Source organism: Lycium barbarum, chromosome 2 (genome assembly GCF_019175385.1).
Source record: "Lycium barbarum isolate Lr01 chromosome 2, ASM1917538v2, whole genome shotgun sequence".
Taxonomy (NCBI): Eukaryota; Viridiplantae; Streptophyta; class Magnoliopsida; order Solanales; family Solanaceae; genus Lycium; species Lycium barbarum.
The window spans coordinates 152,769,406-152,911,182 of NC_083338.1; the positions used below are offsets into that span (position 1 = coordinate 152,769,406).

The 141,777-nt window shown below is 35.4% G+C and overlaps 15 protein-coding genes and 1 pseudogene across 48 annotated transcripts in view; 2 read left to right on the top strand and 14 right to left on the bottom strand.

Moving 5' to 3' along the window:
- The window catches only part of LOC132628246 (probable inorganic phosphate transporter 1-9), a 2,718-nt gene extending 404 nt beyond the window's left edge, over positions 1-2,314 (bottom strand). Inside the window, exons 1-2 of the mRNA XM_060344013.1 lie at positions 1,291-2,314; positions 1-503 (exon numbers count right to left, since the gene is read on the bottom strand). The exon at positions 1-503 is cut by the window's left edge and continues 404 nt beyond it. Of these exons, the coding sequence (XP_060199996.1) occupies positions 1-503; positions 1,291-1,985 (1,198 nt within the window). The 5' untranslated portion in view covers positions 1,986-2,314. The remainder of the gene's footprint in view (positions 504-1,290) is intronic.
- Positions 2,315-3,644: 1,330 nt separating this feature from the next.
- LOC132628249 (increased DNA methylation 3) lies at positions 3,645-7,113 on the bottom strand. The gene is made up of 3 exons (XM_060344017.1): positions 6,959-7,113; positions 5,409-5,601; positions 3,645-4,177 (listed from the first exon to the last, which is right to left on the bottom strand). Exons 2-3 carry the CDS (start codon positions 5,569-5,571, stop codon positions 3,879-3,881), a joined length of 462 nt encoding a protein of 153 aa, XP_060200000.1. The 5' UTR covers positions 5,572-5,601; positions 6,959-7,113; the 3' UTR covers positions 3,645-3,878.
- Positions 7,114-14,766: 7,653 nt separating this feature from the next.
- LOC132624056 (alpha-crystallin domain-containing protein 22.3-like) lies at positions 14,767-18,260 on the bottom strand. 2 transcript variants are annotated; one of them, XR_009576516.1, is made up of 3 exons: positions 17,431-18,260; positions 17,168-17,256; positions 14,767-16,609 (listed from the first exon to the last, which is right to left on the bottom strand). XR_009576516.1 is itself a non-coding variant. In XM_060338886.1 (2 exons), the coding sequence occupies exons 1-2, from the start codon at positions 17,609-17,611 to the stop codon at positions 16,281-16,283; spliced, it is 510 nt and encodes a 169-aa protein (XP_060194869.1). In that variant the 5' UTR covers positions 17,612-18,260; the 3' UTR covers positions 14,767-16,280. The 2 variants fall into 2 exon arrangements, 1 of the variants encoding a protein (XP_060194869.1); XM_060338886.1 differs by lacking the exon at positions 17,168-17,256.
- Positions 18,261-32,581: 14,321 nt separating this feature from the next.
- LOC132624062 (probable endo-1,3(4)-beta-glucanase AFUB_029980) lies at positions 32,582-39,455 on the bottom strand. Its single transcript, XM_060338901.1, has 5 exons — positions 39,220-39,455; positions 37,147-38,261; positions 36,260-36,336; positions 34,169-34,361; positions 32,582-33,201 (listed from the first exon to the last, which is right to left on the bottom strand). Exons 2-5 carry the CDS (start codon positions 38,249-38,251, stop codon positions 32,900-32,902), a joined length of 1,677 nt encoding a protein of 558 aa, XP_060194884.1. The 5' UTR covers positions 38,252-38,261; positions 39,220-39,455; the 3' UTR covers positions 32,582-32,899.
- A 1,656-nt stretch (positions 39,456-41,111) lies between these two features.
- LOC132628250 (alpha-crystallin domain-containing protein 22.3-like) lies at positions 41,112-49,320 on the bottom strand. 5 transcript variants are annotated; one of them, XR_009578073.1, is made up of 5 exons: positions 49,173-49,320; positions 46,377-46,920; positions 44,529-44,690; positions 42,566-42,792; positions 41,112-41,812 (listed from the first exon to the last, which is right to left on the bottom strand). XR_009578073.1 is itself a non-coding variant. In XM_060344018.1 (2 exons), the coding sequence occupies exons 1-2, from the start codon at positions 42,744-42,746 to the stop codon at positions 41,553-41,555; spliced, it is 441 nt and encodes a 146-aa protein (XP_060200001.1). In that variant the 5' UTR covers positions 42,747-44,522; the 3' UTR covers positions 41,112-41,552. The 5 variants fall into 5 exon arrangements, 1 of the variants encoding a protein (XP_060200001.1); XR_009578072.1 differs by having other exon boundaries at positions 49,135-49,287; XR_009578074.1 differs by lacking the exon at positions 49,173-49,320 and adding an exon at positions 47,589-49,166.
- Positions 49,321-55,504: 6,184 nt separating this feature from the next.
- On the bottom strand, positions 55,505-61,432 carry LOC132628252 (peptidyl-prolyl cis-trans isomerase CYP59-like). Of its 21 annotated transcripts, none has more exons than XR_009578088.1 (8): positions 61,269-61,430; positions 60,828-60,884; positions 60,493-60,597; positions 60,323-60,430; positions 59,473-59,571; positions 58,450-58,587; positions 56,754-56,978; positions 55,505-55,950 (listed from the first exon to the last, which is right to left on the bottom strand). XR_009578088.1 is itself a non-coding variant. In XM_060344021.1 (5 exons), exons 4-5 carry the CDS (start codon positions 56,929-56,931, stop codon positions 55,697-55,699), a joined length of 432 nt encoding a protein of 143 aa, XP_060200004.1. In that variant the 5' UTR covers positions 56,932-56,978; positions 58,450-58,576; positions 60,323-60,597; positions 61,269-61,401; the 3' UTR covers positions 55,505-55,696. The 21 variants fall into 21 exon arrangements, 5 of the variants coding, with proteins under 5 accessions (XP_060200004.1, XP_060200003.1, XP_060200005.1 ...); XR_009578086.1 differs by having other exon boundaries at positions 60,323-60,423; positions 61,269-61,428; XR_009578089.1 differs by lacking the exon at positions 59,473-59,571 and having other exon boundaries at positions 58,450-58,641; positions 61,269-61,429.
- An 899-nt stretch (positions 61,433-62,331) lies between these two features.
- LOC132628251 (increased DNA methylation 3-like) lies at positions 62,332-66,520 on the bottom strand. Its single transcript, XM_060344019.1, has 3 exons — positions 66,350-66,520; positions 63,977-64,402; positions 62,332-62,769 (listed from the first exon to the last, which is right to left on the bottom strand). Exons 2-3 carry the CDS (start codon positions 64,329-64,331, stop codon positions 62,528-62,530), a joined length of 597 nt encoding a protein of 198 aa, XP_060200002.1. The 5' UTR covers positions 64,332-64,402; positions 66,350-66,520; the 3' UTR covers positions 62,332-62,527.
- Positions 66,521-68,930: 2,410 nt separating this feature from the next.
- LOC132629171 (uncharacterized) lies at positions 68,931-70,373 on the bottom strand. Its single transcript, XM_060344899.1, has 3 exons — positions 69,804-70,373; positions 69,602-69,653; positions 68,931-69,496 (listed from the first exon to the last, which is right to left on the bottom strand). The coding sequence occupies exons 1-3, from the start codon at positions 70,371-70,373 to the stop codon at positions 68,931-68,933; spliced, it is 1,188 nt and encodes a 395-aa protein (XP_060200882.1).
- Positions 70,374-70,776: 403 nt separating this feature from the next.
- LOC132629172 (L10-interacting MYB domain-containing protein-like) lies at positions 70,777-72,002 on the bottom strand (annotated as a pseudogene).
- A 6,074-nt stretch (positions 72,003-78,076) lies between these two features.
- Positions 78,077-80,452, top strand: LOC132628255 (heavy metal-associated isoprenylated plant protein 28-like). Its single transcript, XM_060344027.1, has 3 exons — positions 78,077-78,393; positions 78,801-78,873; positions 78,977-80,452. Exons 1-3 carry the CDS (start codon positions 78,382-78,384, stop codon positions 79,174-79,176), a joined length of 285 nt encoding a protein of 94 aa, XP_060200010.1. The 5' UTR covers positions 78,077-78,381; the 3' UTR covers positions 79,177-80,452.
- Positions 80,365-86,126, top strand: LOC132628254 (uncharacterized). Its single transcript, XM_060344026.1, has 5 exons — positions 80,365-80,697; positions 81,575-81,917; positions 82,425-82,696; positions 82,901-83,097; positions 85,475-86,126. The coding sequence occupies exons 1-5, from the start codon at positions 80,508-80,510 to the stop codon at positions 85,907-85,909; spliced, it is 1,437 nt and encodes a 478-aa protein (XP_060200009.1). The 5' UTR covers positions 80,365-80,507; the 3' UTR covers positions 85,910-86,126.
- A 356-nt stretch (positions 86,127-86,482) lies between these two features.
- Positions 86,483-88,777, bottom strand: LOC132629173 (AT-hook motif nuclear-localized protein 7-like). Its single transcript, XM_060344900.1, has 5 exons — positions 88,604-88,777; positions 88,047-88,178; positions 87,354-87,500; positions 86,646-86,744; positions 86,483-86,515 (listed from the first exon to the last, which is right to left on the bottom strand). The coding sequence occupies exons 1-5, from the start codon at positions 88,775-88,777 to the stop codon at positions 86,483-86,485; spliced, it is 585 nt and encodes a 194-aa protein (XP_060200883.1).
- Positions 88,778-103,972: 15,195 nt separating this feature from the next.
- On the bottom strand, positions 103,973-108,525 carry LOC132628257 (protection of telomeres protein 1b-like). 8 transcript variants are annotated; one of them, XM_060344030.1, is made up of 10 exons: positions 108,117-108,523; positions 107,901-107,968; positions 107,555-107,744; positions 107,103-107,167; positions 106,852-107,039; positions 106,091-106,372; positions 105,737-105,813; positions 105,582-105,640; positions 104,788-104,940; positions 103,973-104,474 (listed from the first exon to the last, which is right to left on the bottom strand). In XM_060344030.1, exons 1-10 carry the CDS (start codon positions 108,238-108,240, stop codon positions 104,259-104,261), a joined length of 1,422 nt encoding a protein of 473 aa, XP_060200013.1. In that variant the 5' UTR covers positions 108,241-108,523; the 3' UTR covers positions 103,973-104,258. The 8 variants fall into 8 exon arrangements, with proteins under 8 accessions (XP_060200013.1, XP_060200014.1, XP_060200012.1 ...); XM_060344031.1 differs by having other exon boundaries at positions 106,852-106,940; positions 107,901-108,040; positions 108,117-108,521; XM_060344029.1 differs by having other exon boundaries at positions 106,852-107,000; positions 107,901-108,040; positions 108,117-108,521.
- Positions 108,526-109,797: 1,272 nt separating this feature from the next.
- LOC132628258 (SWI/SNF complex subunit SWI3B) lies at positions 109,798-113,345 on the bottom strand. The gene is made up of 6 exons (XM_060344037.1): positions 113,072-113,345; positions 112,573-112,994; positions 111,946-112,317; positions 111,451-111,589; positions 110,371-110,495; positions 109,798-110,259 (listed from the first exon to the last, which is right to left on the bottom strand). Exons 1-6 carry the CDS (start codon positions 113,268-113,270, stop codon positions 110,050-110,052), a joined length of 1,467 nt encoding a protein of 488 aa, XP_060200020.1. The 5' UTR covers positions 113,271-113,345; the 3' UTR covers positions 109,798-110,049.
- Positions 113,346-116,262: 2,917 nt separating this feature from the next.
- LOC132628260 (uncharacterized) lies at positions 116,263-122,213 on the bottom strand. 2 transcript variants are annotated; one of them, XM_060344040.1, is made up of 8 exons: positions 121,239-122,213; positions 120,831-120,954; positions 119,495-119,624; positions 118,901-118,937; positions 118,525-118,627; positions 118,327-118,436; positions 118,122-118,217; positions 116,263-117,033 (listed from the first exon to the last, which is right to left on the bottom strand). In XM_060344040.1, the coding sequence occupies exons 1-6, from the start codon at positions 121,467-121,469 to the stop codon at positions 118,339-118,341; spliced, it is 723 nt and encodes a 240-aa protein (XP_060200023.1). In that variant the 5' UTR covers positions 121,470-122,213; the 3' UTR covers positions 116,263-117,033; positions 118,122-118,217; positions 118,327-118,338. The 2 variants fall into 2 exon arrangements, with proteins under 2 accessions (XP_060200023.1, XP_060200022.1); XM_060344039.1 differs by having other exon boundaries at positions 118,525-118,762; positions 121,239-122,191.
- Positions 122,214-123,035: 822 nt separating this feature from the next.
- On the bottom strand, positions 123,036-127,283 carry LOC132628259 (cinnamoyl-CoA reductase 1-like). Its single transcript, XM_060344038.1, has 6 exons — positions 126,940-127,283; positions 126,655-126,824; positions 125,746-125,931; positions 125,318-125,480; positions 123,869-124,058; positions 123,036-123,426 (listed from the first exon to the last, which is right to left on the bottom strand). Exons 1-6 carry the CDS (start codon positions 127,049-127,051, stop codon positions 123,294-123,296), a joined length of 954 nt encoding a protein of 317 aa, XP_060200021.1. The 5' UTR covers positions 127,052-127,283; the 3' UTR covers positions 123,036-123,293.
- Between the last annotated feature and the right edge of the window lie 14,494 nt (positions 127,284-141,777).

A 141,777-nucleotide genomic window follows, 5' to 3' on the forward strand; every position in this document is an offset into this window, starting at 1 on the left:
ACAAAAGCATAAACCCCACATTGGTGTTATTATTCCAATATGAGTAATAGGGAATTCCCATTGCTAATAAGCTAATTGCCATGAAGAAAAATCCGATAATTTGGATTTTGACTCTCCCTAATCGGTCAATGAAGTACATTGCTGCAAAATAGCCAGGAATTGTTGAACAAATTGCAATAATAGCCTGGAGTCTTGCAACTTCAAAAGCTTCTTGAAAAGCATTGACTTTGTGCTTATCACTTAAATATCTTTTGTATATTTGGGATTGAAAAAGATTGCTGCTGTAGAAAACAATATCAAGTAGAAACCATGAAATTGAACAAGCAAACAGATCAAGTCCATGGCTATGGATGAATGTTTTGGAGAAAAGGGAATAATTAGAGGGTGGTGAATTTTGTGAAGCAGTATAAAATTCCTCGGTGATTTGACTCGCTGAAATATCGAGTACTTTTCCAATGTCTTTGGCTGCTTGAGAAACATTTCTTTCTACCAAAGCCGTATACCTATCGATAAAAATTATGATAAACATGAATCACACGAATACTACATAATACTATTATGAATATAGGATAAACTACATTTATACAAAACAATCAATAGACCCACACAAATATATGTTTGTTATATATATGTTACGTTAACCTTTGTAGTCCTAGTAACACACGACAATAATTAATGGACATTTTAGAATGATTGGAAAGACACCTAGACACTTAAATTTACTATTTACAATAATTTGAACTAGTCAGATACCAAAAACGTGTACGAACTTATTGCAACTTAATTAAAAATAGGCCGGCAACTACAACTAGGAGTACAACCAATTTTTTTCTGCATGGACCACATTGATTTGACATGTTACAATGCTAATTACTCTTTTCTTAATTCATGATTTTAGCTCTTAATCCCTTCTAAATTTATATTTACACGAATCTTGCACTTTTTCTTATTATTCAATTTAGCTTTTTAGGCAAATGGAAAACATATATCTTGATCGGATAGAGAACATCAAAACACCATACGATCAAATATACAAGTAAATCTGAAACCAATGTTACTTCATCCATCCCAATTTATGCTGTGCTATTAGGTGGGGAGTTTAAGAAAAAAGTAGTGACTTTTAAAACTTATGGTCTAAAATAGGTCTTAGATATTTATGATTGTAAATCATAACATTAAGGAAAAAAATTAGTATTCAAAGTTAAATTGTTTCTAGATATAGAAAATTAACATTTTTTTTACAAGACTAATAATGAAAATGTGTCACATAAATTGGGACCGACGAATTACCTGGCGGTCTCAGGCATCATCATGCGCCAATAATAAGTGAACCCAGCAGGAACAGCCCCAATCATAAGTATAATCCTCCAAGCCAAATCAGCACCATGAGGTGTCTCAGTATTTCCTCCATAAACACGATTAAAAATTGAACAAACAATCATAGTGACAGTTGAACTAGCAAGGATCCCAAATCCCTGCATTGAGAAAACCCCAGCAATAAACGCACCCCTCGTTTTCTTATTAGCAAATTCAGACATAATTGTGGCTGACAAAGGATAATCCCCACCAATACCAACCCCTAACAAGAACCTAAAAAATCCAAGACTTAGTAAAACACAAGTCCTAGACGTGCATATTGAGTGTCCACATCCGAATGAGCTCAACACCATGATCATCAAAGCAAAGCCGTAGACTTTGCGTCGGCCGATTAGATCACCTAATCGGCCGAAAAGTAGTTGACCGATAACGGTCCCTAAAAGGGCCGTCACAACCATAGCAGTTGTGACGGCCTGTGGGACCTGGTAAAGTTTGTTAGGGTCTCTTGGGGATCCGTAGTAGATTCGACCGATGAGTTTCATGATCGGAGGGATACAAAAGAGGTCGTATGCATCAGTGAACAAGCCCATACCCGCGATGATTATTGCCTTGAAGTGATAGTATTGTGTTTTTGCTGAGTCAAGGGCAGTAAGGACTTTGAGTGCCATGTTCTTGGTTTAAGAGGAATATGCACAGAATGATATTCTTGTTTAAGTTGGATATATGTAGTAGTAGACATTGATAGATTATGAATTTATTGTTTAAGAAAATAGATGATTGGACATACTTTGGAGATGGAAAGCAATTACGTGGAAAAGGGAAGGAGAAGAAGACAAGCGAAGACTTTGAACTAGGAAATACCACAGCAATGAGTGGTCTGCCGATGATACCTGTTCAAGATGCGCATAATTGTGGAACTTGATTATATCATCTTATTAACAAACTCTATATTAAATCATTTAGTTGCAGAGAAAATGATCTCCAATAAACAATTACAATTTGAATGAAAGAATAACTAAAATAACATTTTTAACGTTCATAAACAGGATTTTCTATATTGCACAGGCTGAAGTGTAGTACTTAGATGACTTGTGGAATTTTAGACGAAACATTCACGTATTCATAATTTCATTGGTCGAAGACCTGCAAATTCTTAATTAGAGCTGGACCCTTCAACTAACCAACTGCCAGTGATGGGAAGGCAGAATGTTGTCGTTGCTTTGGTACAAGCAACATCACGAGTCATGCTAATCAAGAAAAAAATTCCAGTAATGATTTGAACTTGATTTTGGGTGGAAAGGTCAAAGGATAAGATCGTACAGATTAAATATTACCTGTTACTGGTATATGCTTTGTTCTTGGTATATATGATTAATGTACATACTTCACACCTAACAATTATTGTCCAACTAATATCCAAACGCAGAAACCCGAGAATCTTGCCCCTGACAATTATGCACACACTATATAACACATTGGATAGACATTTGTTGCTGTAACATTAACCAATGGGATAATCTCGTATTCCATCGTTGACAACTTATGCTTCTGGCATCATCATTAACTATTTCCAATGTCTCAGAATAATTTATAGAAGGCATCATCACCGAATATTCTCCTTTTTCTAATTTATAAATATGGATCTATTATTTGCTTTAACGTGCAAAGTGGCTGCCTGCATAGAACAATTTCATTCCTGCTGGAAGGTACTAGGGATCAAGCACAATTTACCAGGCACTAACATTTTGCGGGGATCCGAGCACAGTCGTATGAGGATGGAGAACTCAATGTCTCTTGCAAGTTATTAGGTCATTGCAGGATAGGTAGGTAGACCATTCAAACAATTGCATCATAGTATAATCTAGGAGATGCCTGTTAGACCCCAGCACTAAATACTAGCAATTCCAAAAGGAGATGTAAATCTTGCTTCTGGCAAACCTAGTTTTACACATTGCCTGAGTCCTAAGAATGGCTTACAGCTCACTATCATTTGACAGCATGGATACACAGTGAAACTGAAAAATAGATACTTATCAAAACCGAATTTTACACACAATGTACTACATCAGGTTGTCGATCACATACTTCACCGTATAAGAATGTGAGGAAACAGCATTTTGTGCAGAAACTTCGGTGAAACATACTGTCTAAACTAGAGCTCACTCGAGACATCAACAGCATTTATATATATATATATATATATATATATATATATATATATATATATATATATATATATCATGTAGCTGAATTCTTAAAAAAATCTTGTCAGGCAAATAGTGGACTCACATTAAGCTGATGATAGACATAGAAAACATAGACCATGATAAAGATGGAAAAGATGTCAATACTCCAAGTTTTTTTTTCCACAATACTACACTTGGTTCAAAATCAAGTCAGCATAGCCAAAATTTCCAATGAAACATATAATGCAAAATCCCTTGTTGTACAGGTATGGCCCCCAGAAGTTGGTAAGTTGTTAATGCTGTGCTATATTAATGAGAAAAGTTACGAAACAAATTAATCCCATGTTTCTTAGGGGAAGGTGGACCAACTGGAATTCAAGGAGCTGGGAAAGAGCCATTGTACCAATTCTCAGGCAAACCTTCAGCTGAAACAAGAGGTATCCGGTATTTCATTACAATGACTTCCAGAATGCCATCTGCTCTAAAATGTGGGGAACATAGTCTGGGATCAACAGGTCCTGGCAAACTGAACGATACAGTAAAAGGACCAGGAGGAGAAAGCTGCTGAACTTTCATCTCATAACCCTTGGGTGACTTTTTCAAAACCTCACTCTCTGCAACCACACCTTCTATCCGGACTCTCCCTTCTCTCTGTATGTCACATTTTATATTACCTGTACAGTATACACATCAAATGATTGTTAAATTCCATTCCTTCAAAGATTACCTGAATTTAAGTAAATAAGATTCTCTAACACAAATTTGAATACAAATTTACCAAAAACTAATGTTCAATTGTTTTATCACCACATAGCAAGTGTTTATAGTTTTGAGTAGAGGTGGGCATAGGTTGGGCCAATCCGAAATCCGATTTTTTTTGGATATTTGGTTTGGATTTTTGGATTATGGATTGGACTTCGGATTTTAATTTTAAAATTTTTGGATTTCGCACATCCGAAAACCGAAATTTTTATATCTTATATTTAGCCCTACGGATATTATATGTGCCCAATACTAATTAGTCCAAACGTTCAGTAGATTAGTATCCTACAACCCTACCCATTATAATATTAAGTTCAATATAGAATTTTCTACTAAATTAAATATAATATAGCTTGCAAAGCTGGAGTTTACTTCACTACTTTAAGAATAAGGCAACTTCTAATGAAACAAAGGGCATAATGTAGTATCGATTTTCGACGGAATGAAAAAGACATATATGGTAGAATCGTAACCATAGATTAAGAACCTAATCGAAATGCATACATTTGTCTCATACACTATGGGGATAGACAGTTTCTATGGGGCGTAGGCATCCCAAAAGGTAACGGAGGCGCGCAAAGGTTTCCTCGGGCCGAACGGAGATTGGCCCAAATTTGTACAAGTTATACGTTTCGTCACCACTTTGTGGAAAATCGTTAGGTATGACTATGTTAGAAACTTGTGACTCGATTGGTGAAATAGTATCTCTAGAACTAAACTATGTTACTTGATGCCTTTTGGTTTAGTGGTAACAACTCTTGGTTGAATCCACATATTTGGTTTCACATATGCTAAGACCTATAACTTGGTAACCGGGGCACAAGAATTTAGTTCCTAATAAGCATGCCTTAAAGGTTTAAAGGTCAACCCTTGAGCGAACCATGACATTCTTATATTCCAACTTCTAAGAATGACTCATTTCAGAATCAACATATTATGATAAAAGAATTTAATCTCATGTGTCTATGCTAAAGCTTAACTTAGAGGTTCATAAAGTAATTTCAGGTCCACGATGAGATTATCAAGTACGTGTACGCATAAACATAGTTAGTATTGCATCCATTAAGTATACTCACCCTAGAAAATAAACAATAGTAACAGTAAAAAAATAGACAGTTGAGAAAGTCATTTAAAAGTACTTACATTTATGTCTTACACCAGGAAGTGCAACACGAAAAAGATATGCATTTTCACTTTCGCCTATGTCAACCAAACCAAGAGGCGGTCCAACTGCACATTTTTCAGCAGTCCCAGTTAGAGTGATAACTGGTTTAGTATGAGACTTTGAATATTCTTCTGAATTCATGCTTACAGCCGTGCCAAGCAAGTTACCTCCCTGCAGGTTATAAGATAACGACTTTAGCTTCAAAAGTGTGAGGTGACTCTGCAGATATTTCTAAATTCATGCTTACGGATGCGTTAAGCAAGATAGCTTTAAGACAAAAAAGTTAGCCTCAGAGAAATGCATAGAGAAATTCCCTGTTGATGCAGTAAAATATGTATTGAACATCTCGTTCACTTAGTAGGATTCAATTTGAAGCTACAGATCAGAAGAATGTGATTTTGACAACAAAAAGATAGCAGAAACTAAAAGAGAACTAATTTTGTTAAGTTTCAGCTCAAAAAACTCTTCCTAACATAAAGCTATTCTGCTTGACAAACCCTTCTCACCACCCCTGTTTTCCCAAACTTAAAATTTATATCAGATTGAAGTTCTAATGCATATAAAGCATGTATTTATCAATAACCCCAATCAATCAATCAAATATGCCTCAAATCCAAAGTTAGTTGGGGCCGGTTGAATGAATCCTATTTATCTATTCCACTCTATTCAGGTTTGTTCCACTCCACCGCTAAATGTTTTGCCTTTATGGGAAAAACTAGTACTAGTAAGATTTGAGGTTCTCTAAATGCACACTTAGACTAACATGGACATACAAATTTCTAACCAGAACAGAGACTCTTAACGAACATCGAATGAAATTTAATGAAGTCTACTACATAAATTTTGCAGGGCTCCGTCCTCCTCACCCTGTCCAATCTACAACGGTTTTACATGCATCAACTCCTGAAAAGAATCAGTAGCGGAAAAGGCTTCCGGGGTCCTTTACATATAACATCAATCCATAAGTCCAGGTTTACATATAAATATAGCCTAAAGGATGCTACAAGTCTAATATGTTAGTTGATTATGTACTCCAGAAAAAGATCCTACCCCTCTCTGTGGGAACGTCCACTGTCTTTCCTAAAGACTCAATTAGGTGCTTCAAACCAAAGAGACACCACCTACAGCTGACCATCATAATCATGAAGAGCGAGCCATAGTAGCAGGAACTGGACATTTCACATTTAGCTTAACTAAAATGCATCTTCCCCCATCCTTAAAGGCAACAGATTTCTCCCACAACTCTTGATAATACAAACATGCCACACACACAAAGACAGTAAAATCACTTTGCTGACCATTTTTCATTCTGCACCCCAACAAATCTAGGTTATTTTTGCCCCATTTCACCAGCACAGAGATATTCCATATAGAAGAACAGCATTGCTGACACAATAAATCCAAGGAAGAAAAACTGATAGCTAGCTCTATAAAATCCACAAAAACAAAAAACCCTAGCAAGGGAACATTTTATAGTTGTTCAATAAAATGCTTTGCAAACACAAAAAGATGAAGAAAATTTACTCACTGTGTCGCTTTTAAGGAGGATTTCGTAGCTGAAATTGAACAAAAGCTTCAGCAAACTCAACTCTCTAAGATGACCTTCTACTAATGACTTTAGATTCGAGATTTTTATTTGTTTGAAGTTAAATATGTCTGCTGGGCCAGTTCGGCCCAAGCATCGGACTACACAGGCTCCACGCGCGAATCAATTTGGCCCAAACCAATATTAAACATAGGAGTGTACATGGATCGGGTTGATTCAGATTTTTTAAACATCAAATCAAACTAAATGCGTCGGTTTTTTAAATTTATACACCAAACCAAATCAATAAAATTCGGATTTTCCAACCTCGGGTTTTTTTCCGGAATAGTCTTGATACGAAACATATAACTTTTACTTCAAATATGTCTTTAGTCCTAGTAAGACACAACTATATAATTAAGGTGTTTCATAAGAAAATAACACAAAATGTGAGAAGAGTGATGACATTGTATTAAAATATTCAACAAAAGTCAATAAAATCGGTTAAAATAAATATTGCTAATTAATAAGCCATAAAGAAAATGACCATAATCTAAAAATACTAAGTCATGCTAAAATAAGTGGCTAATAAGTATTAATTACATGACAAGAAGAAAAACTTAAGTTACGTATTTTCACTCTCTAAACAAATTATGTAAAACAAAGAATAGATATCCAACATTATTGTCATTCCTAGTGGTAAATTGAATTTATTTTGTTAGTATTGGTGTTGAGTTGGTTTTGGTTTGGACTTTATATGAGTTACTAATATATCCATAGGATATAAAACTTATTGACATTCAAAATTCTAAGTTCAATCTTAAATAATATGATAATAGATAAAAAAAAAAAAACTACGAAAAAATTTAAGAATTTTTTTATAAATTATATTACAAATAAATATTTTTATGTATAAAATATTTTAAAAATTGAATACATGTAATGTCGGGTTGGTTTGGTTCGGCTTGACTTTTTTTTAGCTAAACCCAAACCAAACCAATTATGATCGGGTTTTTTTTTTCAACACCAAACCAAGTCAAACCAAACCACTAGTCGGGTTTTTTTCTCGGTTTGACTCGGTTTAACGGTTTGGTGCGATTTATCGGTTTACTTTGTACACCCCTAATTAAACACATAGCGTACTTTAATTTTTTGGTCCCTCGGCACTTTAAATAACAAAAAGGTAATCGAAAATACACTTTGACAAAAAAAAAAAAAACTGTCATAAGTTTATATTTTCGTATCATAATATAATACAAGTTAGGCCTTACAAGGCATAACCAGTCATGTCCGCTTAATTCCTACAGAACTTATGCCGGTAGAAATATAAGTTCGGTTCAAACCCAACGAATTATATACTACACAACTTATGCCGAACAAGTCATATCAATTTAGAAAATCCACATAGAGAAAGAGTATATTATTCAAGAATTAAAGTAGTTACCCAAAAAGTCAATCATCCTGTATCACAAGGTATGTACATACACTAATTCAGGATAAAGTTTAACTCAGACAAAGAAGTGCTGAATCACCTATTTATAAGTCAAAATCTATTAATTAGAGCTCCTGGAGTGTGGTTTTCACAACTATTACTTACTCCATTTAGCGAACAAAGAGAAATAGTTTCATAAACCCAACAAGCTAGTAATAGCGGTCTAACAGATAACAGTAAAAATGGGTAACTCTTTCTGATAGAATTCAACTCAAATGCTTCGTCTAAGTGAATGTTTCATCTCTAAATTTCTTTATTTAAGACAGAGTATCAAAATCCAAAGATAATATTGATTTTGGATATGAATGCTGATTTATAAGCCAACGACATTTTCACATTGTATCTATAAATGGAAAAAGATCTTCTTTCGCCTTAGTTTCCTTTTTCTCTGTTACTTGTTCCTTTTTAAAAAACATTATTTAGTTGAAACAGTGTTATGGAGTTACTGTTTCTATTATGTTAGGGGTGTATTACTTGTGGAAAAAGAAAATATTTAAAGAATTGCTAGAACTCCTAAAGAGAATTATATATAAGATGAAAATTTTAAAATGGCGCTCTAGGTTATCTCTATTTGTAACCTTAAACTCAGATTTTTTTAACAATTTTTTTATACCACATTCTTTGTTCTCCCCAGTTATTAACATAATATTCAAATAAAAAGAGGAATGTCTTTTCACTATAAAGATCAGAGCTAAGCCAACTTTGTCCCATCCTTAATATGACAACTCGAAAATGATTAGAACAGTTGAATTCAAGGACCACTTGACCTCCATCGCATTAAGGGAATAAAAGAAAAAGGTTACAGAGTTACCTCTCCAGCTTTCACAAAAAATTTATGTGGTGTAAATCTAGAAATTGCTGATCCTGAAACAATTTCCCGAGCTCCATCTGAAAGAATTTTTCCATTGTCAAGCCAAATAATTTTCAAAGACCCGTAGCTAATAACAATGAAGCATTTATAAGTACTGTACCTTCTTTAATTACTGTCAAGATTTAACCAAAAGAAAAGAATTGCAAACATAAAAGGAATATAACAAGTAAGAAAATCACATGCAAAAGCATGGTATTGGCCGTCAATCCCTCATCTATCAATGAAATAATAAAACACATTAAAATTGCAACTATGAGCACAGAAGGGCATATTGGTCATCTTCCTTTATGCGATCCTTAAGTCAGCCAGATATACTATGAGCCCGTTTGGATTGGCTTACAGCTTAAAGCTGTTTGCAGCTTATAAGCTGAAAAAAATAAGTTGGGGTAGTCCAACTTATTTTTTTTGGCTTATAAGCTGTTTTCAGCTTATAAGCTGCTTTAGATAAACTAAGTCAAATGGGTCCAATTATTTTTTTGAGCTTATTTTAAGCATAAAATGACTTTAAGCTGGCCAACCAAACACTCAAAAAAGCTGAAAACAGCTTATAAGCCAATCCAAACGGGCTCTATATCTGCCTCCATCCCATATTAGTTGTCCTGTTTAGCTTTTCGAAAGTCCCATTGACTAATCTTTGGAGCTAAATTGAATTAGATCAATTTAAAATTACAATTTAGATATTCAAAAACTTCACAAAAAGTACTACCAAGTTGCAATCTTGTCATATTAATATGGTGGGAAAAAAAAAAATTAAAATGTTGGTCAAAATTGATATAGTTTGACTTTTAAAAAAGGAAAGTGGACAAGTAATATGAGACAGAATGAGTATTATCTATTGTCCGTATATGTTTTATATTAGCTCAAAAAATGACCAACCAAGACCAAACTATTGTAAAAGGAAAAATCACCCCGACAGGAAGACAAAAGAACAGGTCAAAGAATCAGTTATCTAAAGAACCAACCAACATACATTCTAAGACACGTGAGCATACTTTATTGGACCATATATAAGCAAAATCAACATCTATTTAAGGCATACTATTATAATGTTACAACATAAGAGACAGGAGAGAGATTGTAGGGATTTACCAACAGTTATAGGTTTCGGTTGTGGTTTCGATTTTTGCTTGTTCTTGGAACCAACGGGTCTGCCTCGAGGTCTCCTCCCGAAAAACGGCGAGGCTGCCCCAGTTTGGCTAGGTGCCGAGGCTGCTCCTGGGTGGAAAGACACCGAGGCTGCCCCAGGTTGGGGAGGCACTGAGGCTGCCCCAGGTTGGGCAGGCACTGAGGCTGCCCCAGGTTGACCAGGCACCGAGGTTGCTCCAAGGTGGAAAGACACCGATGTTGCCCTAGGTTGGGCAGCCGCAGAAGCAACTACCCCAGGTTGGGCAGGCACTGAGGTTGCCCCAAATTGAGTAGCCGCGGAAGCGGCAGCAGCAGAAGCAACTCCTTCTTGGGGTGATAAAATGTTGGTGGGCCGAGTGGCGGCGGCCTCGGCAGAAGTAACAACCCCCTGGAGCGATAAAATGCCTGTGGGCGAAGTGGTGGTGGTAGAAAAAACTGCCCCAGGTTGGGCAGCCGCAAAAGCAACTGCTCCAGGTTGGGCAGCCGCAGAAGCAACTTCGCCTTGGGCCGCCGCAGAAGAAACTTCTCCTTGGGCAGCCGCAGAAGCAACTTCTCCTTGGGCAGCCGTAGAAGCAACTGCCCGAGGTGCAGAAGCAACTTCCCTTTGGGGCGATAAAATGATGGTGGGTGGAGTGGTGGCGGCGACTGGGAGAGGAGCTGGCGTGGACTCTTGTACACTGTGTTCGCTCGGTGACAACTCGGGGAATATTCTCCTTTTTGTCTGTGACAACTCGACATTGTCTGCAGTAGAATACTCCACCCATGGGTGCAGTGATGAAAAGAAAGGAGATTCTTCACCGATGAGGGCACAACGCATACTCTCAATCATCAGTGCAAGACCTTCGGGAGAGGCAGCGCCAGCGGCGACAGGGGACTGGTCTGAATTCGTCGGTGTGGACATTTTGTATTACCTGAGAAAAGGACCACATAAAAATTAGTCATCTTTTCTAATTCTTAGTAACAAAAACATTCATAAGCTTAATAAAACCATAAACCAAGAATCAAACTAAATTTATCTATTGAATTCTACATTTAGCAACCCAAATGAACAAAAGAATTTCTCAATCCAACTACATAAACTTGCAAAAACTACTCCTTTAAGTTTTAGTTTAAACAACATGAGTAATGCAAAATTTTCAAAAAAATCTAACAGATCAAGCAAACTAAAAAAATAAAAATTGCAGAAAAAATAGCATAAGATAGAAACAATCAACATTCAAAACTTATCTTATTTTCTTATAGAGAAATATAAGAAGATTTACATGAAAACCTTAAACAACATAAAGGAAAAAAAACCTAAAAAACCTCAAACAATTTTTTACACCAAATGCTTTGTTCTCCCCCCAGTTATTAGTATGATATTCCTTTACTGTAATCTACACTTAGCAAACTCGTGAACAAAGAAAATGGGAGCAGAGTTTGAAGAGCGAAACGAGCCGCCCTAGCCTAGCAACATTTTTCTGCAACAAGCTACGATCTAAAGACCGCCTAACCTAGGTTTGGGCGAAAACTCCAAAACGTTGGTTAGGGTTCCAATTTCTCAATTCAAATGCAGAAAATTTACAAAAGCTACAAGTTTTATGTTTAAACTCCATAACTAATGCAGAATTTTCAAACAGATCAAGCAAATAAAAAAAGAGAATTGCAGAAGAAACAGCCTGAGACAAAAAAAAAATGAACATTAAAAAATTGTCTTTTTCTAATAGGAAAACATAAAAAGATTTACAGAAAACCTTGAAAATCATAAAAACTAAGAAAACGGAATGAAAAAACAAAGAAAAAAGATTATTTCTCATACTGAAAATAGTGAAGAACTGCAAGATAACAAGGACAAGCCAAAGAACAGGAGGGAAAAATTATTTTATTGGTATAGGATGAACAAATGAAATGTCTATTTATCAATTAAAAAAAGGGCAAAGGAGCAAATATACCCCCAACTTTGCGATTTAGAGCAGATATACTCCTAGTTAAAAAGTGGTGTATAAATGCCCTTAGTGTTACAAAATGGTACAAATATACCCCTGCCCTTACACAAATAGTGAAAATATACCCTTTTCGCTAACGGTTTTTTTAAAAAAAAATCATTTAGCTTATTTTTTTTTAAGAAAAATGTTGGGTGGCTTTAAAATATAATATAAATTACGTGGCATTTTTTTAATTAAAAAATAAAATATATGAATTTTAAAAAAAATTCCGTTAGCAAAAAGGGTATATTTGCACCATTTTATAACGGCAGGGGTATATTTACACCACTTTTATAACAGGGGGTATGTCTGCTCTAAATCGCAAAGTTGAAGGATATATTTTCACCTTTTCCCTTAAAACAATGCAAGAATTTTGAAAATTCTTTTTTATTTATTAGGTAAGAAAGTAATTATTTAACTATAGTTTAGTAATGATATGTATGTATTTATTAGTTTAGCATAATGAGTGAATCATTTTCATATTACACCAAAAGCAAATGAAAGAGTAGGTAAGTAAAGGTAAGGTAATAATTGTTTTACTATAAAATCTTTAATATTTGAATTTACATTGCATAACTTTCACTTGTTTGCTTTTCACAAATTCATCATTCTCCCATGTACAGAAAAAAAAAATACTCCATATTATTTTTAACCTATTATTTTCTTACTAAAATTGTTCTTTTATCAAGATCCTAGTACTAATTACATGGTTTAACTAATTTTTTACTATAATTGTTCTCTTACTTTCTAAATATCATACAAAGAACTTTGATCTAATTTCTAAATATGATAGTTTTCTTTCTCAAACAATTAAAGAAACAAATTCAAACCAAAATTTATGCATGTATTGTCTCTTGAAGTCTTTTAATTTTTTTGATAGTGGAGAGACAAACTATTACGTACTTACTTGATATGTGGAATCCTTTTCGCAGGCACTTGGGTTAATAATATTTCTTATACCTAGTGGTGACAATTCTCACTTAACAATTTTATACGGTACTAACTTTACAAAACGTTAAATTATGCCTTGTTCCAAACATATGAATTTTTACGATTTCATTTACGCTCAACTCATGACATCATTATAACAATCCAAGTAGAATTTGTTAACTAAGCAATAATTGCCAATCATGTATAAGATCCAACGCTCATCTATGATGTCTAAACAGAAGAAAAGATACCAGAACTATATTTATATTCATGAAAAGTACAACTTTCAATGTGGCATTGTTCATCATCAACATATTTACTTACTACTAAGTAACTTTGAAGCATACTTGTACAGAAAAGGTGACCATTACATTTACAAGAAAGCAAAATACATTTGGTCACTTCCAACATTGAAGTGCTTCAGCAATATGATAGTTAGTTACAACGCAAAAATGGCTGATAGTTTTGCAAAAACCAGCACTACCACATTTACAAGAACCCAATATACTTTTGGCTCTTACATGTACACAAAATGTACAACTTGCACTTGCTGTCCCATGAGTTTGGTTGTGAAAATTCGGAAGTTCCTACTTCCCCAGACATCATTCTCATCAATGGGATAAAAAAACAAGGAACAGATTATCCAGGGCGAATTTCTGGATGTTTCATTCATCTCACTATAGCCATCACTTTCAGAAATTCCAAGCAAAACACTTCCAAAACGCCATCTGGGAGTAACCAGGTTGTTAAACTCTCTAGATCAGTGTCACGCCCCGAACCATGGCCTGGGCGAAACACGACACTCGGTGCCTTACTGCATGTGACCGAGCGAACCACATGGCTTGCTGAATCATCATGGGGCATAACATGAGCCGAATATAACGTGAATGCATGATGAGCCTCTATAAAACGTAGTAAGTCATAATACTTAATAAAAATACTTGTTTAAACATGAGTGCGGAAATAACATGAATGAGCCAAAATGGCTATACAACTCCGAATGCCTGACATAACATAACTGACTTGTCTAGTCTATGAAACCTCTATCATGAGTCTGACTGGAAAACATACTTACTGGGACAAGGCTCCCAGCATACCTTAGATGCATAACTAATCATAAAACAAAAGTTGACTAAACCCCGAATGAGATGGGGCTCACCAATAATGATACGAATGCTGTCCTACTGAGCAGATGTGTCGTCCTGTATATCAGTACCTACATCGTGAAATGCAGGCCCCCCGAGCAATAGAAAAGGGACGTCAGCACTTTGAATGTAATGGTATGTAAAGCAACTGAATGAAATAACATGGGACATGGAATAACATGATAAGAACTGAAACTGAGAACCTGGACATGAACATGAGCATGAGCATGAGCATGAGCATGAGCATGGGTACATATATATATATATATATATATATATATATATATAACATAAGTAAAACATAATAAGTAGGGAGAGCATTTCATAAACCGACAACATGATATCACCACGTAAATACGTGGAGTCTGGTACCTCGTCGGACCAGCAGAGCCCCCATACCTTGCCAGGGTATAAGGTGGTAACGTGCCTGATGGATCCATTCAGTGTCAAATTAAGGAAATCGTCCTAATTGGGCGGAGCGATCCTTGTCCTAGTTTCAGGCTATCTGAGCCTTCTCGGTAATTCGTGCAACTCCCAAAAACATGAACATGATATAATTGGCTAAGAAGCCCATGATTTTCGTGAATTAACTTGTACTTGTCTTGTAATCATGATTTCACGAAATAACTTGAAAACATGGTTTTTTAATGAAATAACTTGTATTTAGCATGTATGTATCTTGAGTCATGGCATGAAGATAGTTATATAATACAATTGCATGAAAACTTGTAGTCATGTAGGATATTCATGAAATAAGCATTTTTTATTTAAAAACATGCATGCAAGAACCCATGGAATACAAGATATGGGTTTTCATGGATTACGGACGGATTCTCAATAATCATAAAGAAATATTAAGAACTCAATGATGGAATTATAATAATTCATACATAATATAATCATGGACATGGACCTAGGGTTATCATGAGCATGGTATAGAAACCCTAGTTTTCGCAGAGAACCATAATTTATGGATTATGAGGCGTGGGGAAGAACAATGATGTTCCCACACGTAGATAGTAACTCTTCATACCTTAATCGCTCCAAAAATTGAAGAAAAGTATGAATCTTTGAAGAAGAATTCCAAAAGCTTTGAATTTGGAAACCTTGAGAGGATTTTCACTAATTTTCGTAGCTACTGTTCGTGGATCAAAGGGTACTTCTCCAGACCTCCAAATACAATCTTCACCGTTCATATTTTAGAATTATGTGTTATGAACATTCAGTTAAAATTTAGGCTTGATCCAACGGTTAGATTATCGGAAAACACCAAATTAATATGGCTAATCGGAATGAAACTCAACAGAAAAATACTAGAGTTTTCTCCAACGTTTTTTACAACTCTTGGTTTTTATAGGGTAACGGGATGGATGGATTTATTCTAGTCTTTATAAATGATAAATCTTGTAGAATACAAAGGTTCTTGATTAAAATATTTACCTTGGAGGAAGCCTTAGGAAACTAGATTGCCAAACCAAATTCTTGAAGGTTTCTTGATTTTTCTTGATTGCAAGAATGAGTTTCTTGCAAGATTGAAGTGTCTAGGTTCTTTATGGATGGAGGTAGAAAGAAAAAGAATAGTCTATTAGGGTTTAGAATAGTGTTAAGGGACGTTTTTACTTCATACAATAATAAAATAAGGAGTCCCAATTCGAGTAGGAAAAGGCTAAAAACGTAACCCAAAATCTGAAAATTCTGCTTCGACCAGTGATAGTAAAACAGGCATAACTCTTAGCACAGAGCTTCTTTTGAGCTTCACAAGATACCGTTGGAAAGATATTTCAAAGTTCTACAACTTTTATGTTTTACGGTTTCTCAAATTCTCAATAAATAAAGGGGTTATGGGTGCTCTAAGTAGGCCTGTTGACCATTTTCGCAAAACGTACAAACTTTCAAATTCTCTGCTAAACTCTAATGATATAAGTCTAACCTTTGTTCTAAGATACGGGGTGTTAAAATCAGCAGGTATTGGCAAAGTGAAACTGATGGTGAAGTGACCAGGAGGAAATATCCGTCGAGTGTTTCTATTAAGCGTAATTGGCGCCACAGTGCTTGTTGTTTCACCAACACTTGCCATCCCTCCTACTTTGAAATCCTCATTATACTGAACTTCAACTAACAATTTGCCTGCAATAAAATTTTCACCTGTCATTTCTCTGTTCTCTTCAATCTTTGACTAAATTTTCAGCATTATGACTATCATCAGCTTTCAAATGCTAAAAAAATTCTTCAAGTATGATTCAGTATTTTATTGGATAATGCATCCGTTGTACTATTCGTAGTTGATCAAGAATAAGCTCTTCAAGCGGATAAGCCAATGGTAGGTAAGGCTAGGTTTAATAAACACATGCTCCCTAGAAAGAAAGATTTCCTCTCTATGGAATCCGAACCAACTTTGTTTCTTTGACAAGTGTGTGTTGTGATTCCTGTTGATTGAAAAAATGGGATTTTAGAGAACAGTCTAGTAACAAATCAGCCGCTACAACTGGATGTGCATCTGTTAAATGGCAGGAGGGGTTTTTCAATTATGGATTCTAACCTAGTTTTATAGGCAAGCACATGCAAATTTTACGGAAATGCAAAACCGTCAAGACATTTTCATTTTGTAAGGCCTTTTTAGATGTCTTTTCTGGTTTAAGTTGCAAATGAAATCGCGATTACATTACTATAACAACAACAACATACCTAGGTTGGTCCCACAAGTGCTGTCTGGCGGGTGTACGCAGACGTTACCTCTACCTTTGTGGGTAGAGAGGTTGTTCCAGATTACATTACTGCAGGCCAAACTTTTCTTTGAAAGAGCAATCCAGGTAAAAGAAGCGTTGAGATAATGCCTTTAATCCTAATCTCATCTACTGAATTACTCACCTCGGCTTATCAAACTGATGGATAGAGCACACTAAAGAGTAAATGTTTTCAATGTATTATCGAGAAGGAAACGAACTTACACAGGTTTCTCGGGACATCCGGCAGGACAACCTTATACTTGTAAGAATCTTTGGTAACAAAGAGAGTCACTGGCTCATTAGGAAATCCTGCTCTTCCCTCTTGGGCTGCTCCACTTTGTACGACATCTTCTGGTTCGCATTCATATGGATATTTGCAGCACGCTGGCCTTTTTGTACGCATATTCAAGTATTCAGTCTTACACTAGTGTTTCCTTCGAAATTCCTTCCTGCAGATAGGAAAACTCAAGTGTATTAAGACCTTGTACAATATGCATATCTTGCAATACCGGAACGCAGGAAGGAACTCAAAAGGTAACTTCATATCCATGTGATGTCGTTAGAAACAAAAGATTGGCTCTGAATAACACCAGTAAACTCGATATCTTAGGTAAGCTATGAGTTATGTCATGGGCGGCTTTCCAGCCATGCCCCATGACCCCTTGGGAGCGCCCTATAGCGCCATGGCAAGCCTCTCAGCGCCTAGCGCCATGGACAGCCCCGTGGTCTCGGACGCCCTAAATGACAAGGTTGCTTCTGCCAATGTCACCCCATTAATGTCCCTCGCTCGCGCCCCTGCGCTGGCCGTGCCTCAACGCGTGCCCAGCGCCCAGTGACAATGCAGCTCTGCTACAGTGCCAGCGCTCAGCGCCTAGTGCCTGCGCCCCAGTGCGCGCGCGCACCATGCCCTGCGCGCACGGCAGTGCCCCGACCAAGGGTGCACATGGACCTGCTCTAGTTAGGTCTCTTTTGTTGTAATTATAGAGTAGTTTACTTTATGTATTTTTGGTTGTGATTCTCTAGCAAGTCTATGTCTAGTTCTATGACTTGGGTTTTTATTTTTAAAGCATTATGAAGGGGGATCAAGCAATCAATTCTCTGTACTGGTGTCTCTCCCCCTCGACACCACTTGCTTTCTTTGTAATAGCTTTCATTAATGCAAACAACTCTTTTCTCAATTCACTTTCCTGTTCTCTCAATTGCTCTTGACATTGGTTTTCCCGCACGGCACTGACAGTCTCGTCTAGCGTGTTGAGGGGACCCCGGTTGGCGGACAGTAACCTTGGAATCATCGGTTGCTTAGCCTTACGTCGCCCTTCCAAGAAGTCTCAGGAAGGCGCCGCGTAACAGTTGGTATCAGAGCGTAGGCTCGACATCGGACGAGGGAACACGTTGCTATTGTTATCATTTTCTGACCATGGTGAACCATGGAGACCGCCTCTTGATTTTGGAAACCGCGGTCAATAGATTTCGACCCGTGACCGAAAGGGTGGAGGACCTGGACCGCAGGATGCGGCAGGCCGAACAAGACATTGTAAATATTGCTACTGACACTGATGCAGCCGCACAGACGGCTGCCGCACAAAGAGATGAGGACCTGGCCCATAGGACTCAGGAGGCAGATAGAATGACTGCCATGCAAGTAACCATCGACAACTTGACTAATCAGCTCAATGTTGTCAACGCTGCCTTACAGGGCCTACTCCGAGGAGGGGGCAATCCTATTGGGGGCGCGGTAAACATTGCCTGGCACCCCAGAAACTCAAGATTCCTGAACCAAAGCCCTATCAGGGTGCTCGAAACGCCAAAGAAGTGGAAAAATTCATCTTTGACATCGAGCAGTACTTCGACGCTGTGAGAGAACTGGAGGAGCCCAAGAAGGTAGCAACTGCTGCCATGTATTTACAAGGCGACGTCAAACTCTGGTGGCGTGTGAAATATGAAGCTATCAAGGCAGGTGAAGATGCTCTTGAGACATGGGAAGAACTAAAAGCAGCCATTCGTTTACAGTTCTATGCCCGCATGGAAATACAAAGACAAAGGGTGGATTCCTTGCCCAAAGCTATCCAAGCTGCGGAATGCCTCAGTGACTACCAAGTGGATGCTCGAAAGGATAGACCTCAACCACCAGCCCGTGGGGGATTCAAAGGGGGCCAATCCTACAATGCTGGCCCCAGCCGAAGTGGGGGAGATCATAGTGTGACCAAATCTAAAGGTTCCTCCTCAGGCAGCAATAATGCTGCATCTCATAATAATGATCGGGGGCGGAAGCCCCCCTCAGGATGTCGTCATTGCGGCGGACCACATTGGAACAATGAATGCCCACAGGCACAGATGAACGCCCATCAAATTCTGGATGATGGGACGGACGATGATGAGGATGATGCGGATCAGACAGAACCAATAGGTGCCTTCAATGCACTTGTTTGTTCCATTTCCAAGGCTGTAGAGGGCACCAGTGCCGGCCTATGCAAAAAGAAAGACCCAAGCTCGACTGCCAAGAGGGGAAAGACAAAGGTAGGCAACGGGCCTCCTCCCAGCAAGGAGAAGACCCTGATGTTTGTCGACTTGAGAGTAAATGGCAAACCTATTAAGGCCATGATAGACACAGGTGCTACGCACAACTATCTGGCCACCACAGAAGTAGAACGCCTTGGCCTAGTTGTTGGAAAGGGTAAAGGTCGTGTCAAAGCTATCAACTCACCGCCCCAATTGGTGGGTGGGATAGCCAAAGGAGTGCCGGTAAAGATGGGTCTTTATGAAGGCAAGTTCGACTTGCGGGTAGTGATCATTGATGACTTCGACTTGATAGTGGGGTTGGAATTCATGAGACAAACTAACATCATTCCCATACCCTACGCGGATGTGCTTCTGATGATGAGAGCAAACGGGGCCAAACCCTGTATTGTCCCATGCACAACCATAAAGATGGCTTCAGGAAATATCTCTGCATTGCAGCTGAAGAAGGGGGTCCAGCGACAAGAACCCACGTTCCTAGCTACCCTTTGCATTGAAGAGATTGAGCGTTCTTCGAGTCCCATTCCAATGCCCGTGAAGGAGCTCATGAAGGAATTTAAGGATGTCATGCCGCAAGATATGCCGAAACGACTCCCGCCTAGGCGGACGGTCGATCATGAAATTGAATTAGTGCCGGGTGCGAAGCCACCTGCCCGGGCACCCAACAGAATGTCACAACCCGAACTCACCGAGCTTCGGAGACAGTTGACGGAGATGCTGGACACGAGGATCATCGTGCCCTCCAAGTCGCCTTATGGGTCACCTGTACTATTCCAAAAGAAACACGATGGCACCCTAAGGCTTTGTGTTGACTATAGGGCCCTCAACAAGATCACCGTGAAGAACAAGTACCCCATACCACTAATGGCGGACTTGTTTGACAGACTGGGCGGTGCCACAGTGTTCACCAAAATAGACCTGAAGACAGGTTATTGGCAAGTCCGCATTGCGGAAGGAGACGAGTCCAAGACGACATGTGTGACAAGATATGGCTCGTTCGACTTCCTGGTCATGCCGTTCAGTCTGACCAATGCTCCAGCCACGTTTTGCACTCTAATGAACCAGGTCTTTCGAGAATACATTGATAAATTTGTGGTGGTATACCTGGACGACATTGTGGTGTACAGCAAAACGTTAGGCGAACACCTGGAGCACCTAAGGAAAGTCCTAACTCGGTTGCGGGAGCATGAATTGTACGTAAAGCTATCCAAATGCTCCTTTGCTCAGAAACAGATTGACTTCCTTGGGCATGTTGTTGAAGAAGGTCGCATCAAGATGGACCAACAAAAGATCAAGGCTGTCACAGATTGGCCACCACCCAAGGATATCCATGCCTTGAGGGCGTTCCTTGGCCTATGCAACTTTTATCGACGGTTCGTCAAGAACTACTCCCTCATTGCATTACCACTGACAGAGCTCCTCAAGAAGATCACACCTTGGGACTGGTCGCCAAAGAGAGCAGACACTTTCAACTCACTAAAAGTGGCTATGTCTAGTAGCCCTGTTTTGGCCTTGCCCGACTTGACCAGACCCTTCGAAGTAGAGACGGATGCCTCTGATTACGCCTTGGGCGGAGTCTTGCTACAAGAGGGGCACCCGGTGGCTTACGAAAGTCAAAAATTGAAAGATGCGGAACGGCGCTATGCGGCTCATGAGAAAGAATTATTGGCTGTCATCCATTGCTTGCGCCTTTGGAGGCACTATCTTCTGGGTTCCCCTTTCGTGGTGAAGACGGACAACACGGCTGTCAGTCACTTTATGACCCAGCCAAACCTAAATGGCCGCCAGGCTAGATGGCAGGAACTTCTAGCGGAATTTCACTTCAATCTGGAATATCGAAGTGGGAAGACCAATCATGTTGCGGATGCACTGAGTCGAAGGGCCGATCTAGCATCGGTATGCCTGCTTGCCACCCTTAGGGGGAGCGAGGTGGCTACCACCATAAAAGATCAAATCCAGGGCCTTCTCACCAAGGACACTTCGACACAGTATTTGGTTGACCTAGCAGGTCAAGGAAAAACTCGCTAGTTCTACATGGAAGATGGGTTCCTGAAAGCAAAAGGGAACCGCCTTTACGTTCGTAAAGGAGGAGATTTGCGGAGAACTCTTCTGATGGAATGTCACGATACTCTATGGGCAGGCCACCCCGGAGAAGAACGTACCATGGCACTGCTACGCCGTGCATATTATTGGCCCCAGATGGCAGATGATGTCGCTCAGTATGTGAAGACTTGCTTAGTATGCCAGAAAGACAAGTCTGACCGATTGACACAAGCGGGCCTGTTGGAGCCCTTACCTGTCCCAAAGAGGCCTTGGGAAAGCGTCTCACTGGATTTCATCATCGGTTTGCCCAAGGTTGGAGATCTCACGACTATCTTAGTCGTGGTTGATCGGTTTTCTAAGTATGCTACTTTCATTGCAGCACCCAAGTATATATCAGCAGAGGAGACAGCTCGACTCTAATTCACTCAGGTTGTCAAATATTGGGGCCTGCCCAAGGATATTGTTAGTGACCGCGACTCTCGCTTCACCAGCAACTTTTGGACCCAGCTCTTTAAGTGCTTGGGGTCTAAATTCAGCCACAACTCGAGTTTTCACCCGCAATCCGATGGTCAGACGGAGCGGTTCAATGGCATGTTGGAGGAATACTTGCGGTACTTTGTTACCGGATCGCAGAAGAATTGGGTGAAGCTATTGGATGCGGCCCAACTGTGTTTCAACTCACAAAAGAGCTCTAGCATAAATAGGAGCGCTTTTGAAATTGTTACCGGGCAGCAACCGCTACTCCCACACACTGTGAATGCCCCAAACATGGCCAAATCTCCACGAGCAGCTAGTTTCTCAAAAGAATGGAAGCAGAATCTAGAGATAGTGCGGAGCTATCTGGTAAAAGCACAAAAGCGGGTGAAGAGACATGTTGATCAGAATCGTCGCTTTGTGGAATATCAGGTTGGGGACAAGGTGATGGTGAAGATACCTATTTGCAGGGGTCCACGACCCTCGCCTGTTGCAAAAATACATTGGCCCTCTGTCCATTAAGAGGCGCATCGGGAAGGTAGCATACCGGGTGGATACCCCAGCTTGGTGGAAGATTCATCCTGTGTTCCATGTCAGTCTTTTAAAGCCTTTTCGAGAAGACACAGAAGACCCTTCACGCAGCCAGCTCACAATACCCAGTATTCGAGGCCCACAAGCAACTGGGAAAAGGGTAGTAGAAGCCATCCTCAACGATCGAGTCATACATGCCTCAAGGAAAGATCACCAAGAGTTCCTGGTGAAATGGCTGGGATGTGATGCTGAAGAGAATACGTGGGAGAGGGGCACCAGCCTCAAAGCCTACAAGCACCTGATCGATGACTATCTTACAAGCAAGGCGCCGAGGACGTCGCCAACTCAGGTGGGGGAGAATGTCATGGGCGACTTTCCAGCCATGCCCCATGACCCCTTGGGCGCGCCCCATGGCGCCATGGCAAGCCTCTCAGCGCCTAGCGCCATGGACGGCCCCGTGGTCTCGGACGCCCCAAGTGAAAAGGTTGCTTCTGCCAATGTCACCCCATCAATGTCCCTCGCTCGCGCCCCTGCGCTGGCCGTGCCTCAACGCGTGCCCAGCGCCCAGTGTGTTACACCTCGGAAAATTTTCCGTTCATGCACAGTGAATTGACTGAAGAAGGGCATGATGCATATGATGTTTTGATAAGTAAGAAATAATATTTAATGATTCTAAATGAGATTTCAAAGCCATTGGAGGTAGGAGACGAAAGTTGTTAAGGAAAACAAGGTATATGTTGTGTATCGGGAAATAATTTCGAGTATCGAATTAATGATGGATTAATGACATTTTGGAGAAGAGTTATAATGTCCCTTATATTGGTAATGAAGTGTTAAGTAAGTGTCAAGAAGGACCCATAAGCCAAATATGCGCATAAGCCATCCAAAAGGGCGAGTTAAGGAAAACATTTTCGGATGATCTGGTTTGGAGGGGAAAAAACGCTATTATAAAGTTGGAATTTGGGAAAAACACCACAGGATGAAAGTTGTAGATAATTGAAAGATATTTCTAACCATAGGTAGTGGGCCCTCACATATTATCGGGATCAAAAGTTATGGGCATTCTACGACAGACTGTCTGAGCAGAGAAGTTCTACGGACCATTTGACGGTCCGTAGAAATTTTTGACGAACTGTAAAACATTTTTACGGTCCGTAAAATGGACCCAGACCAGCGTAAAACGGTCACAGAAACTCATATTTTGCTGGGCAATTTTACGGTCCATTTTGACGGTCCGTCAAACAGTTTGACGGTCCGTAAAAATGGGCGTAGAGTTGCCCGAAGGATCAGATTTCAAGCTTTTAAAAAGAGGACCCAAGTTCATAAATTCATTTCATTTTCCACACCACTTCTCTCTAAGAACCCTCTAGAACCCTCTCAACATTTCATCCACAAGAAAAATCAAAGGGAACCAAGATTAACAACATCAAATTCATGAACCCAAGTGTGTGAAACTCAAGTAGGATTCATCTTCTTCAAGAAAATCCTAAGGAAGGTGAAAAAGGGTTTTGGTGATAAAGGGAGGATTCAACTCTAAGCTTGTTCCACCATCATCTAAGGTATGTTTCATGGTTTTATTATGCTATTTAAGGTATTGTAAAGCTAAGATGCTTGGATTGTAGAAAAACATGGAAAATGAGTTTTGGAAGGATGAGTAGTGTCACTATTGAATGGTAGTTGAATGAAACCATGAACGTTGATATGTTGTGATCATGAGTATGCTATAAATGATGTTTAGACCATGAAATGAGTGTGATGTATGAGAAAAATGTGACGATAAGCTAAAACCACTAAAATGTGGAGAAATTGGAGGAAATTGGTGGATTTTGCTAAATGTATATAAATGATGATTGTTGGTTTCTATATTACGATTATGGTTGCGAATGTTTGGGAGCTGAAACAGAATATGGGAAAAGTAGTAGAAACAAAGGAAATGCTGCCCAATTTTCCCTAAAAATAGCAGTCCGTTCTTATAATTGCTTAGCTAATGACGGCATGAATTCTCTTGAAGGTATACATGAGTGCATCATAGGGGAAACAAGAAAGCGATAAGAATAGTAAACGTCAAAGGTATGTGAGGCTAGTCCTTTCTTTCTATGGCATGAATCCGATGGTATGATTCTCCTTTCTTTACATGAATTCTTTATATATATACCCCAGAAAGTCAAGAGTCTATGATCATGAATAGCTATATGAGATAACAGATATGCTATGAGTACAATGATGATAAGCTTGAGTCTAAAGATTCTAGAGTTCATGCTATGACGCTCCTATAACGCTAATGATGTCGTATGTTGTATACACTCACCTCATGCATTGTTCCCTCCGAGGTGAGGCAGAATACTATTAAGTTAAGTATGCCTTCTATTGTATACACTCACCTTATGTATTGTCCCTTCAAGGTGAGGTAGAACATTATTAAGTTACAGATGTCTGTTGTGGCATACACTCACCTTATACACTACTTCCTTCATGGTGAGGCAGAATACTTATAGATGTCCATAATAAAGTCGGGGGATCACGACCCTACGTCACCCCGACAAAGTATAGTTGTCCTTGAGTTCTCATGCATGTATTACGATGAGTATATAATGATGAGCATATTATGATGATGATATTACACCGCTCCTATATGGACGGGCAGACATACACACCACTATAGTGGGCAGCTTATACCCCGGACGCGGGAGGCCTGGACGCAGGCTATGATTATCACACCGTACCTATATGGACGGGCAGCTTATACATTATTGCATATATGAGATGATGATGATTATGAGTAAGTCAGCATGTGCTATTTCTTCTATAAGTTACAGTCATATACAGTTGCGTCCTTATTGATGCTTCATTCATCTCATCGACGTATTTTCATTGTTATGCCTCTCATACTCAGTACAATGTTCGTACTGACGTCCGTTTTCTTTGGACGCTGTGTTCATGCCCACAGGTAGATAGGGAGGTGAGCCTGATTCAGACTCATAGGAGCTGGCAGTTGATTTGAGAGCACTCCATTGTTCGGAGGTGCTTATGATTATCTTTTTGTATATATGTATTTTGGGCATGACGGGGTCTTGTCCCGTCCTTATGTTTAGCACTCCAGTAGAGGCTCGTAGATACGCAGTGTGGGTTAGATGGTCTCACGAGATGCTATTTAGTATAAATGTTATTTTGATGGCCAAGAGGTATATATATAAGTATTTATGTTTTATATGGAATATGATTTTCCTACGATTTGAGTATAAAAGTGATAAAAGAGCATTAAATGAGTATGATGAGACATAGAACGATTGGTGCTCGGTAGTTAGCCCCGGGTACCCGTCGCGGCCCCTAGTCGGGTCGTGACACAGTGACAATGCAGCTCTGCTACAGTGTCAGCCCTCAGCGCCTAGTGCTTGCGCCCCAATGCGCGCGCGCACCATGCCCTGCGCGCACGGCAGTGCCCCGACCAAGGGTGCACATGGACCTGCTCTAGTTAGGTCTCTTTTGTTGTAATTATAGAGTAGTTTACTTTATGTATTTTTGGTTGTGATTCTCTAGCAAGTCTATGTCTAGTTCTATGACTTGGTTTTTTATTTTTAAAGCATTATGAGGGGGATCAAGCAATCAAAACTTTCAAGCAAGCAATCAATTCTCTGTACTGGTGTCTCTCCCCCTCGACACCGCTTGCTTTCTTTGTAATAGCTTTCATTAATGCAAACAACTCTTTTCTCAATTCACTTTCCTGTTCTCTCAATTGCTCTTGACATTGGTTTTCCCGCACGGCACTGACAGTCTCGTCTAGCGTGCGGAGGGGACCCCGGTTGGCGGACAGTAACCTTGGAATCATCGGTTGCTTAGCCTTACGTCGCCCTTCCAAGAAGTCTCAGGAAGGCGCCGCGTAACAGTTACTATGCCAGTTAGAAGAATAGGGATACTTGGAATGGAAAAGTAAATGTGAAGGTAAATGTTTCAAAAGAATCAGGATAAAAGAACTCTCTAAATTGTAATCAATCTCCTAATCAGAATATAAAAAACATGGAATTATTTCACAAAGAAAGAAAACGACCCACTGAGAGACAAGAACATAGGAAGTCAAAATACCAACTTTTAAGGCATACATACAGTAAATAAGTTCCAGCACTTGTTAACCTACTGTAAGCACAAAATTTTAAAATAAAGAACTAAATACCATTTTTGCATACACGCAGAATTTTATCTCTTGCTCTCCAAAGGCAAAACACTAAGCTTAGTGAAGGAATGAATCAGGTAAATGGAATTCGCAGAGGGTTCTAGGACAAAAAAGAATTAGGGATTTGGGGAATTCAGCGAGGTTAGTGAAATCTCTCTTACAAGGAATTATTTGACTTAGATTTACGTCAATAGTAGTCTTGTTTATTTCTCAAGTTACCACCATTTTTGCACTTTTGTCGAAAGTAAAGCAGACATTAGTACTTGAACTTAACTAACCAGCTGCATTTATTGTACTTTTCAAAGAGGATTTACGTAATAATGAATCATAATCTCATATAATGAATCATAATCTCATTCTTAAGGTCTATAATTTAATGCTGTACTGTGGTTTAGATCCTTCAAAAGCAGAAATCTCGTAGATTTTATATTTTGAGTTACCCTAATTTTAAGACAAAACTCAAGTAGATTGCAATGCCCTGCGCATTTGTCCGGTCTAAATTCCGCTTTACCCTACTTCCATCTCCTCCAGCTCGACATGTTAGACAAGAAATCTTAAATCATCGACTTGGCATCAGATAACAAGCAAATGAATTGAAAGTCAAATCCTGAAAAGCTCTAAAGTTTAGCATGACTCCTCTTGGTGCTTGGAGATGATATAGCAAACTAACAGATCATAAGATAAGAAATCCAAAAGGGAAGGATTAAAGTAAAGAAGAAAACAAATGGAGGTGAGCAAGGTAGAGTAAAGCAAAACCCAGTAAGGTGAATGAAACACAAAGTTCATCATGCTAATAAAAAAATTCGACTTCTTTGCAGCAAATGAAGGTAAGCAAACAGGCCTTAAGAAATTAATGTGATCAATTGCCAAAAACAAGTAAGAATTCAACTTGTTAATCATGGCAAAGATGTAAGGAAATCTACCTGATATCCAAAAGAATGAACCTAGACCAAAATTCTCCGCAAAAGGTATCGAATGCCAAATAACAAGGGGAATAATGATTCAAAATTAGATCCTAAAAATCTCCAAAATTTAGCAAAGAAACAGATCAAAAGAGATGATCAGATAAGTGATAAACAAAGCAAAAAGGGAAAACTTGAAATAAAAGATGAGTCAAATGCAGTTGAGAATTGAAGCACAAGGTAGAGTAAAGCAAAAACTTGGTGAATTGAAGGACAAAAGAGCAGAATTTACCTAGTAGAAGTCACCCAAAGAAGACTGTCAAAGTGAGCGTACCCTTACTCTTATAGCAGCTAGTGAAGGCATGGAAAAGCAAGTGTCCCAGCTAGGACATTTCGATTCAACCTTGAATTGCCACATTGAATAAAAGACACATCTCTGCTGCCATTTGGCTGTTTGAATAACTTGTGTATCTTTGTGTATACATGAGATGAAACTCTTCTTTTTTATACCAAAAGAAAAAATAAAAGCCAAAACAACAAAAGTAAATAAAGACAGCTAATAGTTTAGTTGCCTAATCTCGATGACATCGACCGACTTCAACCTAAAAATTCTCCACTTTCTCGAATGTTCCAATGCCGAGATAAACCAAAAACTAGTAGTACTCTTTAAGCAGATAGGGCAAAGGGAGTAATCAGGAGTGGTCATTCCGATTACTGTTTAAATACATGTATATAGCGATGAGGTCAGTAACTGAATGATGAGCATGTTCAGTTACTTTAGCTTCTCTCTTTTTCCTTTACCGAATGAAGCAATAAGATTAGCTAGAATAGCACAGCCTAAACAATTTCAAGGTAAATTAAAAAAAAAAACAAATACAAATGCAATCTGATCCACATTTGGATAAAACTTAAGAAGTATATGCTTCCAACAAAGATAAGTAGCAGTCTTAGAAGTTTACAATTTAACTCAGTAGTTACCTTTTAAATAGAAAGAAGTGTTATTTACACATCGGTCACGTTGTATTTTTTAATTTTTAACACTTTTGTTCTGGTCCTTTAGTTGTAGTAGTGGGTATTTGTAAGGAGCGAAGCTCCATTTTTTAACTCAACTATATTCATTCCAGTTAATCCTAGTTTTTTTCTTAGCTTAGTTTAACGTAGCTTTATCTTTTTCTTCTCTTCGAAGATTGTATACTTTTTATGTGTCTCCCACAAGATAAAAGTTACGAACGATATAATATTGAATGTTATGCAAAACTCACTTGCACATGAAATTTACTAAATGTCACGAATGAATTTAATTTGGAGATATATCTTCTGTTAAACACAAATTAACACATTATTTCTATCTTTACCATGCAATCCAATTAAGGCATATCAATTTAAGAAATACACATATTATCTATCTATCTATATATATATATTTATACTATACTAAAGGCAGGAACTCCTAATTTTAAAGTTAAATTACCTTAATATCCTTCCTTCTTAACTTTAAAACCTAATTTCCTTATTTCTAAAGGATGAAATTCACTGATCTAAGTTCACATGTTCTACTGACATTGAATGTAGTATCAATAAAACTAAAGCTACTAGTGTGATTTATTGTTTCTGTTTTTTGGTTTGTGGTCTTTTAAGTCGGATTCTATAATTTAGTGATTTGTATTTGGTGCTACTTGGGCGTGGTGGGGTGTATTTGTGTGCTTTTTTACTGCATGTTTCTGAGTGTGTCTTAAAAATGAGTTTCAAATTTCTTTTTGATAGCTTTCTCTTAAGTTGCATTTCATGGTTGGTTCTGAAGTCATATTTCTTTTTCTCGGAGTACAGATTTTTGGTGAAATATATAAGTTCTACTGTATAGAACGAAGTTGAGGAGAGAAATAATTTGCTTTAATTATTTGAAAGGTCTAACTTTGTGTTCTGTTTTTTCTTCCAATATAAACCGATAAAACCATTCAAAATAGAGTGTTGATTGATAAATGATAGCCATGCTATTTGCTTAGTATTTTGATTAAATTAAGTAAATGGTTACCCTTTTTCTTCTTGGTTACTCCAGTGATCTTTGCGATTAGTCTATCTTTTATCTTGGGAAAGACCTATAAGTAGAATCTCCATTCTCTAAGAATTCTTTTAAATTTCAACCCAGAATATTGCTCATTGATTATTTGGCTTGGTAAGATGATTCATTGGTGGAATAGTGATGGTGTTGATAGTTTGTAATATATATGAAGTGAGATTGTCCCATAACATAAGGCAAAAAGAGTTTGAAGACTTTATATATCAAAAGTCTTGGTATGTTTCAAATTTTATTTAAAATTTGAGTTAAATGAACATGTTTGTTCATGAAACAAGGCGACTATTCAGAATAGTCACTTTTAACTCTATAATAAGGCCTTCCTTCGTGAAGTGTCTGGCTATGAAAAATCTGCAGGTATAATCAGGGCTTTATCATATCCTGAAGGGAATTGCTTGTATTTTTCTCAATATGTATACGGGCGATATCTTTACGGAAAGTCGATTTTTCATGCCTCAAAGCCATTTTTCTTCTTCGATAATGTTTACCTATTTTTCTAATAATAAAGAAATATTGTGTTATTAGATAGAATTCGAAATAGCATTATATTGGCGGAAAGAAGATACTGCCTGCCTACTTTGAAGAATTGAAGAAGTATATTCTGATTAAGAGAATCTGATATTTTGGAAGAATAATCGAAAGGGACAAGTGGAATTATGCCAATGTCGCTGCAAATTGTTGAATGACTTTCCAACAATCCCGCCTCTGGCTTGTTTTCACGAAGAGATACGACATGTCTGTCAACGCTTTATTCCAAGAAAAGAGAAGTCTTCAATCCTATTACTCAAAGTGAAGTAGACTTCAATATGATTTGTTCTGAATTTGTGGTACAGTAATTGGTAATATGGAAGCATGCATCATGAAGATAGTGTCCAGAATTTAAAATATAAAATAAAATTAAAGACCCTCTCTTTCCACGAGAAACCAGTGGCCAAAACTTATAAAAGGAAAAAATAATTCAAATGCCACGGAACGGAAGGAAAGAAAATGCTCACAGTATATTGAAGTTTGCGTGTAGACGTCAGCGGAAACGGTACTTCGTGCAAAGAGGGTATCTAATGAAAACAATTGAATCGAAATATTTAAAGGGTGGCATCGATCGAACTTGATTTTGATCATCAAAGCAAAGGATCAAGAAAAAAAAAACACAAATATCGGGGTCTGCTTTCTTAACTTTACTTATTATTTATTTATTTATGAATATCTACCCGTTATGATTATGTGTGAAATTTATTTTAAAAAATGTTAGGGTAGATGATCCCCTTGTGATGATCATGAAATGCATTCTCATTAAATCAGTTTAGGAATAACATATTTGATATGCTCATTATAAGTTTGTTATTCCGCGCCAAAGAAAATTATCATGGCATATATAAATTCCTTCATTTTGATGGATAATATTTTTACTTGAAAGTTGTTAGAATAATTTAAACCTAGTGAAAAGGATAATTGAAAGACATTTTATATGAATTTGATGTCTTAATATAAAATATTGATACTTTGTGCATTACTATTGACAACAATATGATACTGGATTGTCTAGAATACGTCATTTGAAATATTATGTCCTTTTATGAATAAAAGTCAGTATTGGACTTAGTGTCTGTTACGATTTTGAAGAAACTTGAGATATAAATTTATTTAAATTTTGTAGTTCTTCAACTCTCACAAATTCTTGGTGGATATTGACATGACAATGAATGAATTTATAGTGGGTTCAGTCTTGGTGACGACCGGTTAGTTGAATTACTAACCTGATGGTTGGTTATATGTCGTTTTAGAAATATTGTATTCATCTGTGAAAGGGCGTCACTTGAAATATTATATTCTCTCGTATAAAGATGTCACTTGAAAGATTCTGACATTCATAATAAGATTTTAAATATTTAGTATTATTTGGAAACGACACTTAAAATGTTTTTAAGTGTGGGGGTGCTTGGCTTGTTTTGATCTAGCTTTTTTCTTTCTTAAGTAGAGACTGCATAATGTTGAAATTGGATAAAAAGGCAGAAGTCTGAGAGTAAAAGTTGCAAGAATGAGCGTGCAAATTTGCCTCTATTTGTATTTTACCAAACAAATTTGTTTTTTGTACTAGTTCAAATTGTTTAATACTAGTTCAAATAGATCTCAACCATCAAAACTTGGACTAGACGCTTGGCAATCATCTACCACTGCATTGAAAAAAAAACTGGACGAAAGTCCACTGGTGGGATCTCATCCCGTTTTACGGGGACCCAAGCACAGTCGTATGAGGATGGAGAACTCAATGTCTCTTGCAAGTTATTAGGTCATTGCAGGATAGGTAGGTAGAACATTGACACAATTGCATCATAATACAATCTAGGAGATGCCTCTTAAGACTCCGGCGCCAAATAGTAACAATTCCAGAACGAGATGCATATCTAGCTTCTGGCAAACACCTAGTTTTACACATTGCGCGGGTCCTAGGAATGGCTACAGCCCACTATCTTTTGAGAGCATGGATACACAGTGAAACCGAAAAATAGATACTTATCAAAATCAAATTTTATACACAATGTACTGCATCAGGCTGTCGATCACATACTTCACCATATAAGGATGTGAGGAAACAGCATTCTGTGCAGAAACTTCGGTGAAACATAGTATCATACTGTATAAACTAGAGCTCACTCGAGACATCAACAGCATTTAGATATATATCATGTAGCTGAATTCTTAAAAAATCTTGTCAGGCAAATAGTGGACTCGCATTAAGCTGATGGTAGACATAGAAAACATAGACCAAGATAAAGATGGAAAAGATGTCCACAAAAGTACACTTCGTTCAAAATCAAGTCAGCATAGCCAAAATTTCCAATGAAACATATAATGCAAAATCCCTTGTTGTACAGGTATGGCCCCCAGAAGTTGGTAAGTTGTTAATGTTGTGCTATATTCATGAGAAAAGTTACGAAACAAATTAATCCCATGTTTCTTAGGGGAAGGTGAACCAACTGGAATTCAAGGAGCTGGGGTGAAAGAGCCATTGTACCAATTCTCGGGCAAACCTTCAGCTGAAACAAGAGGTATCCGGTATTTCATTACAATGACTTCCAGAATGCCATCTGCTCTAAAATGTGGGGAACATAGTCTGGGATCAACAGGTCCTGGCAAACTGAACGATACAGTAAAAGGACCAGGAGGAGAAAGCTGCTGAACTTTCATCTCATAACCCTTGGGTGACTTTTTCAAAACCTCACTCTCTGCAACCACACCTTCTATCCGGACTCTCCCTTCTCTCTGTATGTCACATTTTATATTACCTGTACAGTATACACATCAAATGATTGTTAAATTCCATTCGTTCAAAGTTTACCTGGATTTAAGTAAATACGATTCTCTTGCACAAATTTGAATACAAATTTACCAAAACCTAATGTTAATTGTTTTATCACCGCATAGCAAGTGTTTATAGTTCTGAGTAGGTGTGGGCATAGGTTGGGCCAATCCGAAATCCGATATTTGGTTTAGATTTTTGGATTATGGATTGGATTTCGGATTTTAATTTTAAAATTTTTGGATATCGGTTTTAGTACTTCGGACATCCGAAAATCGAAATTTTTATACCTTAGATTTAGCCCTACAGATATTATATGTGCCCAATACTGATTAGTCCAAACGTCCAGTAGATTAGCATCCTGCAGCCCTACCCATTATAATATCAAGTTCAATATAGAATTTTTTACTAAATTAAATATAATATAGCTTCAAAGCTAGAGTTTACTTAACTACTTTAAGAATAAGACAACTTATAATGAAACAAAGGGAATAATGTAGAACTGAACTATGTGACTTGATACCTTTTGATTTAGTGGTAACAACTTTTGGTTGAATCCACATATTTAGTTTCACATTATGCTAAAACCTGTAACTTGATAACCGGGCACGTGAATTTAGTTCCTAATAAGCATGCCTTAAAAGTCAACCCTTGAGCCAACCATGACATTCTTATATTCCAGCTTCTAAGAATGACTCATTTCAGAATCAACATATTATGATGAAAGAATTTAATCTCATGTGTCTATGCTAAAGCTTAACTTAGAGGTTCATAAAGTAATTTCAGGTTCACGATGAGATTATCAAGTACTTGTATGCATAAACATAGTTAGTACGTAATGCACCCATTAAGTATACTCACCATACAAAATAAACAATAGTAACAGTACGTATTGCACCCATTAAGTATACTCACCATACAAAATAAACAATAGTAACAGTAAAAGTACTTACATTTGTGTCTCACGCCAGGAAGTGCAACACGAAAAAGATATGCATTTTCACTTTCGCCTATGTCAACCAAACCAAGAGGCGGTCCAATTGCACATTTTTCAGCAGCCCCAGTTAGAGTGATAACTGGTTTGGTATGAGACTTTGCATGTTCTTCTGAATTCGTGCTTACAGCCGTGCCAAGCAAGTTACCTCCCTGCAGGTTATAAGATAACGACTTTAGCTTCAAAAGTGTGAGGTGACTCTGCAGTTATTTCTAGATTCATGCTTACGGATGTGTTAAGCAAGAAAGCTTTAAGACAAAAAAGTTAGCCTCTGAGAAATGCATAGAGAAATTCCCTGTTGATGCAGTTAAATATGTATTGAACATCTCGTTCACTTTGTAGGATTCAATTTGAAGCTACAGATCAGAAGAGTGTGATTCTGACAACAAAAAGATAGCAGAAACTAAAAGAGAACTAATTTTGTTAAGTTTCAGCTCAAAAAACTCTCCCTAACATAAAGCTATTCTGCTTGACAAACCCTGATTTTAGATTCCAGACTTTTATTTGTTTGAAGTTAAATATGTCTGGTGGGCCGAACTATAGAGAGGCCCGAGGAATGAATCAATTTGGCCGCCGATATTAAACACATAGCGTCTTTAATTTTTGTTCTTCAACACTTTAAATAACAAAAAAGTGACCGAAAATATCAATGACATTAAAAACAAAAAAGACCGTCATAAGTTTATATTTTCGTATAATAATATAATACAAGTTATGCCTTACAAGGCATAACAAGTCATGCCCGCTTAATTCCTAAAAAACTTATGCCGATAGAAATATAAGTTCAGTTCAAAACCCACAAGTTATGCCTTACGAGGCCTAACTTAGTTCCTACAGAACTTATACTAGACAAGGCAAAAGTTCTTTAAACCTCTACCCAATAAATTAGATACTACATAATTTATGCCGGACAAGGCATATCAATTTAGAAAATATACATATAGAAATAGTATATTATTCAAGAATTAAAGTAGTTACCAAAAAGTCAATCATCCTGTATCACAAGGTATGTACATATAACCATTCAGGATAAAGTTAACTAAGGCCTCGTTTGTCCATAGATATAAAAAAAATCGTTTTTTTTTTTGGAATTTTGAGTTGGAGTTGGAGTTGTGTTTGGCCATAATTTTTGAAATTATAGTTTTTGGTGAAATGTAGTTGTAAAAAAGTGAAAAAAATGAAAAACTTTTGAAAAACAAGTTTTTTGAGTTTTTGATATTCCGGAATACAACTTGAAGTTGTATTTGGAATTCTCATGGCCAAACGCTGATTCCGAAAAAAAGTGAAAAAAATTTCCGGAATAAAGTGAATAATTCTTATTGCCAAACGGGGGCTAAGAAAAAAAGTGCTGAATCACCTATTTATAAGTCAAAATCTATTAATTAGAGCTCCTGGAGTGTGGTTTTCATAACTATTACTTACTCCATTTAGCGAACAAAGAGAAATAGTTTCATAAAGTAACCAACAAGCTAGTAATATCAAAATCCAAAGATAATATTGATTTTGGATATTAATGTTGATTTATAAGCCAACGACATTTTCACATTGTATCTATAAATGGAAAAAGATCTTCTTTCTCCTTAGTTTCCTTTTTCTCTGTTACTTGATCCACCAGCTGCCATGCATTCATTCTCTTTCCTTTTTAAAAACATTATTTAATTGAAACGGTGTTATGGAGTTACTGTTTCTATTATGTTAGGGGTGTATTACTTGTCGAAAAAGAAAATATTTAAACAATTGCTAGAACTCGAAAAGAGAGTTATATATAACATGAAAATTTTCAAATGGCACTCTAGGTTATCACTATTTGTAACCTTAAACTCAGATCTTTTTAACAATTTTTTTATACCAAATTCTATGTTCTCCCCCAATTATTAACACAATATTCAAATAAAAAAGAGGAATGTCTTTTCACTATAAAGATCAGAGCTAAGCCAGCTTTGTCCTATCCTTAATATGACAACTCGAAAATGATTAGAACAGTTGAATTCAAGGATCATCTTGACTTCCATCGCATTAAGGGAATCAAACAAAAAGGTTAAAGAGTTACCTCTCCGGCTTTCACAAAAAATTCATGTGGTGTAAATCTAGAAATTGCTGATCCTGAAACAATTTCCCGAGCTCCATCTGAAAGAATTTTTGCATTGTCAAGCCAAATAATTTTCAAAGAACCGTAGCTAATAACAGTGAAGCATTTATAAGTACAGTACCTTCTTTAATTACTGTCAAGATTTAACCAAAAGAAAAGAATTACAAACATAAAAGGAATATAACAAGTAAGAAAATCACATGCATAAGCATGGTATTGGCCGTCAATCCCTCATCTATCAATGAAATAATAAAACACATTAAAATTGCAACTATGAGCACAGAAGGGCATATTGGTCATCTTCTTTTATGCGATCCTTAAGTCAGTCAGATATACTGCCTCTGTCCCATATTAGTTGTCCTGTTTCGCTTTTCGAAAGTCACGTTGACTATCTTTAGAGCTAAATTGAATTAGATCAATTTAAAAGTATAATTTAGATATTCAAAAACTTTATAAAAAGTACTACAAGTTGCAATATGCTCATATTAATATGGTGGGAAAAAAAAATATAAAAATGTTGGTCAAAATTTATATAGATTGACTTTTAAAAAAGGAAAGTGGACAAGTAATATGACACAGAAGGAGTATTATCTAATGTCCGTATATGTTTTATATCAGCTCAAAAAATGACCAACCAAGACCAAACTATTGTAAACGGAAAAATTATCCCTAGAGGGAGACAAAAGAACATGTCAAAGAATCTGTTATCTAAAGAACCAACCAACAAACGTTCTAAGACATGTGAGCATGCTTTATTGAACCATATATAAGCAAAATAAACATCTATTTAAGGTATACTATTATAATGTTACAACATAAGAGACAGGAGAGAGATTGTAGGGATTTACCAACAGTTATAGGTTTCGGTTGTGGTTTCGATTTTTGCTTGTTCTTGGAACCAACGGGTCTACCTCGAGGTCTCTTCCCAGAAAACGTTGAGGCTGCCCCAGTTTGGCCAGGCACCGAGGCTGCTCCTGGGTGGAAAGACACCGAGGCTGCCCCAGGTTGGGCAGTTGCAGAAGCAACTACCCCATGTTGGGCAGGCACTGAGGCTGCCCCAGGTTGGCCAGGCACCGAGGTTGCTCCCGGGTGGAAAGACACGGAGGCTGCCCCAAGTTGGGACCCCACAGAAGCAATTACCCCAGGTTGGGCAGGCACTGAGGCTGCCCGAGGTTGGCCAGGCACCGAAGTTGCTCCAGGGTGGAAAGACACCGAGGCTGTCTCAGGTTGGGACGCCACAGAAGCAACTACCCCAGGTTGGGCAGACACTGAGGCTGCCCCAGATTGGGTAGCCGCAGAAGCGGCAGCGGCAGAAGCAACTCCTTCTTGGGGTGATAAAATGTTGGTGGGTGGAGTGGCAACAACCTCGGCAGAAGCAACAACCCCCTGGAGCGATAAAATGCCTGTGGGCGGAGTGGTGGCGGTAGAAGCAACTGTCCCAGGTTGGGTAGCCGCAGAAGTAACTGCCCCTTGGGCAGCCGCAGAAGTAACTGCCCCTTCGGCAGCCGCAAAAGCAACTTCCCCTTGAGTAGCCGTAGAAGCAACTGCCCCAAGTTGGGCAGCCGTAGAAGCAACTGCCTCTTGGGCAGCCGCAAAAGCAACTTCGCCTTGGGCAGTTGTAGAAGAAATTGCCCCAGGTGCAGAAGCAACTGCCCCTTGGGGCGATAAAATGACTGCGGGTGGAGTGGTAGCGGCGACTGGGAGAGGAGCTGGCGTGGACTCTTGTACGTTGTGTTCGCTCGGTGACAACTCGGGGAATATTCTCCTTTTTGTCTGTGACAACTCGGCATTGTCGGCGGTAGAATACTCCACCCGTGGGCGCAGTGATGGAAAGAAAGGAGATTCTTCACCGATGAGGGCACAACGCATACTCTCAATCATCGGTGCAAGACCCTCGGGAGAGGCAGCGCCAGCAGCGATCGGGGGCTGGTCTGAATTCGTTGGTGTGGACATTTTGTATTACCTGAGAAAAGGACCACGTAAAAATTAGTCATCTTTTCTAATTCTTAATAACAAAAACATTCATAAGCTTAATAAAATCATAAATCAAGAATCAAACTAAATTTATCTACTGAATTCTACATTTAGCAACCCAAATGAACGAAGAGAATTTCTCAATCCAACTACATAAACTTGCAAAAACTACTCCTTTAAGTTTTAGTTTAAACACCATGAGTAATGCGGAATTTTCAAAAAAAATCTAACAGATCAAGCAAACTAAAAAATAAAAATTGCAGAAAAAATAGCATAAGACGGAAACAATCAACATTCAAAACTTATCTTATTTTCTTATAGAGAAACATAAGAAGATTTACATGAAACTCAAAAAATATAAAGTAACAAAAAAAAAAAACAACTCAAACAATTTTTTACACCTAATGCTTTGTGCTCCCCCAGTTATTAGTATGATATTACTTTACTGTAATCTACACTTAGCAAACTCGTGAACAAAGAAAATGGGAGCGGAGTTTGAAGAGCGAAACGAGCCGCTCTAGCCTAGCAACCTTTTTCAGCTGCAAGCTACGATCTAAAGACCCCCTAATCTAGGTTGGGGAGAAAATCCAAAATCCAAGACGTTGGTTAGGGTTCTAATTTCTCAATTAACTAATGTAGAATTTTCAAACAGATCAAGCAAATAAAAAAAGAGAATTGCAAAAGAAACAGCCTAAGACAAAAAAAAAATGAACATTAAAAATTTATGTTTTTCTAATAGGAAAACATAAAAAGATTTATAGAAAACCTTGAAAATCATTAAAACTAAGAAAACAGAATGAAAAAACAAAGAAAAAAGATTATTTGTCTTACTGAAAATAGTGAAGAACCGCAAGATAACAAGGACAAGTCAAAGAATAGGAGGGAAAAATTATTTTATAGGTATAGAATGAACAAATGAAATGTCTAGCGCGAACGGGAATGCCTACCCCTCTAAATCAGTCTTCCTCTGCCCGAATTTGAATCAAAGTAGTATCTACCTTCTACCTTTGCAGATATCCTAAGATCGATCTCTTGACTACTAAGAGAATTCTGTGGGACAAAATTCTCAATGGCATCTTACATAGATGCTTTTTATACAAGAATCTTGGTTGGTGGGATAAGAGGATTAGCTGAATTTACTCTTTTTTTTTTATCGACGAGTAATTGATAGGATGACTAACGGGGTTAGGGTTATTAGTTTCATTGTAGAAGAAAGTATCAAATATATAGGGGGCGGACGCATCTATTCGTATCTTTTCTTGTATTTAGCTTATGTTTCAGTCTTTTTATTAGTTTATTACTTACTCTTTTCGTTTATTTCATATGTTGCACTCAGAACAAGGGACTGATCACGTTTTATCATTAAAAAAAGGGAAAAGGTGCAAATATACCCCCAAACTTTGCGATTTAGAGCGAAATACTCCCCGTTAAAAAAGTGGTGTATATGTACCCTTGTTGTTATAAAATGGTGCAAATATACCCTTGCCCTTACACAAATAGTGCAAATATACCCTTTTTGCTAAAAAGATTTAAAAAAAAAAACATTTAGCTTATTTTTTAATTAAAAAAATGTCATGTTGCTTTAAAACAAAGTCTACTTTTTTTTTTTGAGTAGACATATTTTTCTAATGCCACATGGTAATTTTTTTTCTTGTGGTTCGAGTCTAATTTGTTTAAAAAAATATCTCCGTGGATTTAAAAAGAATAAGTCTACCCATTTTTTTAAACGAACCAGACCCGACCCACCAAAAAAAAAAGTATCATGTGAGTTTAGAAAAATATGTCTACTAAAAAAAATGGGTAGATTTTTTTTTTTTTCAAACCACGTCGTATCTTTATTAATTAAAAAATAAACTAAATGATTTTAAAAAAAAATCCGTCAGCAAAAAGGGTATATTTGCACTATTTTGTAACGGCAGGGGTATATTTACACCACTTTTATAACGGGGGTATATCTGCTCTAGATCTCAAAGTTGAGGGGTATATTCGCACCTTTTCCCTTAAAAAGATTCAAGAATTTTGGAAATTCTTTTTTATTTATTAGGTAAGAGAGTAATTATTTGACTATAGTTTGGTAATGATATGTATGTATTTATTAGTTTAGCATAATGAGTAAATCATTTTCATATTACACCAAAAGCAAATGAAAGAGTGGACAAGTAAAGGTAAGGTTATAATTATTTTACTATAAAATCTTTAGTATTTAAATTTACATTGCGTAACTTTCACTTGTTTGCTTTTCACAAATTCATCATTCTCTCATGTACAGAAAAAAATACTTCGTATTATTTTTAACCAATCATTTTCTTACTAAAATTGTTCTTTTAATCAAGATCCTAGTACTAATTACATGGTTTAACTAATCTTTTACTATAATTGATCACTTACTTTCTAAATATCATACAAAGAATTTTGATCTAATTTCTAAATATGATAGTTTTCTTTCTCAAACAGTTAAAGAAACAAATTCAAACCAAAATTTATGCATGTATTGTCTCTTGAAGTCTTTTGATTTTTTTGATAGTGGAGTGACAAAATATTACATACTTAGTTGATAAGTGGAATCCTTTTCGCAGGCGCCTGAGTTAATAATATTTCTTATACCTAGTGGTGACAATTCTCACTTTAACAATTTTATATAGTACTAACTTTACAAAACGTTAAATTGATAATGAGTTGCTTGGAAATTTTGTTAACAACATGCCTTGTTCCAAACATATGAATTTTTACTATTTCATTTTTGCTCAACTCATGTCATCATTATAACAAATCCAAGTATAATTTGTTAACTAAGCAATAATTGCCAATCATGTATAAGATCCAACACTCATCTATGATGTCTAAACAGAAGAAAAGATACCAGAACTATATTTATATCCATGAAAAGTACAACTTTGAATGTGGCATTGTTCAACACCAAAATATTTACTTGCTACTTAGTAACTTTGAAGCTTACTTGTACAGAAAAGGTGACCACTACATTTACAAGAAAGCAAAATACATTTGGTCACTTCCAACATTGAAGTGCTTCAGCAATATGATAGTTAGTTACAACGCAAAAATAGCTGATAGTTTTGCAAAAACTAGCACTGCCACATTTACAAGAACCCAATATACGTTTGGCTCTTACATGTACACAAAATATACAACTTTCACTTGCTCATCCCATGAGTTTGGTTGCGAAAATTCGGAAGTTCCTACTTCCCCAGACATCATTCTCATCAATGGGATAAGAAAAACAAGCAACAGATTATCCAGGGCGGATTTCTGGACATTTCAATCATCTCACTATCGCCATCACTTTCAGAAATTCCAAGCAACACACTTCCAAAACACCATCTGAGAGTAACCAGGCTGTTAAACTCTCTGGATCAGCAGGTATTGGCAAAGTGAAACTGATAGTGAAGTGACCAGGAGGAAATATCCGTCGAGTGTTTCTAATAAGCGTAATTGGCGCCACAGTGCTTGTTATTTCACCAGCACTTACCATCCCTCCTACCTTGAATTCCCCATTATACTGAACATCAACCAACAATTTGCCTGCAATTAAATTTTCACTGGTCATTTCTCTGTTTCTTCAATCTTTAACTAAATTTTCAGCATTATGACTATCATCAGCATTCAAATTCTAAAAAAATTCTTCAAGTATGATTCAGTATTTTATTGGATAATGCATCCGCTGTACTATTTGTAGTTGATCAAGAATAAGCTCTTCAAGCAGATAAGCCGATGATAGGTAAGGCTAGGTTTAATAAACACATACTCCCTAGAAAGAAAGATTTCCTCTCTAATGGGATTTTAGAGGACAGTCTGGTAACAAATCAGCCGCTATAACTGGAGTACGCATCTGTTAAATGGCAGGAGGGGTTTTTCAATTATGGATTCTAACCTAGTTTTATAGGCAAGCACATGCAAATTTTCTGGAAATGCAAAACCGTCAATGCATTTTCATTTTGTAAGGTCTTTTTAGATGTCTTTGCTGGTTTAAGTTACAAATGAAATCGTGATTACATTACCATAACAACATACCCAGTTTGGTCCCACAAGTGCGGTTTGGCGGGGTGTACGCAGACGTTACCTCTACCTTTGTAGGTAGAGAGGCTATTCCGGATTACATTACTGCAGGCCAAACTTTTATTTGAAACAGCAATCCAGGTAAAAGAAGCGTTGAGATAGTGCCTTTAATCCTAATCTCATCTACTGAATTACTCACCTCGGCTTATCAAACTGATGGATAGAGCACACTTAAGAGTAAATGTTTTCAATGTATTATCGAGAAGGAAACGAACTCACACAGGTTTCTCAGGACATCCGGCAGGACAACCTTATACTTGTAAGAATCTTTGGTAACAAAGAGAGTCACTGGCTCATTAGGAAATTCTGCTCTCCCCTCTTGGGCTGCTCCAGTTTGTACGACATCTTCTGGTTCGCATTCATATGGATATTTGCAGCACGCTGGCCTTTTTGTACGCATATTCAAGTATTCAGTCTTTCACCAGCGTTTCCTTCGAAATTCCTTCCTGCAGGTAGGAAAACTCAAGTTTATTAAGACCTTGTACAATATGCATAGCTTGCAATACCGGAACGCAGGAAGGAACTCGAAAGCTAACTTCATATCCATATGATGTCGTTAGAAACAAAAGATTGGCTCTGAATAACATCAATAAACTCGATATCGTAGGTATGCTATGAGTTAACATGCCAGTTAGAAGATAGGGATACATGGAATGGAAAAGTAAATGTGAACTTAAATGTTTCAAAAGAATCAGGATAAAAGAACTCTCTGAATTGTAATCAATCTCCTAATCAGAATATAAAAAACATGGAATTATTTCACAAAGAAAGTAAACAACCCACTGAGAGATAAGAACATAGGAAGTCAAAATACCAACTTTTAATGCATACAACAGTAAAGAAGTTCCAGTACTTGTTAACCTACTGTAAGCACAAAATTTTAAAATAAAGAACTAAATGCCATTTTTGGACACACGCAGAATTTTATATCTTGCTCTCCAAAGGCAAAACACTAAGCTAGCGAAGGAATGAATCAATGTAAATGGAATTCACGGAAGGTTCTAGGACAAAAAAGAATTACGGATTTTGGGAATTCAGCGAGGTTAGTGAAATCTCTCTTACAAGGAATTATTTGACTTAGATTTACGTCAAGAGTAGTTTTCTTTATTTCTCAGGTAAACGGCATTTGTGCACTGGTGTCGAAAGTAAAGCAGACATTAGTACTTGAACTTAACTAACCAGCATTTATTGTACTTTTCAAAGAGGATTTACGAAATAATGAATCGTAATCTCATGCTTAAAAAACAACAACATACCTAGTGGAATCCCACAATGTGTGGTCTGGGGACGGTAAAGTGTACGCACACCTTACCCCTACCTTGGGGGGTAGGGAGGCTGTTTCCGAACACATGCTTAAGGTCTATAATTTAATGTTGTACTGTGGTTTAGATCCTTCAAAAGCAGAAATCTCGTAGATTTTATATTTTGAGTTACCCTAATTTTAAGACAAAACTCAAGTAGATTGCAATGCCCTATGCATTTGTCCGGTCCGCTTTACCCTACTTCCATCTCCTCCAGCTCGACATGTTAGACAAGAAATCTTAAATCATCGACTTGGCATCAGATAACAAGCAAATGAATTGAAAGTCAAATCCTGAAAAGCTCTAAAGTTTAGCATGACTCCTCCTGGTGCTTGGAGATGATATAGCAAACTAACAGATCATAAGATAAGAAAGCCAAAAGGGAAGGATTAAAGTAAAGAAGAAAACAAATGGAGGTGAGCAAGGTAGAGTAAGCAAAACCCAGTCAGGTGAATGAAATACAAAGTTCATCATGCTAATAAAAAATTTGAACTTCTTTTGCAGCAAATGAAGGTAAGCAAACAGGCCTTAAGAAATTAATGTGATCAATTACCAAAAACAAGTAAAGAATTCAACTTCTTAATCATGGCAAAGATTGTAAGGAAATCTACCTGATATCCAAAAGATGAACCTAGATCAAAAATTTTCGCAAAAGGTATCAAACGCAAAATAATAAGGGGAAAAATGAATCAAAATTAGATCCTAAAAATCTCCAAAAGTTAGCAAAGAAACAGATCAAAAGAGATGATCAGATAAGTGATAGACAAAGCAAAAAGGGAAAACTTGAAATAAAAGATGAATCAAATGCACATGAGAATAGAAGCACAAGGTAGAGTAAAGCAAAAACTTGGTCAATTGAAGGAGAAAAGAGAAGAATTTACCTAGTAGAAGTCACCCAAAGAAGCGTGTCAAAGTGAGTGTACCCTTACTCTTAAAGCAGCTGGTGAAGGCATGGAAAAGCAAGTGTCCCAGCTAGGAGTGACATTTTGAATCAAGCTTGAATTGCCACACTGAATAAAACACACATCTCTGCTGCCATTTGGCTGTTTGAATAAGTTATGTATCTTAGTTTGTACATGAGATGAAACTCTTTTTTTTTTATATACCAAAAAAAACAAAAGCCAAAACAACAAAAGGAAATAAAGACAGCTAGTAGTTTAGTTGCCTAATCTCGATGACATTGACCGACTTCAACCTAAAAACTCTCCACCTTCTTGAATGTTCCAACGCCGAGGTAAACCAAAAACTAGTAGTACTCTTTAAATTCAGTTTTCCATCTCTTCATACAGCAAATCCATTTTTTCCTCAAAGACTAACCCCAAGACTCTAAAAAGATATATAAAGACATTAGCTTAAAAAAAGAAATTAGTTTTAAGTTACGTTGCTTGGACTCTCAAAAATATCACCAAATGTAAGGTCTTCCAAGGCTATGTAGTTTTGGAGGATCCAACGCGAGTACAATAACATTTTTAGAGGGTCCAAGAAATATAAATTCCAAGAGAAAATGGAAGAAGAGTGTCAAAGTGAGTGTGTCCTAACTCTTATAGCAGCTGGTGAAGGCATGGAAAAGCAAGTGTTCCAGCTAGGACTGACGTTTTGAATCAACCTTGAATTGTTACATTGAAGGAAACACACATCTCTACCGCCATTCGGCTGTTTGAATCTGTTATGTATCTTTGCTTGTACATGAGATGAAACTCTTTTTTTTATACAAAAGGAAAAAACAAAAGCCAAAACAACAAAAGGAAATAAAGACAACCAACAGTTTAGTTGCCTAATCTCGATGACATCAACCAACTTCAACCTAAAAACTCTCCACCTTCTTGAATGTTCCAACGCTGAGGTAAACCAAAAACTAGAAGTACTCATTAAATTCAGTTTTCCATTTCTTCATACAACAAAACTATTTTTGCCCCAAAGACTCTGTGAGAGATATATAAAGAAATTAGCTTAAAAAGACATTAATTTTAGGTTATGTTGCTCGGACTCTTCAAAAATACCACCAAATGTAAGATCTTCCGAAAGGTATGTATTTTGGAGGATCCAACATGAGCACGATAACATTTTTGGAGGGTCCAAGCAATATAAATTTTAAGAGAAAATGGAAGATCAGGGTGATCCTTTATCTTCCTGTCCGACATAACTTCATTTGTATTTGTATATGAAGCTGCCTTTAATGAATTCAGGATAATAACTTATAAAGAAAAGAACCTTAACGACTGAGTTTCAAATTTCAACTTTTTCATGTTATTCATTCTGCTGGGAGCGTGGGAGCTTCTTTTTTTCATTTTTTTTCTTCTAGCATCCTGAAGAAGACAGCCTCCTTAAATAAATCAAGAAGCTATCTTAGACAATATAAAATGCTTTTTTAGGTGAGTTTCTTCAGAAGATTAGGTTCCAATCATGGAAAAGAAATCCTTGTAAGTGGATTATTTCTTCATCTGGACCAAAGTGAAATAGGGAATCATTTGAACTGTACTTGCAAGGCCTTATTCATCTATTAGAGCAAAGTCAGTCAAAGGGAAACTGCGTGGCATTGGTCAAAGCACAAGCTTCATGAATTACTCTTGTTTAAGGTCCTTCTGCAATCTGGACGTAGTACTATAACTTTTGTAATATTAGTTTGAAATAAATTAACTTCCAGGATCTTCACAGATTAAGAATTTAAGCAGATTAGACATTCAAACAGATAATAAAAAAGGCAATAAGTTAAAGATAAGATAACAAACCAGGATCTTTCTTGACTCCAGGTACAGCAATACGAAAATAGTATGCAGATCTGTGTTGCTCAGACTCTTCAAAAATGTGGACGGGTGCGTGTCGGATACTCCAAAAGCAGTGCATTTTTGGAGAATCTGACATGGGTGCGGCAACATTGTTGGAGAGTCCAAGCAACATAGATTCAGATAAGCTAACACCAATATCAACAACTCCAACAGGTGGTCCAGTTTCCCCTTCACATGCTGTTCCATTCAAGACAACAGGATCAACAAATTACATACTTCCAAGTTGGGAAGAGGTAGAAGGGACATCATGCCCGTCTAAATCACTGGTCATTGAATCAGAACGGGGCCTCTTTTTCACATTGCCTTCCATCTTCATCAACGACATACGTCTTTCTCATTCGGTTTCTCCTTGGAACGCTTCCAAATTATTCTCTTAACCTTCTTTTCAGGATGTAAAGCATTACATGTTTGACATTTACTAACTTCCATGTTCACAGTGTCTTCACCAGACGCATACCATAAACCTTCAATGTTTATCCAACTTATTCTGCCAACAATAAAAGCTAGAAGAACTCAGGTAGGAAAAAGGCCAAAAAGAACAACTACCAGAAAAGGTTGAAAATTGAAAAAAGAAGGAACCCTAGGGCATGAAAAAAATACAGAGAAATACCGTAATCTGCATGTCATAGTACTTCATATAACCTATAAACAGTCTATTACAGAATGTGCAGATACCAAGGAAAAGTGCTTTTAGTATCTATATACTATTGGTTATACCTACTGTTAAGAGGTAGATAATAAAGAAAAGAGATGAAGAGAGTTTAATGACACGTTTAACAGGAACTGAACCTGAACGTAAGCAACCCACTCAGTGTAAAGCATTAACCAGAACTTAACGGATGCTCTACAAGTCATTAACCCTGATTTACACATATGCAACCAGCATACTTAGAAAGGAGGGATTCAAATAGAAAAACTAACTCACAAGCTGGGTATCAACCTTACTAGCAAGAGAAAACATATAATTAGAAGAACTGGAGAACTAAATGAGCTCATAACGTCGTAATAGCCAAATAGGTTTACTAGCATTAATATCATAGGAAACCACTTTTATCTGTTCAATCCACATGCAAACCTGGAACTACCTCCAGCCTGGGCCAATAAACACTTATGTCAAAAACAGGTCTAGTATGTCAAAATAGAGAACCACATTACATCATTCAATGTTGACGTTAACAAAAACAGCTTTCATCGACTAGCCACTGCTGCAAAGCATGGCCCACTTCTAGAAGCTATGTTCAAATTCCCGTATCATCAACCAATTTCTCAAAGGCATTCCTAGGAACACATTCAGCTAAAGAAGTGTGATGCATTAATACGTTTGACCAACATATTGTAAATAATAAAATTATAGGGACAAAACTAGAAAAAGAAAAGACGTCTCATTCGTTGTTCATGTTGGAAATATAAGGCGGATCTTGATAATATAATAGGCACAAAGAAGGAAGAGGGAGATAAACATTAAGCTCAATTCATATCATTAGGAAAACTCCACTCTTACGTAACATCACTAAAAAGAGGGTTTATATAGGTGCTACTAGAGTCTTCTAGACTCACACTTGTTAAGTACATTCACACATACACTTGAACCTGACAACATTGATACTCCCTTCGGATCAAAAAGATCTTCCACTAACCTTTATTTTTTGGTTCAAAAAGAGTGTTCACTTACCAAATCAAAAAACAATTAACCTTATTCTTTCAAAATTGCCGTATTAAGTATAAGTGATCAAATCCCAATACCTATTTAATTATGGATAGTTTTGTCAAATTACCTATTTTTGCTTAAGAGTTAGTATTTTCTTAAGGAGTGTGAAAATGAGTAGGTGAACACTCTTTTTGATCCGGAGGGAGTATTATAAAAGTCACCTAGATAATACAAAGGGCCATGCACCTAGGATAACTAAAAGACATTTGAATCTAGACACGTAAACATTTAACTTTACTATTTTCAACAGTTCACATTATATCAGGTATTACTATTAGTTAGTTTTTCCTTCACTTGATTGCTAACATAATGATCAACTACAAATTCCATCCTAAACTAGCATTGCAAAACTTTGGATCAAATGATTATGCAGAAAGGGCAAAGAGAAGAATCAGAAATGATGAACATGTTCAGTTACTTTAGCTTCTCTTTTTTTTCCTTTTCCGAATGAAGCAATAATATTAGCTAGAATAACACAGCCTAAACAATTTCAAGGTAAATTAAAAAAAAAAACAAATTCAAATGCAAACTGATCCACGTTTGGATAAAACTTAAGAAGTATATGCTTCCAACAAAGATTAATTGAGATTCTTGGAGCTTTTTGTCAACATGGATACTTGAAAAAAGCTTCAATGGCCATTCAAATAAGTTTAACTTGATAATTAAATTTAAATACCTTTTTTTGAAAATTTCAAAATGAGAAAGAGCAAAAATTGCATACAACCAGTTAAACAAAGTTCAACTCAGTAAATGAACTGCACACAAACAAAATCTTGCAACAATAGAAAAAATACCATCTTTAATGTCAAAAAGAAAAAGGAAAAAACATCAAGGTCTGAGCCCTATCCTCTAACACCCACCATAAAAGCTTCAAACTTTATAAGAATAAAAAGAAAAATTGAAGCTTTATGTTGCAATGGCCAATTGGGTTCTCTTAATTTCAGACTGATCAACTAAGTATACAAATATGGAAAAGAGAAAAAATGGAACAACCCCAGAATCAAACTCCTCTTCAAAATCTCGGACTTTACCATTGACCCTTTTCTTGATAATTAGGAAGTACGTGTATTTCTTGATATAGCGTAAGCCGTGTCTCCTCGGTCCTCGCTGTGTATTGAAATTCTAAAAAAATCGTAGTTGGATAACCCCACGAGAGAGGACACAAGTGCTACTGCGGTATATACCTAGTAAAAAATTTGTCAATTAAATTTGAATCCGGAGCCAAAATGACATATTTTTGCAGTCATTAGCTCAAAAGAGATTGTTTTTTTTTATACCACACAGCACTGTTCCGGTCAGTTGCATTTCGCTACAAGTGTAGCAAAATGCAACAATTTTTTTTTTTTTTTTGCATTTCGTGTTATAATTCACGAAATATAACTGATTGTTTTTTTGTATTTCGTGAATTAAATAACTGATTTTTTTTATTTATTTTTTTGCATTTCGTGAATAAAAAAATGAAATATGGAAAATATTTTTTTTTAATTTCATCTAAAAACGAAATTGGAAAATATATATGAATTTTTTTTTATTTCGTTCATCTAAAAACGAAATTGGAATATATATATATATTTTGCATTTCGTTGGTGGATCAACGAAATAGGATAATTTTTTTTTTATTTCGTTGATATACCAACGAAATAGGAAATTATAATTTATTTATTTTTTTGCATTTCGTGTATTACAAAACGAAATAGGATAAAAAAAAAATTTTTGTATTTCGTTTATATAAAAAAAATAGGAAAATGATTTTATTTTCATTTCGTTTATATAAAAATGAAATAGGAATACATACATACATACATATATATATTCATTTATATAAAAACGAAATAGGAAAATAATTTTTTTTTCATTTATATACCAACGAAATGTCTTGTTCCACCTGCGAAATGGAACAAAACATTTCGTTGGTATATAAACAGAAAAAAAAAAAATCTATTTCGTTTTTATATAAATGAAATACAAAATATATATATATATTCATCCTATTTCATTGGTATATGAATGAAATAAAATAAATAAATAAATAAATAAATAAATATATATATATATATATATATATATATATCAAATTATTTTCCTATTTTTTTATATAAACGAAATACAAAAAAAAAAAAATTATCCTATTTCGTTTTCTAATACACGAAATGCAAAAAAATAAATAAATTATAATTTCCTATTTCGTTGGTATAACAACGAAATAAAAAAAAAATTTATCCTATTTCGTTGATCTACCAACGAAATGCAAATATATATATATATATATATTCCAATTTCGTTTTTAGATGAACGAAATAAAAAAAATTCATATATATTTCCAATTTCGTTTTTAGATGAAATAAAAAAAAATCCATATTTCGTTTTTTTATTCATGAAATGCAAAAAAAAAAAAAAACAGTTATATTTCGTGAATTAATTCACGAAATACAAAAAAAATCACTTATATTTCGTGAATTAATTCACGAAATACAAAAAAAAAAAAAAAAAAAAAAAAAAAAAAAAAAAAAAAAACCTATTTCGTTCTAATATACACGAAATGCAAAAAAAAAATTGTTGCATTTCGCTACACTTGTAGCGAAATGCAACTGACCGGAACAGTGTTGTGTGGGTATTTCGTTGGTTATCCAACGAAATACCCATTGTGGTATAAAAAAAGGCAGCCTATTTTGGGCTAATGGCTGCAAAAATATGTCATTTTGGCTCCGGACTCAATTAAATTCGGTGATCAACTACATACCATAAAAAAATGGGAGATTGACGTATATATACGTATATTGAATAGGGTATATTTATGAAATATGACAATACTTTTCAGTTTACAAAACATAACGATAAATTTTTTACAAAACATATACGAAAATTTTTGCTCAAAATTGTGTATGGAAACTATATGAAATGCGTATATCTCGCTCAAAACTTAAAAATTTCACCTCAAAATTTCGTGTATAAAAACTGTATCAAATATGTATATCATGTTCAAGGCTCAGAATTCTCACATTTTTCGTATATGGAAACTGTATAAAAAGGATATGAAATTTGTATATAACTATGTAAATTTGTATAAGTTCATGTTAGCTTTTTAAAAATTGAAAATAACTACAGTAACATTGTAATATAGTTTTCGTACAAATTTGATACAACAACAATAACAACACCAACATAGGAAACTCAATATACAATTTTCATACAAACTCGGTATACAATTATCATACAACTTAAATACAAATTTGAATCTCGCTTCAAAATTTGGAAAAAAAAAAATCACGCTTCAAATCTCGCGTAGGGCTTAAAATTTCATACAAATTTCCCTTGTTTTGCCGTTTCACACCAATTGGAGAATTAGAGATTAATACATTAGCCAGTTCAAACCATGCTCCGGCGGCATCTTTGAAGAACACAGAATTTTGAAAAAACGCAGATCTGAAAAAAACACCAATCCCTCCATTTTTATTAAAGACTTTTGATTTGGTTGATGATATTTAATTGTATAATAGAAACAGAGAACGGAAAAAAAAAAAAAAAAAAGGGAAGGGAAGGGTGTTGGCTGTGGAGTTTGGGAGGAAATATAGAACAGGGAGAAGGGAGAGGGAAAGGGAAGAGTGGGGCTGTGGAGTTTCAAAGGAAATATAGAACAGGGAGAAGGGGAAGGGGAAGGGAAGGGTGGGACGGATCTGAATAATATAAAACAAAGGATAGGAAAAAGGGGGAAGGGTGGACTTTTAATTTTTTCAGGTCTAATATGTTTTGTAATTAAATTGTTATATTTTGTAAATAAAGAAAAGTATCTTTATATTTTGTAATATGTAGTTTTAAATAGTATTATTAGGTCATTTTCCCTAAAAAAAAAATGTCTCCGCATATCGTCATCCAAGTGCATATGCAACATTCGCACAAAATTTTATGCAAGAGCCAAAGACACAAATAAAAGATATTAAACCCAATCTGTATAGACGAAAAGAAACGCTTTCCTCATTATATGAAGTTATCATGTTATCTTTTAACAAGTAGTCGCGTCTTCCAAAGCTTTGCACTTAAAACTTACCAAAAAACTAACATATTACGTACAAGTTTATATACGTGCACATACACCTGCCAAACTACTAACAACATAAAAAATCCAATGTTGTGTATGCGGACAAACATTCCTGTCCTTACATGACTCAATTTATAATGCTAAACTTTGAGTAAACTATTTTGTGTGATATATGACTTACCTCGTCCCATTATATGCAGTAAAGAAAAATATGATGCAAATAAACATATATGTGATATGATGGATGTAAATCATGACTTACTGCTATGGTTGAAAATCAACGAAGGCTTCCCAATAGCCAAATTGGAGCAAAGATTCCTGCACAAAAACTATGGCTTTAGAAGAAGAATTCAAGCCATAAATGAAATGCATAAGTGAAAAAATAATTCAACAAATCACAAATAGTTATTGAGCTCCACAAGATGAAAATTAAACCCTAGCATATTGTTGAATACATTATATTTATTCCCCCAAAAAAAAAATTAGCGTCACACAATTTTGGATCTCTGTCTATAGAACTAAAAAGTAATGCTAACACAAAACATGCAGACTACTTATGGATATACAAGGTCTTTTTAGTTTTAGTTTATCGTAGACTTGTATCGTAAATATATTAGGTCTATGTATATTAGGTCTATGTAGTTTTAGTTTATTTTAGACTTGGACTCCTATTTAATGACAAATTTTGATGAATGGTCTATCACCGTATTGTCACGTTTGCCTAGGATCTGTTTAGTTTTTTATAACTTTTAGGATTCTAATTTCACGTTAGAAGTCAAATAACAAATTTTCAGTTGATTATTTAATTGAATTCAAAGTCTTAAATATTAGGTAAATTTTAAACATTATAATTTTATCCAAAATTGAATAATTTCTTGAAGAAATCTTTCATAGGACATAAAAGTCGATCAACATTTAGAAGATATTTTCGTCGTTCAACATTTAGAGAAAATTATTCGTGCTTTTAGTATATGTAGGTAGATAGATAGATAGATAGATAGATAGACAGACAGATATAGATAAACGAAAACAATATACTTGTTAATTGTAAAATCTCAATTAATTTTCATATCTCATTAATAAAAATTTGAAAAGACTAATAAATCCATATCTAGTCGTACCATACCGATAAAGAATTAAAATCTAAGGAATAAATGCATTTAAAATTAATTGAGAATTTAAATATTTCAAGTTTGACATAAGAATTCTGCAATTGTAGGTCATTTCACAAATTTCAGTTTCTTGGTGATAATATAACGCTTAATTGACGAAGAATTTTGTCCAAACTTTCAGCAAAAAAAAAATTCAATTCAATAGCTTTTCCTTGAAGACTATCTAAGGGCTTAACACAGTTGACTCTTCTACTATGTCCATGACATTAATGATGATTACAATAAATATTTAATATTTTATTTTTATACATAATATATTTTTCTTTACTTTTACAAGATAGGATAAGGTCTGTGTACACTACCCTCCCCGAACCTCACTTGGTGGGACTATATTGGGTATGTTGTTGTTGTTGTTGTATATTTCTTATAAAATTTAATTACACAATAATTGAGTATGGATGTTATAGATAGGTAATTTTACAAAGAGTGTACCGCTATAATGAATGTCACTGTTGTTATATGTAGAATGTTGTTATAAAGAAGTAAAATATAGCATGAAAAATAAATATAACATGAAAAATGTTACAGTGAAATGTTGTTATATCGAATGACAATTATAGAGAGGTTTGACTGTATAACGAATGTATATTTAAAGCTTTTCTGATAGTACAGGGGTATATTTGCCCCCCTTTTCCAATTAGAGAAACATCTCGCAAATTATTAAGCATGTTCCTAATTTTTGAAAATTAATGCGTCCGTTGAATTGAGATGAATGGAATGTTTGGAATTGAAGAAAGATTAAACACTTTTGTTGCAGCTGTTGATACGATCTGGAGTTGAATAGGGAATACAATTCTTGCGGAGGTGGTACATAGAGCTTGAGGAAAAGTACTTAACAGTGGAGCAGAAGTTAATTAGGAGCCGGTTTAGATTGACTTATAAGTGGTCAAACCAGCTTATAAGCTGTTTTTTGGTTTTATAGGTGTTTGGCAAACCAGCTTATAATCTAGAAAAGTGCTTAGAATAAGCTAAAAAAAAAAAAAAAAATTAAGGTAGCCCAACTTATTTTTTTGGCTTATAAGCTGTTTTTTTATCAAACCAGCTTATAAGCCACTTTTTTTAAGCTAAGTCAAATGGACTCTAGAAGTCTTAAAAGCTTACTACATGTTAACTCAGTTATCTTTTAAGTAAGAAGAACTGTTATTTACGAATCCGTCACATTGTATTTTCTATTTTTAACACTTTTCGTCCTGATCCTTTAATTGTAACAGTGGGTATTTGTAAGGAGCGGAGATCCTATTTTCGACTCAAATATATTCCAGTTAGCCCTAGTTCTTTTCTTAGCTTTGTTCATCTTCCAATTCTTAGTATGGTAATGGAATGTTACTTCATTTTTCTTTTTTGAACTAACTTTATAACGGACGATTTTTAACTTTGGAGATATATTTTCTGTTAAACGCAAATTAACACATTATTTCGATCTTTATCATGCAATCAATTAAGGCATGTCAATTTAAGAGGTATACATATGGTAAATATAAAAGAGTGTATATTGTCACTTTCCTGTGGATCCTGAATGATTTTCTGTAGCACCTATGTTTTACTTTACACCTAGTTTAACCCCATTTGATTAGTTTTATTAATCACACAACATGTAGCTATTGATGGAAAATTAAAAAATTTCAACACAGAATTCAATAAAATGAATTATGGTAGTTAATTATACTGTAACCATTAGTAGAACCCTACTATTTTTCATGCTCTCAAATTGAATCCACGTATCAGAGATACATATATAGCAGCTTCAAAAGACTATCCATCTGAACAATCAAGATTTAAATATCTATCTATAATTGAGTAGTGCAAATTTCTGTATATGTATTTACATCAGCCTTGAATTCTTTTTAGTTATTTTGGAACAATTAGTGAATAGAAATAAGAGGTTGTGCTACAACACGCCTGATCCGGTTTAGGGTCAAACCATCAATACGATTTAAGGAGAATCGTGTATGGGCCAAATCAATATCAAACCTCGAGCAATTCTTTCCATTGTTGTCTTAATCCCCCAACATAATCAAGACAAGGACAGCAAGCAAAAGCAATATGGCTTACACAAAACCAATCAAAACAACCAAAAAAAAAAAAAAGGGAGGGGGAGGGGGGTGGGGGTGGGGGGAAGCAATATGGGCTACTAAGTTATCAAGAAAGAACTAACTTAACAAGAAAGTTCAGCCCTATATTACACATTACACAAACAAATGCAACAGGTAGTCTCAGTTAAGGAAGATACAGACAGAGTTTCAGTTTGAAAATAACTGGTGCTTTTCCAAAATAAGAAGTTGGTTTCAATTATGATTACAAACTAATCATGTCCAATTAATCAGACGATTCGGACTGATAATCATTCTCATGGAGCCTCAGCAACCCCAGGTTTACGCAATTCTCCTTCCAAAACGCCATCTGAGAGTAACCGGGTTGTTAAACTCTCTGGATTAGCAGGTCCTGGCAAATAGAAACCGATGGTGAAGTGACGTGGAGGAAACATCCGTTGAGTGTTTCTATTAAGCGTAATTGGCACCACACTGCTTGTTATTTCATCATCACATACCATCCCTTCAACCTCAAATTTCCCATTATACTCAACCTCAACTGACAACTTGTCTGCAATAAATTTTTCATCAGTCATTTATCTGTTCTCTTCAATCTTTAGCATTATGACTATCAGGTTCAACTGCTAAAAATTCTTCAAGTATGAGTCAGTATTTTATTGGATAATGCAACCATTGTACTGTCGTAGTTGATCAAGAATAAGCTCTTCAAGCGGAAAAGTCAATGGTAGGTAAGGCTAGGTTTAATAAACACATACTCCCTAGAAAGAAAGACTTCTTCTCTATGGAATCCGAACCAACTTTGTGTATTTGACAAGTTTGTGTTTTGATTCCTGTTGATGGGAAAATGGGATTTTAGAGGACAGTCTGGTTACAAATCAGCCGCTACAACTGAAGAACACATCCGTTGAATGGCAGGAGGAGTTTTTCAATTATGGATTCTAACCTAGTTTTATAGGCAAGCACATGCAAGTTTTTCGAAAATGCAAAACCGTCAAGACATTTTCATTTTGTAACGTCTATTTAGATGTTTTTACTGGTTTAAGTAACCAATGAAATCGCGATTACATTACTACAACAAGAACAACATACCCTGTTTGGTCCCACAACTGCGGTCTGGCGGGGTGTGCGCAGACCTTACCCCTACCTTTGTGGGTAGAGAGGTTGTTCCGGATTACATTACTGCAGGCCAAACTTTTACCGGAAAGAGCAATCCAGGTAAAAGAAGTGTTGATATAATGCCTTCAATCCTAATCTCATCTACTGAATTACTCACCTCGGCTTATCAAACTGATGGATAGAGCACACTAAAGAGTAACTGTTTTCAATGTATTATAGAGAAGGAAACAAACTTACACAGGTTTCTCGGGACAACCGGCAGGACAACCTTATACTTGTAAGAATCTTTGGTAACAAAGAGAGTCACTGGCTCATTAGGAAATCCTGCTCTCCCCTCTTGGGCTGCTCCAGTTTGTACGACATCTGGTTCGTATTCATATGGATACTTACAGCGGGCTGTCCTTTTTGTACGCATATTCAACTACTCAGTCTTACACCAGTGTTTCCTTCAAAAATTCCTTCCTGCAGATGGGAAAACTCAAGCGTACTAAGACCTTGTTTTTGTTTTTGTTTTTTTCATAGCTTGCAATACCGGAACGTAGGAAGTAACTCGAAAGGTAACTTCATATCCATATGATGTCGTTAGAAACAAAAGATTGGCTCTGAATAACATCAATAAACTCGATTTCTTAGGTATGCTATGAGTTAACATGCCAGTTAGAAGAATAGGGATATATGGAAGGGAAAAGTAAATGTGAAGGTAGAACTTTCAAAAGAATCAGGACACAAGAACTCTCTAAATTTGTAATCAATCTCCTAATCAGAATATAAAAAACATGGAATTATTTCACAAAGAAAGAAAACAACCCACTGAGAGACAAGTCTTGTTTATTTCTCAAGTTAGCAGCATTCGTGCACTTTTATTCGGAAGTAAAACAGATATTAGTAACTGAACTTAATTAACCAACATTTATCATAAGTTTCAAAGAGGATTTATGTACTAAAGAATCGTAATCTCATGCTTAAGTTCTATAATTTAATACTGAACTATGGTTTAGATCCAGCAAAAGCAGAAATCTCGTCGATTTTATATTTTGACTGTCAAATAATTACAACCTAATGCAGCAAATACACACATTAAATGGTGCTTCCGAGGATGCAGATTCAAGATCAAGGTGAAAGAAACATGTGATGTAGAACTAATACATCTTTTTTTCTGCTTATATCTCTACCTTCAATTACCCCAATTTTAAGACAAAGCTTAAGTAGATCTCAATACCTTATGCATTTTCTGGTCTAAATTCCGCTTTAACCTAGTTCCTCTCCTCCAACTAGACATGTTAGACAAGAAATCTTAAATCATCTACTTGGCATCATATAACAAGCCAAAAAATGAATTGAAAGTCATTCTTAAAAACTGTAAAATTTAGCACGACTCCGCCTGGTGCTTGGAGACATATAGCAAACTCATAGATCATAAGATCAGAAAGCTAAAAAATGGAAAAAAATCTCTAAAGAAGAATACAAATGCAGGTGATCAATGTAGAGGAAAGCAAAACTTAGTCAGGTGAATGAAACACAGTTTTTCATGCTTATAATTTTTTTCGACTTCTTTTTCCAGCAGATGAAGGTAAGCAAACAGGCCTTAAGAAATTAATGTGATTGATCGCCAAAAACAAGTAAGGAATTCAGCTTCTTAATCATGGCAAAGATGTAAGGAAATCTACCTGATATCCAAAAGAATGAACCTAGACCAAAATTCTTAAGCAAAAGGTATCAAGCGTCAAATAACAAGGGAATGAATCAAATCAGATCTTTAAAAACTACAAAAGTTAGCAAAGAAACATATCAAAAGAGATGATCAGATAAGTGATAAACAAAGCAAAAAGGGAAAACTTGAAATAAAAGATGAATCAAATGCAGATGAGAAATGAAGCACAAGGTAGAGTAAAGCAGAAACTTGGTGAATTGAAGGAGAAAAGAGCAGAAATACCTAGTAGAAGTCACCCATAGAAGAGTGTCATAGTGAGTGTGCCCTTACTCTTATAGCAGCTGGTGAAGGCATGGAAAAGCAAGTGTTCCAGCTTGAATTGCCACATTGAGTAAAACACACATCTCTCCTGCCATTTGGCTGTTTGAATCAGTTACATCTTTGTTTGTAGATAAGTTTGAAACTCCTTTTTTTCTATACAATAGGAAAAAACAAAAGCCAAAAACAACAAAGGAAATAAAGACAGCATCTATGACATCAACCAACTTCAACCTAAAAACTCTCCACCTTCTTGAATTTTCCCAACACTGAGGAAACCAAAAACTTGTAGTACTCATTAAGTTCAGTTTTCCATTTCTTCATACAACAAATCCAGATTTTGCCCCAAAGACTAACCCCAGGACTTTTTTCAGTAAAGAAGTAAATGCATTTTTGCATACAAACAGAATTTTATCTCTTGCTCTCATAAGGCAAAACACTAAGCTTAGTGAAGGAATGAATCGGGTAAATGGAATTCACGGAGGGTTCTAAAATAAAAAGGAATAAGGGATTTCGGGAATCCAGTGAGAAAATTTAGTGAAATTTCTCTTACAAGGAATTGGCTGAATCAGATTTACGACAAGAGTAGTCTTGTTTATTTCTCAAGTTAGCAGCATTCGTGCACTTTGATTCGAAAGTAGAACAGACATTAGTAATTGAACTTAATTAACCAACATTTATCATAAGTTTCAAAGAGGATTTATGTACTAATGAATCGTAATCTCATGGTTAAGTTCTATAATTTAATGCTGAACTGTGGTTTAGATCCCGCAAAAGCAGAAATCTCGCCGATTTAATATTTTGACTGTCAAATAATGACAACCTAATGCAGCAAATACACACATTAAATGGTGCTTCCGAGGATGCAGATTCAAGATTAACGTGAAAGAAATACGTGATCTAGAACTATTATATCTTTTTTTCTGCTTATATCCCTAACTTCAAGTTACCCCAATTTTAAGACTAAGCTCAAGTAGATCTTAATACCTTATGCATTTTCAGGCAGCTCGCAAAGTAATGGGTGAAGAACACAAGTAGCAACATTCAGGCAATTCAGATTTCAGGTTGTTTTATGTAGTAAACTTTCTGCATATGAAAAGGGCAAAGATTGATGGATTTGCAAATGCAAAACAGCAGTTAAAGACTTAAAAGTTATTTCGGGAAGCATGGGTATTTTTTGCTCACTAATTAATAGAATCTTTTTTTTGGTCCAAAAAAAAAGGAGAAAAGGATATATATTCTCCAAGTTCAAATGAAACATCTTTTTTTATCAAAGAAAGTTGGATCAGTAGAAATTGTAGTGAATACTCTACACAGAGATAGTTCAATTGATGCAGCTAGATAATCAATTTTCCAAAAGAGTAATATTCTGCAGAAAATTTACTTTAAAAAAGTACACCATTAAAATTTGATTGAATGATGGAACAGAGAGAAAATAGCTACGGTGTCAAACTTTGCTACTTAATTACCCTACCCAACTTAAGTCAAAAGGAAATCAATCAGAAATCATTTGTAGGTTGGTCCTACTTTACGTTCTACATATGGTAGGAGAGCACCTGAAGTATGCAATTGCCATTAGGCGCCAGAATGAGAGCAACGTATCTGGGCATTGACAATGGCTAAGTTAAAAGGTCATCCATATACTGTTTACAGTGATCTGACGCGTCAAAGGAATAAACTTGACATACTACCGTTGCATCTCTCTACCAGCACAATATAAAAATTTTACACACTGAATTATAAACTAAATCACTTCAAATTATATGGATCCATACATGATTTTGCGTAGAAACTCATGGGAATGAACAAGTAGGCCGAAAAGTTCTACATTCTTTACCTCATCTTTTGGATTTCCTTCAGGCGAAGCATTTTGAATCAAGTCAGCACGTTGGGAAAGATCGTCAAAAGGATCATCCAATATGCCAGTGTGTTTTGATTCTGAAAGCTTAGAAATTACCAATTAAATGAAATCCTATACAAAATGGAATAAAGCAGTGGATACAATACATTGACAAAGAACTGCATATTTTTAAAAGGCCTGCGATTCTCATCCAAATAAGCTTCATTATCCAATTCACTCTGTAGCTTCCCTCCTGCAATCCCTCCAACAACCTAACAAACAAAATACATTGATCAAAATGTCAAGAAGTTGGCGAGGGTAACAACTCTAACTCTAAGGAGGAAATAACAGAGTTCTAATCCATGAGACTTATTACGTTTTTAAGGTAAACGATCGGCATGCACCCGACGACATTTTGACTGGTGCTACCGTGAGAATTAAGTAAAACAGGGAGACAGTCTTAGTATGATACCAACAATAAATAAGAAAACTAATAACATACCTAAGGAAACTACATATCAACGAGTGAAGGTGTCCATCATACATAATAACCTTAACACTGCAAAAAAAAAAAAAAAAACAGGAAAAATATCAAACATAGCTAAGTAGGTTTAGATTATTCTGCAAGAGAAGCAATATAAACATCTAACTGACACAAAACAAAAACACCCATTAACTCATTTGTTTGTACAAGGTTTCCTCATAGTAACCCTTATCTTGTTCTTGAAGATGGGATTATGGGTGTGCTAAGGATGTCCTTATATGGAATCATTAAAATCCCAATTGTTTAAAACACCCAGAGAATAACGCAAGCCCTTTAAAAAGTTACAAAAAAAATAGCGTCAATTTCTTCTTTATTTGTTTTCCCTGCTAGCTTTGGTGCTTTCTTTCTAAGAAGAAAAAAGGGAGGAAGACATGAGCAAAAATAAAAAAAGAAACTTACCTTAGGATACAACGCCCTTGAGAGCAACAGCATTCACAGATAGTCTCGAGAACATCGGAGAAACAAATAGACACGTAATGATCTGAATATGCACGTAGATGTATAAGTAATTACCAAAAGACACGTAAGTGTTATTAGTAATAACTCATTTACTTAGGTAAAGACTAAGAGCCCGTTTGGATTGGCTTATAAGTAACTTATAAGCTGTTTTCAGCTTTTTTGAGTGTTTGGCTGGCCAACTTAAAGTCATTTTGTGCTTAAAATAAGCTCAAAAAAATAATTGGGCCCATTTGACTCAGCTTATCTAAAGCAGCTTATAAGCTGAAAACAGCTTATAAGCCAAAAAAAATAAGTTAGACTACCCCAACTTATTTTTTTTAACTTATAAGCTGCAAACAGCTTATAGGCATAAGTCCATCCAAACAGGCTCTAAGCTACTTCGCTTTCCTTAAATGACTTCTAGCACTCTAGCAGTCGCAGACATGCTGAAACCATTGTTTCTATAATGTAGAAAAGAAAAGAAATATATAAAAGACATTAGCTTAAAAAGCCACTTTAAAGTTTACGTTGTTCGGACTTTTAAAAATATTAAGATTTTTTAAAAATTATGTATTTTTTTTAAGATCCAACACGAGCACAATGATATTTTTTGAGGGTCCGAACAATATAAATTTCACGAGTACGATGATATTTTTAGAGGGTCCGAATAATATAAATTTCAAGATAAATTAAAAGACTAGAACAATCATTTATCTTCCGGTTCGACATAACTTCATGAATGTATTTGCAGATGAAGCTGTCGTCGATGAACTCCCTCATAAAGAAAGAAACTTAATGATTGAGTTTCAAGTTTCAATCTTTTCATGTTATTCATTCCGCCGGAAGTATCTTTTTTCATATTTTTTTTTCTAGCATCCTGAAGAAGACAACCTCCTCAAAATAAATCAGGCAGCAATCTTGGACAATATAAAATGCTTTTTCAGCTGATTTTCTTCAGAAAATTAGCTTTCAGTCATGGAAAAGATTTCCTTGTAAGTGGATTAGTCCTTCATTTGGATCAAAATGAAATAGGGAATCATTTGGACCGTACTTTTGCTCTATTTACATGGCAAAACATGTCGTTGTCCGAAACATTACATAAGCTACAAGTTAGTACACACAGCGCATTGGCTACCATTAACCCATATCAACAACACTCCACTGCAAGCAGCTTTCTAAGGTGGTTTCTAGTTTTAATGGTTGTTAATATGAAGTACTAGCTACGGTTCGTATTTCATTACAACAGCTTCAAAAATGCCATCAGATCTGAAATTCGGTGAAAACAACGTCGGATCGACAGGGCCGGGCAAACTAAAGGAGACAGTGAAAGCTCCAGATGGACATTGTTGCTGAATTTTCATATTAAAGACCCGAGAATATCTTGAGACGGTTCTTACACCAGTTGATGTCACCCCTCGAATAAGGACCTTTCCATCTTTTTCAATCTCACAGTTGAACTCACCTGCAACAAGGGGTTAGAGAGTTCATTAACAATGAAAAGATACCACCACCTTAATCAGGGAAGTTTCTTAAACTGTTTGCGCCGATGGATACAATTCTGAAGTAAAATCAGAAAACAGGCTCAATCAATAGGAAAAACAAGAACTAAGAGGGCACTCTGATGCCTGCGGCAATTTTGCTTTCTGACTGTTAGTTGGAGAAATTTCGCTTTCTGGGTGCTAGTTGGAGATGTCTGACATACAAGAATTACTGTCAGAGTAAAGCAACAGTTTCTTATATGATAATTGCTTGTCTTTTCTTCATCAAAAACAGTTTCTTATATGATTAGGTCATGGTTTCTAGATGTCGAAAAAAGAATTATAAGGATCTTAGCAAGGCCAATACTGATAGCGTACATTGAGAAGCATCTCCACCTAATACTTACCTAAATATTTCTTTCTCAAACAGACGTCACAAGGGAACATTATAAACTTAATACAGGAACACGGTTGTAAGATTAATATCTTTGTCTATATCATGGACTCCGTCCATTAACCAATAGTGTTCATTAGGAAAATGAACAAGTAACACAGAGAAATTCCCATCTACTAGTTTTTAATTGCTGTCGAAATGGTATCTTATCATCAATTAAACAATTATTGGCAGTGCAAACATTAAATGCACGACAATAAATTCATAACAGACTCATCCGAACCCCATAGCCGCAAGCAGCGACATGCAGCATAATGCACTAGCCTAGCCAAGCCAAGCCAAATTCCTCGCATTCTGCATGCTTCCAACTCTATATACTCAAGGAAAATTTTCCTCATTTTAGCATAAACTTTTACATGAGACAAGATGAGTATTTCATTGAATGCAATATGACAAATTCCTGAGTTAAAGATCAGTGGAAGAAAAAAAAATCAGCAATATAAGATGTTACGTCGCTACTAGCACAAATATCTGAGGCTCAATTAAGTTGCAAGGCCTTATTCATCTAGTAGAGCAAAATCAGTCAAAGGGAAACCATGTGGCACTGGCCAACGCACAAGCTCCATGAATTAATCCTGTTTACGATCCGTCTACAGTGTGGACATTGTACTATAACTAATTGTAACATTAGTTTGAAATAAACTAATTTCCAGGATCTTCACAGATTAAGAATTTAAGCAGATTAGACATTCAAATAGATAATAAAAAAGAAACAAGTTAAAGATAAGGTAACAAACCAGGATCTTTCTTGACTCCAGGTAGAGCAATACGAAAATAGTATGCAGATGAGCTAACACCAATATCAACCACTCCAACAGGAGGTCCAGTTGCCCCTTTGCATGCTGTTCCAGTCAAGACAACAGGGGCCCCCGAGGTAGATTCTTCCAAGTGGGGAAGAGGGAGAAGGGACATCATGCAAGGCCCGTCTAAATCACTGGTCATTGAATCAGAACGGGGCCTTTTTTTCACATTGCCTTCCATCTTCATCATCGACGTACCATTTTCAGCAGTGTCTTCCTCTTTCTCCTTGGAACGCTTCCAAATTATTCTCTTAACCTTCTTTTCAGGATTAAGGCATTCCATTTTTGACATTTACTAACTTTCCATGTATAATGTCTTCACCAGAAGCATACCATAAGCCTTCAAAGTTTATCCAACTTATTCTGCCAACAATAAAAGCAAGAAGAACTCAGGTAGGAAAAAGGCCAAAAAGACCAACTACCAAAAAAAATTGAAAATGGAAAAAGGAAAGAACTCTAGGGCATGAAAAAAATTCAGATAAATACCATAATCTGTATGTTATAGTACTTCATATAATCTATAAACAAGTCTATTACAGAATGGGCAAATACTGAGGAAAAATGCTTCTAGTATCTATCCTATGGTTATATTATACCCACTGTTAAGAGGTCAATAAAATAAAGAAAAGAGAGTTTAAAGACACATGTAACATGAACTGAACCTTAGGTGCCGTTTGGACATGGTTTGAAACCCCAAATCATGCCTTTTTGGATTATTTGGGATTTCATCCCATGGTTTGAAACCATGAGATGAAATCGCATGTCCAAACGCTGATTTCAAACCATGGTTTCAAATCGCATGTCCAAACGCCTAATTAACGTAAGCAAGCTACTCAATTTAAAGCATTAACTGAACCTCCAGGATCAACAGATGTTCAACAAAGCCATTAAACCACTGAATGTAAGCAAGCAGCTAAGTGTAAAGCATTAACCAAAACCTCCCAAGCTGATATCAACCTTACTAGTAGGTGAAAACATAAATTTAGACGAACTGGATAACTAAATGAGCTCATGACGTCTTAATAGCCATAGAGTATAGCACTACTATCATAGGAAACCGTTTTCCTCTGCTCAATCCACATCCAAAACTGGAACCACCTCCAGTATGTATGGGCCCAAGACCAGTTAGGTCAAAAACCAGTCTAGCGTGTCAAAATAAAGAACCAGATTACATCATTCATTTGTGACGTTAACTAAAACAGCTTTCATCAACTAGCCATTGCTGCAAAGCATGGCCCAATTCTGGAAGCTACTAAAACAGCTTTCATCAACTAGCCATTGCTGCAAAGCATGGCCCAATTCTGGAAGCTATGTCAAATTTCCCTATCATCAACCAATTTCTCAAAGGCATTCAAAGGAACACATTTAGCTAAAGAAATGTAACACATTAATATGTTTAACCAACATATTGTACATAGAATTATAAGAACAGAAGTAGAAAAAGAAAAGACTTCTCGTTTGTCGGTCACATCACATCAGGTATTACTATTAGTTAGTTTTTCCAAACAAGGGTTGGTCACAAAATGTTATTTTCTTCACTTGATTGCTAACATAATGATCAACTGCAAATTTCATCCTTAAACTAGCATTGCAAAACTTTGGATCAAATGATTATGCAGAAAGGGCAAAGAGAGGAATCAGAAATGATGAACATGTTCAGTTACTTTAGCTTCTCTTTTTTTCCTTTTCCGAATTAAGCAATAATATTAGCTAGAATAACACAGCCTAAACAATTTCATTGCAAATAAAGAAACCAACTAAAATGCAAACTGATCCACATTTGGAGAAAACTTCAGACTTTTATGCTTCCAAAAAAAAAAAAAATTGAGATTCTTGGAGCTTTTTCTCAACCTGGATACTTGAAAAAGCTTCATTAGCCATTCAAAATAAGTTTAACTTGATAATTGAATTTACATACCTTTTTTTGAAAATTTCAAAATGAGAAAGAGCATAAATTGCGTACAACCAGCTAAACAGAATTCAACTCAGTAAATGAACTGCACACAAAAAAAAAAAATCTTGCAACAGGAGAGTTGTTTACAGAAATCTAAAACATAGAAAAAATATACCATCTTTAAAGTCAAAAAGGAAAAGGAAAAAAAAAAAAAAAACAAAGATCTTAACCAAGTTTGATTATGAATTCTGAGGAAAACAGCAAGGTCTGAGCCCTATCCTCTAACACTAGAAAAGATTCAAACTTTATTTTCAGCAGTTCTATTTCTTGAAATGGCTAATTGGGTTCTCCTAATTTCAGACTGATCAAGTAAGTATACCTAAAGATAAAATTGAAAACAGAAAAAATGGACAAACCCAGAATCAAACTCCTCTTCAATCTTCAAGAACTTGGCCCTTAACCATTAACCCTTTTCTTAATCTTGATGTTCTTTAATGGAGTACATGGAAGATTAGGACACCGGAACGGTGAATACATTAGGGACTACGTGTCAATTAGAGAAACATCCTCCCAAATTTTATTTTTTATTAAAGAAGTGTCTATTTGGATCAAATGTACAAATAAGACCCTCGAGTACTAAAAATGCTAAGGGGTAACTAAAAGGGCAAAATTTAAGAATTAAAAAATACATACTTCATCCGTCCTAAAATACATGTCACTTTTCTTTTTTCAAGAGTCAAATTATATGGCTTTGACCAATATTTTAAGACGTATATTTTCGTCATATTAATATGAGAAGAATTCTCGTTTATAATACTTTTCCAACAATTTTTCAATATCTCAATTTCAACTTTAAAATATTAAATTAATCTAATCTAATTTAGCTCCGAAAATTAAATAAATTAACTCTTATAAAGTAGAAAGTATGACAATTATTTTGGGATGGAAGAGTACAATACTGATCTATACGACAAGGCAGTAGGTTAGCAAAATTCAAGAGTAAATGTAAAGTATTAATGCTCTTTCACATAATTATGAATGAAAGATATGTATTATGTTTACTACTTACTGCTAGTTTGTATTCGGCAACTATTTAGATATTCAATGTTTCCTTGTTTGTATATTGCCCGCTATTTAAATTAACGTTCAATCCTAGTTTGTATATTGGCCACTATTTGAATTACAATTCAATCCAACTAAAATTTGAATATTCATTGAATTTATTTAAATAGTCATCCTAAGTTTTCATTTTTGAATTAAGGCATATACGATTTTAAAGTGAATATATTACAATATAATTATGTTCTTCAAAGTTGTCATTTTAGCAAAAAAAGTATAAGCGTATTCTTTATTGTGTGTTCCGGTATTGGATCCTCATATTATGTTATTCAATCATGCTTTAATAAGCAGGTCTGAGTGAGTTGGGGATGTTAATTAAGTGATCCATATTGATTGAGAGATCGAGGATTTAGTATTAGATCCTCATATGATGTTATTCAATCATGCTTTAATAAGCAAGTATGAGCGTGTGGGGATGTTAATTAAGTGATCCACATTGATTGAGAGATGATGATTTTTTATATGGTTTGAATAATTTTCATCTCATGAGCTAATTTTAAGATTGAGTTAATGTTGACCATATCAGATATAGTTTTATTGTCAGATATGACTTTATATATCCTTTAACTATGTGGCATCACATCTTTAATATTGTGGAAGATATGACTCGATATTGTGCAAGATATATAGCTAGAATCAAGCTTGTAATTATGTAGGTATTTGTGTATAAGAGCCCGTTTGGATTGGCTTAAAAAAAGTGATTTTTATGTATAAAGTGTTTTTAGAACTTTTAAGTGCTGAAAGTTATTTTTATAAATAAGCAGTTGAGTGTTTGGATAAAAGTGTTTATGCTGAAAATAAGTTGTTGATGTGTTTGGTAAATAAGTGTTGTTATTTTCTGTCAAAATGACTGAAATACCCTTAAAGTTGTTAACACCATAAATAAGTTGATTTAAAGGATTTTTAAACTCTAAAGTTGATTCAAATCAAAAGTAATTTATATTTTAAAATCACTTCCACTATAAAATGTTTATTTAAGTCAATTTTTTATAAATACATGTTACTTAAGGGGGGTGCATGAGCTAAAAGAGACACTTATTTTGGAATGGAGGCAGTAATATCTTCTTGATTTATTTCATTATTGGAAATGTATTTATATTGATTCGTTGTTTCAAGAAAGAGTTGTGTATTAATTATGAGAATATTAATTAAACCATTCTTCTTCCTCCAACAGATATATCCTATGTTAACGGTGAAGAGTGAATTTTGCAAAGGAAAATAGTGGTTCCTGAATTATCAAAATGGAAGCTTGGTCATGCACTATATCGTTGGCTAAATCCAGCAATCAAGAATGGTTTATTACCAATCTTAGACAAGGCTTCAAAACAAAACATTTCGGTAGACTTACAAGATTTAATGATACGTTTTGGCACTGATAACATTTTTGGACTTGCAATAGGGAAAAGTTTGAATATTCTCACCATTGAACTTCATGATGATAATTCAATTGCACTTGCAATGGATACAACTCTAAAATCAGTTTTCAAAAGATTGTTCTACCCCAACTTCATATGAAAATTTATGAGATTTTTGTCCATTGGATCAGAAAAAAGTCTAAAGAAGAGCCTCCACATTTTGAACAATTACATAATTGAAGCACTGGATGAACGTGCAAGTAGAACAAAAACTTCTAATTCTAATAATGATGATCTATTATTGGCATTTATGAAAAAATCGGAAGCAAATGGACATTTTTTGCCTAGGACTGCTATAAAGAGCACAATTTTTTTAATAAGTTAGGATCAACATGACTTAAAAAAGGGTAATACAATTCATATTTCAAAGATGGAGAATTTGACACAAAATAAAAGTGCTAATACAATCGAAAGCACTCCACTATAAATACAAGAAGTGGAAAATATTCATATAATACAAGCATCAAGCATTAGAAATGTCATTAGCAATCATATCATGAAAACCCATCCAATAGACATCATTTTGTTCTCCTACATCTTCGACATCTACATTGTTAGCTCTTGAAGTTGTGCTAATATCATTAGAATCAACCGATGGAATATAGCTCTCATTCTCGGCTGTTTGGAATGCATCATCCACATTGCATTTATTTCTAATATAATTGTGAATGGCCATAGTAGCAAGTACGATGTCCCTTTGTGTGTCAATGTGATAGTATGACATGTCTCTCAAAATAGACCATCTTGCTTTCCAAACGCCAAATGTGCGCTCTACTACATTTCTACAAGAAGAATGTAAATAGTTAAATTTCTCAATGCGTCCTCTTGGCTCTCGCAATTGTCGAGTTGCACCGCGGCGAAATTCAGCTAGGTGATATCTTACATTATTTCCTTTGTATGGAGCCATGCATCCTTTCATGTGTGAATATCCTGCATCAACTAGATAATATTTGTTTCCGCGTGGATGTGGAAAGTTGAGCTCTTCTCTACGAAGGGCCTCAACAAATATACGACTATCGTGAGCTGCTCCTTCCCACCCAACCCATGCAAATGTAAAACACATACTAAAATCAACAACGACGAGAATATTCTGAGTCGGATAACCTTTACGTCCAATTTATGGTATCTCTTGACCTTGCGGTAATCTAGCTTTAACATGTGTGCCATCAATTGCTCCAATACAATCCTACAAGAAGTGAATGTAAAATAAGAAACTTGGGATCCATTTTTTTCTCGTTGAATTCTAAGGGGCAAGAAACTATCATAAAGCTTTTGTTATATAAGGGTAGTAAAGATACAATGCAGAATAACAAATTATCATAAACGGGTTACTTACTTTAAAGAAAGGGAGATATCTTTGTTTACATAGCTTGTGAGCATCACAACCATCATTATAATTTGGATGTGGTTGAATGATATCTCTTGCAAGCTTACAAACGGCCTTTAAAACACTATGAAAGTGTCTATGAATTGTCTCTCCAAAATGTTGAAAGATAGCTTGTATCATTCGATTTCCAACTCCATGTGCACAAGTCATCAAGAATATGCCTAACATTTCATGTATAGACATTCCACGAGTGGGTTTAAGCGCATATTTATCAGTTAGGTCATTGGATAGATCAATGAACACCGCCTTCTTCATTCGGAAATTTTCATAACAACGAGTCTCATTTTCTCGTAATATCTCTTGAATAAACTCATTTCCAGAGCGCATTGATGTACGACAAGGTTCTTTGCATAGGTATTTTTCACAATACATCAAAATGTATTTACCTGTTATATGACATAAAGCCATCCGCTCCTTCTCATCTTGCTCTCTCCGAATCTCTTTTATTTCTTGATCTTCGTCATCTAACAAATCACTTAAATGAGGAGATACCACATTGCTAATATCCCAACTCTCCATTTAACTGAAAATGGAAATGACTCAAATTAGTAAAGAATGAAAGTTTTTCCAAGAACCCAAATTCAAGATTTTTTAGAAACTCCATTGTTTCAATACACTCCTATCTATCTTCAGAAAATCACATTGTAAATCTCAAATTACTATTCCATCAAAGAAAAACAACCACGGCAATACATAAAGTTCCCACATTCATCAAAGCCAACACAACAACAATAACCATAAGGTCTAAGGATACAACCACAACGTCAACACAACATTAACAATACATAAAGTTTACACGTACAACCATAAGATTTAGGGATACAACCGCAATGTCTAAATAAGAAGCAATAAGTAAAGTTTACACGCACAACCATAATGTTCGAACATTAAACAATAAAAAAAATTAACCATAGCAACGCAATCATCCCATTTTCTCAAGGTGTAATTGATAGTTATACTCCAACCAAGATTTCCGAGCTTCATCAATTTCCATCTTAAGAAACAATTGACGTACATCATTCTTAAGAAACATGTTGCAAACATAGTTGTACTTTCCACTCCCAGCAGGAATATAAGAATTTTTTCCAACATATTCATACACTTATCGATGACGGGATCATCTACCAAAGGGGATGTAGCAGTGCTTTTACTAGACATAAACTCCACTAGAGAGTGTATATCCTCTCTCATTGATGCCGCACCAGATTTTGCCTTATTTTTTTTTACTTGAGTGCTAGTGCCAATATCATCAATTGAACCTCGTCTTTTAAGTGAAGGCTTAGGAAACATAATAGAATCCACATTCTGTATATCATCACTTTCATCGTTCCCTTCATCACTAGGATTGATAAAGTGTTCTTTGTCATAGCCACCAATATTATTTGTTCCTTCTTCATCAAGATCTACTCCAATGCCAGACATTTGTTCTTGATTCGCTGCACATGCTCTTTCTCCAGTAGCAACAATATCAGAAAACAACGCATCATAGCGATACCATATAAGTGAAAGATCTATTTTCCTGAACTTATTGTATCGATCATCCTCCTGTAACAAAAAATTCAAAACTACTTTAAACTAACCAAGAAATTTAGCAATGAAAGAAAAAAGAAAGACATAGAAAAATGTGAGAGATGTACCTTAATTTTTCGCTCCCACCAATCATCATCTGCCATAATTGTATTTTTCGTGGCATCCCATCCTAAACCTGTCTTCCCTCTCATCAACTTCTTAAAAAGAATCCAATCTTTTTTCATGTTATCCCAATGATTTTTCATTTATTTTTATCATAGTTTCTTCCCGTGGCTCTATTGAATTCTTCAACAGCATTATTCCATCCATCTCTATTTAAATGAGTGTGTGGTCTACGTCCTTGTCTAATCTCATTTTCACACAAATCTATAAATTTAATGTTGGCATCATCATCCCACTTAGCATTACTTCGTGCTTTACTAGTTTCTGGCATGATTGAATGTAAACAATCTGAAGAAAGGAGAAATAAACGTTCATGAACTCTGCAACATCATAATGTTGGCAGCCCAATAACTAAACACACAGCCACAATTCCGTAGTCACAGCTTTTTGTACACATACCAAAATAGAGAGATAATAAAGAAGAAGTGGAAGCATAAAAAATATTTGATTATTTGAATGTACCAAGAGTGGAGAAAAAGTGAAAACAAAATTTTAAGTATTTCTAAATACAACTTCAAGTCGGCCAATATGTGAAAAATTTGGGCAACAACGAGCAATAGTAATAGAATAGACTAAAAGCAGCATCAATTAATTAATTAAATGAGCCAAAAGCCAAAAGAAAAAGTCATATTTAAGCCTAGAAAAAGTCATATTTAAGTCATATTCCAAGTCGCTTTCAACCTCAAACATCGTATCACTTCACTCTAAGAGGCTAGATACCTTCAATTCCCACTGCTCATGGAAATGCCACTGGGACTGCAAGAAGAAACATGTCCTAGATTACTTCCAACTTCATGAACAGCTTTAACATGTTTAAGAAGGTATGCCAATGTTTGCACGAGCCGTGAAAGACTCCATATATGTATCTTACGTGTAACATAAATTGAAGTTTGTCATACAAGAAACAATGATAAGCCAGAGTATGTGCACAAGGAATGCAAAACGCCAATAAAGGAACCAACTAGCAGCACCAGCCAGCAGCCGCAGCAGCAGCAGCAACCAGCAGCCGCAGCAACCAACAGCCGCAGCAACAGCCACCAGCAGCAGCAGCAGCAGCCAGCAGCCAGCACCAGCACGCAGCCAGCACCAGCACCAGCCAGCAGTAGCAACCAGCAGCCGCAGCAGCAGCAGCCCGCAACTGCAGCTAGCAGCTACAGCAGCCAGCACCAGCACGCATCCAGCACCAGCAACAGCAACAGCCGAATTTATATTATATATTGATATAAAAAAATATTATATTAACTTTTCAGTAACCAAGGTGAAGCCCAATCTCACGTGATATGACATTAATATTTTAAAGAAGTATGGCGTGTAACCTCACTAACCAAACCCAACCTACCATATCATCTTTCACCATCCCATCTTCTTACTTAAAATCAAAGCCTTTATTTGCTCTGGCCAAGTTCCTAATCTATTGACTAAAGATGATTAAGTGGTAAGCATTTTCATCTCCACTTGAATCACGTGGAGTTAATAATGGAGCAATGTTGGTTTTTTCTTTCTGGAAAACAAAAATTACGATCTGTTTATATGTTTGGAAAAAAAAATGAAAAGACCTTATTCGTTGCGTGCAAAGTTACAAATTCAAATTAGCAACTAACCTATCAACCTACCAGTCCAGTTCTTCCTCTTTGACTTCTAACAGGTTTTAACCCATTGCTCTTTCTCTTTCATCATCCATGTAATATCAACCTAATCCATCTTATAAAATTTTAAATGAAGGAATAAAGTTAAAGCTAGTATTTCATACTTTCTTATGAAACATGTTGCTTTTGCTAGACCATGATAGTCGAACAACACATACATATCAGAGTAAATATGAGATGACAACAATAATAGTAGAAAGGCTGACAAAGGTATACAACAAGAGTTAGAGAAATAAGTTCAAATGACAATAACAGCCACAACTAATTCAATAACGCGGACTCACGGTTTCCAATCACCGTCCCGTGAGTTCTATACGATAAACATACTAAATGGTCTTTAAGAGCTCTTTTATGAAGTTAAGAAGTGATAACATACCTCAAACAGGAAGCGAACCAGCCCACTCTTGCCCCGACTTATAGGAATCAAACAAATACTACAACCACGAGAGCGAAAGATAAGAGCACATAAATCTGAAGGAGAATCGAATACTACACGAAAAGTAATATATAAGAAAAATAAGGAAGCCTTAAGCATCATTTATTACTCTTATATATTTTGAACTCTTATTAATTAATTTTCTTAAAATCAAATAGGTTTCTTCACTTCTATTTTATGGATTTTCCCTCATAACATTGAAGATCATGGAGAACAAAAAAAAAAAAAAAAAAAACTAAAGAAATAAGAACCCGAAATTCGACTGAAATCTGAAGAACTTAATAAGGATATTGATCAATTCTATAGCTTCGAACTGGGTGGGTGGGCAGGGGGCAATAATGCTCTGAATAGTTATTGCTCTGAATATTAACAAATACTTGTCAAAATTAGTTTTACAAAATTAAGCAAGCCTGAGACCAGAACATGTAAAACCGCAGACACCAAATAGAGTAAAAATCTATTACTAATTCATTTTGGTAACTCCATCACTCACAAAAATTTCGACTAAACTGCAAGAGAATAATGGAGAAAAACTTACCCAGATGAAAAGCTGCGGTGAAAGCAAGAGGATTGCATAGAAGATGACTGAAAGAGGAAAAAAATCATATTTTTAGGGCTTTGGTGAGAGACTGCGTTGTTTGTAAAAGATGATGAAACGAGGAAGAGATCGTCACTTTTAGGGCTTTAGGTGAGAGGGTAGTGTGGGAATTAGAATAAAATATAAGGGATGCAAAAGTAATTTTATTTGGTCAACGGAAATGGCTTTTAAGCCCCCCAAAAAAAAGTTAGGAATCCCAACTTCTCATAAATGGCTGACTTTAAGCACTTTGTGGCTTATTTTAAGCACTTTAAATTTGTACCCAAACACTAAAATAAGCTAAAAAGGGCTTATAAGTTGGTTCCAAATCGCTCTAAATAGTCTCTAGTTCATGAATTGTAGATCACAACATATATGGAACATTTTTCAATCTCTTCTGATTTATCAATATTTATCATGGTATCAGAGCCTAATTTATTATTTTTTTTAACTGAAATTGTTCAATTTCTTATACTTTGTTGCTATTTGATTTCTATCATCAAGTTATCTTTTCTCTCTACCCAATGGAGTCACATTCTCATGATATTTTGTCTACCAAATTTGATGGAAAAAACGATTTTATGTGGGAATTTTCTTTTCGTATCTTTGTTCAAGGGAAAAGCTTGCTTGAAATGTTAGATTGATTAACAACTAAGCCATACAAAGATAAGGAAAAACAAGTTTGGCATGCTAACAATGCTCGTGTCATTTCGTGGATCCTCAATTCCATACACGCAGATGTTGCACTCTCATGAGATGAAATCAACATTTGGACACGCGATTTCATCTCATGATTGCATGATTTTGGATTCCAAATCATGATTTCAAATTTTTTAAAATGTAAAATTTGACCCATAAGTTTATTTGTTAAAATAGATTTATAAGTTCGTATATATATTTACCAATCATGTTTACCAACCATTTATATCAAATATTAAAATATCTACAAGTTGGTAGTATATTTATAACAAATTTACTCTTACCAACTATGTGAGAGGATTATATTAAAGAGTAGTTATACTACAACTCATGTTCAATCTTCCATTTTATTGAACTAAAATTTGATCAATTGATGTTGTATTTTTTAGAAAGGCGTTCTAGACTTCTAGTAGCATATTTATTTTGTTATGAACTATGACTTGCTCTTTTGATAAGATTGTATAAGAATTGGGAAAATTTTGATGGTTTTCACAACTTATGGGTTTTTATATCTATTAAAAAAAATACAACTTAAGAAATCTAAATTGCATATCCAAACAAAATTTCAACTTCAAATCATCATGATTTTATCTCATGATTTCAAATCATGTCCAAACGGCTCCTTAGTCTGCGTCTGTTCAATCTGGCATTGGAGATGTTGAAGCATCTCGAAAAGGTATATGCTAAATGTAACCATCTTAATGCAATCTTCAAAATGAAGAACCTTGGTAGGTTAACATATTTTTTGGGTTTGGAAGCTGAATATTTGCAGGATGGTATCATGCTCAGCCAAAGGAAATATGTGGAAGATCTTGTTACACAAGCACTTAGTGATCATAAAGTAGCAAAACCCCCACGGAGATCTATGTGAAATACAAAAATGACGATCAACGCTATACTAGAGGCTCATTGGTTGTCTAATTTATTTGACAATAACAAGACCAGACATCTCTTATCCAGTTCAAGTCTTGAGTCAATTTGTTGCAAATCCATCCCAACATCAAATTTCTGCTCTCGTCAGGATCATTCGCTATGTTCGGTGTACAATCATTCGAGGTCTATTCTTTCATTCATCATCGTCTCTGAACCTCGAAGGATGTGCATATGCAAATTGGACAGGATGCCAAATTCTCAGAAGTCTACAATAGGATGGTACATGTTGATCGGATCATCACTTGTCTAATGGAAGTGTAAGAAACAGTCAAGAATCTCAAAATCGTCAACGGCGGTAGAATATAGATCAATTTCAGCTACTCGCGTTAAAATTGTATGGATACGTCGTTGTTGGCAGAACTTCATATTCATGTCGATCGCGCCACTACGTTACATGCTGACAATGCAAGTGCAATACAGATAGCAACAACTCCGGTCCGCCACGAAAATACAAAGCACATCGAAGTGGACTGTCATTATATTCGTGAACTTGTTGTTGATCAAGTCATCAGTCTTCAACATATCACTTCACATGATCAATTGACAGATTTGTTCACAAAAGCTATGACAAGGAGTCGGCACCAATTCCTATTATCCAAATTAATGCTTCTTGATATGTAGCATAAATTTGAGAGAGGGGGGGGGGGGGGGTTGTTGACCATATCAGATACCATATTAGATATGGTTTTATTTTCAGATATGATTTTATATATTCTTTAATTATGCAGAATCACATCCTTAATATTGTAGAAGATATGACTCGATATTGTGCAAGATATACATCTAGAATTATGCCTGTAACTATGTAGGTATTTGTGTATAAATAGTCTATAGTTCATGAATTATAGATCACAAAATATATAGAACACTTAGCAATCTCTTATGATTCTTGATTTATCAATAGCTATCAGTTAAAGTCAATGATTATTTCTTATCGAAAGCAATTAACAAACGATGTCGCGTATGACTAATAACAAATGAGGTTTTCTTTTTCGAGAGCCTCGTTGAAAGGAAAGCAAATGAAGAGACGATGAATCAAACCTTTGAAAGAGTAGTAGTTATTTGATATTTGGAGAGACAATATTGAGAACGGTCATGAGCAATTCAAATGTTGAAATTCCCGAGGATATGAAAATGGAATTAGTGATCAAGAAAGGAGAAACAACAAAGCACCTTGACCAAAAGAAGTGAATTTAAAACAGAAAAAGAACACCAAAGATCCAGATTGGATTCCGACATAATACTCCTTAATTAGCAATCCCCACACATAACTCCTTGAGATGCATGGAAAGACACAATGGGATCTTCTGTCTTCCTGCACATATAGCTTTTGTCTTGTTCCCTTATGTTTGGACATATGACCAGTTTAACATATCTTTCCAAAATCAGATGTTAAGGATAGAGCTAGCTTGTTGGAAACTATGAAAATCAGTTATACATATCATGGTTGTTTGGTAGCTGGCTAGAGTTATGTAGCTATTATTAATGCCGATTTCAATTATTAATTCCTATATAATATAAATTGGCTCATAATTGTTTTATTCATGTGGGATTGTAAATTAATAATCAAATATATATATATATATATATATATATATATATATATATATATATATATATATATATATATATATGTGGTATATTGAATTTTATACGAAGAGGCTAAAAAATTATCAAACATGATGTTAGTTATGCTAGCTTTAATACATGAACAATTCTCTTTCCAACCAACAATCAAAACAACTATTTAGTTTTATATCCAAGTAAAGTTTATGTATATACATAAAGAGAAACACCTCTGTTAAGCAATAAAACTTGCCTCTTTTAGTAGTTTATTTGCTTAGACCGTCTAGGTAGCTTTAATTCATTTCCTCATATTTTTTTTTGGTTCTCCCCACAAAGAGAAACCATACCATAGGTTAATTTAAAAAAGATAAATCACATAGCAAGTTTTTTATTAAAAAAAAAAAAAAGGGAAAAAGAGACTGTGTAGAGAGAGAGGAATTAAAAGCAAAGTTGGACTCGTCAAAGGCCAATCATTGGGAATGTTTCTTAACTAACGCTCACATTGCTTTAGGCAGAGAGAGAGAGAGGGGACCTTTGAAGATCGAGCTGCTTTCACCATTCTGCAAACTTATAACTACCATTAGTACATAGTAGTAGTAATAGTAGTAGAAGAAGAAATTAAAAGCCGTGATCTGGATCTCGATCATAGCACATTTCTTGTTTGTTAGTTTTCCTTGAACCCTTTAATTTGCCTTGCGATCTACTGATTCTTTTAATAAAGCAAAGCAAGACCAAAAAAGAAAGCAGATCATTCCCATCACCAAGATTCACTTTGTTGTTTATTCCCTTATTCCCCCTACTTTTATTCACATATATATAAGTTGCCTCTCTTGCTATGTCTTTCATCCATTGTTATTCGTTTGTGCCGTTTTCCAGTGTACACATTCCTAACTGTATCATCAATATAATATATCATATATATCCTTTTTTCTCTTTGTTGCTTGTCCCTCCATTTGCTTAGCCACTCCATCAATCACCATGAACATGGAGGTTTGTACTAGGATATTTTTTCCTTTGGTCACAATAAAACTTCTGGCTGTTCCCTTAACATATTGTACTCTTGAAATTATGAGAGTTCAAAAATTACTATAATGTTCATTGAATTTTTAGTGTTTTCCGCACATATATCCATATTCTTATGTCGAAAATACTAGGTTCAATTAAAACTAGTGAATATGGACTAGGTGCGCCGTCCGAATACGCCTTTGGTCCATGTTCTTAACTAATGATGATTAGGGAGGTTTTAGATTTCCTGCTGTTTTTGTTTATGACCACACATTGTACTCTTGTTTTGCCACCCCTGACAAATTAGCTAGCTGGTTCTTTGTTTGTAGCAATAAATAATTAACTACTACTTTGAAATGAATAATCTGAGTTTATTATTTTCTTTATGGCAGACAGTTGAATTGAAGGTAGAGATGGTAGGAATACATGAGAAAAGACTGCGCAAATGCCTGTCAAAATTAAAAGGTAATCATTAGTTATTCAGTTAATTAATTCTCTCTTCAAATTTCCTACAAGGCAAATAAATAAATTGATTCTGATATTTTTGTGGGGAAAAAAATGACTACAGGAATAGAGAAAGTGGAAGTGGACGGGAACAGTCAAAAAGTGGTGGTGACAGGGTATGCACACAGGAACAGAATACTAAAAGCAATAAGGAGGGCTGGTCTAAAAGCAGAATTCTGGTCTGCTCAAAATGAGCTCCTTCAAGCTTACGCTGCATCTGCTTCTCACTCTTCTTTCAGATTTAACAACTTCTCCTTCTTCTAGCTTTACACACTTGAATACTACTGTTTAATTTGTTCTTCTTGAATACCATTTTTTTTTTTTTGTTCCTTTCCTGCTTTTAGGAAGCTGTATACAAAGAATGAAATGGAAGAGTTTTGGATTTAGTTTGATACATAGTGTTTGTTACATTAAGTCCAACTTTATGAGCGATGATAGATTCGTTTTCGAGTAATTTATGTAACAGTTGAAGTTATATATACTATCAACTTAATGGTTATTCGGTTGCTTTTTATTGCAATCATATTTAAATCAACCGGTGTCCGGAAGCATTGTTTGTCGAGATTAATTTGGATTCACATTGTAAAAAGCACAGTATGGAATTTTACCATTCATCAAAAGAAACTCTATTTCTAGAGTTCAAACTCAAAATCTCTGAGTTACGATGAAGGATAGCTAACTATTCTACCACATCTCTTGGCGGTAAATGAAAGATGCAACGCAAGAACTTTTCAAAGGTAACTAATCCTAGCAGTACTCTTGTATCATCACACTTAATTTCAAAATTTTGATGAGATCCAAAGCATTTTAAAGTGAATTGCAACATGAGGGATAAATAATTTTTTTCAAAAAGATCTCGAAAGTATGATATGTATATCAAGAAGGTTATCAAGGTTTATATTATTTTAGTAGTAGCCTAGTAGTAATATACAATTACTCCCTCTGTCCCAATTTGTTAACACTTTTTGCTTTTCGAGAATCAAAATTTTTAATTTTAATTGTGTGTTTGAATATAAATTCTCTAAAATTTTCATATTTGAAAACTACGTAAAAAGTAGTACAAGTCACCATAATTAATAACTTAAAAAATTTAAAAGACATATGAAAAAATTACGATCAAAGAACAATTTATTGAACTCTCAAAAATCGAAAAGTGCTAAATAAATTGGGACGGAGGGAGAAGTAATGAAAATACCCCACGTAAAAGCTGTGAATTCCACCATTACTCGATTTCTCCATTCTCATACGTAACTAAAAAAAAAGTTAGAAATAAAAGAAGAGTATGCCAAGACGAAATAGCAATTGGTGGGATTCAATGTGACACAAATATACTACGTGCTAGCAGTACATGGAGCCAAGTCTCTCCCTCAATATATAAAATGATTAATAATTTGTCACGCAAGTAACATATCTTCAAAACTTATTGTAAAGAATTTTATATTAATTCTAGATTATCAATTTAATAGCATAATAATATAACATGTAATATGGGGGAGATTGAGATTAGTAAAACTAACAACGATTGAGAGTCGGAGCAAAAGTCAGCGAAAAGGGAAAGAGTTGCTGATATTTGGGGAAAGCAGTAGAGAGAAATAATGCATCTGAGTGAGGAGGAAGGGATAGAGAATAATAGTTTCGTGGTGACAGGTGGACTTGGCTTTGTAGGGTCGGCACTTTGTATTGAGCTTGTTAGAAGAGGTGCTCGTCTTGTTAAAGCCTTTGATCTTCGTACCCATTCTCCTTTCTCCCCTCTACTCCTTCATCACGGTGTTCATCTCATCCAAGGTAAGGGAATAGTCAACTTTCTTGTTTTGATCTGATTCTTGCTCAAAAATAAAAGTTTCCCTTTTTGCTTCTTCACTTATTTATTTATTGATCAAGTGAATTTTAAGATCGGTTTCATTTGGCGGACTAAACTCTCAATTCCGATCAATATAAGTAATAAAAGGAGATGGGTTGGTGAAAAGATGCCAGCTTTAAGGGATATTGATCTGATTGTTGCTAAAAAAAATGTTTCTTCTCCATTTATTTAGTGATTAAGTGTATAGACAAATGAAGTTGGTAAAATGGATTAGGAATGGTCTCATTTGGCGGACTAAACTCTCAAATAAAGTAATAAATGGACCATGAGAAGAGATGGGTTAGTGAAAAAATGTCAGCTTTAAGGGGTATTGGGATAAAATGAATCTAAATAGAGCAGAACGGATAAAGTCATTCGGAGATAGTCAATCCCAACTTAATTTGGTGAGGTGTAGTTGATTGATTGATTAGAAGGAACTTGTCTGCGTTTGCAAATTGAAGACTACTACTCCCTCTGTCCCACTTTATGGGTGTTTGACTTAGCACAAAGTTTAAGAATGAAAATGAAGTCTTTTGAAACTTGTCGTCTAAAATAAGTTAGATATTTGTGTGGCTACAAGACCATCTCATTAAGGGTAAAATAGGAAATTAAAGTCAAATTGTTATTAAATGTTGAAAGGTTTCATTCTTTTTGGGACTGACTAAAAAGGAAAGAGTGTCATATAAATTTGGATTGAACCGAGGGAGTAGTTTATAGTCCGCTTGTTATGATTGCCAAACCTGATGATACAATAATCACTATTTCACCGAGTCCTGTAGTGTTTTCTGCAGCAGCTCAATTTGCTTGGTTTTCAAATTTCAGGGGATATAACAGACAAACAAGATGTTCAGAAAGCACTACGAGGAGCAGATTGTGTTTTCCATCTTGCTTCCTATGGCATGTCGGGGAAAGAAATGCTCCAATATAGTCGTGTTGATGAGGTTAATATAAATGGAACCTGCCACATTATTGATGCTTGCCTTCACCATCGGATTAAGAGGCTTGTTTATGTGAGCACACCTAATGTTGTTTATGGTGGCAAGGAAATTGTTAATGGCAATGAAAGCCTACCTTATTTCCCTATAGATGACCATGCTGATCCATATGGACGCAGCAAATCCATTGCTGAACAATTAGTCCTAAAGAGCAATGGTCGTCCCTTCAAGTAAGTAATCTTTTCAGGAACATTTTCATTCACAATGCACCCGTAATATTTCCTGTGGATGTATGCTATACAATGTAATAGAAACTAGTAACCCCTCAAGAGCTGTTTGGCTTTTTCAATTCTGTTACCTGGTTCCGGAATCATAACATGATAGTAATGGTATTTCTTTAATTTTTTACTTCTGTATTATGCAATATTTTGGTAAAATATATACAAAAAGGAAAATGCAACATGCTCCAGAGGTGTCTTTTTATTATTAAAAGCACTTTGATATCACTTCCACATATCTTCACTAACTTCCTAATGGATACATCCAGCTTTTAAAATAAATGAAATATGTAGATTTTGTACCCAAACCCCCTACATCTCTGCTTATTTACCTGTGTATAATGTGTGTGTATACAAATATTTATGGTGGTTCACATCTAGAACTGTAGCTTGATGTTTGTATTGACATAATTTATATGGTTGTTTTCACTCTTCTCTGCATGTATGTTCATTGCAAAGTAAGAAGAATGGGAAATGCCTTTACACATGCGCAATTCGTCCAGCTGCTATTTATGGGCCAGGTGAAGAAAGGCACCTGCCGAGGATCATAACTCTTGCAAAGTTAGGTCTGCTTCCCTTTAAAATAGGTTCACCAAATGTGAAATCAGATTGGGTGTACATGGACAATCTTGTATTGGCGCTTTTATTGGCTAGTATGGGACTTTTGGATGACATCCCTGGTAGAGAAGGGCATCCAATTGCTGCTGGTCAGCCTTATTTTATATCAGATGGTAACTACTCCTTCGCTTATATTTGTTGTGTCGGATTGTGAAATCTTGTATTGGACCAAGTAGAGGTTTAATTACTGGTTAAGATTATGTTTTTAGAATTATCCAAAGACTTTAGCATAACTAGTTGCTTATTAGAGTAAAAAAGTTTCTAAAAGGTTGTTACTTACCCCATCACCTTCCTTCATGGTTGATCTTGTATTGCAGGTTCTCCCATCAACAGTTTTGAGTTCCTTCGCCCTTTACTGAAAAGCCTGGATTATGACCTACCAAAGACATCACTAGCTGCCTCTCATGCTCTTCTTCTGGGAAAACTTTTCTGGGCTTTCTACTCCTTGCTGTATCCCTGGTTAAATTGTAGGTGGCTTCCTCAACCTCTGATCCTTCCTGCTGAAGTTTATAAGGTTGGTGCTTCATCTTTGAATCCATTGTTGCTTCTTTTATTCATATGAATAGGCTTCACTGGCTTTTCTGGGAAACTTTCTCAAAATTAGATAGGGATGAATGGTTCTCTTGTTATGGCAATTATCCTGAATGAGTGATCGCTTTCTTCTTTCCCCTGGATCCTTTTTCAGGTTTTTTATTGCCTACATATTTTCCAAGAGTTACATGACGAACTTGAAACTTTGTTGACCTGTTAAAGTGTATAGAGATTAGGGGTGTCAATTGGGCGGGTTAGAATGGGTTGGTATAACAAATGGGTCATGACCCAATCCGCCCAAAGAATACTTGGGTCAAGATGGGTTGAGCAACGGGTTATAACCCAACCCGCCCAACACAGAGGCATCCTTCATTGTGTATACAAGGACATCAACCAGATTTTATTATTAACACAGAACAGGAAATACTTTCGGATTTCCAGTTTTAACTATAATTCTACTCAGTAATTTTTTTGCAGCTTATTTAACCTCTAGCTTTTTTAGGTCTTATTATGCATAAGATATGGTGTTTTATGTATGCTTCTTTTTGACATAATAAATGAACTCTCATGATTTGTCAAAAACCAAAAACAAAACAAAATCAATTGAATGATACTAATAACATTAGCTAGACAAAACTTACATTGTTGAGCCATTATGGTTTTCTAATATCATTTTTTTTGTTTTGATCTCTTAATTTACTCGTCATTCATATAATTCTTTTAGTAGCATTTTTGTCAGAATAAATATACATTTTAAGTGTTGAGGCTTCTAATATGTGAGTTTCATTATTATATAAAACTATTTCCTATGTATGTAATCCTTGGCATATTATACAGTAGTAATTACCATTCTTAGTGAAATTATAAGTTAGAAACTAAGTTACTCTGACTCGCCTATAATGTCGTCAGGTGCGTGTCAAATCCTTCAAAAGTAGCGTATTTTTGGAGGATCTGACACGGGTGCGGCAACACTTTCGAAGAGTCTGAGTAACTTAGGCTAGAAACATGTTGTTGTAATTGGAATATTGTTAGATATTAATAGAATATATAAACTTATCGCACATGTGAAAATTGGGAAGTACACTAAAGACTTCGGTAGCTCCTGAAATCAGTACTATTTCTTTTAATGAGTATAACAGACTTAAGAAGTCCACTAAAAAATAATTTCATATTATTGATAGTTTTATCAAAGAAAATTAAAATTTTTATGAAGCATTTAATAAATCTCCTTTTCCAAATCATATAGCAATAAATTAATCAGTATCAAATTAATAAGGGGACTTCCTGAACATCCAAATGACTTATTTTTGGGACTTGTTAGATGCTTTCTGTCATTGAGCTTTTGGTCCTCGAACTCTATGCCAGATATTATTCATTTGCTTTATGGGCAATTTCAGCCCAGTGGATTGGGTTGTCTCCTAACCCGTTGGGTTAAATCTCTCTAACCCGCTCTTTCCCCGGGTCGAAATGGGTTATACATATTTTGACCCATCTGCTTTTCACTCTTTAACCCAACCTGTTTAATCTTTGGTGGGTTGGGCGGGTTGGGTTCAGAATTGCCACCTCTAATAGAGATAAATCTATTCTCACTGTAGGGCTGGAACAAGGGGGATGGGGTTGGCAGGGACCACAGCGCCCCCTTTACTACTAATACTTCCTCTTAGAGTTTTCATTGACTTTTTTTCCTTTGCTTTCCTTTTAGATTAATAGATAATGATTCCTGTCTTTTCTCGTATTTCAGTTGAACACATACTTTTTGGAGAATGAATTTATTTTTACTAAAAAAACGTACTTACAGTTTCCTTTTCGATTAGATTCTCTCTCATTCCCCAATTCTCTGTTAGCCATTCACTCAGATTTTCCTTCTTTTCTAAGTTTTATAACTTTTAGATTATTGTAATTCTTGCCAATAAATAGTTAATTTACTGTGTTAATTCGCATTAGTTAATTACTCTGTGCAATTTTATTCTAGATGAATGACTTTAAATTACTCATGATACCATAAACCGGTTATATGTATCTTTCCACCTAGTTTTACTTTGTTTATGGCAACTCTTACTATTATCGAATTGATAATAGATCTATTACTCGTGCATATCTACTTAGGCAAATGTCCCAGATTTTTTCCTTTGTCTATGAATCGACTTTATTGGTCAAAAACTGCCCACTGGTTAGATAACCTAACTGTTTTACCTTGCTTGAGACTTGTTCCTTCCAGTCATTTTTTTCCGACTTCTCCCTGTTCACAGCAGATGTTCAAATCTGTCAAGCAATAGTGAACTCTCTGAGGTCATGGACACAACATTTTCCTCTAGAAAGAGGTGGAATTCTAGTTGATATTGGCTTTCTGCTTGTACTAGGTTGGTGTCACTCATTACTTCTCATTCCTAAAAGCAAAGGAGGAGCTTGGATACGTCCCAATGGTGAGTTATAAGGAGGGCATGGCTGCAACCATCGCATATTGGCAAGAAAGAAAAAGGAGGAGTTTGGATGGACCTACAATATGGGCATGGCTGTTTTGTGTGATTGGAGTGTCATCATTGTTTGCTGCTGCATACCTGCCCGATTATGGACCCATTCCCTTTATTAGAGCAGTTCACCTCTTCTTCTTTCCCTCTATGTTGGTATTGAAATTAATGTTTGTTCTAGCGGCTGCTGCACATTTAGGTGAAGGTGTATATGCATGGAATCTTGCAAAAAGAATAGATCCTGCAAATGCAAGAGGGTGGTTTTGGCAAACATTTGCTTTGGGTTTTTTCTCCCTACGATTACTACTGAAGAGAGCTAAAAAGTAGGATTACCATATTTCTTTGTCTGACTTTAACTATGAAGCATGTAGTCGCAATCACATCAAGTTGAGAAATTGTGACCAGTTTCCAATACTTTCCTCAATGTTTTTCTGCTTGTTTTTTTTTTATCTCAGGGTACTATTCTTTATTTTGTATAATATTTGACTGCAATGAGTTCAAATGGACCGACTTGGTCAATAAGGATTCATATTGTTGACCTCAACTTGCTTGGAATTGGCATAATTGTTGTTGTTGGGATTGAGGCGACCATAAGCATACAAGGATTGTCGTGTCGTAATGAAAGAGTAGAGAACCACACGAAGATCTTATTATTAGACAGCTTCCAGGAGGAATTTTTCATACTTCATTACCAGAATGTGCGAGTTATCATCTGAGACAAGTAGTACTAATACTACTTTTCATTTCTTTTTTGTCTTTGCCCTTCTGATTATCAAGTGTTTTGAGTGCAAGGTTAGAGCATCCAAAGGGGAAAAAAGGTACTTGTACATATATGATTTTTGAACTCAGATCTTAGTGAACCCCATTGACAATATGGTGTGAAACAAAATAAAAATCCTATCATATATTGGAAATAGACTGACGAGAAAAGTTCTACAAAACAAAAAACCAGTGGTATCAGCAGTAAACAATGGCAGTACCCAATTTTACAACAGCACAAGAGAAAATTAGCGCGTCAGCACATTGTAGTGTCATGTAACGGTTGGCTGTTGACTTCACTCACTTCGCCAGGATGGGCCTTCACTGGTGCAGGCGACACTTCGTCAGGCTTTGACGACTTGGAATCTTCTTTACCATCTAGAGTGACACTGGCAACAATAACCTAGAACAGAAACCACCCAGTCAAGAGTTTATGCAAAACAGAACTGCATAACATATGGTGCTGAAACACATGCAGCCTAGATAACGTAATGAACAAATGCCAGAATTGATTCCAGAGACATAGTATTCTTTTGATACTATTCCAGAAAGACTCAATTCAGGTTTCGGGAGAGTCGGAATATCATTGATTCTGATCTTCCCATAAATTGAAGGGGTAACTGTGGGATGGCATGCCGTATAAGATAGCAAATGCACTTGCAATATATTTTCGATTAAATGAGAGAGAGAGAGAAACAATGAGCCCATCAAACCCTTTCAGGATTCACATGCAAATATTTGCTTTCGTATAGTCGGAAGAAGAGAACATAACTCCGCCAGTGAAAAGGAGTAACTCTCAGAACTTGAAAATAAACAGAAGAACAAGACACAAAGGTAAGGACAAGAACAATACAAATGTAGAAAAAATACACGAAACTCCGCTCGTCCTGATCTACGAAAGTTTCCTCAACTAATACATATTTAGCAGTAGAGCTTTATGGGACATTTTAAAAAATGGTAGAGACAAGCTGGAACTGCCTAAAATTATCTTTGGAGACAAAAGCGTGCAAACCTGGACTTGATCTGCAGCAATTAGTTCACCCGCCACAGAACCTACTACAATTGATCCATCTGCAGAGAAAGTCATTAGGTCTAATCCACCTATCCATCCATCTTCCCACATGAATGAACCATTTAGAGACATTATACGAAACAGTCCCTACAAGAGGCGAACATCAGAGGAATGATAAGCATTCCGGAAGAGTAAAACAAAAGCACATGTGATCAGTAGAAGTGAAATTTCGAAAGAATGCGTCACATAACTTCAGACACAGAAAGGAGTTGAGAACACATTTAGATTAACTGCCTGCCATATGAACTGTGTCTCATTCCATTTGACCTGTTTCATCTCCACGCTAATCCTATAGTTCTATACTTTTCTACTAATATGTAGATCTCTTGACAATCTAAAAAGGTTCATGACAAATGCCCGACCTAATTCAAGTACACCAACATGTCTAGGACTATTGCCCAACTAGTTTGTATTGCCTATACGAATCTTTTACTTCCATCGCGCTTTGTTTTTTCATGCATTAACAATTGAATGAAAATTTAAAATGGGGATGAACTTCCATTTCCTCAGTCTATAAAGTAGATTTTAAAAGCGCATAGACAAACCAAAAGGCTTTGATGAGTGTTATGGCAGGCATAGTGGCACCATAAAAACTAAATCAATAAGAATTGGAAAGCAATGCTTGGGAAAAACCTCATGTTTTGTCTTTTCGCCACATGTTCCAGGTTTCTCAAGTGTCACTCTGGATAAGTTACCAGTCGCAGATATGACAGTAACAGTTCTTGTACTATGCATAGTGAATTTCACTAATTTTTCTGCTATGTTCTGAAAAAAGAGATCATAAAAACTAGCAAAATCATTACTAATGCCTGCAATGTAAATATCTGAAATTCATCATAACAATTTATGCTATCCAAATACAAGGCCCTAGAGAACTCAAACTAAAATGATAAAAATTAGAAACATCAATGCTGCCATGCAACTAAAATATCTGAAACCCAATTTATGATATCCACAAACAAAAGAAGGTGAAATCCGAAAGTCAAATATATATGGCGTGCACCTCTGTCAAAAGTTAAAATTGACGAATTAAATTAGTTACCAAAAAGTCAATCATCCTGTATCACAAGGCATATACATATACCGATAATAAAGTTTAACTAAGAAAAAGAAGTGCAGAATCACCTGTTAATAAGTCAAAATCAATTAATTAGAGCTCCGGGAGTGTGGTTTTCACAACTATTACTTACTCCGTTTAGTTGAGTGAAGAAAACCTTCCGTAAAAATAGGCAAGGATAGGGGGTTCTTTGGTTTGGAGTGTAAGTATTGGTGTGTAAAGCCCACACAAAAGAATTTTCTGGTGCAATCACAATGTTATTGGACTCAATATCAGTCTGTAAATCAAAGCAAAGAAGAACTACCATCTTTTGCTTTTAAAGATTCTAATCTACAAGACTTAAGAGATGCAACTTCATAAAAGTTTTCTTATGCACACTTTACAGCTTATGTGTTTTATTATGTTAGGTTGATTCTTTCTTTGTTTAAATGACTGAAAACTTGATGCCTTGAAGCCTACTGAGATATTCCAACAAATGATCTTGGATATGTATGCCTGGACTCTGGAATGTGACTACTCTCCACTGGGAACTCCCCTAGATGCTTTGCATTATGTTTAATGGTCCATTGATCCTTGAGTTCCTTTTAGTGCAATAATTTCCTTTATCAAATAGTGTTTTCTTTACTTGTCTTTGTTGTTCCTTGCTTGAGAACTTCCTAATACACACGTATAGCGGACCACACGTTATTTTTATTAGCTTTTGGCGGAAGAACAATCCAGTTTCTACCAGTTACATACTTCTTTAGCTATACATCTTCTTCGGTTGACCATGGCCGGCCTTTCTTCACCCTAGCCTTATCATAACAAGAAGCTCTCCCTGTTTGTTGCTGCTTCTTAAGAGTTGTTTCTTGAATATCTTTTCTAGGGAACATGAGAGCAAGTTTCTTTTTTCCCTCTTTATAGCTGGAGAAATGAAGGGTCCAGAACCAAAGTACCCCGAAAAAAATGGGGTTGAACCAAAATACTCCAAGCGTGGCGTGAGGGTTTAATATAAGTTTAAGTAGATTACGATAAAGGAAAATATGTTCAAAGTTGAAGTTGATTAGTCTTGTTGAGATACTGTTTGCTTGTAATTAGTTTATTGCTTTATTTTGGAGCTATGTTGGAAAAGCATTCTTTTCTCAATTTGAAACATAATTACTTGGTCCTTGTACTGCTTTAACTTTTGTTCCCCTTCTTTTCTCCAAAGGAATCTGAAATTTCAGAATCCGTCATGTAAGACGGACCAGAGGTTCACATACTTTGTATACTGCTGCAAAACGAAGCTTTGCGACAACGAAGTTTTATGGGATTATCAACTTTCCCAAACGTATGCATATTCTAATGGTCCACTACCTAAACAGGCTCTCATCCAAGGAGCTGAAGAATGTATTATGTTGCAAATATGTATGTTAACATATATCATGTACAAGTTTGTATCCTGCATAATTTTGTTCCTCATGTACATAATATATGAATCGTTAATATTTAATTAGTTTGATAGTATAACTTCCCCTTTAATAATGTTGCTTAACAATTTAGAAAGTACAATTGGACCTTTTTGGTATCTTATAGTTGTACAAATAACATAAAACATATGCCCGTGCATACCATCTAGTTTGATAAATAAATAATTTTACCAAGAATTGGAACCAGTGGCGGAGCCAGGATTTATGTCAAGGGGGTTCAAAAATATAAAGAAGCCATAAATGAAGAAGCTAAGGGGGTTCAACGTCTACTATATATACATAAAAAATAATTTTCACCTTATATATACAGTGTAATTTTTCGCCGAAGGGGGTTCGGATGAACCCCCTCGGCTCTATCTACATCCGCCACTGATTGGAACATCTATACTTATGAGTACTATATTAAAAGGATAATAAATTTAATTTATTTTATTATATCAATTTAATAATTTAAAATTATAATTTAGATATTCAAAGACTACGCAAAAATACTACAAGTTATAATCTTCTTATATTAATTTGGTGGATTTCAAAATGTTGGTCAAAATTTATATAGTTTCACTTTTAGAAAAGGAAAGTGGACAGGAATATGGGTCGGACGAAGTATTATCTAATGTCCATATATGTTTTATGTCAGCTCAAACAATGACCAACCAATACCAAAGTAATGTAAAAGGAAAAATTACTCCAACAGGGAGGCAAAAGAACAGGTCAAAGAATCTGTTATCTAAAGAACCAACCAACAAACATTCTAAGACACGTGAGCATGCTTTATTGAACAATATATAAGCAATATCAGCATCTATTTAAGGTATACCATTATAATGTTACACCATAGAGACATGAGAGAGATTGTAGGGATTTACCAACAGTTACAGGTTTTGGTTGTGATTTTGGTTTTTTGTTTTTGCTTGTTCTTGGAATCAACGGGTCTGCCTCGAGGTTTCTTCCAGGCAGACGTCGAGGTTGCCCCAGGTTGTGTGGGCACTGAGGCCACTCCAAGGTAGAAAGACATCGAGGCTGCTCGAGGTTGGGAAGCAGCAGAAGCAACTGCCCCAGGTCGGGCAGGCACCAAGACTACCCCAAGTTGGGCAGCGCAGAAGAAACTGCCCCTTGGGGTGATAAAATGGTGGTGGGCGGAGTGGTGGCAACAGAAGCAACTGCCCCTGGGACGATAAAATGCTTGTGGGCAAAGTGGTGGAGGCAAAAACAACTACCCCGGGTTAGGCAGCCGCAGAAGCATCCGCCCCTTGCGGCAATAAAATGCTAGTTGGTGGAGTGGTGGCGACGGTAGAATCCTCCACCAATAGGCACGATGGTGAAAAGAAAAGTGGTCCGGCGGGGGGAGATTCTTCACCGATGAGGGCACAGCGCATACTCGCAATCATCGGTGTCAGGCCCGCCGGAGAGGCAGCGTCAGCGGCGACAGGGGACTGGTCTGAATTCATCGGTGTGGACATTTTGTATTACCTGAGAAAAGGACCACATAAAATTTATTCATCTTTTCTGATCTTAGTAACAAAAACACTCATAAGCTTAATAAAACCTTAAACCAAGAATTAAACTAAATTTACCAAGAATCAAACTAAATTTATCTACTGAATTCTACATTTAGCAACCCAAATGAACAAAGAGAATTTCGCAATCCAACTGCATAAAACTTGCAAAAACTACTCCGACAAGTTTTAGCACCATGAGTAATACAAAATTTTCAAAAAAAAAAAAAAGATCAAGCAAAATAAAAAATAAAAATTGCAGAAAAATAGCATAAGACAGAAACAATCAGCATTCAAAACTTATCGTTTTCTTATAGAATACATGAGAAGATTTGCAGGAAAAACTCAAAAAACATAAGAAAATAAAAGATCAGAAAAAACTCAAATTATTTTTTATTTCAAATGCTTTGTTCTCTCCTGTTATTAGTATGATATTCGTTTGCTGTAATCTACACTTAGCAAACTCGTGATGAACAAAGAAAATTTTCTCAATTCAAATGTAGAAAATTTGTAAAAGCTACAAATTTTATGTTTAAACTCTATAACTAATGCAGAATTTTAAAAACAGATCAAGCAACTAAGAAAAGAGAATTACAGAAGAAACTGTCTAAGAAAGAAAAAATGGACATTAAAAAATTATCTTTTTCTAATAGGAAAACATAAAAAGATTTACAAAAAAACCTTGAAAAACATAAGGAACTAAGAAAACAGAAGGAAAAATAAAGAAAAAAGATTATTTCTCTTACTGAAAATAGTGAAGAACCGCAAGATAACAAGGACAAGTCAAAGAACAGGAGAGAAAAATTGTTTTACTGGTATAGAATGAACAAATGAAATGTCTATTTATAATTTTTTTAAAATGCCAGAATTTTGGAAATTCTTTTTTATTTATTAGGTAAGAAAATAATTATTTAACTATAGTTTAGCAATTATATGTCTGTATTTATTAATTTAGCATAATGAGTAAATCATTTTCATATTACACACCAAAAACAAATGAAAGAGTAGGTAAGTAACAGGTCGTTTGGTAGAAGTTATAAGGTGGGATAAGAATTTGGGATTGAATTTATCCCTTGCTTGATATGAGGTACAAATTAATCTCAGTATAAAATTATAACAACATTTGGGATTAAATTATTCCATCTCCCGGATGGGACAACTAATACCAGGATTAACTATCCTTGGGATAATACTATTAAATGACCATCTTACCCTTGAATCATTGATTAAATTGTGTGCATATTTTTGCTGGTTTTAACTTAGGTTTCAGCACATATTTAGCTTCTGATTTTTGTTTAGTTGCCACAAAGATTTTAGCTAAAGCTTCTACACTTTTTTTGCTACAATTTATGCACTGTTTCTGTAATTTTTTGCACAATTTCTGCACTTTTTTGTTCTAGTTTCTTGCACAGTTTCTGCAATTTTTTGCACAGCTTTTGCACTTTTTTGTTCCAGTTTCCTGCACAGTTTTTGTAATTGTTTTGCACAGTTTCTGCAAAAAAAAAAAAAAAATGCACAGTTTCTGCAATTTATGATTCAATTATATTTAACTCATTCAAATATCAAGGTTAAAAACAAAAACTTTATCGAATTTCATCGAACTTCAAACCAAACACATTTTTTAAAAAAAGTTAACCATGGTAAGGGTTTAACCTCCCTCCGCCCAACTATAAAAGATCAAAATAAATGGAACTAGGCCAAACCTTTTTTTTTGGCACAATTTCTGCACTTTTAAAAAAGAAAAGTGAACAAGTAATATGGGACGGAGGAAGTATTATCTAATGCCCGTATATGTTTTATGTCAGCTCAAAAAATGTCCAACCAAGACCAAAGAATTGTAAAAGGGAAAATTACTCCAATAGGGAGACAAAAGAACAGGTCAAAGAATATATTATCTAAAGAACCAACCAACAAACATTCTAAGACACGTGTGCATGATTTATTGAATCATACATAAGCAATATCAACATCTATTTAAGGTATACTATTATAATGTTACAACATAAGAGACAGGAGAGAGATAGTAGGGATTTACCAGTAGTTATAGGTTTTTGTTGTGGTTTCAGCTTTGCTTGTTCTTGGAACCAACGGGTCTGCCTCGAGGTCTCCTTCAGGAAAACGCCGAGGTTGCCCCAGGTTGGATAGGCGCCGAGGCTTCTCCAGGGTGGAAAGACACCGAGGCTGTCCCAAGTTGGGCAGCCGCAGAAGTAACTACCCCAGGTTGGGCAACCGCAGAAGCAACTGCCTCTTGGGCAACAACAGAAGCAACTCCCACTTAGGGCGATAAAATGCTGGTGGGCGGAGTGGCGGCGGCCGTGGCAGAAGCAACAACCCCCTGGAGCGATAAAATGTCTGTGGGCGGAATGGTGGTGGTAGAAGCAACTGCCCCAGGTTGGCCAGCCGCAGAAGCAATTGCACCTGGTGCAGAACCAGTTGCCCCTTGAGGCGATAAAATGCCGGTGGGTGGAGTGGCGGCTGCGGCTGCGAGAGGAGCTGGCGTGGACTCTTGTACACTGTGTTCGCTTGGTGACAACTAGGGGAATATTCTCATTTTTTTCTGTGACAACTCGGCCTGCCGGCGGTAGAATACTCCACCCATGGTCGCAGTGATGAAAAGAAAGAAGATTCTTCACCGATGAGGGCACAACGCATACTCTCAATCATCAGTGCAAGACCCTCCGGAGAGGCAGCGCCAGTAGCTACAGAGGACTGAATTGAATTTGTCGGTGTAGACATTTTGTATTACCAGAGAAAAGGATCACATAAAAATTAATCATCTTTTCTAATTCTTAGTAACAAATATATTCATAAGCTTAATAAAACCTTAAACCAAGAATCAAACTAAATTTGTCTATTGAATTCTACATTTAGCAACCCAAATCAACAAAGAGAATTTCTCAATCCAACTGCATAAACTTGCAACAACTACTCCTATAAGTTTGAGTTTAAACACCATGAGTACTGCAAAATTTTCAAAAAAAATCCAACAGGTTAAGCAAACTAAAAAATAAAAATTGCAGAAAAAATAGCATAAGATAGAAACAATCAACATTCAAAACTTATCTTTTTTTCTTATAGAGAAACATAAGAAGATTTACATGAAAACCACAAAAAACATAAGGAAAAAAAAACAAAAAACCCTCAAACATCTTTTTACACCAAATGTTTTTTTCTCCCCCAGTTATTTGTATGATATTCCTTTATTGTAATCTACACTTAGCAAACTCGTGAACAAAGAAAATGGGGGGAGTTTGAAGAGTGAAGCGAGCCGCGCTAGCCTAGCAACGTTTTTCAGCAGCAAGCTACCATCTAAAGACCTCCTAACCTCAGTTGGGGCGAAAACTCCAAAATCCAAAACGTTGTTTAAGATTTCAATTTCTCAATTCAAATGCAAAAAAAGATTTACGGAAATCCTTGAAAACCATAAAAACTAAAAGCACAAAGAAAAAAAACAAAGAAAAAAGATTATTTTTCTTACTGAAAATAGTGAAGAACCGCAAGATAACAAGGACAAGCCAAAGAACATGAGCGATTTTTTTTAATTGGTATAGAATGAACAAACGAAATGTCTAGGGCGGACGGGAATGCCTCCCCCTCTAAATAAGTCTTCCTTCGCCCGAATAGGAATCAAAGTAGTATCCACGTTCTTCCTTTGCGGGTATCCTAAGATCGATCTCTTGACTAATTTATTTCACACGTTAGAACAAGAGACTGATCTCGTTTTATCATTAAAAAAAGGGCAAAGGCACAAATATACCCCCAAACTTCGCGATTTAGAGCAAATATACTCCCCGTTAAAAAAAGTGGTGTATATATACCTTTGTTGTTATAAAATGGTGCAAATATACCCCTGCCATTACATAAATAGTACAAATATACCCTTTTCGCTAACGGGATTTTATTTAAAAATCATTCAGCTTATTTTTTAATTAAAAAAAATATCATGTGGCTTTAAAAAAAGTTTATTTATATTTTTTGGTTAGACATATTTTTCTAATGCCTCATGGCAAATTTTTTTCTGATGGGTCAGGTCTGGTTCGTTTAAAAAAATATCTCTGTGGCTTTAAAAAAAATAAGTCTACCCATTTTTTTAAACGAACCAGAATCGGCCCACCAGAAAAAAAAAGTATCATGTGGGTTTAGAAAAATGTGTCTACTAAAACAAATGGGTAGACTTTTGTTTTTTTTTTTAAAACCACATGGTATCTTTATTAATTAAAAAATAAACTAAATGATTTAAAAAAAAATTCGTCAGCAAAAAGGGTATATTTGCATACTTTGTAACAGCAAGGGTATATTTACACCACTTCAATAACGCGCACGCGGGGGGGGGGGGGGGTATCTTTTCCTAATAGGAAAACATAAATAGATTTACAAAAAACCTTGAAAACCATAAGGAACTAAGCAAACAGAAGGAAAAATAAAGAGAAAAGATTATTTCTCTAACTGAAAATAGTGATGAACTGCAAAATAACAAGGACAAGTCAAAGAACAGGAGAAGAAAAATTATTTTACTGGTATAGTATGGACAAATGAAATGTCTATTTATAATTTAAAAAAAAATGCCAGAATTTTGGAAATTCTTTTTTATTTATTAGGTAAGAAAGTAATTATTTAACTATAGTTTAGTAATGATATGTATGTATTTTATTTATTTATTTAGCATATTGACTAAATCATTTTCATATTACACACCATAAACAAATGAAAGAGTAAGTAAGTAACAGATGGTTTGGTAGAAGGTATAAGGTGGTTTGATATGAGGCACAAATTAATCCCAATATAACATTATAACAACATTTGGGATTAAATTATTCCACCTCCCGGATGGGACAACTAATTCTAGGATTAGTAATCCTTGAGATAACACTATAAAATAACCATATTACCCTTGAACCCATTTCATTGATTAAATTGTGTATGTTTTTGCTGGTTTTAATTTTGGTTCAGCACATATTTAGCTTCTGATTTTTTTTTTTTAGTTTCTAAAAAATATTTTAGCTGAAGTTTCTGCACTTTTTTTGCTACAATTAATGCACAGTTTATGTATTTTTTTTGTTCCAGTTTCCTGCACAGTTCCTGCAATATTTTGCACAATTTTTGCACTTTTTTTTTTTCAATTTCTTGCATAGTTTTTGCACTTTTTTGCACAGTTTCTGCAATTTATGATTCAGTTATATCTAACTCTTTGAAATATCAAGGTTAAAAATATCAACTTTATCAAATCTTTTCGAACTTCAAACCAAACTCATTTTTTAAAAATTAACCACGGTAAGGGTTTAACCTCCTGCCCCCAACTATAAAAGATCAAAATAAATGGGGCCAGGCCAAACCTAGTTTTTTGCACAATTTCTGCACTTTTAAAAAAGAAAGTGGACAAGTAATATGGGACGGAGGAAATATTATCTTATGTCCGTATATGTTTTATGAGAGCTCAAAAAATGACCAACCAAGATCAAAGTATTGTAAAAGGAAAAATTATTACGACACAGAGACAAAAGAACAAGTCAAATAATTTGTTATCTGAAGAACCAACCAACAAACATTCTAAGACATTTGAGCATGCTTTATTGAACCATATATAAGCAATATCAGAATCCATCTAATTAAGGTATACCATTATAATGTCACATCATAAGAGGAGAGAGATTGTAGGGATTCACCAACAGTTACAGGTTTTGGTTGCGATTTCGATTTTTATTTTTGCTTGTTCTTGGAACCAACAGGTCTGCCCCGAATTTTCCTCCAGGCAGACCCTGAGGCTGCCCTAAGTTCGACAGGCACCGAGGCTACTTCGGGGTGGAAAGACACCGAGGCTGCCCCAGTTGGCAGCCGCAGAAGGAACGACCCATTTTGGTTAGCCACCGAGGCTGCTCTAAGTTGGGTAGTGAGAAGCAACTGCCTCCTGGGATGATAAAATTCTGGTGGGCGGAGTGGTGGGGGCAGAAGAAACTACCCCCTGGGCTGATAAAATGCTTGTGGGAGGAGTGGTGGCGGCAAAAACAACTTCCCCTTGGGCAGCAGCAGAAGCAATTGCCCCTTAGGGCGATAAAATGTTGGTGGGTGGAGTGGTGGCGGCGGTAGAATTCTCCACCAATAGGCGCGATGGCGAAAAGAAAAGTGGTCCGACGAGAGAAGAATCTTCACCGATGAGGGCACAGCGCATACTCGCAATCATCAGTGAAAGGCAAGCTGAAGAGGCAGTGTCAACGGAGACAAGGGACTGGTCTGAATTCATCAGTGTGGACATTTTGTATTACGTGAGAAAAGGACCACATAAAAAATTCGTCATTTTTTCTGATTCTTAGTAACAAAAACACTCATAAGCTTAATAAAACCTTAAACCAAGAATCAAACTAAATTTATCTACTGAATTCTACATTTAGCAACCTAAATGAACAAAGAGAATTTCTCAATCCAACTGCACAAAACTTGCAAAAACTACTCCGATAAGTTTTAGCACCATGAGTAATGCAGAATTTTCAAAAAAACAAATAGATCAAGCAAAATAAAAATAAAAATTGCAGAAAAAATAGCATAAGACAGAAACAATCAACATTCAAAACTTATCTTTTTATCTTATAGAAAAACATAAGAAGATTTGCAGGAAAACCTCAAAAAACATAAGAAATAAAAGAACAGAAAAAACTCAAATAATTTTTTTATTGTTTTGTTCTCTCAAGTTATTAGTATGATATTCCTTTACTGTAATCTACACTTAGCAAACTCGTGAACAAAGAAAATTTCTCAATTCTAATGCAGAAAATTTGCAAAAGCTACAAGTTTTATGTTTAAACTCTATAACTAGTGCAGATTTTCAAACAGATCAAGCAACTAAGAAAAGAGAATTAAAGAAGAAAATTAAAAAATTATCTTTTTCTAATAGGAAAACATAAAAAGATTAACAAAAAACCTTGAAAACCACAAGGGACTAAGAAAACAGAAGGAAAAATAAAGAAAAAAGATTATTTCTCTTACTGAAAATAATAAAGAACCGCAAGATAACAAGGACAAGTCAAAGAAAAAGAGAGAAAAATTATTTTACTGGTATAGAATGAACAAATGAAATATCTAACTAGTGCAGATTTTCAAACAGATCAAGCAACTAAGAAAAGAGAATTAAAGAAGAAAATTAAAAAATTATCTTTTTCTAATAGGAAAATATAAAAAGATTAACAAAAAACCTTGAAAACCACAAGGGACTAAGAAAACAGAAGGAAAAATAAAGAAAAAAGATTATTTCTCTTACTGAAAATAGTAAAGAACCGCAAGATAACAAGGACAAGTCAAAGAACAAGAGAGAAAAATTATTTTACTGGTATAGAATGAACAAATGAAATATCTATTTATAATTAAAAAAATGCCAGAATTTTGGAATTTTTATTTATTTATTAGTAAGAAAGTAATTATTTAACTATTTAGTAATGATATGTATGTATTTATTAGTTTAGCATAATGTGTAAATCATTTTAATATTACATGTGACGCCCCGAACCATGGCCTGGATGTGACATGGCACTTGGTGTCTGGCTTTATGTGACCAAGCGAACCACATGGCTTGCTAAATCAACATGGGGCATGGACTGATGCGGAATATAATATAAACATGCATGGTGACAGTAAAGCCTGGGATTAAATGATCATAAGTTCTGAAAAATACTATTATATCATGAATGCGGAAATATAATAATGTAGCCAACGAGGCTGACTCAACAGAACATCTGACATGACATAACTGACTAGTTTATGAAACGTCTAACATGAGTCTGACTGCTAAACTGTTTAGCAGGACAAGGCCTCAGGCATAGCTTATCATATCGAGTAAATCATTCTCATATTATACACCAAAACAAATGAAAGAGTAGGTAAGTAATAGGTCGTTTGGTAGATGGTATAAGGTGGGATAATGTGAGATAAGAATTTGGGATCAAATTTATCCCATGTTTGACATGGGGTACAAATTAATCCTAGTATAAAATTATAAATACATTTGGGATTAAATTATTCCATCTCCCGAATGGGACAACTAATACCAAGATTAGAAATCCTTGGGATAATACTACAAAATGACCATCTTAGCCCTGAATACTTTTCATTGATTAAATTGTGTTACGTTTTTTATGGGTTTAATTTTGGTTTCAGCACATATTTAGCTTCTAATTTTTATTTAGTTTCTACAAAGATTTTAGCTAAAGTTTCTGCACTTTTTTTGCTACAATTTATGCACCTTTCTGTATTTTTTTGTTCCAATTTCCTGCACAGTTTCTGCAATTTCTTACACAATTTCTGCACATATTTGTTTCAATTTCCTGCACAGTTTCTGCACTTTTTTGTTCCAGTTTCTGAAATTTTTTGGCACAGTGTCTGCAAAACAAAAAAAAAATATACAGTTTCTACAATTTATGATTCAATTATATCTAACTCATTCAAATATCAAGGTTAAAAACAAAAACTTTATCAAATTTTATCGAACATCAAAGCAAACACATTTTAAAAAAAATTAATCATGGTAAGGGTTTAACCTCCCTTCCCCCACCAACTAAAAATGATTAAAATAAATGGGGTCAAGCCAAACCTATTTTTTTGCACAACTCTACACTTTTAAAAAAAAGAAAAGTGGACAGGTAATATAGGACGGAGAAAGTATTATCTAATGTCCATATATGTTTTATGTCAGCTCAAAAATGACCAACCAAGACCAAAGTAGTGTAAAAGGAAAATTACTCCGAGAGACAAAAGAACAAGTCAAAGAATATGTTATCTAAAGAACCAACCAACAAACATTCTAAGACGTGTGAGCATGCTTTATTGACCCACATACATGCAATATCAGCATCTATTTAAGGTATACCATTATAATGTTACACCATAAGAGACAGGAGAGAGATTATAGGGATTTACCAACAGTTGCAGGTTTTGGGTGTGGTTTCAGCTTTTGTTTTTGCTTGTTCTTGGAACCAATGGGTCTACCTCGAAGTTTTCCCTAGGCAGACTTCGAGGCTGTCCCAGGTTGGCAGCAGATGCAACTGCCTCCTGGGATGATAAAATGCTTGTGGGCGGAGTGGTGGCGGCAGAAGTAACTACCCCAAGTTGGGCAGCCACAGAAGCAACTGCCCCTTGGGACGATAAAATGCTGGTGGTTGGAGTGGTGGCGGCGGTAGAATCCTCCACCAATAGGCGCGATGGCGAAAAGAAAAGTGGTTCGGCGAGAGGAGATTCTTCACCGATGAGGGCAAAGCGCATACTCGAAATCATCGGTGAAAGGCCCGCTGAAAAGACAGCGTCAACGGCGACAGGGGACTGATCTGAATTCATCAGTGTGGAAATTTTGTATTACCTGAGAAAAGGACCACATAAAAGTTAGTCATCTTTTCTGATCTTAGTAACAAAACACTCATAAGCTTAATAAAATCTTAAACCAAGAATCAAACTAAATTTATCTACTGAATTCTACACTTAACAACCCAAATGAACAAAGAGAATTTCTCAATCCAACTGCATAAAACTTGCAAAACTAATCCGATAAGTTTTAGCACTATGAGAAATGCAGAATTTTCAAAAAAATAAACAGATCAAGAAAAATAAAAAATAAAAAATGCAGAAAAAATAGCATAAGGCAGAAACAATCAACATTCAAAACTTATATTTTTATCTTATAGAAAAACATAAGAAGATTTGTAGGAAAACCTCAAAAAACATAAGAAATAAAAGAACAGAAAAAACTCAAATAATTTTTTGTACACCAAATGCTTTGTTCTCTCCAGTTATTAGTATGATATTCCTTTACTGTAATCTACACTTAGCAAACTCGTGAACAAAGAAAATTTCTCAATTCAAATGCAGAAAATTTGCAAAAGCTACAAGTTTTATGTTTAAGCTCCATAATTAGTGCAGATTTTCAAACAGATCAAGCAACTAAGAAAAGAGAATTATAGAAGAAACAGTCTAAGACAGAAAAAATGAACATTAAAAAATTTATCTTTTTCTAATAGGAAAACATAAAAAGATTTATAAAAAACCTTGAAAACCATAAGGAACTAAGAAAACAGAAGAAAAAATAAAGAAAAAAGATTATTTCTCTTACTGAAAATAGTGAGATAACAAGGACAAGTCAAAAAATAGGAGAGAAAAATTATTTTACTGGTATAGAAAATTTATTTTACTGGTATAAAATGAACAAATGAAATGTCTATTTATAATTAAAAAAATGCCAGAATTTTGGAAATTCTTTTTTATTTATTAGGTAAGAAAGTAATTATTTAACTATAGTTTAGTAATGATACGTATGTATTTATTAGTTTAGCATAATGAGTAAATCATTTTCATATGACCCACCAGAAATAAATAAAAGAGTAGGTAAGTAACAGGTCGTTTGGGAGAAGGAATAAGGTGGGATAAGGTGAGATAAGAATTTGGGATTAAATTTATTCTGTGTTTGATATGGGGTATAAATTAATCCCAGTATAAAATTATAACAACATTTGGGATTAAATTATTCCATCTCCCGGATGGGACAACTAAATGCTAGGATTATTAATCCTTGTGATAATACTATAAAATGACCATCTTACCCCTGAATCCTTTTCATTGATTAAATTGTGTGTATGTTTTTGCTGGTTTTAATTTTGGTTTCAGCACATATTTAGCTTCTGATTTTTGTTTAGTTTCTACAAAGATTTTAGCTAAAGTTTCTGCACTTTTCTGTTCTGGTTTCCTGCACAGTTTCTGCACATTTTTGTTCCATTTTCCTGCACAGTTTCTGCAAAAAAAAAAATTATATAGTTTTTGCAATTTATGATTCAATTATACCTAACTCATTGAAATATCAAAGTTAAAAACAAAAGCTTTATCGAATTTTATCGAACTTCAAACCAACACATTTTTTAAAAACCATGGCTTAGGTTTAACTTCCCTCCCCCCAACTATAAAAGATCAAAATAAATAGGGCTAGGCCACGCCTAATTTTTTGCACAATTTCTGCACTTTTTTACTTCAGTTTCCTGTACAGTTTTTGCAACCAAAAAAAAAAAATTGCACAGTTTCTGCAATATATGATTCATGTATAGTCATTGAAATATCAAGGTTAAAATTGGAAACAAAAATTTATCCAATTTTATCGAACCTCAAACCATAACACATTTTTAATCCAATGGACCAAATAAAGAAAATAGTACTACATAATCCAGGAATTATTTAGCCTCAGGATTATAATCCCAAGACTATAATTGTTTTACTATAAAATCTTTAGTATTTGCATTTTTTTTTTGGTAAATAAGTATGTATATTACCAGGGAAGATATTTACAGCAAAGCAAACAAACCCAAGAGGCCAAACAGGCTTGACCCCTCAAACAACCGAGACTCTAAGTCCTACAAATCAACTAGCCTCTTTCCCTATACCCCCTGTACCTATCACTATGTTACAGCGGGTAGTAATCCAACCTTCTAAGATGATCAGCAAATTTGGGAAATAAATTCCCCCTACAGTGGACTCCCTGGACTAGCACCCTAACCACTTGCTGCCCAGTGCACCTCTTCCCTTGGAATTGCCTTTGGTTTCTCTCCATCCACAGGTAATAAACACATGCCGCTAAGGTTGTGTGATACACACCAGCTTTGGCACTCAATCCATTCGCATTACTGATCGCCCATTGCACATCTTGTTGCCACCGCATTGGACTTCTCCCAACCCCTAGCCAGCGCAGTAATGTTTCCCAAACTGAGTAAGTATAGCTGCATTGAAAGAACAAGTGTTCTATGCTTTCATTTTCCACATCACACAGAACACACTTCTCATTTTGAATCATTCCCCAAGACGCCAACCTGTCCTTCTTGTAGATTCTGCCCAGTAGCACTAGCTGAAGAACAAATAACCATTTTGAACACCACCATTATTGCAAATAAGTTTCCTCCAGTCCACTTTTGGGAAGTCTCCTCTTATCTTGTTGTAGAGTTGCTTGATGGAAAATTGATCTTGTCTAAGAATATCATCATATGTGTATCCTGCCTTCTCAAGAGTAGCTTTAGCCTTCATGATCTTCCTCACTACCCATGACGCTTGCATAAATTTCACTTGTTTGCTTTTGACAAATTTATCATTCTCTCATGTACTGAAAAAGAATACTCCGTATTACTTTTAACCAGTTTCTTACTAAAATTGTTCTTTTAATCAAGATCCTAGTACTAATTACATGGTTTAACTAATTTTTTACTATAGTTGTTCACTTACTTTCTAAATATCATACAAAGAACTTTGATTTAACTTCTAAATATGTTAGTTTTCTTTCTCAAACAATTAAGGAAACAAATTCAAACCAAAATTTATGCATGCATTGTCTCTAGAAGTCTCTAAATTTTTTTGACTATGGAGTAACAAATTATTATGTACTTAGTTGATAAATGGAATCCTTTTTGCAGGCACTTGGGTTAATAATATTTCTTATACCTATTGGTGACAATTTTCCATGACATATCCAAGTATAATTTGTTAACTAAGCAAAATTGTCAATCATGTATAAGATCCAACACTCATCTATGATGTCTAACCAGAAGATACCAGTAATATTGATAAAAAGTACAACTTTCAATATGGCATTATTCAGCACCAAAATATTTACTTACTACTAAGTAACTTTAAAACGTACTTGTACAGAAAAGGTGATCACTACATTTACAAGAAAGCAAAATACATTTGGTCACTCCCGACGTTGAAGTGCTTCAGCAATAAGATAATTATAATGCAAAAAAGGCTGATAGTTTTCCAAAAACTAGCACTACCACATTTACAAGGACTCAATATACGTTTGGCCCTTTACATGTACACAAAATATACAAATTTCACTTGCTCATCCCACGAGTATGGTTGCGAAAATTCGGAAATTCCTGCTTCCCCAGACATCATTCTCATCAATGGGATAAGAAAACAAGCAACAGATTATCCAGGGAGGATTTCTGGACGTTTCATTCATCTCACTATCGCCATCACTTTCAGAAATTCCAAGCAACAAATTCCGCTTTCTTTTTAGCACATCAAAAGAAGGGTAGCCACCAAAGAAATGTTCCTGGGTAAATGGAAAGCAAGTTAGACTTACTAGCCTTGCATATTATTGGATGGAAAAGATGATGTAGACTAATGCTAGATCGACCAAAAAGTTCAAGATTAATGTTCTCGATCAAGAAAAGTTCACTATTAATCCATAACCTAATCAAGCATCTTATTAAAGACAGAAGAAGACATATCTACCAAAGAAGCTGGTATGAAGTTCAGCGTAAAACATTTTCCATGAGTATAACATTGTGCAAGCCTAAGGAAGCTTTTCGAGATATTCACAATATAAGTTGGAACAAAAACTGAACGCAAAGAGAAATTGATACCGCATCCTCAGCATATAGATAGGCATGGATTCGGGCAGTAGGATCCTCTAAGGTTAGTCGGATCCTATAAATACCAGAAGGGGAGCGATATTCCTCAACGCTCCAAGGAAATGATGCCACAACGCGAACGACACAATGAAATTTACCTACCACCTACAAGGTAGAAGCTTCAATGATATAACTTTGAATATGTCAGGTGAAGTATATGGTCCAAAATATGATCATTATAAAATAATCTCAAACTATACATCCTATAACCGTCACCCTAATGCATAAAGACATAAAAATGGAACAACTTCCCCCTGGATTTAGTGCTTTCCCAATTATAATCCCCCACCCCCACCCCACTCCACCACCCTTTCGATTTTTAGTATCACAAGTGCAAGCATAAACATAGTACCCACTTAACCAGCATGGATGACGAGAAAGGGAATTTTCATTCTCCTCATTTTGAGCTCTGAAAAATCGTTTCAGTGGCAAGCAAATACCTTAATAGAAGCCACTGAAAGAATGACAGCAAACAGATAACACAAAGCTCAATCCAAACTTGTCAAACTGGAATACCTCGCCCAGTTGGATACAAGCTCCTATGAGACATCACTATTCTCTATTCATGGGCATTTCCATCCGTTCCAGCATTAAATTCAATAGCTAATAAAGTCTCAGAATGCCTGACTACAACAACCAGCCATGAAGATGTAATATTTCCAGAGACATTAAAGAACTCAATGACTAACACAGTTGAAACCAAAAGAAAAAAAGAAATGAAATGTTTTAAGAAAGCAGTGAGATACCCTGGGATTCGCAAGAGCTCTCATCAAGCTGACAAAAGGCACGTCAGGATGGTCGGTCACTGAAGATTTTTTATAACGAAGAATATTAGGCGAATGTTGGTATACATGATTAAAAGATCAAACATGAAGATATTTCGTGAGCACATCAATCAAACCTGTCACATGAGTTGGCCAAGGTAAGCTTGAAAGTGGCATCCATCCCCATTTAGATTTGGAACGCTCTTTATGCTCCCTACGGATATGCAACTTGTATATGTTAGAATAGTTATGCTGTGATGGAGATGCAAAACACGGCACAGGACAGGGAACAAAAAAATTATCATGGCACCTTCAAGCTGCAATTAGGTGTTCTGGTGATAATGTAGGCATTAGTTACAATATTACGAGAGCACGTGCTTGTACATGGTTGTGCAGTGATTATGCGGGACATGCTTATCTTACCAAATGTCTAATGCACTATGTAGTATCACATAATTACAAGAAAATATGTAAATATTAGAGGAGAAAACCTCATGCGCAGTAAAACAATGTGATCTTCATCGCGCACATAGCAAAACCTAGTAATCGGCAAGAGGGAAGCATTCCACAGTGAGGCATGAAGTTGACATCTTAGGTTATCAAATTTCACCCATCTATCGGTCCCAAGCACGTTCACTCCTAGTTTCTCATTGCCACAATCTAGAGTTACCGACAGAACAGTTCCAAGACGTGGCAAGTTACATAAAATATCTCTTGGCAGACAAACTGGGACTGACTCTAAAGGAAGAGGGTTATCCATTTCATCCTCTAGCCTGAAATTCATAAAATATATGTAACATGTAAACACTTACATAGCTTTCACAACCAGATGCTAAAAAAAAAAAAAAAAAAAAGATCTAAGAAGAGTAGGTGAGCAAGCATTGGATGGCTCAATTTAATATGCAATTAATTCATCAGGTCCAGTTCAAATATGAATTACGGGCAAAATTTGTTTGGGAGCATTTAAACTAATCTACTTGAGAACTATACCAACTCTTCCTAGTGCGACAAAGTAACTCTAGTTGAAAAGGGAAAAAAAAAAAAAAGGGCAGCCCGGTGCACTAAGCTCCCGCTATGCGCGGGGTCCAGGGAAGGGCCGGACCACAAGGGTCTACTAGACGCAACCTTACCTTGAATTTCTGCAAGAGGCTATTTCCACGGCTTAAAAAGGAAAAATATAAATATTATCCTCTAAGAGAAAACCGAACGTGGTGGTCAAGCAAAAGCATGAATAAAAGTAGATAACACTCACTTAGAATTAATAGCGACTGGTGGAGTGTCTGTTCCATCCCACACAAGAAGCATCCACTCATCTTTTCTAATTTCCCATACACGAAGAATCTTGCATATGCCATCGAAATTTGCAATGAAAATATTCAGTGCATGGGTCCACAGCCAAGACTCAAGAACACCAAAACAACCAGCAACGTGTTTCCTTAACTGATCTTCAAAAATAAATTAATGGAGGCCAATGTAATAAAAGAGTACCAGTACTAGTATTACCTTGCAAAGCAAATTGAAGCCGCCGCCTTCCCTGATATCTTTTAAGGATTGGAAATTACTAGAATCTATTAAGGTAATTATTAGCAAATCAAGAGTAAGAAATTTGAATTTAAATTGTCATACAAGGAAATCTATCACTTTCTCACCCCACCCCATCCCCACCCCTGCACAAGGAGGGGACTAATGTTATTTTGATCCTTGAATGGAAACAGATGACTCCACACCACCCAAATTAAATAGATGCAGCATCTAGTTGAGAATATGTCAGAGGAAAGAGAAACTAGATTCCTTTACTATGTTCCAATACTAACAAAGACACATTTTAGAAAGACTTCAGGTTCCAAAGTTGTAGCTTAACCAGTACTCTAAATAGATCAAACATGCAATCAATGTGTAAAAATACATAACTTTTCATGTGTCACTTAGCTAAGTCTGTACCAGAAGTAGAGTACCTAGTGCGGTAGGGTGATCAACCAGCCACTTCCTCAGACCAAGTATAAATTTTTTGTCTTGCTCCTTAGCAAGATAAATCAAATAGCATTGATAAGGAAGAAAGCTTGTACTAAATTTTCCATCAAATAAAGCAAACGAAGAGAACTTTTTGTTGAACACAGCATAAACCACAGATTCATGAACTTTCATCTGCACAACAACAATAACTTTTTATGCGCGTAAACGCAATAACCTTATCATATTTTCCGCTGAATATAACTAAAGACCAAGAAATCAAGTCCCCAAGTTCAAGATTTTCAGAAATATAGCAGAGCATATTACAAAGGTAGAAGTAAATGAAGTTACCACAACTTGAGAAAGCAGAATAATATCACCACCATGAGAAAGTACCACAGGCAATTTATCCATCGTCTCTGTGAAAATATTAACAGAAAGCCCGCCATTTGGGTACGACTCATCAATGATTTTAACCAAGCAGAAGAAATCTGTCAAAAAACTCTTCTTTTTATAAATAATTCACAAGAATTGAAGAATAAAAGCAACTTGAAAGTGAGTTTTTACCAGTGCCTTTAGACTTCTTTGGAAAGCCAGTTTGGAGGACCAGACCTATGAGATTCACTTTGTTGTTGATCAAACTCATGGCTTCCGCTATTGGCGTATATTCATCACGTCGTCGCTTAGACATTTTTTTCTTTTTTTGGGAGAGGCAAATGTAAGGACATGAACTCTCCTTTAGTGCAACGGTATAACTATTTTCCTTCCGCAGAACTTCTCAAGAGTCAAGAATGTCTTTTCCAAGACAAATGAGTAACACATACGGAGTACTTTTTAAAAGAGTAAAGAGTTGAAAGCATATTGAGAGATTGCAGTTGTGAATTATGATGTGATAGAAATAAGCCACTTGTCCAAGAAGAAGAGTACCTCACACGACTTTGTTGGTAGTGTATAAGAGATAAAACGGAGGATGATGTGATGGAAATAAAATACTATTAAGCCATTTGATATAAATATTTTTAGTTACGAGGAGAAGCCTCATTTATAATCTTAAAATTGAAATTCGAAATAACCAGATCAGTTAATCCGAGACCGTACTTCAAGAAATTGAACCGGAATTTTTATAGTTTGGATGCGGATCGTAATTTCTTAAATTTGAAAATCCAAAAGTCAAATCGAAATTATCATATTCAAGTAGAATTATCTAAAGCCCCACCCCTAATAATAAGTTAAACTAGAAAATAAATATATTATGGGGTATACTGTCGGTCAAAAATTTACACGCGCGAAGAAAAAAGTTGCAGAAATGAGAATGCTTAAACAGATGTGTGGACACATCGGGAGAGACAAGATTAGTAACGAAGATATACGGGGCAAGATGTGAATGACTTTCATGGTGGACTAGATGCAAGAAGCGAGACTAAGATACTTCGGGCATGTAAAGAGGAGAAGCACAGACTCCCAAGTGCAGAGGTGCGAGAGTTGGCGGTGATAGGTCTAACCGAGTAAGAATTAGAGAGGTGATTAGATCTAACATGGCATATCTTTAGCTCACCGACGACATGGCCCTAGATAGAAGAACATGAAGCTCAAGGATTAAAGCTAGAAGGTTAGTAAGCAATCAAACAATTAGCTTAGTGACGAGCACGGTTCGAGTATTATTAGCATTATTCTATTATTATCATATTCCTCATTTTATCACTATTATTGCTTCTTTTACTTTGGTTACCTATACTACTTTTGTTGTTTATATTTCTCTTTCTTCCATATTTTTATCATAACTTTTCATTCGTGTATTCTTTCAAACCTGTTTCTGTTTCGGAAAACGCTTTTTTTTTTAGCTGACTATCTTTCGGAAACAACCTCTCTACCCCCACAAAGATATGAGTAAGGCCTTCGTACATTCCACTCTCCCCAAACCTCACTTATTAGACCACACTAGCCACTGGGTATGTTGTTAGAAAATAAATACACTACTAACGGAAGTACTTATCAGTTCTGCTCTAAGAAGTCATCCTTTTGAAAGCAGCAACTCAAGACATTTTTGGTTCAGAAATCTTCTATTGTTATTTAACATTTCAAAACAAGCAACCCTTCTTCTTTCGGTTCTCAGAAATAAAAGAATGCCAAGCCTGATTTCCCTTCCCCAATCCTCTTATTTCGTTTTCTGCAAATACTTTAAATTACTAACATATCCGACCAATCTATTATGATAGTAAGAGTTAAGCAGCAGAACTGGACATGAAGCTAACAAGTGTAAAAACAATATCCTCTACAATGGTATTGCGTTACCAGTTTCCACTACTAAAAAAAGCAGAACAAAAAATGTCAATTACAAGTTCTGTCAGAGGGGAATACAACATGTAAGTCAGGAAATATAGGGGGGAAAGCCAAGGATTAGCAGCCAAATAATGCTATATGATTCATCTGAATTTGCTACTACCTAATATTTGACAAATAACTAAGTCCCACTAGATTGGTGACCAACTAAAAGACCATGTTATACCAAGGGGATTTGGCATTCTGCCTTAACACTTATCAGTTCCTCCCCAATGGTTTCTCCAGCTTTTGGAGCACCAGCTTCGTTTAGCAGCAAAGTAAGTTGATCAGTGAAGATCAGGTTCTTCAGCTGCATCAGCTGTTGCCACTCTTTTTCCACCTGTAAATCACGTTCCTCAAAATGAGCAATTCTGTCCTCAATCTCCTTGGCCTGTAGAGCACAAAAGCAAACATGTACAAAGATCACAAAATCAATTAGCACTGATGACCTCAGCAACAGAATATTGGTATATTTAGCACTCGATTTCATGTACGAGTATACCTCAATTGCCACATTAGAGACGCCTCTCTCCAGGTCAAGTTCCTCCTTCTCCAGCTGAGCCTTCGCTTCAACAAGAGTACTTTCAAGGGTATCCTTCGCATACCCATTGGAAGTGCCATCCGATTCTGCATAGTATAAGAGCATGTCATTTACAGCACAAATCCACTGAGCCATCTAGAAGTCTATTGCTTGTAAAATTGGAAAATGAATTTTTCATCTTCCTTTTCACTATTTTATTTTGTTGTAATTCCCTGAAAATCTGCCTCCTTTGCCAACAGTTCTATCACGAGGGAGGGTTGCTCAAGTGGTAGACTAGTGCAAAGGTTTAGGTACCCACAGGGAAAATCGGTAAAAACCATTCCTGCTCCTACGGTGGGAAGGGGGCTTTAGTAGGTATGTTTTTTTTTTTTTTTTTGGGGGGGGGGGGGGGGGGGGGGTTCAAGGGTACCCATGGCCATGGCCATCTGCAAGTTCTCCTAATTGTCCATAGTTCCCTTAGTCCAAACTCCTAAGAATCCGGAAAGGATAAAAGTCATTTTGATATACCGATCAGAAGAAAAAGATAAAGTCATTTTGATATTCAGAAATACGAGATTGGAACACTTTAATATCAATATTGGAACACCAGAAGCCTCTTATCCTGGTCTCATTATCACTAAAGTACTCATGGAATAGTTTAATCACTCTAAATTAATTGTGTATCAAGGTCATTAATGTCTCCGTCTGGAAGAATGTCAATCCTGTCAGAATAGAGAGAGGCTAGGCAATGATTCCAGAAAACATCCTTGTAAGCTAAACAAGGATGTCAGTAAACATGACCCTTAGCATTCTACACTCCAAAAGTTGTTGTCAGACGCTCCCGGACAAAATGTAGCCCACAATGCACCAAGAAATTACATTAGTTAACATTGTAAATGTGCAGAGTAAGACTACTGCATAAACCAAGTGATGAGCCGCATCAGATTTCGCTTTAAACAAACTCATTTCTTAAGAAGCTGACACCCCAAATATCTAATTGTTTGCAATTATAAGCATTTGCTGTCAAAACTAAAACAAGTAATAATAAGTAGTGACAAATACCTTGCTTCTCCACACCAGAGGGTAGTGATCCTAGCCTCCCTTTAGTTATTCCCTCACCAATCTCAGACAGAGCTGTAACAGCGGCATGTGCTGCCAATTCTGCAACCTCTTTTCCTGCAAGAGCAGAGAGGAAAGCAGCCTACACCAAGATTCAAAAACAAAAGGAATCACTTGAGGTCTGACTTGAATAATACTCAAGAGTTAATCAGTCAATTTATCCACCTCAACAAATCGGCAACCCAAAAGACTCTTAGTCAATAAGGAAGAGAAATTATCAAATCTCAGATGAGAAGCGAAGTTTCCTTGATCATGTTGAAATTGAAATTGCTTCAGCGACTACAATGAACTTGCAAGTATCCAAGGCAAAATATACAGTCTACAAGCACTTAATCCATGTCCAAATTACGTTCGATATTCATGGTCCACAGTACTAAAAAGAACATATTGATCTAACGTCCTAAACACTTCCATGTAATAAGAAATGTAATTGAGTACCTGAGCCATAATTGGGTTGCTTGCATCAGCAAGGGGTGTGAGGCGCATTCTCTTGGATGGAAGATACATAGTTTCAGACCCGAGTTCACCATCCACTTCTGCAGATTCAGGAGGGCCCACAAACTGCTCACCAAAAGGAAGCTTCACAAATCGAGCCACACATTCCTTCGGGCTTCTACCACCAACATGCTCAGCAACCTTCTTCCAATCATCGCCATAATGCATAAGAGCTTCTAAAAGGTGCAAAGTCTCTTTGTCAGTCCAATCTGTCTTAACTTCTTCACTAATCTCAACTCGCCGAAAATCTGAAGAATTGAGGCCGACTCTGTAATTATTACGAACATAGCATCTTGCACAAAGAGTCAAATCATGCTGCACTTAAACAAACAATATTGAAGTAAACTTGTATCCGATCATAGCAATACTGCAAGTAAATACTGCCATTTAGGAGTATGCAAAAAATTTAGAAAACAAAACTTGTTTAATTGAAACCACCAGCTACAAAGTAGGAAGCTATAAGCTGAACAGCGAGAGCTAAATTAAGTATCATCAAATGAGCTGAAGTTTAAAGATTCAAAATAAACAACACAAACCAAACACTGCAAAATGGGAGATTGCCGCAATCACCTTATCAGACGCGAAACAGGCAATGCTGCAAACAGTTTTACAGGCATTGCAGAGTCTTTTTTTAGGAACAGTAAGATCAGTGGAAGTTCCATTAGGTTCACTGTTTTGCTGAGCAGAAGCAGATGTTGACTTTGACTCTTTTTCTTCCCACTTGAGAGACTTGGAAGAGTTAGCAGTGTAATTAATCAAACCCCATGTGTCCAAGAAATCGAAAACCCTACGAATTGAACCGACGTCTCCAACAATAGTCTTGCGAGCCTCAGTAAAGGTGAGTTTTTTAGTGGGGTTATCTCTAAATCTACGAATAATGGTATTCCTATAGTATTTGTAAGTCTTAGGGTTCTTAGAAGGTGATCTTCCGTCGAAGAACTCAGGAAGAAAACGAACCTCACATTCATGAATGCTATTCCATGAAAACCAACCTAAAAGAAGAACACCCAAACATCAACTAATCAATCAATACAGAAATATGAGAAGCAAATAGGAATAGGGGACTTACGAGAATAGGTGGGAATATAGACGAAATCAGGCTGCTCGGTGGTGGCGGTGGGGTTTGGGGAGGATTCCAATTGCTTTGCTGGCAAAACTTCCGTTTGAGGTGGCTGCGATGGTGTTTGTGGTGGTTCTGCTTGTGGCGGAGAGGTAGTTTCAGGGTCGGCTTTAATTGCCGGTGACTTGCTTTCGCCGGCTTCCGCCATGTTCCAGTTTCACAAATTTAGACAAAACGCACAACGCTCTATGTCAGCCAACTATCCACGGAATTACCATTATTTATACTAAGGTCCGTTTTAGTTTATATATTTTGATGAATACTCTTTTTAGTTTTACTTTCTCAATTATTTGCTTGTGTCCACTTTTGGTCTTTCAATTGTTAATAAATTTTGATGTTAGTCTTTGAGAAAGGACCGAAATAATACATTATTTTTGGGATTGAATCTAAAACCATACATATTCTTTTACATGCAGCATTAATAGTTCATTTTGTTTGCATAAGTAGTGCATTTTTAGTTAACTCTCAAATATTTTGTTAAAAATTTAACGAAAACGGGTAAAATGCCCCTGAAATATTAGAAAAGGTTTAAAAATACCCTTCATTCATCTATTTTGCTAAATATACCTCTCAATTCAACTTTTTGGCTCATTTATGTCCTTTAACTAACGGTCAACACTATATTTTTAATTTATTTATTTAAATAACACATGGCATTTTATTACTGGAAAATTAATTTTTTTTTTCAAAAAATATGGAAAATAGTTTTTTAATTAAAATATCTGAAAAAATGGTTTTTTATTAAATCAACAAAAATTGATTTTTTTGTCCTAAGATTTTTAGATTTTCATAATTTTATTTTTAGGTCACTTAAAAAAAAAAGTGGATTTTTTTTTTTTCAAAATCTGAAAAACTAGATTTTTATAAAAATCTGGAAAAAATGTTTTTTTTACAAAAAGTGTGGAAAATCGTATTTAAAAAAAAAATCCAGAAAACTATTCTTTTTAAAATCTAGAAGAAAATTATGAAGTATTAGTTTTGCATATTTTACTTTAAAATTCAGTTTTTTCAGATTTAAAAATTTTAGTTTTCCATATTTAAAAAAAAAAAGGTTTTCCACCCTTTAAAAAAAATACAGTTTTCAAATTTAACAAAATTCCACATTTGTTAATAAAAATTCAATCCTGAATTATTATTTTTAAATGTGGGCTTACCCCCCCCCCCCCCCCCCACACACACACACACATATATATATATATATATATATAGTTGTTCTAGATTTTATAAAAATTCAATTTTTTCAGATTTAGAAAATCGGACTAGTAATAAAATGTCATGTATAATTTAAATATTTTTTTTAAATTTAGTGTTGACTGTCAAAGAGCATAAATGAGCCAAAAAGTTAAACTGGGGGTATTATTAGCAAACTAGATGGATAAAGGGTATTTTTAGACCTTTTCTAATAGTTCAAGGGCATTATTGCCCTTTTTGGTTAAATTTTTAACATAATATTTGATAGTTAACTAAAAGTGCATCACTTATGTAAATATAATGGACTATTAATGCTCCATGTAAAAAAGGGCAATTCGCAGAATTGCCCTTCTTTTGGGGTGGTCTTTAAATTTTGCCCCCCATATTTGAAATCTTTAAATTTTGCCCTTCGCTAAATCCCATGGGTTTCAGGTTCGAACCCCCACACAGTCAAAATTTTAAAAAAAAATCGCAAGGCAGAGTTTAAATTTCGCTATGCCCCCATCGGCATACACTTGTGAAGGAATTAGCAAAGTTATGCCGGACCCGGCATACTTATGCCTTATGGGCATACTTGGCATAAGTATGTCGGTTTCGGCATAACTTTGATAATTCCTTCACAAGTTTATGCCGGATCCGGCATAAAAGTTTGCCTATTAAAAGTATGCCCCCATCGGCATAAACTTATTAAGGAATTATCAAACTTATGCCGATGGGGGCATACTTATGCCTTATGGGCAAACTTTGCCTTGAAGCATATATATGTATTTTTTTTTAACTTTTCAAAGTAAACCTTTAGTAATGTCTTAACTAAAAGTGTGTCCATAAAACATAACTAAAAGTATGCCCCATAAGGCGTAAGTTTTCCTTAAGGCATAACTAAAAGTTTGCCTTATAAGGCAAAGTTTAAATTTTGTATGCCCCCTCCGGCAGACTTTTAGTTATGTTTAACTAAAAGTCTGCCGGAGGGGGCAGACTTTGCCTTGAGGGACAGACTTTTAGTTATGCCGGATCCGGCATAACTTTAACTTTTTCTTAAAGATTGTATGCTGGATCCGGCATACACTCCCCCAGTCCTGCCTTGCGAAATTATTTTTTTATTTTATGCCTGAGCGGGGGTTCGAACCCAGAACTTCATGTATTCGCCCATCTTTCCAAGCAAAGGGCAAAATTTAAAGACCACAAATATGAAGGGCAAAATTTAAAGACCACAGATTTGAGGGGCAAAATTTAAAGACCACCCCAAACGAAGGGCAATCCGCGCAAAAAAATGTGTAAAAAAACATGTATGGTTTTAGATCCAAACCCAAATATAGTGTACTATTTCGGTCCTTTTCTCGTTAGTCTTTTGTTATATATAATTGAGTACTTTTAACTTTCCATTAACTAAAATGTGCACTTGTAATCGCTTGCAAATATTTACAAATTTATCATAACTATAAATTATTTCACCACCTAATATGTGTTAGGTTAAATTTGTACTATTACTTCGTGTTTGATGGTTAAATAATTTAAATATCTAAATATAACATATTTTCTTCATAAAGGGATCAAAAGGACACATTTTAATTAATTGTACTAAGTCATATACCACAAGGATCAAAATTAAAGTTAAATAATAATTGGGGGACTTTTAAACATATCTTAAACCATGTAAACATTCGTGCGAAATTGGTACTTTTAACTACAAGGATCTGTATTTATTTGCACTCCTTAAGCAAAACAATGAATATAATCTAATCACTACATTATCCTTTATTTCTCTTAAAACTATTACATTTAATTAACACTTAAATCATGAAAGAATAACACTAGATTTTAGATGAAAAAAAGCAGCAAACACTACTGTTTAAAACGTCAAATATGAAACAAAAGGACTCGTATTTGACACATTGGCATGGATGGAAAACAACCCCCCGTGTGTTTCTTCTTTCTTGGACAATGACCCAAACTTTGATTTTACACGATTCATTCGTTATTTACGAACAAATGTACTTTACATAGATTGAGTAACAACGATCAACTTCTAAAACATAAAACGAAATTCAATCAGCTTTTTCTCTTCAAATGTTAATCCATATAATATTTGACAGAAGTGGGAAAAGAGAAATATAAACTTCAGAGGATTAATTGCAGTCCTGTATTCAGTTGCGAAGTCTGCCCCGAGTTTCTTCTTCTTCTTCTTGTACCAAACAGGATGAAGACAAATCAAGGATGCAAGATTGCTTTGCACCAAAAATGTTCCAAATTATGGTCATGTCACCAACCTCGGTGATAATAACTTATGGACCTGAAGCTTCTTGCTTCAAGAATCATAAATAGAACATCCAAATTACAAAATGAATGTGAAATTTAAGACTAAAGATTGAGTCTTTTATGCACAAGACTTGAGAATACTTTTAAACGCAGCACGCAAGACAGTGACTATCTACACACCCAAAAGCATATTCTGGGACTATAAAAGAATCATAGGTTGATTCTGATATGAATTTTTTATAGAGTTTATTGCTACGGGGAGGGAGCCAGAAACCTATTCCAGTATCCCTCCAATGCATGACACCTACTGTCTGCCAGTTATCCCGACACCAGCAGAATGCAAGGGCCTAGATACATGATGATGTTGAAGGAGTTGCAATCCGCAACTTCCATGTTTCCTCACTCAATCATCAGGAGCGACTCAGACATTGAGCTCTCATGGTGAGTATGACCTTTTTTATAACCTGCATGAAGGCAAATAATGTTAAGACTACAGACAGTTGAACAAGCTACTAGCTTTATACATGCTCTAGGAGAAATATAACACCTTGCTACAGACCAAATATCTTCCAGAATCTACATACACACAGCTTTCTTTTAGTTTTTTTTTTTTCTTTTATTAAGTGGCTGCATATCTTATTAGTAGATTAATTTCCGACACAATTCATATTGATGACATGCAAATGGCACTGAAACAAGACTGCTTACCACAACAAAGGACCTTTAATGACATGCAAATACATAATGCAAGTTTAAGCTGTGCACCAAACGAAAAAGGAAAGAACAATATTGAACTCTCATGATAGAGACTACATCCTCGAACGCCATAAAGATTGTTAAAATCAATAAATGATAAGAAGATATGAGAGTCCCTACTATTAAGTATTAACCACTTCAATAATCCAATAATATGTGTAGCAAGATCAAGACAACAACGAGAAAGAGCTAATAAATATTCCATCGATGTGTAATTATACCTGCCACGCACAGTAGGTTGCAAAAAACATTTTCCGAGAAACGTCATCATCAAGCATTTAATGAAAATTGAAAACCAACATCTTTGGGAGTTCTTGTACACACATGACACAACAGGGAACATGTTAGCCCAAACCCAGCATTCTTAATCAGGCAAAGAAGGTTCACCAAGAAAGCAGCCCTACAATTATGCTTTCAATTCTCTCTCTTCCCTTTTTTTTTTTTTTTGTTTTTTTTAAAGAGATGCTTTCTTTTCTCTTTTTGGATAAGTGAAGCCATATAATTATTTCAACATATGGTCATTTGCATAGGGGAGATACCTGCTTTCTGGGGAAAACACAGTATCCTCTTCTGTCTCATTATAATTGACCTGCTTTCTGTATTGGTCCTCATATTACCTCATAAATGCAATTGAACTCCCCTCCCCCCCCCCCCCCCCCCCCCAAAAAAAAAAAAACACCCGACACACGTACAAAACAAAAAAAAAAAAAAAAAAGGACAAAGAGGCAGGAGGGGGTGTTGGATCATGGACGAACTCAAAAGATAAAAACAGGTTAAACAAAGCCAAATCTAGTACCTCTAGAATGCAAAGTGAACAATTTGCAAGGCTAGATTAAAAGCCCGCCTCTCAAGTAGCAATACTGCTGCTGTTAGTCCTGCTGCAATCTAGTACCTAAAGGTCAAAAGTAGAACACAAACATCAACAGGAAAATTGTGGTTGCAACTGGCAGAAGGAAATACGTCACAGCTATTTCATCTGTTGGGTCTGAATTACCACTTACCTTGATAAAATCTCACCCTGCATTTTGGTCAGAACCGCTACCTTGCATAAATTGAGGAGAATGAGTAGGTAGTATAAACTGTGGCTGTGGTGTAACAGGTGCTCCAACACCTAAAAATCAGAAACAGTTGCTTTATGATAATATGATATGCAAGGCTACCATGCATGCATACATAAGAAGCAAATAAAAGAGATGTGCCTGCTTGGTATGGTGCTTGAATAGTTGGAATGGATGAAGCTGTCATTGCATTGACACTGGGCCCACCAAACTGAAGAATCTGATGACCTGGCACTGCATAACCCTGCAATGTTGTATAACTGTGACTTCCAGGAACAGCCTGACTTAGCTGGCCGTAAGGATACATTGTTGCGTTAACAGTTCCAGGTACACCATATATAGGAAGGTATTGTTGTCCTCCATAAGGATTGTAAACACCCTATGGGATAAAATTACAGTATGCATCAAAATTGAGTCTCATAGTCAAGACAAAAGGGCACTTGAACCTTTTTACAGCAGCAAAAATAAGGGATGAACTGTAATGTCTCGATTTATGCAGTGCTACACTGCTACTAACCTGAGGGTAAACGTAATCCGCACCATATGTCGCATACCTGCATTAGTAAAATAGAGCTTACAGTTCCTTCTAAAAGTTGTGATTTTAAATGTAATACACACAAATACTCCATGTGATAAATGTACTAACATATGACATATTAACATGAAGGCCTAAGGTCTATCAATTGAGTTAATTATTCTTTTGATTTAAAATAAGCAAATTAAGTAACATGGTTCTCTCTCAGTGAATAGGATGAAACTTTTTGCTCTTTCTCAGTAAAAAGAGAGAAATTACTTGTTCTGCATGCAAAATATGAAACTCATGAAATTCAAGAATGAACGAAATCAAGCTTGGCCCTTTTCCCCCACAAACTTATAATCCTGAATGCAATGACATTTCAAGAATCGATACGTTAAAATTCAGGAACAGTATGCTGCTACATTAATTAACTGAACCTTCCTTTCTCCTTATGCCAATTATCTGCATGTTTTCCTCTATGATTCTACTATAAACCATAAATGAATCAGTGTTTGCACAGTCTATAAAAAGTCACTTTTCTTCCGAATTTATATGTGGATTGTGGAGAGTAAGCATGCGTGTGACACAACTTACCCATAGGGAGAATACATCAAGCCTTGTTGGTATCCATAAGAAACCGGTTGCTGGTAGCCAAAGCTTCCGCCGTAACCACCTCGAGCAGCTGGTAGACCTGCTGGAAATGGAGTTGATGACCTCAGACGTCCTGTACCAAATAAAGTGGAAGTAAGCTAATGCACTTCAAAGAATGAGCATCCTATTTCTTTTTGGTTCTTTCCCTTTTTCCAGGTAGGATGTGCCCTGACATATCAAATGGTTAGGTGTTGTCATCTTAGATCTCTGTCAAACACATAACCAGCCATGAATTGTCATTCGCAGGATCCTTCCAAAAACAGGTGATCCTTATAGATGTTTTTACAACAATTCTCAGGCAGCGTTACAATTTTTCATATAAAAAGCCTGTAAAGGAACTTTGCAGCTTCCTTAATTTCAAAGATTATCAATGTGTTAGAGAGAAGCCAAGGAAATAGCTCTCCACATTGATTATGCAAAAAAGTCACACAAGTGATTGATTAAGCGTGCTAGCAATCTATTCTGTTCTACACAATCAATTTTGGAGAAGTCAAAGAGCAAAAATCCCCGCCATCCACCAAGAAGGTAGATAGGTATAGGGCCAAAAGGTTAAAGAATTTGTCAAAACATACTGTACCCATTATGTAAACCATTTCATTTCAGCAAACAAGGAAGTTGTTGAAGGGCCAAGATCATTGTGTCACTTCGTGATGAGGGATGATTTCTTGTTAGAAGAGGAGAAAAGACTGAAGAGTATTCTAAAGCACGGTTATTGATCACATGCACTTCATGATCTTCAGTCGTCTGATCAAGCTGACCTATTCACATCCCTTTATTTCTCATTTTAAACCATGTACTACAATCTTTGTGAGACTTAATTCTACGAAACCCCAAAAAGCAGGAATGTCTAATGCGTTGTCTACTTCAGTTTAATTAGAGTATCACAATACAGAACTTCAACTCTATTTTCCAGATCTTAGTATCTTATTACTCCTCCTACCATCATCATTTCACCAGAGTGTATCAATCCTAAGGCTTATCTTCTCAAATTCTTTTTACTTGCAACAATTTAAATGCACTTACCTCACCTTTCTCCCTCAGTTTTCCATTTCACCATCTCAACAATATCTCCACCATATGATAGCTTAAGATGGATCATACATTGTCTTTTATTAGCTGGGAGTGCATGCGCAAATGTGCACAAATAGAAAAACAATCTACAAGCTAACACTTTATATAACATAGAGCTCATCAGGCTGTCAAGGTATGCGCAACCCCATGGTCCAATATTATTACATAGAAATAGAATAGAGCATTCAACCAAAATAAGCTACAATACCAAATGCCACAGTAGGCCGAGGTCGTCCTAACGAAGCCAAATTACAATTTGCCCGCCTCCCATCGATAACTGGAGCAGGATCAGCACAAGCCCTCCTCGTGGATTCAGGGTCCCGAAAAGTCACCTATACCCTCCATAGAAATACCATGCGGACATTATGTCATTCAGTTATCCAAATTCTTAGCTGCAGGCTTAGTAATTAAGGAAAAGATAGGCAATTTAAATGATTTAGCAAGTGACAGACAATATATCACCTCGCTGTAAAAAAAAAGGGGGGGAAGTAATTACTTATTGACAAAGATGGAATTTCAAAAAAGAAGCAATTTTTGCTCCATAAAAAAGAAGAGAAATCCAGTAAAAAAGCTGTACTGTTTTCAAATTGAGTAAACCAAACAAAAGGAGACTCACAAAGCCATAGCCTTTGGATCGGCCAGTATTTTTATCAGTGATGACAACAGCTTCGAGGATTTCACCAAACTGTTCAAAGTATCTTCTGAGGGTTTCACTTTGAGTTTCCCAAGCAAGGCCACCAACAAAGACCTTAGTGAAAGTGGTGTCCCCAAAAGGAGAATTAAAGAATGGAACCCCACTACTAGTTGAACCTGAACCCTGAACTGGTGGCTGCTGTTGATACGCCATGAAGAAAAGAAGATACAGGAGAACTAAGGGAATATTACTTAAGACCACAAAAAGAAGCTATTCACGTTATACTAAAGTTGATCCATTAAAAACCCCACCTTTTTATAAACAGAAAACCCCAGCAAAACCCCTAAAAAAAGGCAGAAAAGATGGTGAAAAACTATAGGTATATACAAAACAAGAAAAGGGTGTTTGAGGAGAGAGCTGGCGGAAGAGAAGAGAAAGGATCAAGAAGAAAAAAGGAAACCCTAGAACTGAGGATGGAAAAAAAGAGGCGTAGGTCAAAAGGTAGAAGGGGGGTCAAGGTGGGGTTTTTTTTGGGGGAGGGGGGGGGGGGGGGGTTGGATCAGCTGTACAAAAGAGTAGAGTAAGAAGAAACAGGGGAGGAGGGGGTGGGTGGGGTAAAAAGGTGAAGAAACTGGGGGGTCATGATTATACAAAGAGGAGCACGACAGGTAAATAAAAAAAGAGAGCGAAAAAGTTAAGAGGCTAATAAACATTCATGGCGGATCCTAAGGAGTGGAACAGTAAAAGAAAGGATTTTGAAGAATTGGGATTGGAATTGGTGAGAAATGATGGAGAGAGAGAAAAACAGAGGAGCATAGTAGAAAGAGGTACGTAGAAGCAGAAAGAGAAGAAGCAAGTAGTGACTCAATCATCATCGTTTTTAATTGCACTGTCAAAAACAAATTTCTTGTTAACGGCTTTATACTCTTTCCTTAGCAATGACAGTAGCAGGTCAGTTTTTGGGCAGCTGGGCCAGCTTCTTTAATGGTATTTTTTACTCGTCTGATTAACTTTAAATAATGCATGAAAAATCACCTTCTAACCTCTTCAATAAAGAATAAAGATAGGAGTTAAAATTTTGAATTTATCAATTCCAAATTTTACAAAATGTTGTTTATTTAGTTATGAATACATTATTTATACAATTAAGTAAATTTTAATACAAAAATAAAAGGAATATGAGCTAAAGCCGTAAGTGGAACGGTAACTCCGCCATGATACTTATCAGAGGAGATTTTATTTTCATGCTTAAATTCAAAATATTTAATTAAGAATTTGAAAGTTTTTATCGCTTCACATTCTAATGGTTGTTTCATGGTCCTACTCTGTGTTCATCAGCTTCTAGCATTCCCCATTTGTCACTTTGTTTTTTCTTCATTAGCCCCAATTTTTGTGATTTTCATCCCACCTGCCCCCTTCTCATAGAGTATGCCATCTGTAGCAATTTACAACTTGAATTTTCCAATTTCAATATATAACTTCACCTAATGAACAGTTCAATAGCGGAGTATTGTTTACTACTTCAGAATTTCATTGTTCTCAATCACACACAAAAATATGCGTGTACACATCGTACGCATTCTAGGGAAGGTTCTTGAATTTGTCTTGATTTTCATTTTCTTGGCAATTAGCTTGTGAACTTCAGCACACCAATTCTCCGCTCAAATGCTCTCTTCATATCGAAATGTCCAAAAGCTCATCACTTTTAAGTAACGATAGACAAATTCGCCAAGCAGCTTCACTAAAACGCCTGCTGCTATCTAGGGATCGGCTATAAGCTTTTCTAGTTCTCAAATCTCATAAGCTCTAGGAATAGAAATACAAGGTTGAACTTGACCAAATTGAGAGCAATCTGTACCCCAACTGAGAGCAAATAAAACAACAAAAAGAAACAACGAAATAGAACTCAAAAGGGGTATAGTACAACCTCCTCAATCCAGACTGTCTATTATAGATACTTGAAAGACATGCAAAGCAATTATTTACCACAAAGTATTACAATAAGCAAAAAGGTGGACTTGAGATGTCTCCTCTTATTCAATCCAGAAAGCCACCTTGTTTGTAACTTTCAACTGCATCAATTAGAGTTTCCTCCAGTGGCCTATATTGCCAACCCAACTTCTGGAGCTTCTCCGAACTATAACTTCCTTCATCCGTCACATCGGTAAAACTGTAAAATAAAAACTACATTTAGGACAACAGATTTAGATAAACGAGGAACTTCTGTGCACAAGTGCAAGAGCCCAGCCCACTAGTGATATTGTCCAATTCGAGCGTCACTAGGATCTAGGGGGTGTTTCCTTATACGTCCTGGGTAACGTGTTTTAAAGCCGTGGGGTCCTAGGCCCAAAGTGGACAATATCACAGTATCACTAATGGGCAAGGCTATTACGAGAAGAAAAATCAAGATACTTATCAATAGGCTTGATCAAATAGATGACACAGTTCTTTAGTAATATCTTAACCAGACACACTGGAATAGGAAATAAAATACCGTAAGAGAAGTCCCTATCATGTTAAGCTGCTTCTTTTTGCAACTCTTAAACCAGACACGGGAAATAGGACACTAGTTCCCATTAAAGAAGCATAAGGTGGAATGGAGAGAAATTCACCGTTTAGGATAGTTGTAGTTGGGGTAGTGTTTCTTCAGCATGGCAACTAAATCCTCTGATTTCACTGTATGAGCCGTGCACATGTATCTACCTTCAGCTTCAGGTCTCTCATATAATAGCAGCAAAGCTTCAGCTAAATCACGTACGTCTATTAGAAACCGTCTCTTGTTTTCCAGCTCTTCATATCCTTCTGTATGAACAACACAAAGAGTGAAGGAAGGGATGTCAGTCACTTCAAACGAAACAATGAAAGAACCACGACCAGGATCCATATAAATGAAATCACATAAACAACACATGAAGCCATTAGCATAAGAAGATGCAACGCAACTCAGTTGATACAATAATAAGCAGCTATAATATTTAAGTGCTTGTGCTCCTTTTAGGTAATAAATCTCGAGAATGGAGAAGGAGAAAGACCCTGTTCGCACTGAAATAGAAAAAATGGGTATGAAGAGGTTGGGAGTGGGGTCTATCCCTTTCGGTGAAACTTTGCTTATTTCAGCAAATGTTCTTATATGCCTAGACTCTGAACCAGTTATTTATGATATCCATGATTAATAGGTCAACTCGTTCCCTTACATAAAAATTAATATTTACTACCATTAAACACAATGCTTAGTAGTTGTCGGTGCATAGTAGCTAGGAGGTCTTTTATCTAAACAGGCAATACACTCGAGAGGTCATAGCAAAAGCAATGCTTGAAAACACTAGAGTAGAAGGATAACAAAAGAGCAACAACGCTTGTAACCAAAACTATCACAAACTGGCCTACTAAACTTTATCAAATGACCTATAAAGCACATAACTTTACTTCTTTCTCTTTTATTTTATTATTTTGAATTTTACAGATAATAAAAGAAGTCAACTTCAGCAATTTACATGAAGGGGAAATGGGGAAGTGACCCTGTTTCTCTGTCATATCCTATAATTGTACAAAGTAATAAGCTAGAGGGGCTTCCGGCAGTTGTCCAAAGCATTCAGGGCTATAAAATGAATGTATACAAGGAGGAACTCATTAACTAGTGTGCTTAATTTGAAATCATAAATTTACCCAAATGTTATGGACAAAAAGTCCAAACTACCACCAACGAACATATCAAACATGAAAACTACAATACACCTAAACTCACTGTCCCAAAAATACCGAGGGTCTTTCGGAAACAGCCTCTCTGCCCCACAAAGGTAGGGGTAAGGTCAGCGTACTCCCTACCCTCCCCAAACGCCACTTGTGAGATTACACTGGGTATGTTTTTGTTGTTGTAGCTTAGATAATAACCTCAAAGATAACTAGACAGCACTTTTTTTGCTTACAATGATATCTTGCTTATTGTCAACCGCCAAGTATTTTGGATAACCAAAATTCATATATGCAAGCATAGATGTAGAAGTAGAAGAAATAATACAGAAACACTAAAACAGTGAAGTATATTGATGGCTTCTTGGTACCTTTCAGCAGCTTAATGAGAACCAAACTACTTGCATTTGTTGTTTTCTGCAACATTGGCCCAATAACAAGTGTTGGGAGCACAGTTACCATATCAAGTCCACTTTGCTTTGCATATGACCAAGCTTCTTTCTCAGCCATCGTTTTAGAAAAACAGTACCAATTCTGCATGCATGTGGAACCACAAAATCAGATAGGAAATTGCTCTAACAAAACAAGCATTCAAGATTCAAATCCAAATTTATCTTACCATAAAATAAGCCATTCCGACAGGACACTACTTGAGTAAAATAAGTACTCAAGATACAGATCATATATTACTTTACCAACACTATGTATCGTATGTTAGAAACATGTTGATTATTAAATAATAATCTTTAAATTCCCACAGAAGTCAAATTTGCAAACTTGTATCAGTAAAAGAAGTTACATTAGTTGCTTTGCAGTATTCACTGTCCGACCAACAAGTCTCGTCCTTCACTTTACCCTTCGGCCAGTTGGGGTTCAAGGCAGCAGCAGCAACAGAAGATACAAACACAACTCGCTTGATGTTTGCTTCAGAGCATGCCTTCAGAACATTAAGTGTGCCTTTTACTGCGGGCTCAACAAGTTCTACCTGCAATCAAGCCATTGAACATAAGAAGAATTTTACTTTCTTTTTGGTGCAGAACTAGAGCACATTGGGAATAATAATTCCGAAAGCAATCTAGAAATGCCCGATTTTCCAATGTCTTAGGTCCCCAAATAGTGGAGATCCATGGAAGTGTCTCTTATTGTAAGAATATTAATCACCGTGAAAACATCCTTTTGAACAGTATATCGCATAAAATCCCAATATAAATTCACTATCTTGTTCTTAATTTTGTAGAAAGACACCTCTACGTGCTTTCAACAATTAATAACTTGTAATTAAGATCCCAATATGCTAAACTACTGAGGAAGATCCCACTGATGTTTGGAGATGTACAAATGGAAACCACAGGACAGGATACCATTCATATCACAAAGTGAATAAGCTGATAATCTCTAAATCCATGGACATATACAGAAACTGGATATTGACCTATTGTTTTGTTTTTTACCATGGCATCATGGCCAAGCCCTCGACTATTCCACCACCGAGTACCTATTACCTCCCACTAGCACCAATACCAAGGTTAAACCATATGGCCGAGTATTTTTTGTATGTAATAAGATTTGAACCCTGGTCCAAGGTTTGCACACACTTCAAACGGCCACACCCTTGAACGCATTGGCCTGTTGGTTTATTAGTTTACTCTGCTCTGCTTTAGAGAAGCTAGTTTTCCCAATTTGGTCACAAGAAATAATTTATTCATACCTCGGGATTTGGTACAGAGCCTGAAGGAACTGGACTAGCAACATGAAATACTCCATTGCATCCTTTGATGGCTGCAGCAAGCGAATTGGGATCTAGCAAGTCTGCCTTGAAGAGTTGGAGGTTTTCAGCAGCTTTGTCAAGGTTTTTCAGATGAGCATACTTGTCATTAGCTGCAAATTAATTTACAAAAGGCCTCTTCAGTTACCAACATAGAACAAAGATGTTCCTATTTGGTGTATGCTACCTTTTGTTTCTCACAACACAGGAAAACAGAGAAAAACTTACAAGGGTCTCTAACGGTGCCATGAACGATGTAGTCCTTAGAAAGGAGAAGCTTCACTAGCGATGAAGCCACGTATCCACCTGCCCCAGTTACACACACCCTGCACTTCTCCATTATTATTGCTCTCCAACTACTATTTTCTAATCAAGGCACTTGGGTGCTTTTGCTTTTGCTTTTCTTTTCTCACTTCTTTACTAGAAAAAGCTCAGCATTGGGACCATTCACTCACACAACACTAGTTTACTGTTTTTTCTCCGGCTAATCCGTCGTTTCCTTTGAGACGTGTAAATATCGAATTCCTAGTGGAGCAACCATTTATGTCGGTCACGTCTTCCTATTTTGTCTTGAGTTTCCATTTTTTATGAATAAAAAAGGAATATATGACATAATTTGATTTTATACTCACTCACACCTGTACCCAAGGAAAAGGACAAGAACGGACATTGCAAGATCAATTTATTTTCACTTAATCAAAGTCTTAATTTTAATTATTAAGCATATTTATTTTTAAGTTTTAACTTCAATTATGTTTTTTAATTGTATAATCACTTTATGAGTTTTAATAAATTTGTATAACAAAATCTAAATATCATTATGATGCGATCCACTCAAAGATTTTTACGAAAATAGCATTGAGTCACTACTTCATTCATTTTTACCGCTACTCATCGCCATTATCGTTGTCCGCCATTATCAACTACCGTCATCTACCATCCTGATCATGATAGCCACTAGTTACTATGGACTATCACCATAAATCAACAATATTATATATCGCCAACCTCCTTAATTAGTCATCGCCATTATTAGTTAGTAGAGGCGGATTTACGTTGATCCAAGGGGTGTCACGTGATACTGCTTTGTCGAATTTTTTTACTAGGTATACATATTTAAAAAATAAAAAGAACAAAATTAGAAGCTAAAAGGAATATAGTGACACTACTTCAAACAAACTCGCTGTCGCACCCCATTTTAACCCGGAGTCAAAATTAGGAGTATGACGTATTGGTGATTCCTATTTATTTTTATGTTTTAAGGAGTCGCCACCTAATTAATTAAACGGTGAATTAGGACACCTAGAGGTTAACTAAGGCAAAGTTAAAACTAAACCTCAATTAATAGTCTGCTTAACCAGTATGATTCTAGGTAAAGGCTCTATATTATCCTAAAGGGAAGGGGTTAGGCATCCTTTAGAATCCGTTAACTTACGGTTATCCGACCAAACTTAGGTTAATTAATTAAATCAAATACAGTGCTTAAATTTTATAAAATGGCTTAATATGGCTAAAGTTTTGGAGGAAAATAATGTTAAAATGAGATTTACAGAAAATATAATAATTTGTATAAAAAGAGAACTTTAAAAGCTATTTTAAAATAAGACAGGGTCGTTTAAGATTTTGAAGAAAAACATGATAATGCAAATTAGATATGATTTGTGAAATAATTTGCACAAAAAGAGATTTTAAATGCTATTTAAAATAAACTATAAATATTGCTAAGCTTTAAATAATAATGCTGTTTTAAAAATGAGACTTGCAAAATACAATGACTTGCATATAAATAGAAGTTTTTAATAGAAAGCCTAGCCAATTTAGGATGGGAATAAAATTACGCTTATGTAGAAAATCTAGACTTATTTTATAAATAAAATGCAAAAGGTGATAGAGTTTTCCTCCCCTTTCTACTAACTTTGTTTAGCGTTATTTGACTAAAAAATACTTATGATTGAATGAAGCTTAAGAAAGATTTATAGAATATACTTGAGTTTATATTAGCGTATTAATGACGTTTAATTTTTTAAGATAGCAAGCATAAATTATGACTCTTTTAGCTCAGAGTATGTAGTCATGCTAATTACTCCAAATAAAAATAAATGTTATAAGTACTATAAATAGTTTTAACATATATAGAAGAGAATGAGACTTATGGTATTAATTACTGGTTTCTTTCTAAGTCAACTACCCATCATGCTAAACTAACCCACTAATTTACTAGAGTTCATCCAAGTTAAGAAAAACAAAACAAAGTAAAGGGGTTAGTCGAATAATATAAATCAAATACATAAAGTCAAATAAGATTAAAAAAAAAAGGACGGGAATTAAATGGATCAGTCCGTTTTAAAGCCCAATTGCTGCGGACTGTTTTGCCATTGGGCTTTAGCCCAGAATTCCTTTCTTCATATGCTGCGGGTAGGTTGAACATGAGAGAGACTCGATAATATTACGTTGGGCTTTTAGCCCAACGTCGAATGCGGAAGAGGAATGAGTCCCTCGGACTCGTATGCGAGGTTCATGCAAAGAAATGAAAGAAAGAGAGAGATTAGTATATGATCAATAAGGTTAAAATATAAATTTAAAACAACTCCGTTGATTATATATATTATGTATATCCAAGTGTATTTCACGAACATACTTCAATATGCATTCATATACTGGTTTCAACTGAAATATACTTGCAACAAACGCACAAAATTTGAACAAACAAAACTGAAAATGATAATGTCAACGAAACTGAAAATGATAATGTCACGTACAAGGGACTACTTTATGGGCAAATGTTTAACAAACTGACTACCTTAGGGGGGGCTTAGCTAAATACAGTCCGGAAAACAGACTCAGCAGTCATATTTCACTCTCAATAATATATTTCTAAACATAGCATTTTTAGAAGTGGATTGAGGCCAGCTCATTACAGAAGCAGTTTAACAAGCAGCCTTATGAACATGTAAGAGGAGAATAGGAAATGAATCATGTTGAAAGAAGATACCTCACAGATCCCTCCTTAATCGTATGATACTTTCTTTTAATCAACATTAATCTAAACACATGATTGTTTGGCAGATACATATATTCACCAATTGTGCATATGCGACACAGCATCAAATCAAATGCAATTCATACTAAACCAACACTTAACTACACAGGATTTGGAAGACTCTAACCACCAGGTTCCACATAGCCGAACTGATTTCATTAAGCAGATAAAGGCAAATCACAACTATATAACAGTTTGGCTAGCCCACATGTTAGACATGATCCACCATTTAGCTTAGAGGATGATTACAAAGTCCTATAACACGTGAGAATAACTTAGCGAACACACAGACCAGTCCAAGTAAGCATAATCCAACACTGATACATATATCGAATTGCACCGAGACATCTAACAGACGCACATACTATCAGTAAAACCATATTTTCCCATGTTGAAGTAAATTTCCGGAAATCAAAGTTGTTTATTACTTACAGTTAACTGAAACAGACTGAATTTAAACACTTTAGTTAACCTATGGTTAGCTCACACATACTCCTAATGACTAACTTGCTGCCAGATACTTGAGCTCTTTTGCATACACAGTATACATGTATATTCATAAATTAAGCATGTTTGAATCAGGCAAGGTAAGTGTTTGCAAACACTAGGCTATTCTAATGGACTAAACCAATTAATCAAACCATGAATACATCGACCTAATAAGTATCCCCAGCAAACTGAGTTTTGAGCCAATACTCAATCTAAATTCAGGCAGGACAGGGCAGTAGATCCTGAAAAAAACTAGATAATCACTGTTTTCTAATCCCCCCTTTCTTGTTTCAAAGCTTCACACACTTAATGAAACACCATTTATGAGAATTTCATATTAAGCCAAGATTTCCAAACTCGAAGGTCAAGAGAGAATTCATTCAAGCATTGACATACCATGCCAAACGCATAAAAGGACTTCATACCAAATCTGATAATTTTAAAAAGCAGGGACAAGATGATGGCAGAAAATGGGGGACCGAGAGACTGGGCTTAAAACAACAAGATTCAGGAAAACATCCATATTTTGACCATGTTATTGTTTCAGTTCAACTTACCAAACTTCATTCAAAGCAGTTTTTAAATAAACAAAGATTGAATTAAACATAAACATGCTTGATTGGACCAATTGATATCAACATTGATTCACACACAGCAGTGACATTCGACAGAGATATTCAATATTTGTAGATGGATATATTTACAGACACAGAGATCATGACATGGCATCAAACATATTCAGACCATGAAGGAGTTTTTAGAATATAGGTTTATGACTTGGTCTGATATGTTAAAAACTCATTTCTTGATTATTAGCTGTCCTTACAACATATTTTAGCCAAATAAGGGAGAATAACTACCCTGTTCTAAGTTAAGTTACCATGACGCAGGTGACAAACAAGGCTCGAGTCAAACTGAGACCCACAACTGAGAAATGCAAAAGGTAAACATGCTTATACTCAGCTAATACGAAAAAGACATCAAACTGCAATAACATTCTATTTTATATTAAATTACTCAGATATCTCAATGAGCATACAACGACAGGATTTCTATTAAACTAGTATGTAGAATAATAGTAGACCTAAACTAATATGTGATATCACATAAAGTTGATTCATGACGTAGAATTGAGCCACCACAGGACTGGAAAACAGGATTCAAGACTAATATCACCCAGTTAAACCACGCCAAGACAAACCAATCATTTATCTAGCTTAACAGAAAATTGATAGATTAGGCTAATCATGCCTTTAACTTAAACTAACACATAATCACCATCTAAACACCAAACCGCATAATTTAAAGGGAAAGGAAATCACCTTCTTCGGGTGCAGCGAACTAAGGCTTTGAGTTTCCGATCCTACCCTCGAACACCAGGAATCGAACTCGCATACAATCGGATTCGGAATAAATTCCAGAAATAAACGAAAACAACAAAAGGATTGAGAATCTTTTAATCGATATCAAGAAAAGAATCGTGACTGCTGAAAGTATTTCTTAAAGGGATATTTTGAAGGATTTTCAGCTTTAATTTCTAGGGGATTTCTGCGGCTGAAACCACTAATCCTCTCCCTTTCTCTTTTATAACTTATTTGGAAACCATTATTTATAACGTTGATTTTGGATTTGAGCTAGGGTTTTCGTTCGAAAGGAAGAGAGAGAGGAGCGTGGGGACAAGATTAAGTGGGGAACAGAGGGAAGTGGGAGCGGGGTGTAGGCGGCGGTGGTGGGGAACAGGAACGAGTGGGAGGGAGCGGAGAAGAGGGAAAAAAGGGAAGAAGGAGCGAAGAGAGAGAAAGGGGAGGGAGAAGATGAGCGGCAGTGAAAAATGGGGGTTTTCGGGGTAAAGGGAAAGGGAGAGAAGAAGAAGGAGAAGGGAAAAAGGGGGGGGGGGGGTGGGTGCGGCGGAGAGGTGAGGAAATGAGGGGAAACCCTTCCTTATTTTTGAATAAAATGAACTGGACCCGGTTCATTTGTGGACTGGGTCGATTTTAGACTGGGTATTAAAAGAATAGGCTAATAAATTTAAATATGGACTGATCTAAAAAATTTGGGTAAAAAATATGGACTGGTAAAAAAATATTTATGAGTTGATTGGACTTTCATCTGGAATCCAATAAATCAAAAAATACGGACTGAGTGCAAGAAATAGTTTGACTTTTAAATTTGAATAAAAGACCCATTAACGATATACCGAGGGTGACAAAATATTGTTTAATACGAAAATGTGTGATTATTAGGACTCGTGTAATAAAATTATATGGTGTTACAATAGCCGTGCAATAATATTTTTTGAAAATCCACAGTAAAATAAATACTATTATTTAATTATGCAAAGATAAATGCGATGCGTGTGCGTAAGCTGGTACGATGCCGAAATGTAAGAAATTGTGAATTATAATAATAGTAATAAATAATAATAATAACAACAACAACAACAACAATAATAATAATAATAATAATAATAATAATAATAATAATAATAATAATAATAATAATAATAATAATAACTGTAATAGAATAATGAAGTGCCGGTGTTGATAAATGCTAATAATTATAATAAAAATAAATATTTTTTTTTTTTTGAATTTTCTAAAAATATTAAGAGTGTAAATAAGTATTTTGGAGGAAAGGCGGGACAAAATTGGGTGTCAACACTCGCGCACTGGTATGTTGGTTAGGCGCTTCAAATTCATAGGCGAGGTCCTTAGTTCAAACCCACTCAAACTCAAATCTTTTTGTTAATTTTAAATCTTTCAAATCCCAATCAACTGGACGGAAAAGAAAGGCGATAAAATAAGTTAATTTAAATCCCAAATCAAGCATAAAAGGGCAGTTACCATGAGCATAATTCATTAGAAATTTTTTTACCATAAAAGTTAAAACCCTAAAAAAACTAATAAGTCATAGCCTGAAAAGTTCTTCCATCAATTAGAATATAATTTCTTCTCGTTCCTTATCCCGATCAGCGTCTCAGTTACTAATTGTAGAAGTGTCAATAGGGCGGTTCGGTCGGTTATTTTAAAAAATTATACCATTCAAATTCTTCGGTTATTTTATTTTGTATAACCAAAATTAGACTTTTTGAGACCGTCACATCATCTCGATTTTTCTTCGGTATCGGTACGGTTCGGTTTTTTTGGTTTTAAAGTGTCACGTAAGAATACACCACCATCAAAATGTAACGACACAGACCTCCACAAACCTATTTGTTTCTTATGAAATATTTAATGTAAAAGCTATTAAAAAAAACTATACAAAGTAATTAAACTGAAATGTGTTATATCAAGTAGCAAGACAACGACGATGGCATCATCGCGACGTGAATCCTCACTGATTGACCAGGGAGAAGAATAACTTGCTAAAGACAACAATGTTGAATTAAGCCAAAATAAACATTAGCTTGTAGGCCACAAAAACTACAGCTTGAATTTGATACATATACATCAAGCAACATAGTAGAGGAGACCAAGATGGAGGTAAACTTCTGCTAGTGCTAACTATAACCAAAAATGCCTACTTAAATCATCTAAATCTATGACCGTATGACTATGTATATGAGGTATCCTTTTGAAACTAAATTCAATCAACTAAAGGCCCAAAATTCTTTTTTATATTTGAAACAGAACTTATAAAATATATTTTATATATTCAATTTAACATATTTGTAATATATAAAATATATTTCATACATGTAAGGCTATTCGATTGGGGAATTCTTCAGTTTTTTGTATAAATTAAGACCACCCTAATTGTTTGGGATGGTTATAAGCTTAAATAAAATCCACGGTTTTATTAAAAAAAACACTATAAATCGGTTTGGTATGTTTAGGTTCGGTCGATTTTTCATATTTTTTTGACAGCCCTAACTAATTGTGCAGATTACATCACATCAGCCTAAATTTCAATGGAGCAGTATTATCATTAAGAAGCATGGAACGTATCCTCTAGTGTTCCGACTAGTGAAATTTGCTTTACTTCTGCCAGTTGCTACTGCTACATTTGAAAGAGCTTTTTCTGCGATGAAGTTGATTAAGACTAACTTATGAAATCGCATGGATGATGAGCTTTTGAGTAGTTGTTTGGTTCATTATATAGAAAAAGAAGTATTTAGTAATGTTTCTAATTAGGCTATTATAGATACCTTTCAAAAGATGAAATTTCGTTCACAAGAATTGTAATAATGTACTTGAAATGAGTTTTATAATATGATTTGAATTGTCTTTTTATAATATGATATCATTATAGTGATTTATTCAGTTGTTTACTCTTTTACATGGTGACATTGCTTATGAAAGATCTTGTGTACGCCACTGTTAGTTATCAATATCGTCCATAAAATTATCCACCATCAACTGCAATCACCAATCACCATTGTTAGCCATCATCACCAACAACTATTACTTCTGAGTCATGACTACCATTCCAATTAGCATCTACAACCACCATTATTAACCATTAATACCACTCACTACCATATAAGTTTTTTAAAAATAGTTTATCGATATAGTATTATATTAAATAATATTTTATTTAAAAAATTTATTTATTAATTATTAGATAAAAATAAGTTTTATATATTTAGATATTGAGAAAAACATTTTTAATTATTAGTATTCAGAATTTTAATATATAATTATTAGTATTCATATTTTAATTTTCAAACGTGTATTTAAGTTCAGACAAGTTTGTCTTAATAAAAATAAACGGGCCTAAAACCTGCTCGCAATTGTTATTGAAAATTGTTATTCATTTAAAAGTGAGATTTTTCATTCTAGAAATGAGGTAAATTACTTACTATAACAAATAAAATTGACCTAATAATGCAAAACTAAAATAGCAATACTTACATATACATAAGTTAAACCCAAATAATATTATTGATAAACAAATAAGGCTTGTGTAAATGCTTTGACAAAACTTTTAAGATTATCAGTCAACTAGTTAACAGGCTAATAGTATCCACATGTCTGCTCGAACGATTCATCCTACCAAAGCGTTCATCTTCATGGCCTAATGAAATCACCCAATTTGCTCTCCATCAACATTGTAATAGATAGTGGTGCAGCCACACAAATTGAAGAGTAGTTAATTGAATATCTTTTGTCTGGAGATTTTATTATGTATATAAAAAATGATACCGCATATATATATCTAAAATTATTTTTTGTACATATAAATTAAATTTTGAACGTAAATATACTATATAACTCCATAATTAAACACCAAATAATTCCTATATATGTCTTTCAAAAAAAAAAAAAAGTACCTAAGATCAAAGAAGGATCATACATTGACTGGCCTGTCCGTAATTACCATCCTCTCAATTTGTTGGACCCAAGTGAATGTTCAAAGCACCCCAAACATTTGTATGAACTCCAATTTTGAGAAGAAGAGAATTGGATCATACATTGACTGGCCTGTCCGTAATTACTTCGGGTTTTTTTCTTATTTGACTTTTTCAATGGTATGATAATCGTGATCTGATCTAACATTTTGTGCTTGAATGAATGTTCAGTGCTAAATAGCTCAAAGAGAGGTAATGTCTTGGAAGAAAAATTACTATTTGTTTTCTTCATTTACTGCTACTATTCAATATTGCCCTCACTGCCTCACAAAGTCAAACCTCTTCATTGCTTCCACTGTTACATTTAAGCAATAAACCTATTTGTATTCCTAATATGATGCTAGTGTAACTTTTCGTTTGCCTTCACAAGTCACAACTCTTCGTAGTCTCCACCAAATCTATTAATGCCTTTTAAGTTCTTCATTATCATACACATTAATTTTGTTGATAATTAGGATGAATTAAATTGTGTTAGAAGGGGAAGAAATGATACATGCTCACAATAATGTTCTTCATTATTGACTTTCTATGATGAGCTAAGTAAGGGAGAACGTAACATTTCATTTGTCTTTGGAAGAAAAAAACTTAAGAACATTTAACATAATTTAAGAGACTTAAATGAGTGATTTTTTTTTTACATAGATCATAAATAGAGAAATAGGAAAAATGTCAAAAAAGGGAGAAAAAAGACAAATAGCATCCTAGGTCATTGAGGTGTCACATCACCTTATCTATGTCTAGTTTTATATTATATATAATCATATAGATATAGATATAGATGCTTTCTCGAATTCTCTTAACTTTAAGCAGTCTGCTTTGTTGAAAAAACAATTAAATATCTCAAAAAGAAGAGTTCATATTCTTGGCTAAATTCATTCTTTTAAGACCATATTAATGAGGCCTTTGATGGCTAATCTGTAGTGTTGTAACAGATCTTTATTTGATGTGTAACAACTCTTTAGTTTGCATTAAACCCTTTTATTAGCCAATATTACTCCTTTTTAAAACCAAAAAACCGTTACTCTTTGACAACGGTAATTTGGTCATTGAATTGTCATTATTTCCTATTCTTCTGACCGTTGTTGGCCTTTCATCCAATTCCTATGAGATGGTTTCTTAACCCTAAATATACTATATATCTTATGTATTTTCCGTATTAGAGTAAAAATAAAAAACAAATTTTCCTCTTCTCATTTCTTTTGTAGTGCTGGGTTTTTCTTTTGGTTAATCTTTGTTAGATTTTGGCTCATAATTTTGTAATAGAAGAACTTGTTGAATTTCGGGAGATACATCTATACCGGGTGAAATATCCTTAAGGACAGTGTCATTGGCATGCCTCAAGCTTTCAAGAATTCTGTATAGTGTTCGGGATCAAGTATTTTCCGTAAGATTTCCAACAATCTTAAGGATATTTTAACTTTGTTCTTATGGATAATACCAATTACGAACGGTACAACATTTCTATTGGCGTTTATGTTTTTGTATGACATAATATCAAGAGTACCACGTATGTGCACTTTATTATGGTTTTCTTCTGCTCTTGTTGTTGTAATCTTATAGTAATAGTATAATTGTGTGCTGGAATCAGCTTTGCTAACACATTCGATTTTTTGGTGAAATGGGCAGGGTTATGGAGTTTTCATGAAGGAAAAACATTAATAAACTAAATAGTGGTTGTGAAGAGTGATAACTATCTTTCTCTAATTGTTAGTGCAGTAATTTTGAGGGATGAAAGGATAATGACATTGTTGAGGCCAAAACGAAGTTTCACTTTGTTTATTTTGGTTAATGTGATTTTTTGTACTAAGAAAGCTGCTCCTATTTCACAAGCTCCCTGCTGGATGTTGAGTGGCTCCGCTGTGTGTGGATCATGGTGTATTTTAGATGTGTGAAAATGAGGCTAATACATGAGTCTAATGGATTGATGATTGAGACACTAAATGGCATTTTATATGACATCAGATACCATGAGGATATCTTTGAAAAAAAATTACTTTCCGTATTTATGATTTCAGTACTTCGGTTAGAAATTCTATATTTATGATCCCTCTTTCCTATTCTCGGATTTTGCATGTGAACCATTAAGACTAGAGCAGCCCGGTGCACTAAGCTCCCGCTATGCGCGGGGTCTGGGGAAGGGCCGGACCACAAGGGTCTATTGTACGCAACCTTACTTTGCATTTCTGCAAGAGACTGTTTACACGGCTCGAACCCGTGACCTCCTGGTCACATGGCAGCAATTTTACCAATTACGCCAAAGCTCCCCTTCATGTGAACCATTAAGACTCGTTCATAAAAATGATTTTGTTTTGTTTGTATGTCAAGAGTACTTCCAAGTCCCACCTGCTAATACCTGACAATGAATGTTTATTATGTGTGTCACAAATTAAGTTATCAATGCCCTTGATAAAAATATTACTTTCTTGAAATGTTTGTTAATGATGACATAGTATGAGTAACTTTGCATAATTATTTGGGTGAAGCTATATTATTAACTTGTTATTTATAAGATGAAATGTCTTATATATAAGAAATTACTAATACTTCTTACGAGTTATCAAAATATTATTTTCTTATCTTAAATTTTTTGAAAATGTGAGGATTACCGTGTATTATGAGTTATGAAAATATTATTCTTAAATTTCAGATAATGTGGGGTCATGATGTTTTACTAAGAGTTATGTTGAGAGAATTTTTAAAAATTAATAATAATTCACGTGTTCTTGTAATTCAAAATGCTTTTGGAAATAAAGATTTGAGGAGACTCAAAAGAAGCCATTGAGAATGAAAAGTTCTATTTTGAAAATTAATATTTGAGAGGTATCACAATTATGATTTTAATGTATCTCTAGTTCAGATGAGACAAAATTTATTAGTGATTATGTGTTTACCCTTTGTGGGGGTGTATAATACGAAATTCAGCCAACCATAAAGAAATCTGAGTTTGTGCTTTGGAATTGGCTGGTAATGAGACTAAGATACTTTTTAGTGAGTACTGAGGTTGAGATGAAACCAACGTGTCTATATATTGTGGTTGTCAAATAGCATTAGCTATAGTGAACAAATAAATTTTTCAATGACAATAAACCATATGCCTAATTTGAGACATAAAGTGATAAAACAACATTGTTGTGAGATGAAATTATTTCCATGAGTTATGTGATGTCTGAGGTGAATTTGACCGATTCACAGACTATAAGAAACATCGAGGGGAATAAGACTTTTTTCAATTTAGAAGATCAACAATGATGGTAACCCAACCTATGTGAATGGAGATCCTGTTAATTGGGTTCATATAGGTAATAACAAGTCATTAGTTGATCAAAAGTGCACTATCAAATTATATATCTTCCTATGGTGTGTGAGTATAGTGCAATACTGCAAGGTAAAGTGAGGTTGAGTTAAACTCTTAATCCAATTGATATCCTTTATAGGCGGTGTATTGCTCTGCAGAGTACACTTGATGGTTGGAACTATATGAGTGTGGAGTGGTGCCGTTCCTATGAAATTGCGACAGATTTCTTGAGCACTCATAAATAACAGGACACGCGCATGACCTCTTAGAGCAAAACCGCGATAACGAAAATGTGATAGAATAAGACTCTGGGCTTATAAAAGAATTTTTGGTTCATAGAAGTTCTAAAATTCATCAATTGATCTGTAAGTTTAATCTTATCTTATCTATGTCTGGTTCTGTTACACCTCGTAAATTTGTGTCGTTTCTGTCGTAATTAAACTAACCTAAGCCCGAAGAGGCCATGGAACTCCTATAAGGTTAAGAAAGACCTATGTGTTTGTTGTATAGTATTTCATGATGGCCTTGTCGGCCTGTACAGTTTTGTCCAGCATAGTTTTATAGTTTGTCTTTTCAGGTCATCCATTTTCAGCATATTTCTCATATGATTTAGCAGATCTCCATCTGATGACCCTCGAGATTCACTCTTGATTATGGTTAGGATATGAAAGCATGTTTAGCAGTGCAAGGCAGATAGGGCCCAGGTGTCCGTCATGGCCCTCCGATTTGGGCCGTGATAGGTTCATAGTCTACGAGACACCAGATTCGACGCATTGTATTAATATGTGAAAACCTAACAAATTTTCTTATATTATTTTATTCTTTATTATTCTTTTTGAGATATGTGAGGGATTGTTGAAAAAATAATTAAACCTCTCAAAAAGAAGAGTTCATATTCTTGGCTAAATTCATTCTTGTAAGACCATATTAACGAGGTCTTTGATGGCTAACATGTACGGTTGTAGCAGACCTTTATTTGATGTGTAACAACTCTTTAATTTGCATTAAACCTTTTTATTTGCCAATAATATTACTCCTTTTTAAAACCAAAAAATCCGTTACTCTTTGACAGTGGTAATTTGGTCATTGAATTATCATTATTTCCTATTCTTCTGATCGTTGGCGGCCTTTCATCCAATTCCCATGAGATGGTTTCTTATCCCTATATATACTATATTTTATGTATTTTCCGTATGAGAGTAAAAACAAAGAACCAAATTTTCCTCTTCTGATTTCTTTTGTAGTGCTGAGTTTTTCTTTTGGTTAATTTTTGTTAGATTCTGGCTTCTAGTATTGTACTAGAAGAGCTTGTTAAATCCTGAAGAATATACCTATACCGGGTGAAATATCCTTAAGGACAGCGCCATTGACATGCCTCAAGCTTTCAAGAATTCCGTATAGTATTCGTGATTAAGTATTTTCCGTCAGATTTCCAACATGCTTTTCATTATATACCTCTCATTTTTTATTTACGTAATTTCTGTAGTGATATTTTAAAGAATCTGCGGTATTTTAAAATAGTTTATGACACATGGCAAATTAGCCAAGTGTCTTAAACATGTAAGATGGTGGCAATGGAAGAATATTTGGTGGACAAGTGGACACTTGTCATGGGCAGATTATACTCCTCTGCCTATAAATAGGCTATACTCCCCTCTTCAACAAATGAATCACAGCAAAAGTTTCTGCTCCCTCTCCCATTTACACGATTCCCCTCTTTCTATCATTTGTTTTTCTGTTAATTATTTTGTGGTCCTTTTATGGTCTTTTGTTTTTCCTGTTTTAAAATTTGCTGGTAATATTTTAAAATTTGCTGATTCCTGTATCCTTTAATTAAAATTAGAGAAGGATTTGTTTAATTCTAGAAAATAATTTCACATTGCTGAAATAGTTTCTTAGGACAGTGTCTAGCACGACTCAAGTCATATTTAATATATATATATATTATCATAATAATATCACATTTCAGTACTTTTATTTTGCTAAGTAAATAATATTAATTATTATTGTACTGGTTTTATTTTGTGGTTTTCCCAATAATTTCTTGACCAGATAGATTAAGAAAGAATATAAGTTTTTTAAATTTATGATCTTATCTATTAACATTTATGTATATATAAGAATCTTAATTTTTTGAAAATTATATTATAGGTGTAATGTTTATGTGCTATAAAACAAATTCATTTAAGTGTAAAATGAAAAACTTTTCAATGTGCAAGTTCACCTGTTAGAACTTCCTCTCACAATATTCAATGATAGAATGTTACAATTCACTTATCTTCCATCGCTCTCTTGCGAATCTCTATCCCTTTTACTTTTGTAAATCTCTCTTAATTCCTTTTCCTTTTGTTTTCAAATATTCTTCTTCTTTGTATATTATCTACTAAAATTGGAGGTATATGTAGTTTTTTCTGTCATCTATACAAGTTCGTTTAAAAGTGTTTTACTTCCCGGTGTTTTTTCTAACAGCATAAAATTTTCATTTCTCTTGGAGCATGCTCCTAAATCATTAATTCTGCCTCATGTTTATGACTTTTATTCGTACGTCCAAAAGTTGGTATATTAATTATCTTCTTCTAAATATTTTTGATATGTACTCTCTTTTGTTAATCTTCCTTTAGTTGGGCACGGAGTTAAAAATTAAAGAAGACTGTTGAATCGTCTGGTGTTAACTCAAAATATATATAATATACTACAATACCTTTTGATATGGTGATCTTAAAATGTTGCGACTTATGAGGTACTAAATTACAAAAAGCATATTTTTTTACTAAAAAACCTAAAAAAAAAAAAAAAAAAAAAAAGTAAGACAAAATGAATTGAAAATGACGGGTAATATTGTATTGACTTCCTGCAAGTGTTTTAGATCTTCAATTATCACAATCCGATTGA

Excerpts from the sequence above, each read along its gene's own strand:
- LOC132628249 (XM_060344017.1), bottom strand. The coding sequence starts at position 5,571 with ATGAATTCAGAAGAATATTCAAAGTCTCATACTAAACCAGTTATCACT. Across the intron at positions 4,178-5,408 it reads TCCTGGTGTAAGACATAAAT|GTAATATAAAATGTGACATA; the intron begins GTAAGTACTTTT and ends TATACTGTACAG.
- LOC132624056 (XM_060338886.1), bottom strand. The coding sequence starts at position 17,611 with ATGCGTACAAAAAGGCCAGCGTGCTGCAAATATCCATATGAATGCGAA. Across the intron at positions 16,610-17,430 it reads GGATGTCCCGAGAAACCTGT|GCAAATTGTTAGTTGAAGTT; the intron begins GTAAGTTCGTTT and ends ATTTTATTGCAG.
- LOC132624062 (XM_060338901.1), bottom strand. The coding sequence starts at position 38,251 with ATGTCCACACCAACGAATTCAGACCAGCCCCCGATCGCTGCTGGCGCT. Across the intron at positions 34,362-36,259 it reads TTTTTGTGAAAGCCGGAGAG|GGAGGTAACTTGCTTGGCAC; the intron begins GTAACTCTTTAA and ends TATAACCTGCAG. Across the intron at positions 33,202-34,168 it reads TCCTGGCGTGAGACACAAAT|GTAATATAAAATGTGACATA; the intron begins GTAAGTACTTTT and ends TATACTGTACAG.
- LOC132628250 (XM_060344018.1), bottom strand. The coding sequence starts at position 42,746 with ATGCGTACAAAAAGGCCAGCGTGCTGCAAATATCCATATGAATGCGAA. Across the intron at positions 41,813-42,565 it reads GGATGTCCTGAGAAACCTGT|GCAAATTGTTGGTTGATGTT; the intron begins GTGAGTTCGTTT and ends ATTTAATTGCAG.
- LOC132628252 (XM_060344021.1), bottom strand. The coding sequence starts at position 56,931 with ATGCGTACAAAAAGGACAGCCCGCTGTAAGTATCCATATGAATACGAA. Across the intron at positions 55,951-56,753 it reads GGTTGTCCCGAGAAACCTGT|ACAAGTTGTCAGTTGAGGTT; the intron begins GTAAGTTTGTTT and ends AATTTATTGCAG.
- LOC132628251 (XM_060344019.1), bottom strand. The coding sequence starts at position 64,331 with ATGTCAAAAATGGAATGCCTTAATCCTGAAAAGAAGGTTAAGAGAATA. Across the intron at positions 62,770-63,976 it reads TGGAGTCAAGAAAGATCCTG|GTGAGTTCAACTGTGAGATT; the intron begins GTTTGTTACCTT and ends CCCTTGTTGCAG.
- LOC132629171 (XM_060344899.1), bottom strand. The coding sequence starts at position 70,373 with ATGGAGAGTTGGGATATTAGCAATGTGGTATCTCCTCATTTAAGTGAT. Across the intron at positions 69,654-69,803 it reads GATATCTCCCTTTCTTTAAA|GATTGTATTGGAGCAATTGA; the intron begins GTAAGTAACCCG and ends CACTTCTTGTAG. Across the intron at positions 69,497-69,601 it reads TAAAGCTAGATTACCGCAAG|GAGCAGCTCACGATAGTCGT; the intron begins GTCAAGAGATAC and ends TTGGGTGGGAAG.
- LOC132628255 (XM_060344027.1), top strand. Across the intron at positions 78,874-78,976 it reads ATGCCTGTCAAAATTAAAAG|GAATAGAGAAAGTGGAAGTG; the intron begins GTAATCATTAGT and ends AAATGACTACAG.
- LOC132628254 (XM_060344026.1), top strand. The coding sequence starts at position 80,508 with ATGCATCTGAGTGAGGAGGAAGGGATAGAGAATAATAGTTTCGTGGTG. Across the intron at positions 80,698-81,574 it reads CGGTGTTCATCTCATCCAAG|GGGATATAACAGACAAACAA; the intron begins GTAAGGGAATAG and ends TTCAAATTTCAG. Across the intron at positions 83,098-85,474 it reads TTCCTGCTGAAGTTTATAAG|GTTGGTGTCACTCATTACTT; the intron begins GTTGGTGCTTCA and ends TGCTTGTACTAG.
- LOC132629173 (XM_060344900.1), bottom strand. The coding sequence starts at position 88,777 with ATGGTAGTTCTTCTTTGCTTTGATTTACAGACTGATATTGAGTCCAAT. Across the intron at positions 88,179-88,603 it reads TCTTCACTCAACTAAACGGA|AACATAGCAGAAAAATTAGT; the intron begins GTAAGTAATAGT and ends CTCTTTTTTCAG. Across the intron at positions 86,516-86,645 it reads TGAAGGCCCATCCTGGCGAA|AACTTTTCTCGTCAGTCTAT; the intron begins GTGAGTGAAGTC and ends TTTGTTTTGTAG.
- LOC132628257 (XM_060344028.1), bottom strand. The coding sequence starts at position 108,240 with ATGTCTAAGCGACGACGTGATGAATATACGCCAATAGCGGAAGCCATG. Across the intron at positions 106,373-106,851 it reads CCAGTCGCTATTAATTCTAA|GCTAGAGGATGAAATGGATA; the intron begins GTGAGTGTTATC and ends TATGAATTTCAG. Across the intron at positions 104,941-105,581 it reads GAGCTCTTGCGAATCCCAGG|GTGGTAGGTAAATTTCATTG; the intron begins GTATCTCACTGC and ends TCTACCTTGTAG.
- LOC132628258 (XM_060344037.1), bottom strand. The coding sequence starts at position 113,270 with ATGGCGGAAGCCGGCGAAAGCAAGTCACCGGCAATTAAAGCCGACCCT. Across the intron at positions 112,995-113,071 it reads CTATATTCCCACCTATTCTC|GTTGGTTTTCATGGAATAGC; the intron begins GTAAGTCCCCTA and ends TTCTTCTTTTAG. Across the intron at positions 112,318-112,572 it reads CCTGTTTCGCGTCTGATAAG|CATGATTTGACTCTTTGTGC; the intron begins GTGATTGCGGCA and ends GTTTAAGTGCAG.
- LOC132628260 (XM_060344039.1), bottom strand. The coding sequence starts at position 121,469 with ATGGCGTATCAACAGCAGCCACCAGTTCAGGGTTCAGGTTCAACTAGT. Across the intron at positions 118,763-118,900 it reads CGGATTACGTTTACCCTCAG|GGTGTTTACAATCCTTATGG; the intron begins GTTAGTAGCAGT and ends TTTATCCCATAG. Across the intron at positions 118,437-118,524 it reads TCAAGCACCATACCAAGCAG|GTGTTGGAGCACCTGTTACA; the intron begins GCACATCTCTTT and ends TCTGATTTTTAG.
- LOC132628259 (XM_060344038.1), bottom strand. The coding sequence starts at position 127,051 with ATGGAGAAGTGCAGGGTGTGTGTAACTGGGGCAGGTGGATACGTGGCT. Across the intron at positions 125,481-125,745 it reads AATACTGCAAAGCAACTAAT|AATTGGTACTGTTTTTCTAA; the intron begins GTAACTTCTTTT and ends ACATGCATGCAG. Across the intron at positions 124,059-125,317 it reads TCTCATTAAGCTGCTGAAAG|AAGGATATGAAGAGCTGGAA; the intron begins GTACCAAGAAGC and ends TTGTTCATACAG.